Source organism: Rhopalosiphum padi, chromosome 3 (assembly GCF_020882245.1).
Source record: "Rhopalosiphum padi isolate XX-2018 chromosome 3, ASM2088224v1, whole genome shotgun sequence".
Classification (NCBI taxonomy): Eukaryota; Metazoa; Arthropoda; class Insecta; order Hemiptera; family Aphididae; genus Rhopalosiphum; species Rhopalosiphum padi.
Genome location: NC_083599.1, coordinates 39,184,923 through 39,298,838, shown reverse-complemented (window position 1 = coordinate 39,298,838; position 113,916 = coordinate 39,184,923). Strand labels below are relative to the sequence as shown.

The 113,916-nt window shown below is 26.2% G+C and overlaps 8 protein-coding genes across 12 annotated transcripts; 5 read left to right on the top strand and 3 right to left on the bottom strand.

Moving 5' to 3' along the window:
- The first annotated feature begins 42,595 nt into the window (after window positions 1-42,595).
- LOC132925043 (SCAN domain-containing protein 3-like) lies at window positions 42,596-44,386 on the top strand. Its single transcript, XM_060989474.1, has 2 exons — window positions 42,596-43,462; window positions 43,532-44,386. The coding sequence occupies exons 1-2, from the start codon at window positions 42,596-42,598 to the stop codon at window positions 44,384-44,386; spliced, it is 1,722 nt and encodes a 573-aa protein (XP_060845457.1).
- A 7,097-nt stretch (window positions 44,387-51,483) lies between these two features.
- Window positions 51,484-58,523, top strand: LOC132927079 (gametocyte-specific factor 1 homolog). Of its 2 annotated transcripts, none has more exons than XM_060991530.1 (6): window positions 51,484-51,807; window positions 52,104-52,191; window positions 55,740-55,905; window positions 55,994-56,122; window positions 57,386-57,514; window positions 57,999-58,523. In XM_060991530.1, the coding sequence occupies exons 2-6, from the start codon at window positions 52,181-52,183 to the stop codon at window positions 58,086-58,088; spliced, it is 525 nt and encodes a 174-aa protein (XP_060847513.1). In that variant the 5' UTR covers window positions 51,484-51,807; window positions 52,104-52,180; the 3' UTR covers window positions 58,089-58,523. The 2 variants fall into 2 exon arrangements, with proteins under 2 accessions (XP_060847513.1, XP_060847512.1); XM_060991529.1 differs by having other exon boundaries at window positions 52,101-52,191.
- A 3,246-nt stretch (window positions 58,524-61,769) lies between these two features.
- On the top strand, window positions 61,770-66,581 carry LOC132927274 (uncharacterized). Of its 3 annotated transcripts, none has more exons than XM_060991776.1 (5): window positions 61,770-62,009; window positions 62,156-62,797; window positions 62,880-63,213; window positions 63,294-63,406; window positions 65,575-66,581. In XM_060991776.1, the coding sequence occupies exons 2-5, from the start codon at window positions 62,183-62,185 to the stop codon at window positions 65,809-65,811; spliced, it is 1,299 nt and encodes a 432-aa protein (XP_060847759.1). In that variant the 5' UTR covers window positions 61,770-62,009; window positions 62,156-62,182; the 3' UTR covers window positions 65,812-66,581. The 3 variants fall into 3 exon arrangements, with proteins under 3 accessions (XP_060847759.1, XP_060847760.1, XP_060847758.1); XM_060991777.1 differs by having other exon boundaries at window positions 61,770-62,013; XM_060991775.1 differs by having other exon boundaries at window positions 61,770-62,044.
- Window positions 66,582-68,089: 1,508 nt separating this feature from the next.
- On the top strand, window positions 68,090-73,920 carry LOC132924636 (RNA polymerase-associated protein Rtf1). The gene is made up of 13 exons (XM_060989056.1): window positions 68,090-68,327; window positions 68,418-68,691; window positions 70,742-70,907; window positions 70,964-71,202; window positions 71,603-71,816; window positions 71,878-71,952; window positions 72,016-72,106; window positions 72,164-72,246; window positions 72,321-72,516; window positions 72,575-72,669; window positions 73,250-73,412; window positions 73,484-73,651; window positions 73,735-73,920. Exons 1-13 carry the CDS (start codon window positions 68,271-68,273, stop codon window positions 73,831-73,833), a joined length of 1,920 nt encoding a protein of 639 aa, XP_060845039.1. The 5' UTR covers window positions 68,090-68,270; the 3' UTR covers window positions 73,834-73,920.
- A 4,862-nt stretch (window positions 73,921-78,782) lies between these two features.
- Window positions 78,783-86,142, bottom strand: LOC132926371 (gamma-tubulin complex component 3-like). The gene is made up of 12 exons (XM_060990723.1): window positions 85,802-86,142; window positions 84,922-85,040; window positions 84,657-84,842; window positions 84,376-84,588; window positions 84,170-84,306; window positions 83,942-84,093; window positions 83,637-83,832; window positions 83,360-83,564; window positions 81,811-81,949; window positions 80,372-80,592; window positions 79,863-80,102; window positions 78,783-79,127 (listed from the first exon to the last, which is right to left on the bottom strand). The coding sequence occupies exons 1-12, from the start codon at window positions 85,863-85,865 to the stop codon at window positions 78,966-78,968; spliced, it is 2,034 nt and encodes a 677-aa protein (XP_060846706.1). The 5' UTR covers window positions 85,866-86,142; the 3' UTR covers window positions 78,783-78,965.
- A 142-nt stretch (window positions 86,143-86,284) lies between these two features.
- LOC132926372 (putative uncharacterized protein DDB_G0282133) lies at window positions 86,285-88,556 on the top strand. 2 transcript variants are annotated; one of them, XM_060990725.1, is made up of 5 exons: window positions 86,286-86,571; window positions 86,763-87,199; window positions 87,275-87,351; window positions 87,759-87,938; window positions 88,468-88,556. In XM_060990725.1, the coding sequence occupies exons 2-5, from the start codon at window positions 86,779-86,781 to the stop codon at window positions 88,492-88,494; spliced, it is 705 nt and encodes a 234-aa protein (XP_060846708.1). In that variant the 5' UTR covers window positions 86,286-86,571; window positions 86,763-86,778; the 3' UTR covers window positions 88,495-88,556. The 2 variants fall into 2 exon arrangements, with proteins under 2 accessions (XP_060846707.1, XP_060846708.1); XM_060990724.1 differs by having other exon boundaries at window positions 86,285-86,571; window positions 86,763-87,351.
- Window positions 88,557-89,915: 1,359 nt separating this feature from the next.
- Window positions 89,916-91,379, bottom strand: LOC132924461 (protein N-lysine methyltransferase METTL21D-like). Its single transcript, XM_060988794.1, has 3 exons — window positions 91,015-91,379; window positions 90,243-90,420; window positions 89,916-90,177 (listed from the first exon to the last, which is right to left on the bottom strand). Exons 1-3 carry the CDS (start codon window positions 91,245-91,247, stop codon window positions 89,953-89,955), a joined length of 636 nt encoding a protein of 211 aa, XP_060844777.1. The 5' UTR covers window positions 91,248-91,379; the 3' UTR covers window positions 89,916-89,952.
- A 1,780-nt stretch (window positions 91,380-93,159) lies between these two features.
- LOC132926321 (uncharacterized) lies at window positions 93,160-103,594 on the bottom strand. Its single transcript, XM_060990669.1, has 6 exons — window positions 103,478-103,594; window positions 100,307-100,445; window positions 99,196-99,316; window positions 96,376-96,566; window positions 94,766-94,916; window positions 93,160-93,698 (listed from the first exon to the last, which is right to left on the bottom strand). The coding sequence occupies exons 1-6, from the start codon at window positions 103,503-103,505 to the stop codon at window positions 93,543-93,545; spliced, it is 786 nt and encodes a 261-aa protein (XP_060846652.1). The 5' UTR covers window positions 103,506-103,594; the 3' UTR covers window positions 93,160-93,542.
- Between the last annotated feature and the right edge of the window lie 10,322 nt (window positions 103,595-113,916).

Here is a 113,916-nt window from a genome sequence, read left to right as displayed (position 1 = left end):
AATTGAGAAAAATAAAAAAAAACTGAATTTTTTGACAAAATTATTTTGCATTTGGTCTAATTGAAAAATGAAAAATTGTGATACCTGAAATATTCATTAAATGTATAATAAAATTAATATAAAATTTATATTTTTTAATATACATACTATTTTACTTTCTTGGTTTTTAATCAAGTATGGTAATTGAAATTAAAAAAAGTCTGAATATTTAAACTTCAACATTTTTTGTTAAATAGGAAAATGATAAAAATATAACTCAGTTGAAATGAGTAGGTGGATAATTAAGCTAGCTTTAACCTAAAATGTTGATGAGAGAGATCCGATATCACATCCAAGCGGACAAGCGGTATAACGATTTGAATCCACAAAAACGTCGGCATGAACAGTCCCAAAATTTCTATTTTTTAACTTTTCTCCATAACTATCATAGGCTTATAGCTAAAAATGTTGTTGATAGCTCATTAAAAAGGGATTATCAAGTAGATACAAAATGTGAGATTAAAAATGTTCAAAAAAAATTATTTAATTTTTCACAGTTAAAAAAATAGTTATTTTTTGCTAGATTTAGTTATTTTGTGTCTTGTTAGATTCAAATTGGCTAGGAGAAGTGCTGTGAAGATTTTCAGAACTTTATTTTCAATCTGCTGACTCACTACAAAGCTATATAAAACTGAAAAACATAAAAAAAACGCCGAATAAAATGTATCTTAGTTTTTTTTTTGAAGCTCTCTAATGAATTAATTTTAAAAGATAAAGTTCAGAAAAACTTCACTTCACTTCTCCCAGCCAATGTGATTCTAATAAGACCCCAAACAACAAAATCTACTCTCCGGTTTCAGAGATCTATCTCACTATAAAATACATTATACATACATATTGCATACAATTAATAAATTTCTTAAAATTGAAAATCAAGAAAGTTTACATGCCGGTCTCTGACTTGGAAAGGGGGGTTTTTTTTTAGTTTTAGTTTATTTGACGTGATTATAAATAAAATAAATTTCATTGTTGGTTGAAATGTATTTAGTTACAAATAAATGTTGGTATTGTTGTTCCTGAGATATCGTGTGATTGTATGTTAATATTTTTAAATACATGTATCTACGTACCTATTAAAATTAATAATAAATTATATAATTATAAATAATAATAAGGAAAAAAACTGGGTATTGCTCTGCTGTATAGTAGAGATGGAGAGTAACTAGTCACTGTAAAGAATAAATAGATGTGTTAAATTTGAATGCAATGAAAGGTATCATTGTATACGAAAAACGATTATGAACGGAGATAAATTGTAATATATCGTTATTTTACGCGATTTCGTAAAAAATTTTCATTTCATACGCTCATAAAATTTTTTCTATATTGGCGCGGGAATTTTTTTTTTACAGTTACTTGAAGGATAACTCATGGATAACTTGTATTGGATTTTTGAACCTTAAGTATAAATCAAAAAAATTTTATGAATTTTCAACTTCAAAATTCCTTGCAAATTTTCGCGATTTTAATATATTTCGTAAATATTTGTGACTAACGATTTTTGATTTTTTTTTACTACGATAAATTCAACTTATAATAAACCTTGTATTAAATTTTAAAAATTTTTTGGATAGCCAAATTTTTTTTATCGGCATTTTAAGAAAAAAAACTTAAAAAAGTCAAAAATTTCAATTGTCTATAAGTAGCTAAAAAAAGGTCAAAATATTTTGAAAATTTAATCGTAAATAGATAACGCTAATATAACATTTGGTGAAAATTTCAAGTATTTACCTTCAATTATTCGTTTTTGAGTTACAACAAAATCAAAAAATCGATTTTGTCGAAAAGTGGTTATGCGTAAAAATTCCCGTTTTTTACTAAAATTTTTTACTTTTGACCCCCCTCAAAGTACCAACTAGATGAATTTTCCTATTCAAAGAAGGGCTGAAGTCAAAAATCGAAGCATTATTACTACTCCAAAACGTGATGACAGACACAAAAATAAAAAAATATATATAAAAATAAACACACATCATTGTAAAATCAATACATAATACATTCATCACTCCGTTCAGAATCTAATAGAATAATAGAAATCAAATATATTTATACGTATAATGTATAATTGTCTACAAACATAAATATTAATTATATAAAATATTTTGTATTTTCGGACTTTTTGTTAGACTATAAAAACTGAATCTGGACATTTTCCCCAACTTTTTTTGTTCCATACTTTTTTTCCATGGTCTTTTTGTCCCCGGGCTTTTTGATCGATTAAAACGATTAATAATATCATATTATCATTGTTGTATATAGATCATAGTGTAAGAGTGTACGACTCTATGAGTTATTAATTAATAATTATTATTATTTATTATATAGACCAGTGGTGTTCAAGCTTTTATTAAACACAGCATACTGACCTATTTTTATTCTAGAAATACGTTATATTATTGTCAATGAAGAAATAAATTACGTTTAAGTTTACTGGGCACCATTGCTTCATTTGATAATTTTTCACCACTTATAAGGCTTAGGCACCACGGATGAAGAGCATGAACTGCATGTACTGTGTATAATAAATATTAATATATTTTGGTGGTTTACTAACTTGAGTATCGTTGTTAACAGAACGAGTTACAATTTACAAATTTATCCATAATAATAATTATGATTATAAATGTATAACTTATAAGTAAACGATAAACGAATATCATAAATGTATTTTTTTTTAAATACAGGTAGGTATGGTGTTACTAACTACACAACGAATACAGTTTAAATATACAGGTCGGCTGCAACGGATAAACTGACTAGTCACATAAAATTAATTATAAATTTATAACAGGACTAATAATATTATCTATACATTTTACAGTTCTGCAATGTTCAATAGTTATCTAAGATAGTAAGATAGGCGGACTGTGGACTCATTAGTAATAATTTTAATCGTTTACTTCTCACAAACTGTCGATGGATCAATATTTAAATTAAGCGGATGCGTGACGATTTTCGTACATCAAAGTTTAATAAAATCGGTAATTTATAAAAAAAAAATTTCGAAAAACCGCGGCATACCTATAGTGAATGCTCACCGGCCACCGCACACTAATGTGCCGTGCTGCACTCAGTTTGAAAATCACTGATATAGACCGTGTAAACGATAACGCCGCTGTAATTTTCGGTGGCATCTTGCGTTGAATTCTACGTGTCACGACAGTGACAATATTATGGGCCCCGTAATATCGTTTTGGAGTAATCTAATGAACCGTTATGCCGTAAAAATGTATAATACAAGAATATAGTCACACGAACATCAATATTTAAGAATTTGAACCGTAAAATACTAAAATTTAAAAAAATATTCACTCAGAAAAGCGAACATTTTTAGATGTTAAATTAATGGCTAATTGATTCTGCAGTGTGTATATTTTTTTTTTATTCAGACACTTTTTCGTAACAAAATCTTACCTATCTTATCTCCCGTAATAAATATTGAAATTCTGGATTTCTGATAACTATCGCTCTAGTGACTAACCTAGTTTGTATTTTGGTAGGTCATAAATAACTCACTTCAATAACAGAATAAAAATGTCCAGTATGTTTTCTTAACAATTAGAAAAAGAAACAAAATATGCGGGAAAACAGATATATATCTACAGTCTACACCAGTATAATCGGTAGTTATTTTCACAGTTATAGTACACGAATACCAACGCAAATAATATACTAAATCGATATTTATTTTGTTTCGTAATATTTATAAAAGAATAACCAAACATAATATTTAAAATTGTCAATTATTTTCAGTTTTTTTTTTCGATGTATGATTATAAAATATTTGTTTAAAGAAAACTTAAATTCCTCAAAATCCGTTGTTCTTATAGCAACTAACTATTAAGTAATATCAAAACCCTTTATTATCAATTTTTTAATTTGTTATAGTGTTAAGTTCAAATTTTAACGAAATCAAATACCCTAATTGAACGAAAAGTAATTTTTTCCTCTAACAGTTTTACAAATATTAATAAATATATATACGAAAATATAAACCACAGAGGCGCAGACACTTCAAATAATCCAGGATTCCTCTGTATAATATTATTCTATAACCAATGATATTTTCAAAATTTTCAAGTTATTTATATTTTATGCCACAAATGGCGATATTATTTACACCAGAATAAGAGATCGGAATTGACTTAAATATTACATTATATTATTACTATTTTTAAATAAGTATTTAATGTATGTAAAATGTTTTAACTATTTTTGATAAAAATTAGATCGACTAATTTTCAATATTAATAATAATATTTGTAAATACAATAAATATTAATTTTTAATGCATTCTATTATTTTTTTTATTGACAGTAGACTTGTATCGTAATGGCTTATAATGCTTATACAATATTAAACATCTATTTTCTGATAATTCAATTATTAAATCAGGGAATATTAATTTGTTAATATTTGTTTAAAATCATTATAGGTACCTAATAGGTTTAGGGGAATATTATATATTATATCCTCAATAATATGCAAGGTTTTATTTATATTGCATATAAATTATAAGTACAAATGTCCAATACATAATATAATTATAATAATAATAAAAACATTAAAAACTCACAATATTTTAAGGTTGGTATTGTTGGCCAAAAATCTAAATTTCTATCGGCTATAAGAGCCAATATCAAATATAATATTATGTAAAATTCGCAAGTATAAATGTAATAAATAAATGTGGCGATTCGCGCGCACGCACACAGAATATATTTAAAAATGTGAAGATTCGCGCATACGGTTTAATATATTATAAAAATTGGCGATTAGTGCTTATAAAATTATAATAATAATGAATATAAAAATGATTTATTAGCTACTTAGTAAAAACAAATAATTCGAAAAAATAACTGAATGCGGTTGAAGTCGCGACAACGGTCGGAACGGTACTAAAGATTACGCGGCGGCTGTGTTCAGATACTCACGCACCCGAGTTGACGGCACGCGATAACGAAGGTATATATGTTTAATTTACATATTATTATAAAACTCACAACACATACTCAATAATTACAAAAATAAACAAAATGATAGTGATTATTTGAGTGAGTTCAGCTATTTTTACAGTAACTATATTATTACTAGGGCTGGGATTTGTATGTAAATACATATTTTTACTAAAACATGATAAATTAAGTATTGCAAATGATAAATTCATTTCACGTGATTTACAATAAAATAAAACATATTTTATTTTACATGTTTTTACATATTTCGTTATAAATACATATAAGTATTTTAACAATTTGTAAAATTTCTGCATTTTTTTTTTTACAAATTTCGTAAATGTTGACAATTTTGTTGGTTTTATTTTGGTAGTATTATACATTTATACTTCGATAATAGTAGGTAGGTACTCGTAAAAATTGTAAGCGTATAATACAATACACATAGGAAATAAGTACATGGAAGTATTAGTTAAATATTAATAACTTGTTTTTATTTTATCTTATTTGTTTCTGTTTGATAACTTACTATACATTAAGAGCATTGCTAGCGTAGTATTTGTTATCTCTCTCTAATCCACGAGCAACATAGCAAATTTTATGTTCACAAAAATGACTATATAACCATATTCATTTTTATTAATATTTAATTTTTATTTTAAAGCGAGTTATGAGTTTTAAAAGATGTATAAACAATTTACAGTTTTAAAATACTTTTAACTAGCTTTAAAATAAAAATCTAATAAAACGCTTATGAGATGCCTTAGATAATGTTCTTAACTTTAAATTTTATAATAGGTCATTTCACTCTAATTTGAGAAATTAATATGGTTATATAGTCATTTTTATGAACATAAAATTTGCTATGTTGCGCGTGGGTTAGAGAGAAATAACAAACACTACGCTGGCATCCACTTAATGATCTTAGATTATACTTAATATATTCATCAATTATTAGACAAAATATATTTACGAATTTTCAACAGTACCAGTACTTCCATTCACGTAGTTGTGAAAATATCTTTATTTTTTATATTTTTCAAATTGAATTGATTAGAAATTAAAAACAATTAATTGTATATTATTCAAAAATTATTTAGAATTTTAGATTCTGAACGGAGTGATAAATGTATTGATTTTACAATGATATGTGTTTATTTTTATATATTTATTTTTTATTTTTGTGTCTGTCATCACGTTTTGGAGCAGTAATAATGCTTTGATTTTTGACATCAGCCTCTCTTTGAATAGGAAAATTCATCTAGTTGGTACTTTGGGGGGGTCAAAAGTAAAAAATTTCCAGTAGTTTTCAAAAGCGTCGGTAAAAACCCTGAAAAATAACGGAAAAATGGGAATTTTTACGCATAACCACTTTTCGACAAAATCGATTTTTTGATTTTGCTGTAACTCAAAAACGAATCATTGTAAATATTTGAAATTTTCACCAAATGTTTATATTATAGTTATCTATTTACGATTAAATTTTCAAAATATTTTTAAGCTACTTATAGACAATTGAAATTGTTGACCCTTTTTAAGTTTTTATTAGCATTTAAAGTTCAAATATTTACGAAATATATCAAAATCGCGAAAATTTGCAAGAAATTTTGAAGTTGAAAATTCATAAAATTTTTGTGGTTTATACTTAAGGTTCAAAAATTCAGTACAAGGTTATCCATAAGTTTTCCTTTAAGTAATTGTAAAAAAAAATTCTAGCGTCAATAAAGAAAAAATTTTATGAGCTTAAGAAATTTAATTTTTTACGAAATCGCGTAAAATAACGATATATTACAATTTAAATATAGTTTTTCGTATACAATGATATCAGTCGTTGCATTCAAATTTAACACATCCATTATATTGACCTACTCTCCATCACTACTATACAGCAAAGCGATACCCACTTGCCCACTTTTTTAAATATGTATATGTTTATTTTTTTGATTGTAACTAAGTAAAAAAAAAATATAACCAAATATTTTATGAGTGAAGAAATATTATTATCAGTATAATAATGATTAGTTTTATAATATTAAAATACGACAATATGTCAATTCACTAATTTATGTAATGAGTATATCGACTTGTATTTAAAATTTACAAATTAAATAATTAGATACTTAAAATTTAAAAAAAAATGATGCGCACATGAATAATTAATAATAAATAAATTACTTAAATAATTTATATTCATGTATATGTAACTAGTTTCTGATCCAACTCTTGCAGCTAACTCTTTTGAAGTATATTATTCAGTTTTCAAACTTTGTAGAAAGTTAAAAATTAAAATTTTTAATTTATAAATAGATCCATAAGATCTTAGTACGATTTTAAATACTAATAAGTATTATTATTATTTATTATGATAGTGATTACAAAAATTACTTTAAGTGTGACTAAGTTTATAAATTACCATTTTTATGTAATTCTGCAATAATTTTAATTTTACACGTTAACATAATTTACATTTTTATTTTCTACTACATATTTTGCCAATTTTAATTACATATATGTGTACACATTTTTGGTTTTTTTTATTACATATAAATCCCAGCCCTAATTATTACGCTATACTATTATATATTTAATTATTTTGCCTTGACAACAACTCTAACAAATCACCGTAATACTATTAGAATATTTTCGGGTGTATACAGTTGCCTTCGAAAATACCTTTTTGTATACTGATTAATTGATCCCCCCCAAACTACTTACAAAAAAACTACTAGAAAAATGCATTAATTTCCCTCAATCAAATTTACTAGTTAGCAGTAGTTGCCCTCACATATTGTTGTAATATATATGCATGATTATAATACCAATCCGTAAAATAGAGAAGGTAAATATTTAAATAATAATAATAAAATAATTATAATATTATAAGCGACATACAATTTAATTTATCAAAAAATAAAACAGTATAAAATGATAAAAAAAAAATTTTATAATTGCATTTACCTATATATATAATATAATTCAGGGGCGGCCAAACAGTCGATCGCAAACGATTTCAAAGTCGATCGTGCTAGAATTTATTTTTAGGCTACGCACACAAAAATTAATCATGATGGTAGTTAACAACATTATCGATAAATGGAAGTCAATCCTCAAAGGTGAAGTATATTTTTAGTAGATCGCGGTCAAAAAAAGTTTGGCCGCCCCTGTAATATATATATATATAAAGATATGTAGGTAGGTATTGTATTTTGTAATATAAAAAAATAGTAAAAGATGATAAGTTTACTGTTAAGAAATTTCAATATATTATTAATATTTTGTATTGTATTATATGTATTATGTTTCGTAATAATTGTAAAATGTCTATAAATATCTCAAAGACAGCAAATATAGTTTGAAATATAACTAAGTATAAAAAATGTTAATATAACTAACTGATAAATATTTCCAATATAATTTACAGTTATTCGTTTTTGAATTAAGTACACCGAATCTTGTCAAACACTAATTTTACATAAAATTTCCTGTTTTATTTTTTTTTACTCATTATTTTAAACTGTATTGGGAATTATTACTTTTGACCCCAAAATGTTCCAAATGGAACCAATTTTATACTAGAAATCAGGTCAAAATTGAAAATTTAAGTAATTTTTCTTAATGGAAAAAGTCTATAGACACACGTATTACGTATAATACATTAGCACTGTATCTACATCATTAGGTTAATCATTAGGTATAAAATCAATATATTCAATGCTTCATCTAGATTCTAGAATCTTAGCATATATAATTTATAAATCAACGAATTAATGAATATTATACCATAAATGTGGATAAAATTTTAAGAATATATATAATATATCTTGTCAAGTAAATATTAATATTTAGTGAAAATTTCTAGTCTGAGCGTTTATATTTGAATTTAAAAAAAATCAATTTGTTCGTAAACTTGTTTCTGTATAAATTGTCATTCCTAATTAAATTTAAAAAATACTGGCAGTTTTTTCTCTTGACTCTCCCTTAAAAGTTAAAGTTAAAATCGAGGAAATGTTTATTAAAGTTTCTAAATTAGCATCTATTTTAATCTTCTGAATGCTGTGTTCTACCATTTAATTAAATATTTAATAGTCTTTTATTCAATATCATATTATCATCATTTAAGTTTTCTGTAAAAATAATTAGAAATTTTAGAATATTTAAAATTATGTTAAAATACCATATAAAATAATATTTAATAAATCAAGTTATTATTTATTTGTAAAATTGTATACACAGAATTAAAACAAGTAATAATCACAAAAAAAGTATATGTGATGGGGGAGTGGAAAGAAGCATTGCACGTCACCTACCTCATAATAGATATCTGTAACCAAAGATGGATAAGCTGAGTAGCTGGCCTTGTTATCGAACGCTTTCGATAAAAAAACATTAAAAGACGATTATAAAATATATGAGTGTATTTATTATTATAGTTATAGCAAAAAATTCATTGTATAACCCAAACAATATTTAAATTCGATTATTGTACAATTATCTACTGTAATCCGAATGATAATGAATCTCTCGAAAGTCGAAACATATGTTTAAATAGTAAATTTCAGTGTGTTTAATTTTTGATAAATTATAAATTATTATAAAAATTAACAGAAAAACTTAGTTATTGCATATTTGCATTAGATACCAGTACTTCAATTATGTTAATTTGAAAATTAGTTAACTAGTAAAGTTAAAAAGTCAAACAAAACTAAACTTAGATTTAATTTATTGACTAATTATTGCAAGGTGTACACGTGAAATTGTAAATTCACTATACTGCAGAAAAGCGATTTTCTAAGTTTATTTTATATTTAAAGTTTTGACGCAAAAAAATTACTTTCACGTAATAAAAATTAATAAATTATAAAATATATTAATATTATATTTTTATAAATATTCAACGATAATATGATAACTAAAAAAATGAAACATAGTTTTATTCAAATTTGTTTGATCAAAGTATTGGGGACATTTATTAAAAATAAAATAAAAAGTAATGTTAATATAATAAAAATTAATAAATTAAATAAATAAACGATAGGTACCTCTACATAAATAGAATTAAAATGAAAACAAATTAAATATTTGTTGACTGTCATGGGGCACTTGTTATAGATAATAATAAAGTATTAACCTACCATATATAAGCTTAAATTAACCATAGGCATACACCGGAAGGAGGTGGTTAGGAGAATGATCCTCTAAATATTTCTATAGACTCCCGAAAATCAAATTTTTAATCAAAATGTTATTATTACTATTATTAGTTTTAATAATAATATGTTAATATTCTTGAAAATTGTAAAATATTATATTTAACCAACAAATGGCACTAAATAAATATTACAAATCGTAAATAATAGCCATCAGTTTATTTAAGAACAGTCAAATCCAATGTCACCAGCGGCCAACCGAAAAAAACCAAACAGTATTCTCTAATTTGCAAAAACTATTTACAATAGCATCAACAATACACCAATGAGTTAGGTAGTTAGGCTACTTGCAAAAGAAGTTTCATTGCAATGAAAAAAATAAAAACTTGGCTTAGGACATCGATGCTTCAGAATAGGTTCAGTAATCTTTTTATACTAAATATTGAAAAAGATACGTCCAAAAATATTAATAGCAATGATATTTTAATAAAAATTAATAAAAAAATTAAATTAAAATAGTTAAATAATTATAAATAGAATAACATATGTAACAAATACTAATAAAAATCATTATATATATAATTGGTATACAAATTACCAACAATTAATTTCCTTCATCACTATAAATTTAACCCTACCCCTTTTGATTAGTAGACAAAATTTCAGCGACCCCAATATGGCCAGCTTTTTATGGGTTATACGTATTTATATTATTAAATGGTTCAAATCATGTACGTTAAAATTTAAAAATAAAAATATTTATGTCTTATGATTTCTATTAAATATTTAGTGGGTGCGGGTAGATTGCTGCTCCCTGTTTGTACTCGATTGTCTATCGGATTTAAACCCTCAAGGCCTCATCCATTTTATAGAATTTGCGTCTCTGCACGACACGACTGAAAAAACGACAACGACCATCTTATACACGTACAATATACATGACTATATATTAAACATATATATTTGCACTAACACGTCTGTTTACAAAATATTATATAAATCATCAGACCACAGGCTTGAACAGATTTTGAATTTGTCTTTTAACCGTTCATCGTATAGAAGATGCCGAGTACCGTTTACATGGGTATGTAGAGAATAAAAATAAAAATATGTCTTTATATAATATACATAGTTACTATACATATGTTGATCTGGTCAGTTAGCACGAAAAATTGTTATGGGATTTTGTAGTACCATTAAGCATTGTGTTTTGTGTGAGAAGATCTCTAAAGAAGGTAGGCATTGTTAACCGAACGACTACATGGCCATTTACTGATTCAACTTGTGACTGTATATATATATATATATATATATATATATCATAGTGTCACACAGTAAGCCAACAAAAAAAAAAAAAAAAAAAAAAAAAAAAAAAAATGAACTCCGAAACCGAAATATAATGAACAATAAGTAAAATATTATAGTTGGTACCATGTCAACACTTTTATAGTGTCTTTTATTATGTAGGTTTAATATATCTATAATTCAATACAAACGGTTTTGTACACAAGTGTAGAAAGCAACGGAAAACGCTGTCAATATAGGTACCTATGTAGGTATACAATACATTTCGGATGACCAGCTTAGTGCATATATATCACGTACGAGTACATCGTATGCGTATTGTACATTACTACCTACTATTATATGCGAGCCGATTCTTAGAATGTACAGTATATTGTATACATATTCATTCCCTGAACAACCATCTTTTTGTCATCAGATTATATTCAGACGAAGTGATTGTGGATGGTTAGTCTGGTAAAAAAAAAAATCCTACAGAAACCAAAATAATATTATGATAAACGAACATAAATCATACAATAGAAATTGTGTTCATTTACAGACGGTTAGTAAAATTATCATAAATATAATATTCAAATATCTGTAACAATTGATTTTAAATATTTAAATATCAAGTGCATTAAAAACCGTTATTCATTTACTACTACAGTATAAATATTTAGACAATTGAATGACATGTTTATGAACCTTATTAGAGGTAATCGGGAAGATATTTATGTCGGATCGTAACTTTAGGTTATTGTTGTGTATAATCGTTAAACATCAATAGTTTATTGTTTTTTTAGTCAACAGAGCAAATCCTTCAATCTCATATGTATTTATGTTTAATCACAAATAGTCGCGAACACTATATACTGACCTAGCTACGAAATTTTTCTTTTTTGTGGACGATTGACTGATGTATTGATATTTTTATATTATATATTAAATATGCAAATTAACCCGTCAAAATACCCTACTAATATTATGCATGTAATTTATTTATCAGTGTAGTTTCCAGCTACATATCAATAATCATACCAATAAATACAAAAAAAATCATTGGTGGTGGAGAGGTGGGGTGCACAGTACTAAAATATCCCTATCGCTATTACGCTACAGCATAATTTATTGATAATTCAAATTGAAAATCAGACGAATGTTATTTTATATATTAATTATGTGTTTATCAATACAATTTTAATTTAAAAGCAAAAGTAAAAAAATAAACTATTAACTTATAAGTATTTATAGTGACTATTAATTTAAAAATTATAAATAAATAGTAAATATACAATTAAAAAGTAGGTACTCACCATTTCAGACTACTCGAACGTGCGTGGTACTTAAGTGGTGCAATCATAGACTGTATGAAATATAATAAATACATATAACACATGAACGATCGAATGCGAAACGGAATAATTTAGCAAAAGTCTTCCAAAATAATAAAAAAAAATCGAAAATTTTAAACAAATCTTGACCAAAAAACAACACGCGTAAATCGACCTACGTCGTTGCAAACACGTCGCGCACTTTATACTGTACACTTTGTAAAACCACGGAGAAAAAAAGGTAGGTCTGACTACCTACTACCCGGACGACAGTTGTGACTGAATTAACTGCAGTCTGCGGTTTCACATGGACGTTGTCCGATGGCGCCTCAGCGGGATTCGAACGTAGCGCTATAGTGGATATTATCGCAGAAATAGAAAGGGAGAAGGGACCACCGGTGTGGTAGCAGGCCCAGAGCCGCACCCAGGGTCAAAACATCCAGAATATGCTCTGTTATAATAATGTTATGTACGAACCAAAATAATATTATTATTATTATTAATATTTTTCTTTTATTAATTATGGATAGTCTTTATAGCATCTAAATATACTATAATAGTCGAAGTGGGAAATCTAGGAAAATAAAGGAAATTTAATAAAAGCAATAAAAAAAATAAAAAAGGTATGAAAAATAAATAAATATATAGGTGATATGTGATATATCATGTTTATTATCTTAAAATTTAAATATATTTAGTCAAAATTAATCTAATCAAAATATGAAATATAAGTTTAATAACTGAAGAAAAAAATATTATTGGCAATGAAGTTGTGACGGTAAACGGACAGGTTGTACTATCTATTGTTTGAGTTGAATATCGCGGACACTTTGTGCGGATAATAAATTGGTAAAATTCGATCGCGGACGTTTTATACGGTATGTGAATACTGAATAGTGGTGTTTTTATTTTGCATGTTTTTGCATATTTTGAATAAAATGCATATTTTTGCAAAAAATGCATATAGTATATTTCGTAATTAATATTTATAATTTAATATTAAGATTACGATTAAAATATAAAACTTGGTTTTTTTGTCAAACATAAAATTAAAAATATTTCCACTATTGAATGTGAATTATAAATTTTATTTATAAATTATAATTATAACAATAATCTTAATAACATTAAGACAAACAGCCAATCACTGATATTTTTCAATAAATAAATATTTTTTTTGTAACTATATTTTTGTGTTTATCTTATAACAATTTAAATGCATATTTTTGCATATTTATTCGGTAAATAAAATGGATATTTAACAATTTTTTATTACATAAAAATCCTAGCCCTGATTATTATTATTATTTATGTATTTTAACATTGTTAACTACCGGTGTTTTGTTATTACAAATTATATATAATATTTCATGTCTTAACATTTTTTTTTTACCTGTAATAGGTAGTACTAACTGTCCGCGGTTTTCATTTTTTCCGGGTGACCGCACCAAGTGTTGTACAACCAGTTGTGACAAGTGCCGTATAATGTGTGAGATATAACTAATAAAAAAGGTGAACAAGTGAGAACCACTCTATTGACAACAGGTATCAGATAGTTTGAATTCAATGATATATCATTGTATATTTGTAAAGGTACCTATAAACTATATTACTAAGTATATTCCATTATATGCTTTTGTATTACAATTAAAATTTTTTATTTATTATTAATATTGTGGATTTAATTATTTTATAATATTGCATTTATTATATAAATTATTATTATTATTATTATTTATTATTATTATTTTATTACCACTTCACTGAACACAGTGTGATTAGATTTATGTTATAAATAATAATAACAATAATATTATTTTTAGATATTATCTAAAAATCAATCTACATATTTTGAAAATGTTATTGCGTAATGTAAAATGCATATAGAACACATAAAAACTTAGTCCTCGCGAGTATAATGATTTTAAATTATAACATAATTACTCATTATTCGTTGTTTAAATATGTAATTTTATCCAAATTTGACATTGTCAATAAAAAATAATAATATTTATATAATTTTTAGATTTTTAGTTCCCTATAAACTAGGTACTCATGAGGAATAATATATTTTAATAACAAACTTCAGCTATAAAAATTAAAAATTTATAAATGTTTTATCATAAAACTATGGGCTGGTGAAACTTGATTCCGGTGAGAACCTTCGCGACATCGAGGTGGTTTGGGCGTGATTCATTTGGACGAAAAACCCAAAATTTATTTGAGTAGAGCATATATCATTTGAACGAGAAATTAACCGATCGTTTAGGCGAATTTATAAATTATTGAATAATAGGGAAGTAACATACTTACCTATATACAATCATTTTTATATTTGTATTTACTATGACGTCTTCAACTCAATATTATTATTATATCGTTTTGGCTGATTGTTGATAAATATATTTAAGTGTCAAAACCAATTTACAAATATAGATAGTGAACAATAGTTTGTTAGATTATACTAAAACGGAAACAAAACGGACATATATTTTAAAATATTTAGTCCTGCATAATATACTATATATTATATATACATTAATAAAATGTATAAAATGATAATAATTGTATAATAATACAAAATTAAAATGTATATCCTAATAATTAATACGTGTATGCGAATATTTTATAAAATGTACAGTCTAAATTGTATAAAATGATTTAATTTCGCTAAATAAATATTTTTACAACAAAAAGTTTTCATACCAATTAGAGTTATATTATATAAAGTCTACATAAATTTCATAAATATCTAGGCTCGCCCAAACGATATATTAAATAAATTATATAGAAATTATATATATATAAATTCGCCCAAACGATATATTATTTTGAGTCATTCGCCCAAATGAAAGCCGCCTGATAGTTCAGTGAAAATTGTTTCACCGGAAATTCGGTAGGGAATAGTGATCGGGTGTCTAGAAATTGGTCACTAAAAATGTGATAAAGTCGATTATCGTGTTTGTGAGATCAGTTTTTTTTATAACTTATCATCAGCTATCAATCAGTGTAATAACGTGGCCCGTCGCATGCCCGATTTTTTTTTTTTTGAATGAATAATAAAAATATAAATATGAAAAATGGTAATAGAGGGTCTAGCTATTAGCCCTCAAAACTGATTGGTACACCTCCTGGCGTTGAAACGTTGAAAGTCTGTTTTGTAAGAGAAAATGTTAAAGTCGATTTCCATGTTTGACTATTAATAGTAATCCATAATCATCGGAGAAGTTCAATTTACACACATCTAAGGTAAGCAATCCGACTGCGTTGGATCGCGGACGACGTGGCTGGTGCACAGGTGAAATTGTATTTCTATTATATATATTATGTGTAGATATATGCGACACGTGATTTACGCGTAGCAAGTGAAATCAAAATTTGTATAAACTCGAACATCGAATAGTATAAAGTTAAAGTTTCTATACAAACACTTGTTAGAGTATATAACATATCGTACACATTATAATATTATGATTTATGATATTTGATGGTTGAATGTGAATACATTGACAGTGCCGAATCTCGAACATTTAAACCGTTTTTGAGCCGCGACGAATTTTGTGTTCAGCACTGTTTCACTCATGCGATTCGTATAATTCGTGTGTAATGAAACTCGGTTATTCTTATTAATTGTCTTTTTAATTCATATGTCAACAATTACCGATTTTGTGTATTATTACGTTCATATTTCATAATATTTCATAATATGACTAATATATATTATATACTATTACCTATTTGAGTGTACCATAAGGCATAAATGCATTCAAAGAATTAAATATTAACGCTCGAACAATATATATATTGTGTTTCATTAGGTATGTACCTATTTTTTTTAACAACATAAGGATATAATTATTCTAATTTAAAACCTGTTAAATTATACAGTAGGGTCTCGTTGGTCTCGATAATCCGAACGAGATTGTGGAAAGGGGTAGTCGTCCGGGTTACCGATTGGTTTGAATTACCTATAACTTTACTTATATGGGATTATTTTCATGTAATTTTTAAATTTTTTCGACAATAATGAAATCACTATAAACTAACAATCACTATACCTAAATTATGACACGCGACTAATAATCGTTATCAATGTATGGAATGTCGGCGACGACGCACATGTGTAATATTATGCACTATGCAGTCATAAATTCGTAATAATCGTTATGATTATCATTTTATTGGTCTACATAAGTACAATAATGGAATGGTGGCGATGTATACTCGAAGCGGTTCGGATTAACCTGTGTTCGGATTATCAAGACCCTACTGCACTCAAATATTAAGTATAACATATATTAACAAAAATTTATTATAAGTATAACGTTTATATATTGATTTTTATTAGTTGAATGTTGGATAACTATCACACGGGTACACATGGTTTGCGTACATTTTTACAACTCGTTTGCGCACACATTTCCCTTCCCACTTATACAGACTTAGGACTGTCAGTGAATATTTTAACTTCACTGGTGTGGTTAAAAATGTGTTTTTGGTGTGCTATGTATTAAAAATATGTATAATTAATTTTTATTGTAGCGGTAATTTGTATATATTTATTTTAATTACCTACGTCAATGGTTTACCATGGAAGCGGTTGGTTATTTGTTCCGAGTAATTCATTTGGTGAATTTCGTTATTTGAATACTTTGTCCACAAATTTTTAATTAATTACATATTTTTATAACATAGAACATAGATTTAGATTGTGATCTTACAATAAACTGTCGAAGAACTCTTACTCGCGACTCACCGTATAAATGATTATTATAAGAGGACGATCTACATAAATCATTATATATTATATATTTTAAAACATGGAATATAAGGATATAACATATAAATTACTTTTATTATAATACTATTGATTTACTTAAATTTAAACATTTAATAGTAAATAAATAAACTAGTTTATAAATATATACAGTGTATACTCTCGATTATCCGCGGATTATAGTAGCAGGGCACCCACGGATAATCCGAAAAATTAAAATTACGAGTTAAATGTATCGACAATTATCAAAAAGTATCAATAAGTATTAAACAAGCGTATTATATTTTACGTCGTTAGCGAATAATTGGTTATCACAACCCAATTAATCCGATAATTATGTATAATGTAAAGAATAAAGATATTAATCTTACCACAGAAAAATGTTACATATTATTTAATGTAATTGTGTGCACTTATTGTCTATATTATAATACTATGAGACATGGGTGAAATATTCAATCTAATATATATATCTCCTTCCACGATGTTAAATGTTGCTAAAAGAAAGATACCTAACCCAATGTTGAAAGCAGTATCATTTAATAACATTTACATTATTTGGTTTACTAAAACATAAAATATTATTGCCATACGTATAGTCATAATATAGTAGTGGGAGCACATTTTTTAAATAATTATTTTATCTTTTATCATGAATTAAGTACAGGTAATTTCTTTATTTAATATAAATTATATAAAATACACTGTGTACGTTTCTCAAAAGTATATTTGAATATCGCTAATAAATAATGTTATTATTTTATTAACTCACCAATTCACCTACAAAAAAAACCTATCATATAGTTTCATGTATTATTAAATATACACCCAAGTACATAAATACAGTACTGTGTGACACAAACGTCGTCGAGAAACACTTTTATGATATACAACACAACCCGTGGTTAAAAATAAATGTAAAGATTAAACTATCTATAAAAAAAATAATAATTTATGACATTAAGTTGAAGTAAAATATATATTGTTAAAAATAGATAATATATATATATATACATATATAGTATGTAATATTTATTTAAAATAAAAATACATTTCCGATTATTGATAATATAAATGTATAAAATATATACATTCATCTACTAAAATATAAGTATGACAAGTCAACAGCAAATGACTTTATGAAACATTTGATATAATAATATTATACTTTTCGATTAGAATAATTGTAGAATATTTATATTGTGAGCAATTGACACCGACGTGAAATTTTAAACACAATATTAATAATAATAATCCTTCGCCTTACATAATAAATATAAAAGAACAGGCCATTTTTATGTAACTATTTTGTGACGACGCTATTTAACTTTTTTCCAATTTTTTTTCACAGAGTTGTTCCAAATATCTGTCTGAGTGTCGCTACGTCGCCCGATTTTCAAAATTTTGATTTTTAAGGGTTGAAATCGATGAAAATAAATTTTTACGTGTAATTTGTATACCTATATTCATATAATAATAACAATAGCAATCGGCCGATAATGGGAATACGGTTGTCACAGCGGCCCGAGGGTTTCCAGCTACCTGTAACCTGACCCTTTTTTTGTGTGTGTATTTTATCGGCGTGTAGATATGAATTGTTCCGAGTCGTAAAACACCTGTCACCGACTAGCTCAATATATAAATTATAAAATAATTTTTTTTCGTCTTTAAAACACAATAATGCGTGTTGGTTTAAGAATTTTGATAAAGCAAAAACTACACATGGGCGAATTTGGGTAATTCAGCTAGTATTTTATAAAATTTCATAAATATTTAAATTTAAATTTAGATAGGTATTTTTTGTGTAGTAAAATAAATTTCATCTATTTGTTGAACAATTACTACTAAAACTAAACAACGAAACCACTAATAATTTGAACATGCCCAAGAACTGTTTTAATTATTTTTGCTATTCTTGGTGACAACTGCGGTCCCGACTTCAGGTAAAAATTTGGCACATTAACTAGTTTAATAACAGGTAGAACCTATGGGTACTTATATAGGGGAATTATTAATTCCGCCGAAACTACCTGTTTAAGCTACATGCATACTTCTACAATTACTTTTCACTGGTGCCGTTCCAAAGGATTGTCAGTAAATGTGACATGAGTCAAAGGAACAGCCAATATATGTGTAATACTGATCACGACATGTTCTTGTATAGACCGAGAAAAACAGCAGCATACTAAATTGCCAACTTTGGTCCGGAGGCGCCAAAGTTAATCTAAGTATTTATTTTAAATAATATTATATAATATAATAATTTTTTGGAACAAATGCAGTTTAATGCCTCCTTGCTAATTTGATTTTTTTTTAAATCAAAACTATGTAACTCGACGATATAAGAACGATGGTACAATCAGAATTTATTACTCGGACTTAGTTTTAAAGTTATGGCCTTTAAAAGTTAGCAATTTTACGTTTTTTATACGCATGTCCAGTAGGTACGTTATAAATTACCACGCTTTTCATATTTTTTTTCTTTTTAGTAATTATCTATTTATACCTATGGGCCTCAGTCATTTTTTGAGTGAAAATTAGAATTGATGAACAATGTTGCCCCGTTGCCATCACTCGCTCGTTGCGCTGCGCTCGGACAAAAAATCGAAAATATCCCTCGACTTGTTGTGTAAAACCACCTTAAATAGCTCTTGGAGATCAACTTCAAATAGCTATACATTTAGGGGCCCGGTAAAGTAGAAATATACCGTAATAATGTTTCGATGTTTTTTTTTTATTTGTAAAACAATTTTGAAAAACTTACCAATTTTTTCATGCTACGAAATCGTTATATAAAACTCTATTTCGAGGTGAAATGATACTCAATTTACAGCAGTATGTTCAGTGGCGGATTACGCAATTTTTCGCCACGGGGCCTTTTTTTTGGCACCCCCTCATTTTTCCAAACAGATCGCCAAACTTTTGACTGCAGTTGTGACCTATATGTATACTTTTTCTTAAAAATGTTTTCAATAAATGACTGTCGACAACTTATAATTAACAATAGAAACATTATACATTTATACATTTATATATACACATAAATATTTTACTATATAATCTTATACTAGATAAGTATATGTATATCCAATGCTGTCTGTGATTCATGCTATCTAAACTGCAGTGTAGATATATTATATTTTGGTTATTTTATCAATTATTTTGCTATCGTTTACCACAGCCGACGTTTAACTTAACACATTTTTTACATCAGCTACAGACTATATAGTCTATACATAAATTTTGTTTGAAAATAGTTAATCCATTGGTTCATTAGGCACCCTTTTAGACCTGGCGCCGTGAGGTAGCTACCCCAGGTTGCTCCGAATGTAGATTCGCCACTGAGTATGTTAAAGTAACATAATAGTACCTACATTAAAGTGCCAAACTCAAGGTCCTCCGCGCGACATTATTAAACAACGTTCCTCGCATTCATTGAACGTAAAATTGCAAATTTTGGAAAGCCATAACTTTAAAAGTAAGTCTGAGCGACAAATTATGTTTGTACCATCGTTTTAAACAGGTTAAAATACGTAATTACCAAAAAAGAAAAAAATGTATAAAAAGCATGGTAATATAATAAAGCGTGTTATATTACAATAATGCATGGGTATGCGTAAAAAACGCAAATTTCTAACTTACAAAAAGCTATAACTTTGAAACTAAGTCCTAGCATCAAATTATGATTGCACCATCGTTCTTAACTCGTCAAGTTACATAGGTTTCGAAAAATCAAATTGGCGAGGGGCACTAAACTGCATTTATACCAATTTTTTTAATGTAAGTACATTATAATAATTTTTTTTTGTTTGAAAAATTGACAATGATTCTATGCACACATTTGATATTTTTATATCGATAATTGTTTGAATAGCATTTTTCGATAAAAATCTACGTTGGTGCAATTTATTTTATATGATACATTATTGATACCAACGTACCTATTTACCTTAATATATATATATTAAATATATTAAAAATAAATGTGGCCCCCACCACCAATATTTGTGTACTTGGCTACTGCCTACTTGTACAAGTACTCAAGTATTGGCGTACTTGGCACAGTCATGTGAACACCGTAATGATACACTTGCCGAATGTACGATTATTGGCGTAATTGGCAAGTACACCAGTCGTGGGAAAATGCGGCTTTGAGAAAAAGGTTTGTATTGATTCCGCCAGCTACTGCTTATAATATCTACAAATTGATACTGCTGGCTACTGTTTATATCCCCCTCGTATATATATTTTAAAATATATAGTCCTACATAATATACTATATATATTTATAAAATGTGAATGTATTATGAAATCTATAATTTAAATCGTATAAAATGATAATAATAATTACATAATTCAAAATTAAAATGTATAATCTAATTAATATAAATATAATATAAATGCAACTACTTTTGTTAATAATATGAACACATGTTTTAAATAAGCGAATTATCGTAAAAATATTTATTTAGCGAAGTTAAATCATTTTATACAATTAAGACTTTACATTTTATAAAATATTCACATAGGCCTATTAATAAATTAATTAGAATATACATTTTAAAATTTATATTCAAGGGAGGGGGAAGATAAACAGTAGCCGGTGGAATCGATATACGCCCTCTATATAATTATATAATAATATAAAAAGTTGTGTAGAAATTATTTTTTATTTTTGGAAATGATTTAATAGTATTCAAAGTTCACTATATTTTTGTAGCGATTATCATTATGTTTCATTTTATTGTTGAATTGATGAAAACTCATAATTTGTTTACAAAATATGATTTTGTTTATTGTATTTTAAATCGCTTAAATATATTAACATTTTAGGAGTTATCATCGATGACGGCATCGATTGTACACTGTACAGTCATATTTGATAAAAAGTCATTAACTTTAAAGTCCTAGCAGAATTCTTTATATTTGTATACCTATTCAAAATGACTGGTCAAAACGATATACGACGTGTCAATATACTTGTATAGTTGTACAGTTGTACTGTACATTTTTCAACGAATATTTTCATCAAATATTTTATCGGCGTAATTACATATTTACTGCATGCATCTTTAAAATAAAACAGTGGAAAACTGGGAAATCACTGATTTTTTAAATAGTTCATAATATACTATATTATGAAGTAATAATATAAAATATATAATAACAGTAATAGTAATAGTAAAGTTATATAATAGTAATACATAATTTTTTTCACGTTTTGTAAACTGTAATATGTATTTATGTAAATAATAAGCAAAGTTTAAATAAAATAATATGTATTAAAAATAAGTATTGTTGTATAGGTAGGTAATACTATGTGATTATAATAACTAGCTATAATTATGTACATAATATTACAGGGGCGGCCAAACGATCGATCGCAAATTTGGTCATAAGTATGTAAAAAAATTATAATGGTAAAAAATCTTTATTATTTAAAAAATATTTTCAACATTTTATGTAGATATAAAAAATTACACATAATATATAAGATATTTTTATGTATCTACCTTTTTTAAACTTTTTAAGTGTTTTTTATTATTTATATTATTGCCATCAAATCCGAAATAAAAAAAGTGCAAGCACTAAACTATGCAGATTAATAAAAAAATGAATTGGGTACCAAAACCATATATTCGAAAAATATACTTTACCGGTTAAAGACTTTAACGCAGTATCATATGCGAATAAAACGAATGTGATAAATCCAATACCTTCCAAAAATCGTTTTCAAATGGAGTGTATAGTAGGCGGACGGTCAAATTATGCTGCAGTTATACTTATATAAACAGTGTTATTTAGAAAAGTGACTTAAAATGCAAAATTTGGTACCTACAGGACCACATCCGTAAAATACACCTCCCGACAGGACAATCATTCTGGCACCATCTGTATAGTTTTCATAAACGTTAACACAACGTTGTACACTTCTACCAGAATAAGACGAATGCAATTTCAATTCTGAACAAAGTGTTTCATCGCGATTACGGTGCAGCTAATACGACGACTAATTATAAACTGTTTTTCACTTAATTATTTTTCTAATAATTTCTATTTTTTTTAAATAAATATAGGTATCGAAAAAAAATTGTTCACTTTATAAAAAAATCTTGAAAATCGTATACCTACAATTTTCCTTATAAGTTTTTTTTTATCTATATAAAATATCAAAAAAAATATGTTGATATTTTTTTAATTAGTAGTTTGACAAAAGTCATTAAAACTGCGTAATAAACTTTCAAGTATTTCCATGTTTTTGATAAAAATTAATTCAACTTACGTATTACTAATAGTGAAAAATTACTTTAATAGCAATTTAAATGTATCATAAAATTAACTTAGTAATATTGTTTTTATAATTATATATAATATAGATATATTATTTTCTGTATTGGGTAGTTAAGTATGAAAATAACTATTAAATGCTTTAATGCATTACATAATTTGATTAGAATGTTTTCTAAGCAACAAAAATATTATAAACCTAATAATATAATGTACCAAAAAATGATATACACTAAGACTAAGGTCGACTTCATTTTTTATAATAACTGTTCGAACACGGACACGTTTCCCGCCATCTAGTTAACCAGTCCCCCTAAGATGGTGCGGCTGTGGACGAAAGTTCGCGAAGTAGTGATCGCCGCCGCCCGTCGCAGCCCACACAACTGACCGGTTGCCCTTTGCTTTTGCTCTCCGGCGTTCGGCCAGTGCGGGCCTAGTCTCCGCACGCCCTGCCATCTTCATGTGTGTTGCAAATTTTGTTTTGGCCATGTGGTTGTAACATGCCTACCTGTGTGTGCCTCACACGCAATGGTCCAGCGTGATCGCTGCTGTGTTGTGTTGTACGTCCCTAACCTATTCGAGCGATACGACTCATCGCCGACACCGACTATCCGTCGTGCGTCCACGTGTGTTCGCGTACTTGCGGTCCGTTATAACGTGACGTATAAGTGTCAGCAACAGAGTATCGTAAGGGAAACAGCGTTAAACATCGCTCACGCACATTTACGCATAAGTCGCGTGGTCCGACGGAAATATTGTGTATACGCCGTCGTCCGATATTCGCCGTGTTCGCGCGTGTCACACACACTCTAAACGTGATCGTCTCGCATCTCAAGCTGCTGTCGCTTTACCAGCCTGGAGGACCGAAGCAATAGCCGCAGCATTATCCTGCAATCGTAGATCGTCGTGTCTCCACCGAAGCGGTCATTATTGGTAATTTGTTATTTTGTACCTTGTTCTCTACTGTAAGCTCCCTCTATATACGGGCGGAGCACTGTTAGGTGACTTATTATTCTATATATTTGTATATCTCGGGCGCCCATTCGTTAATTATTATTATTTATTGTATCTATCATCCTATTTATTATTTATTATAACTGTGTGCGCCAAGCGCTTTAAATTGATTATATTATTGTTATATACACATATACTGGCCACTGGGTTTTTTCACACATTCTTTTTAACACACATAATTTTAAATTAAAATGTTGAGTAAATAGTTTGATTTTATACATATTTCGTTATTTCAAATTTAATTTATCGAAATATTATATCGATCTACTTATATATATAATATTACTAGTTTCTGATCATTTTTCTTAAATTGGTAAATAATATATCTTTTAACTTTTTTGTAATACCATATTCAATTTAAAGCTAAAAGTCAACATACGAGTATACTATTTTTAATAAATATTGTACAAAATAACACTAAAAGCTCATAGTTTATGAAGTTATTATTATTTTTTAATTATTTTAATCCATAAATCTAAATTGTGAAGCACGTAATAGGGCACTACAAATAATAGCCACATGCCCACATAATCGAGTACCCAGAATGAATGGATGTGCGGGTGCGATATAAAAGACAAAAACCAAATAATAATTACTATTGAACAATACTACAATGACTATACCGTCTCATGTGATCACATCACACCACTGTTGTAAAATGTTGATTCTATTAATCAGCTGATTCCAGTATATATACTATATACATATATATGTGTGTATTTTTTATACCTTATTATGTTCAAATTTTTAATAAAAATATGATTGAAAAAACTTATGTTATCACTAATCAATAGTTAATCTTACGTGATCGGTTACTTTTTTATTTAAAAAAAATTTTTAAATTAAATTACTATTAAATTATTGTAATAAAGGTATATAATAAAACATAATCACTTCTAATTATAACAATTAATTTAAATAAGTCATAAAAGTAATTCAATAATCCGGTGTACGTAGTGATTCTAATGTAAGATCAATTTATTATAATAAAAATATCTACATATTATATGGTTTGGTTTAGTTCTTTTTTTGATTTCAATAAACATCTGATTCTATAAACTAAGTAATCACATTAAGTGGAATTTTATGTAATGGAGTATACGATAACAGTTGTCTTTTAAACATTATTTGATAACCGTCAAGCAGTATCACTCACAACTTACAAGTACTGAAAATCAACTTCAAACCTATCAATTATCATCAGTTATACACAAAAATAATTAAATAAAAAATTCAATATTATGAAACTGATATTTTTTAATGATATATATTATATATATATTTAATTCAGTTTAATGATTTTATAATTTTTCCCATCGCCACAATAATTGTATCCGATTTTTATTAAACATCCCAACGCCTTTGTAAACTATAGACGGTGCCTGAATGATCGACCTACAAGGTACATCTTACAGAGCGTGCAATTTATTTTTTTTGGTTCTGCTATTCTGGTGCCGAATTTCGTGTTTTAAGTCAACCTCTTTAATAGCACCATCTATATAGTTATATTTACAGCAAAATCTGACCAGATGTAATCCATAACGTTTTATATGTAAACGATTTTATATAGGAACCTGATTTAAAAAAAATAGGTCCCCTCCTCCCCCAATTAACGTGAGATAGTAATAGGGCCTAGGGCCCCCACACGAGTATTCTCAGTGGGGCCCAGTATTTCATTATATGAAATTTAAATTAAATTAAATAAATAAATACATCTTTATTCCTTGGTCCTGTAGAACAATTAGCAAGTGTTCCAAAATCCTAAATTTTGTGCATCTGATTCTATAAAAGCTGCTGATGCATTGAAGAAAACATTACTATGATTCAGAATTAATGAAAATTTTGAAAGTATATTAAAACTGTGAATTTATATACTGAATTGTGTGTATTAGAACCACTTGACGACACTAGGCGCATCTAAAAAACACCAAAACGACTTCATACACAAATAACCCTTCTAAAAAATTATCACCAATATATGAATTGAAGAATGATATGTAATGACTATTTGATAAATGAAATTGATGTCGTTTTAATCAACAAGGTTTAAGAAACTTGGTTAAATTAGAAAAAATACTTTTAGATCAAAAAATAAACTCACCAAGAACTAAATAGTTGTTTAAATAATATGAATGATGATTTTTATGTAAATAAGCTTCATGCATAGCTTCTTATGTTACCATCTATAGCAAGGGTCACCAATTAATATTTTTTAAGTGTCATATTAGAAATCTGAACATTTTTCACGGGCCATCAAAATTCTAAGTACATATAATAATAAATATAATGTTGTCATAGTATATGCTATTTATTCTTTGTTTGCGGGCCAGATAAAATTTGTTCATGAGCCGCTATTTGGTGACCCTAGATATATAGTATCTACCACTAATATTCCATATATTATTAACATTTTGAGAAATTAATACTTAAATGTAAAAGATTCTTTGTTTTCTGAAATTACCAAACTTATTAAATTAATTTTAACAACACCAGCATCTGCAGCGACGACTGAACGTTCTTTTAGTGCAGTGGTAACCAAGTACAGCCCGCGTGCCAAATCTGGCCCGCGATCATTTATTAACCGACCCGTCAAAGTAATTAAAATTTAAAAAAATATATATTCTATAAATGTGATGTATTTAAGATACGTATTTCCTATGTCTTATCGTATTACCGACATATTACATATATTTATATTTAATTTTATAACAAGCAATATATAATAAATAATTAAATTTATTAATATACCTATATTAAAATGTGCCTAAAATAAAATATAATATTCAAATTATAGAAAAAGTTTAAATTCTTGGCCCACCTAGAATTTTTATGGCCCTCGGTAAAAAAAAGGTTGGTCACTACTGTTTTGAGAAGATTAAAGTCATATTTGAGGTCCAAGATGACACAAAAGAGATTAACTCATATGATGATTTTACACGTTCATAAGTCTATGACAGCAAAAACTGATTTCAAGTTAATTGTCAAAGAATTTGTTTCTAGAACTTCACACAGTTAATCAACATTTGGAAATGATTATTAATCTTATATGTATCAATTTTCTTTAAATATTTCTAAATGTTGATTTCCTTTGTGAAGTTTATTTTATTTTATTTTTTATATATTATTTATTTATATATTGTTAATTTTAAATATAACTTCAGTTATAAAGTAATTTTGTCTTCTGTTTTGTTTCAATATATAAATGTATAAGTATAATGTATTTATATTTTATATTAAGCTATAATTTTTTTAATACATTTAAATAATTCTTATACCTAATATTATTATATACTACCTTTATAAACAATAAAAAAAAAAGTGGGCAAGTGGGTATCGCTCTGCTGTATAATAGAGATGGAGAGTAAGTCACTGGTCACTAAAATGGATATGTTAAATTTGAATACAAGACAGGTATCATTGTATACGAAAAACGATTCAGAACGAAGATGATTTGTCAGTCAATGATAATTAGTAGGATATATTATATTATTACCTAACCTAACCTAACTGTTTTTCCGTTATTTTTTCAGGGTTTTTCCTGACGCTTTGAAAACTACTGAAAAATTCTTTCGCCCCACTCCCCCCCAAAGTATTAACTAGATGAATTTTCCTTTTCAAAGATGGGTTGAAGTCAAAAATCAAAGCATTACTACTACTCAAAAACGTGATGACAGACACAAAAATAAAAAAAACACACATAATTGTAAAATCAATACTTTCATCACTCCGTTCAGAATCTAATATATATAATATATTAAGGAAGGTTTTCTTTTATCAATCACAAATAAATATATTAGAGTGGTTATGATTTTTATATTTTACCCTTCCCCCCTTCATGAAAAATAGCTCCTGCACCACTTTGGCCACCCTTTATATTCAATGGTTAAAAATAGCGTCATCATTGGAATTTTAGTGTACATATATTCACACAAATGCCTACATTATACCATAGTCATCTGTGACTAATAGTGTTATAACTGTTTATTAATAAACAAAACCGCGCTATCCACTCGACAAACTTATGTGCGGTTTTTAATGAAAAATAAATTTATAAAAAATATATTCATGTTATTTTAATAATGTGATTCATATATGATTATTATGTGTTCAATTTAGTTACTAAATTGCCCCTAATAAACGTAGTAAATGCAACTTAATATGACTGATACTAACAAATCTCTTATCAGTGGTATAGGAGCTAAATATGCAGGAGCATCTTCATACCGTATGTATGGTATATATATAGATAATAAATTATGTACACAAATTAAATTATAAATTATTAAAAATAATAAATACAAGTATATTACGTACGCACCCTATTTTTGCATTACTACAATGTATAATTAAGATCCAAAGAAGACAATCATTGTTTAATACATTTTATTCTTTATTTTTTAAATTGCCAAACTACACTAGAATTGGTTTTTTAATCATTCATTATATTGATATTGGTTTTAAAATACCTTGATTTATGATAATTCATCAAAAATCCCAAATATTACATTTTTGACAAAATCCAAAACATACATTTATATAGATTGTTTTAAGGAATAATTAAGTCTCATGAAAATATCATGACACGTCATTTGATCCGATAAATAATATCCGACAACAAATGATCCGGTAGATAATAACCCGGCGACAAAATAACCGGCATCAAAAATATCCCGTGACAACGATAACCGGCGATAATCAGTTTTCTGGTTTTCGTGTTGTATAAATACAACACACTACAACACTTTGACACAACACAACACAACTTCAACACATTAACACCTGTAAGGTTTTATTAAACGTTTTTTGACATTATTTTTAATAAAATTAAATATGCCACTCGAATTTGTTATAAGTCAAAAAGGCAAAAAACTTTTATTATTAAATGGATATTTACATAACATACATCAAAAATACGATGAAAAAATTGTGTGGCGTTGCACGGAGTACAAGAAATTTTCTTGTAAAGGCCGATGTCATACTACAACAGACAGTGAATCGGGTATTATAATATTATATATTTTATAATTAAATGCAATTATATATAAATGCAACGTACGACCTACTACTACATACGTACTGTATACGATGGTACCGCGAAAAAATAACCCCCGAAAAAATAACCCCGGAAATTTAGTCCTCGAAAAAAAAAACCCGAAAAAATAACCCCGCGAAAAAATAACCACAGAAAAAATAACCCCATATGCGATTTTGTAAGATTTTAAATAATAATAATTGTCTAATATTCAAAACTAAAATGTATATTCTAATAAATACGTGTATATGAATATTTTATAAAATATTTTAATTATTAGGTGAATTATGAGCATTTTCAAATATTTAATATTTTTCATACTTATAACTCACCTAAAAATTAAAATATCGTAAAAATCAGATTATAACAGATTATGATCTTACCTAAAAGTTAAATAAAAGCACACTAGATATATTGCGGACTCAACGTCCTCTTAAGATATGGTATATCTTAATATCTATAAATCGTGCTATATTTATATTTGTATTGTTAAAATATGGAATTCCTAATCTGCCAATGTTACTTCTCGCCTAGTTACTTATAATATAATAAAATAATAATAAAATAACCAATAATATATAAATAAAAAAAAACATAAATAATTTTAAACAAATTGTCAATATTTTCAATTTCAATAATATAATAATAAAAAAAATGTAAATAATTATATAAATTATATATTAATACCTATAACTTATTAATACCTATTTTATAATCTTTTTCTCAAATTGAAATAAATTTTTTTTAAAAATGTGTCCACTTCTATTTGATTGGTATTTAACCGTTCACATAATGTTTTTCATATTTTTTGAATGGTTTTCGATTTTGAACATTTGGTTTTGGACTCCTATATTTTGCAGAGCAAGTTTTGCCGACATTTCATTTTTTATTTTGGTAATTAAAGTCCAAATCGAGGGGTGTTTTCCTCTAACCAAATGGCAAAATCGATTGTTCCATGATTCACATACAATATAATTATTATATACATCGACGAAAAATCGTCGTATTGAAGGGAATGATCAATCATGATAAAGAAAGTTGAACGATTATTAGTTTATAAAATACATGTTTTACACCATTTCAATAAATGTTGAATTTTGTATTTACTAGTTACTTGCTTTTTAAGAGTATATATTTTACTTAAAAATATTCGTAGACTGTAGTCTTGTAGAACGATGCACTGCGCCTGATCATTATATTTCCGCAATAAAATCATTTGATTTAAAGACTGACTGTAAGTATCGCCCCAGTGTGCCTTTTTGATGTAAATTGTGTCCAAGGTATTTTTTTATAAAAATTCTGATAATAAAATACAAAAGAATTGTGAAGTGTCTCAAATCGTAATTGTCTAGTATTGAATTTCTAAGTATAGGTAGTAATAAGACATATCTCGTGAAATAATAGCATGATATATAGGCTATGTCCTATGGGACATAATAATAATTTTATAAATTTTAAAAATCAGTTGAGTGAATTGATAAATAAAATTATGACAAAATAAATATTAATAAAAAGAGATATTAACATTCATATCTTCAAAAATAGTAAAGATGTATTTCAAGTAGATTATTTAATTTGTATTATACAATTAGGATTTTTTAATTGTATTAATAAATGTGCTAGTATGACTAATAATGATCATATTACAATAAATTGATAATATATTTAATATCTATAAAAATTAAATTATGGATAATATTAAATCTATTATTTTAGAGTCATATATACCTAGTATATATATTAAATTAATAACTAATTATTATATTAGGTATATTTTTAATAAACAATAGACAAAAATAACGTAAAAAGTAATTGAGAAGTTATAATAATATTAAACTGTTAATTTTTTATTCAACTAAGGAAAAGTAGCAGACAATTTTAAACGAGTCAAACATTAATAACGGTGCCAAAAACTTCCATAAATTATTAAATATCTATATAATAAATTCAAGTACACAAAAGACAAAAATGCCTCTTCAAATAAATGCATAATAAACCATTGGATAACAGCTAGTTTAAATAACTTCAATTAAAAGAAGGGATAAACTTTATAAAAGTACAAATTATTATCATTAACTGAGTACCTATTATAGAGATATAATTTATGAATATTAATAAGAATAAATAATAATGTTATTAAACAGACATGGAATATAATAACAAAAGTGATAAAAATAAAAGAGCAATTATAAATTATTCATGACAATGAATTGATAAATATTCAAATAGATATACATAACAGTGCTAATATATTAAACAATTATTTCTTTTCTGTGGATGAAAAAATGCAGTACAAATTCAAAATGATAACAATTTTAATAAAGATGTTATATCATATTGAGTAAAAACTATAAATATTATTATTACTAATGTTAGTTATTGTTTTCACTTTGTTTCTTTTCTAATTATTAACATTCAACATTATGTATTATAAATAGTAATGATGTAAACAATCATTAATAAATAATTGTAACTTATTCCCTACTCAAACCACAAGCTATTGCTGATAGGGAATAAGTATGAACTTATAAATGTAATTAATATAAATATATTTATATATAGTGGTCAAAGTGGAAAGGATATGGTGGAACGGCTCACTTTATATTTTTTATTTTTTTTTTTTAATTATTTAATAAACGTAGGATAAATATAATAAAATATATTATGGTTACGAAATGGTAATTTAAATTATTTATTGTTTAGGGTAATACAACAAAGGAATACTAAATAGATACAACTACAATACCCATCAGACAGTGAAGATAAACCAATTATTTAAGCAGATACACCAATAAAAATTAAAGCAATGTACACTAAAATTAAAAATATTAATATGGTTGATTAAGAAATATATAATCATTCCAAAATGTTGAATGTTAAGTATAAACTAGATCAAAAATCAAAAACAAAGATTTCTATATGTGATGTTGAAATGACTATTACCAAAAAAAATTAACAATTAAAAAAGAATTTGACGAAACATTAAAGAATGAAAACTATTTCTCTAATACTACAAGGAAACGGAAACTAGATCCAAAAAAAATTGTAAATAATATTATTCCACCTAATAGTAAAACCAAAAATATTGGTGGAAAAAAGTTGATTAAACGACTGTAAAATTCCTAAAAAAGTAAAATCAAGAACAAATATATCAAATTGTCGATCTTCAACCAACAGTAAACAGAAATGTGAACCAAAATCAAAGATAAAATTTGTAAATAATATTATTCCATCTAATAGTAAAACCAAACCTTGGCGGAAAACATTTGTTTTAACAACTTTAAAATTCATAAAAAAGTGAAATCAAGAAAAAATGTATTAAATTGTCGATCTTCAACGAATAGTATACAGAAACGTGAACCAAAATCAAAGACAATATTTGCAAATAGTATTATTCCATCTAATAGTAAAACCAAAAAAGTTGGTGGAAAAAAGTTGATTAAACGACTGTAAAATTCCTAAAAAAGTAAAATCAAGAACAAATATATCTAATTGTCGATCTTCAACCAAAAGTATACAGAAACGTGATCCAAAATCTATGATAAAATTTGTAAATAATATTATTCCAACCAATAGTTTTTTATGTTGGCTATATTTATTCAATTGTTATCTATTATTTTTACCAAAACATCTACACAGAACTCGGAATTATTAATTAGAATATTCATGTTACGTTAGTATTTTGTGTTATATTAATTTATTTTATTTATTTTATATTTAATTTAATACTGTATACATATATTTAACTATTTTGTTAATTATTATTATTTTATATTTACTTTCATCATGTCAGACTCTAATTAATATAAACAGTTAAGATCTAAGAAATCTTTTTTTTCTGCACTTTTACAGAATCATTTAGAAGTAAAATTTATGATTAATTATCAATTATTATTAATTATTTATTTAATTTATTTAGGTTTTTCTTTCAGATGGTAAGCTAAATAATAATTATAATTTCCTATTACAATTTAATATATAAATACAAATAATACAATCAACATTTTAAATATAAGTCTAAAAATTACAAATTTTAATATTTTAAAATAACCAAGTGTTAAACTTAGGTATTATGATAATGATAACTAATTTCACTTTAAAATTTACTTAAATTTAATAAAAATTAAATACCTTTGAGTTTCCATTAATTTTTTTAAATTTTTTATAATATTTGTCATTTGATTGTGAAACAAGTTGTACATATTATGTAAGTAGGTAAATTATACTCTTCTTTAGTTGTTATTATATGCATACAGTAATGTCTACTTATATAATTTTTTACATTATACTACAATAATGCTAAAAAACTTTAGATTAACTATATTATTTTTTTTATTTTTTGGTACAAATATTTAAAATATTCATTCTACTTCAATGTCAGTTAAACATAATAAAACTTATACAGAACTTACCAAAACATCTAAAAGTTAATTAATTTTTTTCAAATAATACTTACATATTATATGATATATATATTATACCTATTATATGAAATTATTTTAATGATTATTGATTATGCATATTAGTATTGGCTAACAATATAATTATATTCTTATATATTTTAACTTAAACATACATAACATGAATAGTTTAAAAATTATATTATAAAATGAAAACTAATATTTACAATTTTATTATTAAACTTATTTAGTAGTATAAATGAACGATCTAACAAATAATTTGAAAAGGTTAATAGTGGAAGTATTGACTTGAACAGGTACGTTAATAATTTATTAAATAAAATGTATAAATAATGGTTATTACCAAAATTAATTTTTTAAATCTAGTAATAGTTCCAAGCTATGAAAAATCTGATGAAATTTATGTGTTGATTAGTACAATTAGAAATTGTAAAACAAAATAAGAGTACATGGACACATGGTCAATTCTCAATGTTTTCATAAAGTTCCAGGACCTAATGACATATTATCACAAATCGTTGATGAAGAGTCATGTCAACCAAATTTAAAAAATTCTCTTAAGACTATTTATGATAATAGCAAGATAAATAAAACAAGAAATTTAAAATATTGTTTATTGTATTCTTGGAACTTCTTTTTCAGTTAAATCAAAGAACAACAATGCTAATATTGTAATGAAAATACATAATAAATGAAAGCAATAATAATTTCATTTAAAATGTTTGTTATTCCGGGTATTGCTTTCCATGGGCATATTGAAAATGAATCTAGTTAAAGGACATTTCTTAGATTTCATTTAAATCATTTTTATTTTTGATAAGAGGGTTGAAAAGAAATTAATGGTCCAAAAAATTCTAGATAAGTAATATCTCTATCATTCAATATAGAAAGAATTAAATCATGTAACTAGCATAATCAGGGCCGTCCTAAGGCCGGGGCCCATACCCCGGGCCCCGCGGCTTGGACTTCACGTTTAGTGCCCCATACTCACGCATTGGTAAAATTATTTGAAGGCCCCGTAAATTGACAGCCCTGAGCATAATAATAAATTAAATAACCCTATGTACTTTGCAATTATGATAGATGAAAACAAAGACATAACTAAAACTGAACAGTAGTCAGTCGTTGTTAGGTATTATTAAAACAATGAAATTAAAGAATATAAATTAATGTGTTGCACAGACTAATGTTAAAAAACGTTCGGTTAATAGAGTTCAAACATAATTTAAAAATAAAGATCTTCAAGCTGTTTTTATTCATTTCAATAACTATTGTCTTAATTTAAGATTTAATTATTTAAGAATAATTTAATTTAAAAAATATTCAAGATTTAAATTTTTTTTAATCTCTTACAATATTTATATTGTTTTATATCTTTCAATCTATTTTAAATTTATTAATCTTCAAAAAAAATGTTAAACACTGTAAAACCAATTGAACTTAAAAAAGATTATGCCTTACTAGTTGGTCCTCTAAAATTCATATTTTTCAACCTATTCAAGCTACTTTGGAAGCTTTATTGTTGTTATTACATACAATAAAAAATGAAAAAAAAATATGCGTTCATAAAAAGCTATTAGTTCACTAAAGAACATATATAACATATAGATTTTAAATATATATATATTGTATTTTTAATGACTTACTCTCTAAAACAAACTTAGTAACTAAATATTTACAAAATAAAAATAATGATATGGGTAAAGAAATTGTATTCATTAATTATCTGAAAGAACATTTTTGTAATAAAAGAAATGATCAAGGATATCATACAAAACTATATAATGAATTCAAATGTATGGCAAATAAATTAAATATAACACTCTTCGGTACAAAATAAATAAAAAAATGATGAGCACCTAAACATTTACAAAAATATTTAGTAGTCTATTGAAAATTTTAGTATTAAAATTAGAATCTGATTTTCGAAGTAGTATTTTTTTTTTAATTACTATTTACTATACATAAAATTAAAAACAAACTCAATAGAAGATTTTTGAATAAATAATGGTAATATGTGTATTTGACCCAGAAATAGTTATTTTTTAGAAAGAAACTTATTCATCTATTTGCTTTAGCATACATTTTAGATTCAGAATCAAATACTATTAATAAATCATTAAAACAATATAAATTAAAATACAATAAATTATATAAAAATTATTTTCAATTTCATACATTTTATTGCATTATGAATTAGCATTTTTGAATTATACAAACTATGTAGTATTGTAATAACAATACCAGTATCTTTAACATATTGCAAAAGAAATTTGTCATGTATGAAAAAGTATAAAAAACATACTTAAGAAATGCTATGCTCCGTAATAATCTGTCTATCTTAAGCATAATTGCTATAGAAAAGTATGAAGCAAAATTGTTAAATAAGACTAAAGACAGTCTAAAGTTAAAAATAATTTTGCTGAATGTCATTGTGGGCTCGGGACTTAAAGCAATTGCTTATTTTTATGGATTTACATAAAATGTAGCAGAGTGCTATGGAAGTGTAGGTCATGTTAATACACGTTCAATTATGAAATTTGAAAGTGCTTTTTTCAACGATTTTTTAAAAATATGCTTATTTCCAGTTTTTCTGATTATTTTTGCTTTTTTGACCAGTTTTTCTACTTTTTTTTAGATTTTTTCAGAAAATCCCTCACAAAATCTATAAACAATAAGGCAAAAGTGAAGTTTGATTTTTTTATAATATTAAGATTTTTTTTGATTTTTTAGTTAGAACTTTTCCTAATCATTTTGTTTTAATATTTTTGTAGTCTTTAATTATATTATTTTTAACACAGTTACAAATTATGTCTAGTACCTACTTTATCACGTAAAAAGAGTTTTTTTTTTTAATTAAATATTTTTGCTCAAATTTAAGTTTTTTAAATGCTTATTTGAGTGCTTTTAATGATGTTTTTAAGCGCTTATTTTAAAGATTTTAAGTGCTGTAAGTCCCGAGCCCTGGTCATAACAATAGAAGAATATTGTTAAATAAATTATTTCTTGATACTATCATAAAAATTGATAATACTTGATTAACATTATTTTTTTTAAACTACTCTTTTGAAGTTAAAAGTGTATTATTATGATACCGTTCTTATAATTATTTCTATTTGACATGTATTATTAAACACAAATAATAGGCAAGTTTCTAATGTAAACGTCAATTGTTTTTTTAATTTTTATCTTAAGTATTGCATTAAAATTAGTTAAAAATGAAATATTTGTATAAATTTGTAATAATTATGTATTTCAGATGTTAAAGATTTTAATTGCAAAATAAAATATGTATTATCAATTTAAAATATGTCTAGTTACATTTCATTAAAGTTACTTATGTTAGGTTAGATAAGGTAACTTTGTAACACTTTAATAAAATATAACGATGATGTGCTTTATGGCTAAGGTTTATTCGTTCAATTATCAATATACCTATAGGTATCAAGAAAAATTATGGCCCACCATAAAAAATGTTGACCTCAGCCTGGCTCACCTGATACAAAAGTTCAGGCGCTGGTACTGACTCCACAGTCCACACTTAATTCATACTTGCCTACAAAGACTGCGTGATGTACATACCTACAACAAGTAGGTATTTAACTGTTTTAAGTTCAATAGATAGATAAGTTAGGTAAGTACCTGTGGCTTTTGTATTTACAGTATTACAATGAAACACAATTTCAACTAGGTACCTATTAATAATATATATTATCTACTGCTGGCATTTATTACTCTTTAAGGGTTTTCAGTAATTTTGAAGTTCATAATACCACATATTTTTCAATAGAATTTTTTTTATAACTTTCACAGTCTTTATCAATACGAATATATCCAAATATCCAATATAATTAATTAATGATTGATAAAGCTAAACTACATCACTTTGATCAATATTAACACTTAGAAACTTTTTGTTAACTGTATTAAACCTACGTCTTCTCAAAAAATATAAACCACTAAGCATTTTTTTTAGGATATAGAAAGACAATAAAATAATATAAATATAATTCATAATACTTAATCAACAACTGTCCGTAGTACCATACAGTGCATAGAACATTGTATTTACCAGTTAGATATAATGCTATAGTTTATAGAAGAAATATTAAAAAACTGAATACAGAATTCATTTTTAAAGTAGAAATAATTATAAACACTAAAAAGTAAATACAGTAAATACACTAAGCATTACAGTTTACAATCGTTACATAAAAATAATATTAATTATTACACGAGACAACTAAACTGTTAAAGCTGTTAGGTACACATTAGTATTAGTCGATTGACACAAACACATTAAAACTGATCACTGGTCAGCGACGCTCGGCAAAATACTTTGGATATTATGTTATTTTTAATTTGTATTTCCTGATAAAATGGAATTGTTGCCACAGGCCATATATATACCTAGTGTGTTCTCACTCAAAGGTACCTCTAAATATTTCAGTTGGATAATCTTGTATTGAAATGGGGTTTTCGCCAAACGAAAGAGAGCACTTAAATAGTAAATACACTATACACAATACATTCATTTTCAGATAAATATCAAATTCTTAACCCTTTCGATACGCGTATGCACATTACAAGTTACAACCTAACCTTTTTTTTAAATGCCATTACCAATTTTTTTACAAATTCGGATAGAGTATTTTTTTTATAAACAAATTTTACATGAAAAGTATTTTTCTAATTACAAAATTGGCAAAGTTATAGTCTGTTGAATTTTTATTATTTATAATTATAAGCAATCTGTTTTTGAAAAAATTTTAAGTATGTTAAACTTACAGATAAGACATAAATAAACACTTATTTGTTTTTATAATGTAGGTAAGTACTGTTATTTTTTTCCATTTATAATACATTAATACCTACATATCCGAAACAAAATAGCTAATTATGAAGATAATGAAAATAATTATAAAAATGTACACACTACGATTTTAAATGTTGAAGATTTAAAAAACAAAATACAAGTGACATGTGATAATTTTTAGAAAATACCACATAAACGCTGCCATTCATCAAGAGAATTTTTAAAACGTTTAAAATCATGTTTAGAACATTTACAAGGTGAAAATTTTGAACTATTATTAGATAAAACTATATAAAATAACAAATTGCAAGTAAATAAATACTAATTTTACATTCGTAATGTGTACATTTTTATAATTATTTTCATACTATCTTATTTCGGCTATAGGTACTAGGTATTATAAATGGAAAATATTATCAGTACATTATAATAACAAATAAGTGTTTATTTATATATTATAATAATCTTTCTGTTTAAAAACAGATATTTAAAAATATCGAAAACATTATTTTGATTTTTGAGTGTAAGTTTAACATACCTAAAATTTCTTCAAAAATGGATTGCTCGTAAATAATAAAAACATTAAAAACCTATAGCCGGGTTACGGACCGACCGACAGAAATGTGTGTGCGGATCATACGGACTGTTGTGGACTTGTGGTGTGAGTGTGAGTAACTCGATCAACAGTCACCACTCACCAGTAGCATTCCAAATGGATCGCCGGGTACCTATATAGTAAATACAAAATACTGATCGGATTTTTATGCAAATTTTTATTCTTTTACATTTGCTTATAATAATTCTGCTTAAATGTCTTAACAGTTAACGTTTTATATTACGTAGATTCTGCTATTAATTTTTGTTTGCATATTTTTTGTATATTAGCAATAAATTGCATAATAATTGCATTTTTCTAGATAATTACATAAAATGTGCATATTTTATAGATAATAAATAAAATATTTTAAATTTTACTCAATTTGATATTTTATTGCATGCCAATATTTCTGACAAAATATATAATGCGACCGAATAAAACATATATTTTACTTTAGGAAATTCCGGCGATAGAGCGTTATCTAATAGATATAGGTATTAGGTAAATATATAAATATACATAATCTGATTTCTGGAACATAACACATAAGATTAAGCCAACATAATATTATGGTAAGCTTTGTTATGATTGTTTCGTCGCCTCGTCGGTGTAGTGTGTCCGTGTCCATGGTTTTCTTTTAAAAAATACCAAGGGAAAATAAAGCACATTATTATACGTAACTGAATATCCAGGTATCTTTAGAATGGATGGAGATGTATTATTTTGTATTTGTTTTGGTATCAACGTGTCATGTAAATATGTAATAAAAAATCACAGATTTTTTTTGCATATTTTTGAATATTTGTATGCATAAATATGTGTATATTTGACAATAATATTCGGGCTCATCACTGATGAAGAATGAGCATGAGCTATACATGTAATGAACTTGAGATTAATAAAAAAAAAATAGTAACAAGGTTTTGGTAATTAGGAGTTTCCGTATAATAAATAATAATTTGAATATTAGCCAATAGGCAATATATAGCAAATATGCGCTCATATCGTAATAAATTGTAATCATTTCATATAAGTTTAAATATAATAAATTAGTAACGGTCAAGATATTGTCACGCGTATTAGTTGCGGTTAATTTCAATAAACATCTTCATCACTGATGAAAGGGACGATTTACATTGTAAGATCACAGTGTCACACAACAACTCCACATGTGTTTGTGTTTGCGACAATAGGGCACAAGGTATATGACTTTTCTCGTATCATGCTGACAGAGACAAGGCGGAATGGCCCAACGAGAGTCTCTGCAACCAAGGATAAAGCCAGATCTTTAGAAAGGCGGGAGCCTTTGATGGGGCCGCCTGCGACTCTGGCCGTCTTGACCGGATCGTCTTTACTCTTTCGCAGCTGTCTTTTTAATAACATATCTCGATATCGCGCGTATCCGACGAGCGACAACTAGGTCTGTTTTTCAAACTAGATAAGTCAGTGTTGTTTCTTATCTGAATTTACGTGCCCACGAAATTTTTTATTTGTGTCATCTCACCACGTCACGTCACGTCACGTTTTATATATATAAATATATATATTCCGGCGAACCAGATAAGGTGCATGATTATAGCATATTATATTATATTACTATTATAATTTAGACGTATGTATTCAGCATATACGGTGTACCTACTAGATTGGCTTCTTGAGTACACGACCTCGAGAGCCCTCCGACGATCAACCCGATCAGGAGGAAAGTATAATTGCATAAAATTGAAATTAATATTTAGTACCTATAGGTGGTTATGTTCTCCAGCACTTCTAAGTGAAGGGAAGGATCTCCACAGACCTGGCAACATCACCTCAAAGGCTTTTGGCTTTTTACCTATTCTATTTTACTTTTATTATAAAATTAACTTAAATTAAAAAAAGTTTTAAATATATTTTAATACGACATTCGTTATTACAGTACCTATACTCAATGTATAATAAATCACAAAATGAGTACCTAGCTAGACTAAGAACCGGCGTAAGACTAAATTACGCCCAAGCCAAAATGCTAACTGGCACCTTTTTCATACAAAAAACCATAATACCATAATACCTTACTCAAAAAAATTGTTCGTGGACAAAGATACGAAAGAGTTATGTTATGTGCTCAACATGAACATTATTTCTTATCGTCTAATATATTATATATATAGATATATAAAACCACATTATGACGAAATATAATGTAATAGGTACATATAAATACTAACTTATAATAAGTAGTAATACTTACTGGGTACTAATAATAATAATAAAAAATGTAGTAATGGTATAAGTATAAATATACTTAAAATATACTTATATTGTTTTAATCTATGGCTAAATGAAATAGGTAACTATATAATTATCAATATTTCAGTACCTACCAAGTTATAGGTACTTAATATTTTCAAAAAAAATAATATTACTGACAAAAATGTGTAAAATTTTAAAAAGCAATTTCGGCACCTCCCTGAGAATGGCGGCCTAGGTCAACGCCTGAATCGCTTTTACCTTATCGCCGGCACTGCCTAAACTATACGTCTATACCACTGGTTCCCAAACTGGGGGGCGCGCCCCCCTTGGGGGGCGTGTACACATTGCTGGGGAGGCGCAAGCAGTTTTTACGAAAGACAATTTTTATTGATTACATTTTTTTTATTTTAAAACGTAGAGAAATAAAATTAGTAGACTGGTTCTCTTTATCGGTTCTCGGGTATCAATAATGGATAACCGATAATAACTATAAATAGTTTTATGCTACGTTATCTGTAAATTAATCGGAACGATAAAAGGATGTTAGGGAAAAGCTATTAGATTAGTTTAAACTCGATTTAGTTTCGTTTTGCAGTCGCATACTGCACGTAGTATCGTAGTACGTAGTCGTCGCGAGTGTACATACGTAAAAATAATGGCTCCACAGAAAATAAGATTGTATAACGACGATTATATAAAGTTTGGTTTCACGTTCATTCAAAAGGATGGTATCCAAATGCCACAGTGTGTTATTTGTCACGTTGTGTTAAGTAACGATGCTCTCCGACCAAGTCGACTAGAACGACATTTAACCACAGCTCATCCGATGCTAAAAGAAAAACCTAAAGAGTTTTTTGTTGCTAAAAAAAATTCTTTAAATAAAATTAAACTTGACAGAACCGGAGAATTTCAACAGAATAATGAAAAAATTATTGAAGCTTCATATCACATCGCCTTTATGGTGGCTCAGCAAAAGAAACCACATACATTGGGTGAAACATTAATTAAGCCTAGCATACTTAAAGCCGTTGAAATAGTACTTGGTGAAGAAAGTAAAAGGAAAGTTTCTCAAATATCTCTTTCAGACAATACAATCAAACGACGCATTGATGAATTAGCTTTGGACATACAAAATCAGTTGATTCATAAATTAAAAAATTCCGTATTCTTTGCAATTCAGTGTGATGAATCAACTGATGTGGCCAATTGTTGTCAGCTATTAGTTTACTGCCGTTTTATAAATGAAAAGACTATTGCAGAAGAGCTTATGTTTTCCCAGGCCTTAAGTTCTACCTCAAAAGGCAGTGACGTTTTGTCTGCCATCGATATATTTTTTGATCAGAATGGCCTCTCATGGAAAAATGTTGTAGGTGTATGTACAGACGGTGCCCCTGCTATGCTAGGATCACGATCGGGTTTTGTGAAGCTTGCAAAAGATAAAAATCCATCAATAATTGGTTCTCATTGTGTAATACACCGCCAAGCCTTAGCTGCAAAAACGCTGCCATTTGAAATTAAAAATGTACTAGAAGTATGTATAAAAATTGTTAATACCATCAAAAGTAGTGCTCTTAATTCACGTCTTTTTAAGATTCTTTGTTCTGAGCTATCAGCCCAACATTCTGTTTTATTATTCCATACCGAGGTTCGTTGGTTATCCAAAGGAAATATGCTTGAGCGTTTGTACGAATTAAAGTCTGAAGTCGAAATAATGCTTTTACAATTAGGAAAAGACGATCTTCGGGAAAATTTTACTGATGAAAATTTCACATTCTACTTCGCATATCTAGCAGATTTTTTTGAGACTATTAATAACCTAAATCTCAAATTACAAGGGAGGAATATAAACGTAATAATCGCGAACGATACTATCAACTCATTTCTAGAAAAGATACAACTGTGGAAACGCCGAGTAAACAAAGAGACTCCTAATTTTTCGTCTTTCCGTCGACTGAACGAACTTCTCTCTGATGAAGAAGAACCATTTTGTCCTACTGGATTGAAAGATATAGTGATTAAACATCTCGACAGTTTGACTGATGAATTCACTCGATATTTTCCAAATTTTTCGAACAAAAGTTGGCAATATATGTTAACAAGTTCTCCATTCAGTACTAACGTAGACACATTGCCAGATATAATTCAAGAACAGGCAATCGAGCTGAAGAACGATTCACGGGCGAAAATTGATTTTAACAGTGGTAGCTCTTTGGAAGAATTTTGGGTAAAATACCAACCTATTTATCCTGAAATTTCAAATGAAGCTTTAAAAGTCCTTGTACAATTTTCATCTACATATTTGTGCGAATCTGGGTTCTCCAGCATGGCAGTTATAAAAAACAAACATAGAAATCGTTTAGATGTCGCATCTGACTTAAGGTGTTCATTATCAAATATTGAGCCGAACATAAAAAAACTGTCCAAGGAAAAGTGTTGTCAGCATTAACATTATTTATTAATTTCATTATGTATTTTTTTATTTACCATTATTATTATTATTATTATTATTATTATTATTAACATCTAATTTCATTATGTATTTTTTTATTTACCATTATTATTATTATTATTAACATCAATAAAAAAGTAGTCATTCTGAATAATTTAAAGTTTATTTTTAAAGAACACAAAAAAATATGATCAATTTTTTTTCAATTTAAAAAAGGGGGGGCGCGAGATTTTTGAAAATATATAAAGGGGGCGTAGAATAGAATAGCTTGGGAACCACTGGTCTATACGATATAATAATAGTATACAGCTCTTCTAGCCCAACGAAATAAAATTAAATCAAGTACACGATTAAATAGATTTTTTAGCAATAGTGTTGCATATTTTACGTTGTAACTTATAAGTGACATGAAACAATTTTTGTACGATAATTTAATCTCCTAAATAAATATTAGCAACATTTTAAATAGTTTTGATTAATAAATATTGGTGTATTAACGTATTTTAATTTTAAAGATACATATAATACCTACATAAAATAAGTATAAAAAATGTTATCAGGGCTGTGAATTTATTGTTTTAAAAATCATAAAAAAATTAATTTCAAAAATTTTATTGACATTTATAGAAAATAACCTGAAAAGTTGGTAACTGAGTATATCAGTACACAACTCAAAACAAATCAAAATTTTTTGAAATTTTTTTCATGTATAGAAAATCCTAATATAAACATTCAGTGAAAATTTCTTGTATTTACAGTTATTCGTTTTTGAATTGCAACAAAATAAGAAAATCGTTACATGAGAAATGATGGAGTGAATATCCAATGTAAAAATTTGATTTCGAACGCTCATAAAAATTCAATTTGAATTTCGAATAGAGATTTTTTTTAAAAAAAATTAGACGAACTTACGAGGAATCTTGATTAAATTTTCAAATCATAGATTTAAAAAGAAAAATTTTTAAGAATTTCTAACATAAAATAATTTGCTCATTTTTTTCAATTTTATGTATTTTATATTTTGTAAATTAGAATTTAAATGCTTATAAAAAAAAATGTGACTATGTATTATTAATATTACTATACTACTATAATACTACTGTTAGGAGCCTTCTATTAAATTTTCAAGCTTTTTTGCACAACAAATCAACAAATAACATTTTATTGACATTTATAGAAAAAAAACCTAAAAAGTTGAAAACTGCAGAGTATATATCCGTAAACAGTTCAAAACAAATTAAAATATTTTGAAAATTTTATCGTGTATATAAAATGATAATACAATATTACAGTGTACTCTCGGTAACTCAAAGTTCACGGGGAAAAAAATAATTCGACTAACTACAAATATTACGAGTTATCAAAATTTTAATGTAGAGGCGTAGCCAGGGGTTTTTTATGGTGGGGGGCTAAATAATTATAACTTGAGTTATTGAAAATCAAAAACAACAACAAAACAAAAATATTGAAAATATATTAACGTTGATTTGCCGTTAACATATTTATATTTTAAATAATTAAAATTTGTAAGACAATTTCCGTATTTAAATTTAAAAAGGGTTGAAAGCGAGTATCGCTCTGCTGTATATAGTAGTGATAGAGAGTAGGCCACTATAATGGATGTGTTAAATTTGAATGCAATGACAGGTATCATTATTGTATACGAAATCGATTCTGAATGATGATGGAGATAATTTGTCAGTCTAGGATTATATTATATTATTAGTTATATTTAAATTGTAATATATTAACATATCGTTATTATTTTACGCAATTCGTAAAATATTTAATTTCATACGCTCGTACATTTTTTTCTACATTGTCGCTGGAGTTTTTTTTTTACAGTGATTTGAAGAAAATGTTATACTGTTATAGTGAACCTTGTATTGGGTTTTAGATATAAATCACTAAAACATTATGAATTTTCAACCTAAAAATTCCTTGCAAATTTTCGCGATTTTGACATATTTAGTAAACATTTGAGCTTTAAATACTTAGCTTATAAACAACAATTGTGACAAATTTTTTTTATTGGCATTTCAAACAAAAAAACTTAGATATAGGTACATCGAAAATTTCAATTGTCAATAAATAGCTTAAAAAAGTCAAAATATTTAGACTTGGTGAACATTTCAAGTATTTAAAATGATTTTTTGTGTTACAGCAAAATAAAAAAATCGATATTTTCGAAAATTGATTATGCTTAAAAATTCCCGTTTTCCGTACCTTTTTTAGATTTTTATTTGACGTTTTTGAAACTACTGGAAATTTTAACTCACCAAAGTATCATTTAGATTAATTTTCCATTTCAAAGAGGGGCTGAAGTCAAAAATTAAAGCATTATTTCTACTCCTTCAAAACGTGATGATATACACGAAAACAAGTTGGTGCATTGGGAAGGTCAAAATTAAAAATTCCTAGTAATTTTCTATAGAAAGAGCAAAGAAAAACAGACATTTTCACGCAAAATCGGTTTTTGACAAAATCACAAAATCAATTTTGGTTTTTGGTGTAACTCTAAAACAAATGACCGTAGATACAAGGAATTTTAACTGTTTGTTTATATTATAGAATTTTCTAAGCATGATAACATTTTTAAAATACTTATATTATTTTTTAACTATTTACTTTTTAAGTTTCCAATTTTTTTAGTTTTTTTTCTATGAATGTCAATCAAATGTTATTTGTTGGGTAATAAAAACTTAAAAATTAAGGACGAGGCGCCTTATATAAATTATAATAATTGAAAAATATTAATAATACATTTTATACATAGTCAGTAATCACATTTTTTTATAAGCATTTAAAGTTCGGATTTTGACAAAATATAAAATACAAACAAATGAAGAAAATGTGCAAATTATTTTGTTAAAAATTCATAAAAATTTTTCTTTTTAAATCTAAAATTTAAAAATTTAATACAAGATTCCTCGTAAGTTTGTCTAATTTCATAAAAAAATTATCTCTACCAGAAACTAAAATAAAATTTTTATGAGTGTTTGAAAAGTTCAAATTTTTACAATATTGGTATTCACTTGATTTATCATGTACCTACCTGGCGATTTTCTTATTTTGTTGTAATTATAAGAACAAATAACTGTACCTAGATATTTTAAATAATTTACACCATATGTCTATTTTATCAATTGCTATACTTGATAAAATTTTCAAAACATTTTCACTCTTTCTGAGCTTATACGGACATTTTCAATTTTTTATTCCATAGTTATTAATAAATTAGTTATTAAATTTGTTGGGCCAAGAAGCGTGAAAATTTAATTCAAAGCTCCTGTAGATAAATCGTTACAATAGCATTTGAAAAATATTAAAAATAAATGGGTACAATTTTTTTTATAAGCATTTTAAGTTTGAATTTTGAAAAAATTTGTCAAATTTTAAATTATTGTAGTTAAAAATATATATATTATAATATATCATAGGCTGACTCTCCATCTTCGCTAAGATTCGTTTTTCTTATACAATATTATATCACTGAATTCAAATTTAACACAATCCAGTAGGTATGTAGTGACTCACTTGTAACCTACTGTAAAGCAGAGCGAAACCCACTTGCCTAGGTACCTTTTTTACTTATACATTTATACTAATTTAAATTTAAATAAATTCGTCTTGAAATCAATACGCTAATTTTATAGAACAATTGTCTATAATTGAAAAAAAATTGTTTAATCGTACGTTTTCTAGCTGATTTGTGACAATTTTACGATATAGTATTATGTCGTAGTTCCATTTTGCGTAAAATACGATAGTAATACAATTACGAATTATAACATCGAAAAATAAAATAATATTATTTATTGACAAAATTATTATTTTCCTATTGACGTACTTGGCTATTTATAACCAGTGCGCGGCTGCGATAAATAAGCAGTTTTGACCATGGTGCGGTACGGCTGCATATGCAAGCGGGGTGGTGGAAGAAGTACTATTTCAGAATGCTGCCGCTGTAATCGCTTTAGCAGCACATGACGACGGCAAATTCGTAATTTTTTTGCCAAAAACATGCTTTCGTACTTCCAATAGTACTTAGGCCTCGTTGATCGTAGAAACATGATTTTGGTATCAAAATAATCACGAGAAGTTGTACTAAATATTCTTGGAACAGATTTTTGATATCTAAATTTGCCGATTTTATATGATTTTTAAAAAAAAAGAAAAATTTTACAAATTTCAAACACATATAAAATTGGAACGAAAAAAAATTTTAAAATTCTGTTCCAAAAATATTTAGTACAACTTCTCGTGATTATTTTGATACCAAAATCATGTTTCTACGACCAACGAGGCCTGAGTACTATTGGAAGTACGAAAGCATGTTTTTCGGTCGATTTTTTTCTACTGGGACGGCCTCTTAATAATACAAACGCACTGTCGGCTCAATCGAATATAATAATATAAGAAAAACAAACCATAATTTATAAACATAGATGATAATAAAAAAAATAGTAAAACTACTTACCTACTAACAAATTATGTCGATGCGCAAACTGGCTGCAACCACATCAAATAAAGGCTGTATGTAAAATTGTAAACTGCGGCAAAATTATACTTTTTCTAAAAGCTGATGTGTAAACTGTGGCAAAAAATAATTTATCATTATACAATCTGCGATAAAACCGATAAGATACATTAAACAAACTGCGGCAATTTATTTTGGCTGCATACTAGTTGCGGTCGTGGATAATTTTTGAGATAAGCACATAATATAACAATTGCGGACGTTCGGACGTCACTGCAATATTGTCGGTAATATCTAAAATTGCGGTCACAGCAAAGATAAAGCTTTGACAGTGTTAATAAAATGAGTTGAAAAATTTAGAATTGAAATTATATAGTAGTAATTAGTATGATATTTTAATTAGTACCTAAAAATTTAATTTTAAATTTGAAGCCCGTGGTTTATAAATAGTCAAACCTAGAAATTGTTTTGGTATGTACAAGTTCCATGCGACCATGCTTTTATATTGGAGTTTTCTTTAGAGCTATTAAATACCATTTGATGTAAGTTTAATATTTATTTTTTAGTTGGTTGACTTGACCGCAACTAGTAAATACTATACACCGTTTATTTTATATACATAATATATAGGTAAAATATGTGCATTGTGCATACCGATGAGATAACATATATGTATTATATAGGTACCTATTATAGGTTTATACGGCCGTAGCCATTTGCCTCCAAAAACGAGATACCGTTTTCCTCCACTGTCCATTTCCCTTCAAAAAAAAAGGTTGGTTTTTATTTTCTTCCACATTATTTTTGATTAAAATGATGTTTATTTTCATCCTATATTTTAGCCAGTGTTGTAGTGTTGCGTTCCGTATTATAAAGATACTATATAAAATATGGCTAGGATCATAGGCATGTCTACGGGGGAGGCAGGATAAGCAGCTTCCTCCCTAGCGACTTATTGGAGGGTTTTTCTTTTACTAGTTTAAAGTACTTAATCAATATAGTTATATTAATATATTATCAGTATGTAAAAACTGAAATTTTACAATTTGCCTCACCAGCCATGGAGGACACGCCTATGGCTAGGATCATATTTTGCGCGTATCTGTTGATTAAATGTTGGTCACTTAATTTCGAGGTATGTAATTATAAAAAGTAAAATAATTATTCATATTATGTGTAATTTTTATTTTATTTAAACAGGTATTCATGTGTTGCTTAAAATGTCCTATAATTATAAAAAAATATAATATTATATACTGTACCTAGTGATTTTACTATAATATTTTACATATTGTCTGGTTACGTTATCATCAACCACTTATTTCTAATTTTATATTATTATTTTATTTATTGATTGATGCATCTTTATCGACGTACATACTTTTTTATTATATTTATTCTCTTTTTATAAGTATAAAACATGACTATATTATGTGAAAAAAAAATAAATAAAACAAGGAATTTGTGTATTGAGAAGTAAATATTTAGATTAATATCTTAATAAATTACAGTATCTAACACTTATCATATATCTTATAAAATAAAATTAATAAATTAATAAATCAAGTTATGTAGTATTAGTATTAAGCATCAATAATTCATAGGTGTACGCAGACTTCAATTTCCGGTCGATCCTGGAACAATATAAGTGCCCCAAAACTTGGACAGTGTCCCTAATATTTTTTTCAACACATTAACATACACTTTAATTGTAAATTAAAAACTGAATATTTGTATGAACCTATACATAGGATCAAGTTGTAAGTCGTATATTCGTATGTGTATACATAACATTTATGTGCTAATTTTCAACATATATATTTTTGAAATAAAATTACACATTATATTATTAATTATTAATACATTTGACATACCTAATGCATATATATATGTATATATAAACTTAGTAATGTATATATGTGTCATTATGTAATAATTTTAAATGCATTTTTCTATTTCCTAAAAGCCATAATTTATAATTATAATTCATAGTATTTACATATTTCGTGCACAATGTTTTTGATAGACGAATGAATCAATAAAATGTAGTAGTACACAAATGTTTATAATTTTATTTCGCTATTATGATAAATACGATTTTCATGATCTCCAGGAACATTTTGCTATGATTAATTATAAAATATGTATACAAATTTGAAATTGTTTTATGCTTCCAAAAAGATTCCGGTCAAGTCGTGCACGCCCATGTGCCTATTCACTACGTATTTGTACCAATAGAAAAATAATACACGTATAATATATTTATAGACTGATCGGAAATTCGGAACAATAATATTTTACTTATGCCCAACAGTCAATACGACCAACAGTAATAACCACCTGGCATCTACCTAATAATAAATTGCGAATTGCGATCGTGCATTCATGCGTGAGGTCGCATTAGAAATATTACATATATGATGGGTGATATAGACACAACATTGATACAATGAAACGTCAAATACGACACGACTGTAGGTACCTATATAAAAATAAAATACAAAATTACCAAATTATTATTTATTAATAACACCGCGGTGGCGAGTGGCGAGTGGCGACTACTCAGTACTCACATTTCAAAAGTAGTGGGGCGTGAATGCGTGTGATTCGATTACGTCGCGAATGTTACAAAAATCTTATCGTGGGTACAAACCGTAGCACCAGTAAATTGTACTGTAATTGTTAAATATTTATTTTTATCATTTCGTAAACATAGCGCTTTATGTGAAGGACTATTGTCTATTGTGGCGTTGTGCAGTTGTGTTAGTGTTATTATAGTACTTGTTGCCGTAGTTGCCGGTTGCCCTAGTACGGTTTATCCATGACGATAATAATTCTAACATTCGAGCATCTTTGGTTCCGAAGCCGTCTTCATTAATAGGCCAAATTTTATCATTAGACGTTCATTTTGACTTCCACATTGATCGTTATACATTAGGTGAGTACAAATTCACATCACATTATCTAAAATTCACGGCTAACGGTTATTATAACTGAATTATAATTTCAACGATATACTTGTCAAATTTTCTTTTTTATGATTAAGCGAGTTTCTCGACAGTTATCGTTAGATTGTTCAATCGACTGATTACTAATTACTAATATCATCACCTGCGGTCGATGTACTCGTACATTATAATATAATTAGTGATCATTATTCACTGTACTACTATATAATATATCGTCTCCTTCATACTAAACGCGAATTATCATATAATTTTTTTTTTTTAGTAGATACCTGATTTCTACTATTTTTGATATTAATCAAACTTGTTTTACACTTTGGACACGCATCATTCATATTCAGCACGATGGAATTGTTGTAAGTACCTATTTATTATACCTATCATCGCCTGTTATGTTATAAGCCTTACAATTCTAAATAAATTGTAGTAGATTTGAATAGGTTTGACCTTATATTTTAATTCAAATATTTCTTGCTATCAAAATTAGTTTATCTTGGATTAGCATAATCACAGATGGGTAGTATCTAAGATATTTGTATCTTGTACCTAGATACTTTAGTTTCTAATGTATCTTTTAACTTTTGTGTGTGTTAGTATACCTTTATCTGTATTCAATGGTTTTTTTTTTTAATAATTTTAAAAAATATAATTTACATTTTATAAAATATTGCAAAAATAAAACTATTCATTGAATGCAGATACAGATTAATGTTTAATGTGTAGCCTCTATAGCTGATTTTTAAGTAAAACTGTTTTTGTTACCTGAGTTTCCGACAAATGATCATCACTCTTTGTATAAAATATAATAATAAATGTATTTTTTTTCACAAGTATATGTAAAAAATATTTATTTATTGATTATACTTCAGGTGTTTAAAATAAATTATATTGTAGCTGGTTAAATATATTTCCTATATATTTCTGACTACTAAGTAAATAATAATAATTTAATTTAATTTTTTTTAATTAATACTTAATGTCTTAATATATTTATATATATATATATTTTTTTTATTGATTTTTAATTGTGAAAAAAACATAATTTTTAATAACACTGTATAAGATTAAATTCATGTATTTTACTTTTTGAAAAACACTTATAAATTCATTTTGATGACGATTGTTCAGACATGTGTTCACTATAAGAACTATTTAGTTTTAATTCTAACGATTGTTGGAACCAAACTAATAAATAACTTATGTAATAAAAACATTCCAAAATATATGCAATTTTCAATAATATAACACCTGTGCTAGGCATAGAGTTATTATTAGTCATATCCAACTATCCGCTATAATATTGTATAACCATATTCACAAAACTTATTTTCAGCGATATAAATAGATTTTTGTGGTTTAACAGTTAAAAACAAAACATATTGTTATTTTCATATTACGTATACTGTACAGTATATTTATTATGACCCGATATAAAAATTTAAAAAAGTACATTTTTTTGGTAAATATACCACGTGTAAAATTTGAATAAATAAATACAAAACTTTGTTAATATGTAGGAAACATATTAACAGATAACAAATTAAATTAGCTAGGTATGCTACCAACCATATTAGATTGCATTAGCTGGAACCATAAAATATAGATTAGTACCAAATTATAAAAATCATAAACATGTATTAGCCCATAATATTTTCAAAAAAAAGTACTGTCCTATGAAAAATAGTACGTCTGGTCACCATATAATAACTTATTACTTATCCCTTGAATAATCATTATTTGATAAAATATATCTTGTTTCTTAGATATTGTATTTAGTATATAGTATCTTTGAGGGAATGTTACATGTATTTTGTCATCTAAAAAATAAAAATTAAGATATCTAGGTTATTTCAAGTATCTGTATATCTTCGAGCACATCATATTCTAAAAATGTAAGAACATTTTTATGCAATTAATAACTGTAACTTGGCTCATACAATTCAAACAATAAAATTTAATACATCATATTTAATTATATTAAAATTTAAAATATTTATTTATTTTACACTATTCAAAGTTTGTGTTTTTGCTAGGATTATTATCATAATTATTTAAAGCAGAACATTCAGATTTATAACTAACATAGCAGTTACTTAAATGTATTTTATTTTTATTTTTTAGATTTGAAACTTTAATAAACATATTTTAATTTATATTGCTGAATCATAAAATAATAAAATTACCTTTAGGGATGTTAGTACAAATGCAGTTTACTTTCCCATACTATATTGAATATTTTTTTATCCTAATTTAATAGTGTAAAACAATAGTGCACTCAGAATTTATTGCTTGGACATAGATTTTGAAGTTATAATTATTTTAAGTTTGCCAATTTGGTATTTATTATTTGTATTAATTATTGTTGTTGTGACCAGAATCAATTTCTTACCTAACATAAAATTAGCTTAGATTTACACTCGGGTAAATTTTCCTTTGACCACTGATACCCAACTCGAAAGGTCTGTACTTGATTTTTGCATTGGGAGCGACTACTTATCATCTTTTAACTGGAAAGATTATAATATTCTAAAAGTATATATACAATTTATGATTATCATGCTGAAATGTCTTCAACAAAGTCCGATCATAGTCTATCCTAATCTTAGTTTATTCAATAAACTACCAGTTCCAATCTTAACAACAATGATAACGCAAGCAATAAATCTCGAATTGACAAACTTCAAATAGCTATAATTTTTAAATTAAGTATGAGCTACTAATTCTAATTACACCATCATACTAAAATATATAACTATAATAAAAATGATGAGGAAAAACTTAACTATATTTGTTCTGGATTTTTGAAGAAATGTCAACATTTTTATCAAATTCTACCATATCCATCTAAATTATTTTAATTAATTAATGTTCAAAAACCACAATACATTTTTAATTAATTTGATTTAAATTTTAAAAAAAGAAGAAAGTAGTTAATTGTTCTGATGTACATTTTGTATTTAGAGAACATTGTCATTGAGGAATAAGTTACTGTAATGTTTGTTTTAAATTTGAATTCATTGATATATTATTGCATATGAAAACAATTCTGAACAAACCATGGTCAGCCTATATTACTTAATATATATTATATTTTATAATTTTTATGATTCATTTATACTGCTATTTTAGTAATTTTGTTTACTATTATAAATATTAGTAATACGCTAGGTTGAATTATTTTTTGTTGAAAACATTGAATTTTAAAAATTCATTGTGTGTACAAAATATATTAATTAATATTAAAATTTTCAAGTACCTTAAAGTAATATTTTTAATTTACAACAAAATAACTAAAAAGACAATGGTGTCGTGACCTGCTTATCTAAGTAATAAATATAATTATGTTTCTTTTCAGTTATGATCCTTATTACTTATAATGTTGTAATTATAATTTTTATGTATTTACTGTACCTACTACTATCATTATGTTTAGGATAAAACCTTAAATTAATATCAAGTTGAAATACCTTCAATGGAAGTCGTCTTCCCTCTGTATCTTCTGCCTGTTTTATTTTATTTTATTTTTATTTTATTTGTTATGTTATTACTTGAGCTTATTGTTCTATATTGTAACAGATGGTTAAATATAGAATTTTGTTAAAAAAAAAAAACAACAAAATAACTAAAATCGTAAAATTATACTTAAATATTTTTAAGGTTTTTTGGTTACAGTGTGAACAACTTATGAGGAACCTTTAAATGTTCAAGCTTTTTGGCCCAGTAATATTTTTTTAAAAATACAAAAGTTTCTATCCTGCAGTCTAAAGCCCCTATAATCCCATACTAACTACGCCCATAGTGTTCTATCATTAAATTCGCTTTTTATCTTTTGATGCCACTTAATTATTAAGAAAATATTTATTAAAACAAATTGTCTTGGTTATTTTTTTTATTTTAACTGTAGACATTTGGCGCCAGAGACATTAAATTTTCATTGTCCATTTAATGCGTCACATACAATGCCACAAAAGACATTAACTAAGCATATAACGAAGTGCCCGGATAAACCACCCCATTTTAGGCATTGTATTTACAATTTAGCACATGCAATGCCTGAATCGGAATTGAAGGTAAAATATAATTAATATATACATATCTATAATGTCATTATTTGTAATATTCTAATAATTACTCATAAACATATGGTATTTATTTTAGGATCATGAAGAAAATTGTCCAAATAGAATTTTAATTGATGTAGTTGTTTATCAATCAGAAGATATGGTACGTCCAAGTCCTAACGTTGAAAATTTACCATCAATCAAGTATGAAGAATCTTGGGATGGTGTAAGTATTTGTACCAATGATTAAGTAAATCCAATTTTAAGTATCATAAAATTAGTAAACTAAGAAGAAAACACAATAGGATTTTTTTATTTTAACTGCAAGTTATTAATTCATTATTCTTATCCCCTATTATCAGACTTATTGTTATCATCCACATTTAAATATTTTCTTTACAAAATTTGTACCATCAATGGTACTTAAGATAATTTATTCTTTTATAAACTAAATGTATGTGTTATTATGGCATGGTTGAGAAATGGATGATGAGTAGTGCACAATATAACGTGAGTATAGTCATGGTTCAAATGTTGTATAGTGAAATAACTTGTATAAATCAATTTAGTTAAAATAGTTGTTTATATCATATAACACAAGTTAGTATAAAGTATGTGGAATGAAGTTGCTGTAAACTGGTTACGAAAAAACACTCCCTACAAAAATTAACAATTTATAGTACAAATATATTATTTACAAAATAAATTGGTACCTATATATGTGTGGTTAATGATAAAATCGTCTGATTTATGGTGTTCCCTTCCTCTTTTGGGACCCAAAGTCCCATAATAAATTGGTCTTTCGGTTGCGTTTTATGAAAACTTATTGTTTGTCATTAAATTGAAATCAATGGGTCATGAGAAAGCAGACATAATTAAATATACCTTACTATTCAATATGTTGAATAGGTCCTTCGGTTAGTCCTTTTAAGCACTTAGCAAATTATATTATAATATTTGGTATTAATTGTTTGTGATTAGTATAACTAAATAAAAAAATGTATATACATGAAATATAGTCTAGAAATGTAGAAATGTCTAAACCACTGATATAACTATGTTCTAATTTATAACTTAGTATTTTATCTATTAGTTATATTAATATTGATATTAAATATTCTTACAATTATAAGTAATGTCTAGAATTACATTTTTAAATTTAATGATTATAGTTTTATTCACCTTACAACAAATGACAATAATAGTTGAAGTATGGTTTACTGTACTATCATCAGTCTTATAAAATGTATAATTTGTATTATTAACATTCTTATACATGTAAATTTGTGATAATGTGCTGGTGGATTTGGATTTATTTTTACAATATTGGGTTTTTAAAAAGGAAAATAATTAGAAAAATTGTTAGACCCGTTTGTTCTAAATATCACTATTCTATTGTACATTTATATTTCTTATGTGCTTTCCATAAAATTCTATAGATATGTTCAGAGATTTATTAAATTAAAACATGTACATATTTTTATTTAAGTTGGAACAAACCTCTGAAATAATGAAGACCATCAAAACAAAAACAGCATCGATGAAAGCAACTCATGGCATGACAAAATCAGAACGTAAACAACATCGCATCAATTTACATGAAAATGATATTCATAACGTAAATATACAGTACATAAATATATTTTAATTTTTTCTCCGGAGGTTGAAAATCGACAAATTTTTTATTTCTACCTTTTAAATATAACATTTTTAGTTTTTAGTGAGATTAAATATTAATTTATGGAAAAGATATTTTGTATTCCCACAATTACAACACTCTGGTTCATTTTACAGCACCTATTATATATTTTATAAAGAAAAATATTTCATGTGCATTGACTTGATACATTTTTAATATTTACATTATTTTTATAAATATAAGCATCTTCATTTTAAATAATTTTGATTATTGATAACTAAACCAAAGAGTTGTAATCGTGGGAATACAGAATATCTTTGTTCCTATATGATATGGGAGATAGACAGAGAAAACAAATGTTGGTGCGCGATCTATTAGTTATTCATGGAAAATAACTTAATTAAATTGTTGTACACCGTTTAGCTTTTACAATTTTTGTTTTCTCAATTTTCAAATTGTTTAGGTTAACAATAAAGGATTAAACGATGGGAAGAAACAGAATAAGAATATGGAAACAAAACCATTATTCATTGGAAAGAGACCCAACACATAAAAGTCTTAAGCAATAAGTTTTAAATGTTTAAATACACTAAAAGTTTTCATTTATTTGACTGAATTAAAATCTTATATAACAAACATTTACGGTATACAATTTGTTTTTTTTTTATTTTTTCATATTTTGGTTGATTTTTAATATTGTACTAAGTATTCCTACCTATTTTAATAATTTTGCAAACATTTTTAATAAACAATAATGTTAAACATCCATAGTTGTTAAATAAATAAAATTGTATTCAATTTTTTTTAATAGCTAACAAAGAAAAAGGATTATTATTAATTTAATATTTTATATGGTTTTTTTTTAACCTTGTTTTAAATTGTATGTCATTAATTCCATTACTTATTTAATTTAATTTTAGTTGTTGTATTATCAGTAATTTTTTAGCAAGATGGGTCTATATAATATTAATAAAAATTGTTAATAAAAGCATCTATATTTTTTATCACCTCCCATCCACAGAAATATATAATAGAAAATTATGATTTATTAATAAATAAATAAAATTTGTACAGTCTTGGTACTACTGTAACACACTCTAAAACTTCAATTTAAGAACTTACACAAATTTCAACTTTCTAATTGTAAAGGTTACCTGTCATGTATAAAGCTAAAATATTATTAGAATCAAGTACTTTATTCTTTCATACCACATTTAAGAAAACGATTACCAAGGCTCTAGATCACTGGTTCCCAAACTAAGGGGCGTATACACATTGCTAGGGAATCACTAGCAGTTATAACAAAACTGTCCAAAGAAAAGTGTTGTCAGCATTAACATTATGTATTTTTTTATTTACTATTAATTATTATTAATATTTTATACTAATTTATTACTATAATATTTCACGTTAATTAATTGTTACATTTTATTATTTACTATTATTTATAATTTATAATTATTATCATCAGTAAAAAGTAGTCATTCTGAATATTGTATAGTTTATTTTTAAAGTATACAAAAAAGGTGATCGATTTTTTTTCAATTTATAGGAGGGGGGCACAAGAATTTTGAAAATCTATAAAGGGGTAGAATAAAACAGGTTGGGAACCACTATTCTAGATGCTTATACTCAAACCAAAATAAAATTTTGTAATTGTATACTTTTTTTGAAGAGCACAGTGAGTGAGGGATCACAGAGATATTTCTTTTTTTTGAATATTTACTACCTAATTTTCTTAAAAACATAAAACTGGCAAAACAGTGTACGAATAAACAAATACTTTTTGTAAAATTAGGTTTTACTGTTTGTGCTCAGTTAATGTTTCAGACTTTTTCTAAACACATTGTATAGCAGTGCTTCTCAAACTGGGGTCCGTGGATATATAATATTTACTTAACCTAATTCCCTTTTAAATCCTGGTAGGTCATAAAATAATTAATGATTTTGATTAATAGAGGTCCTTGACATTTTCACATTAATTTAGGGGGGGCCCATGAAAAAAAAAGTTTGAGATGCACTGTTATATAGGATGTACAAATTAAGTTAGTAAACACAGATTCTGTTAATTTAAAAATTGTCAATTAGGATCTAAGTATTTTGAATCAATTATCCACTATAAATCATTTTACTCTATATGATAAAAAATCTATTTCAATTGCGTGTATTAGACAACAGCCAACAGGCATTCTGTTGCTCAACTTTCACTATCAGGCGGACAAGGATTTTTGAGATGTAATTGTAATGCAAAAGCTGCCAAAATATATTATTTAACAGTATATGCCATAATAGTACGTCATATGAATAATTTTTTTTTGCAAATAATCATTTTATTAAGGATAGAATAATTTTATTTAAATTTTATAGTACATTGTGTGTAAATAAATATTATTTTTATACAAAAAATTTAAAAAAACTCAATAATTTGCTTTCATAATATATAATTACAATTTTTATTTTCGTTTATAATAGTTTTAATTCACTCAATTTGTACATCCTAGGATATACAATTCCTATAGTTACAAACAGTAAATTCTAGCATTGAATATTGATTAGTGCGTAATGATAATTGATAGCCTTTCTTTGTAGTCAATGGCTAAAAATAGTGTCATCATCAGAATTTTACTACATAATATACATCTTATTGTATATATACTATATAGTCTCATAAATGCCTATATTATAATATAGACATCTGTGATTATATATTGTATATGCTTATATAAACAAACTATTCTATTGACTCGGACAATACCCATTAACCGTTGGCCGGATCTCAACAACTGCATTCTATTTGCATAATATATTCTTTCAACTTTCAAGTATTTTCAATGCATTAATTGTATTCTTAATAGATATTAAACTATAAATATGTATTTTAATATTAGACCTATTTCTTATTCCTTAGTTCAGTTAATATATGGTGGTAAGCCTGCAGGATTACAGGCTGCAGTTGAAGCAGTTGAATTAGGGCAAGTTAACTTATACAATTAAATCAAAAACCCTCATTTATAGATCTACAATATATATTATATACATATAATTACATGCATATACGTAGGTATATAGGTGTGTAAATAAAGTAATGAGATTATATTTTTATAATTTTTTTATTGAATTAAAGCGACTATTTTATATTATCTCTTTCAAAATAATTGCCTTGAGAATCCACACAGCATTGGAGTCGATGTTTCCATTGTTCGTAGCAATTCTGGAACTCAGTTACTGGAATAGCTTTCAGTTGGTCAGTCACAGACATTTTAATATTTTCTAGTGTCAAAAAATTAAAAACAAAATCGGATAGCACATCGTTGCTCGAAATTGTCGTCACCCATTATTAGAACGTATTAAAAATAATTGGTTTACAATTAATATAATCGATACAGACCGACACGTGACACTGCGAAGTTCAAACTCGTACGAAGGTACATGTTTATCTACAAACCTTTTCAATCGGAAAGTCATTAGTGCTGCCAGAAACTAGCTACGCTATCAGTCTCATTACTTTATTTACACACCTCGTACCTATATGAGAAGGTATACGAAGTATATAAACAAATAAAAATAAATAATGAATCACATAAATTTAAAAGGGGTAAATATATATAGATTACTCCCTAGCTCTATTTTAAAATTACTACACTAGTAAGACCTAGCTTTACCTAGTAATCGGGCTTTTAGTGCTTTTACATGTGTATACAAGTAAGTGACCGGAATTAAATTATTTCAGATATCGCAGACGTCGAGCAGAAATAAATAATATAATAATGTAATTTCGGAACAAATTCACTTGTTACCGTTGTATTTATTGAAACACGCCAATTTATTTCAACGAATTAAGAACGATGTGTATTAAAACGGCGATTGTAAGTGAAATTATCACTTTTTTTCTAGTGTTCTCGCACTATACGAACCACGGACTAAGATATACTAGACACAAGTATATCGATACGAACGTTAATATCAAAATCAAGCAACACGCCAGTAAGCCACCAGAAATCTGTATCCGCCGCAAGTAGTAAACCTTAGATCATATACTAGTATACAGTATACTAATATAATATGATCTAAGTAGTAAACCGTCGCAACATAACCTAAGGAGCACGGTTATCTAACTTTAGTGAGGAAAACTGTAGCCGTTCTCTCACGATTGATAATAACAGAGGATAATAATAATAATAATAATAGATGCGTGTAGTGCATTAGTTATCAAAATCATTATCATATTAAACTATTGAAGTAACAGGTACTCGTGTGACGATTCTCGGTACAATTGTCAGTTTGGAATAGGTAATCGGCGGCATTCGTAATTGTAAATCATAATTCGTAATACACGAATTAATAATTATTAATTTAAGATTTTGCATTTTGTATTTTTTTTAAATGTCTACTTAAATTCTTAAGACATACATCAATTTTGTAGTATTGAAAACAAAAAATTTGAATAAATTCTCAACACTACTATTCGCCATCCGTAGGTATTTGAGCTGAAAACTGTTCATTTTCTAGGTAGATACCAATCGCTTATAATGTTTTACCGACGTTGTATCATAGTTGTAAAACTCTTATTATAATGTTAATATTTTTATTTATTAATATTATAATTATTTTTTTTTTTAGATGACCGTGAAAATATAAATTTTATAAATGACTTCAATTCCTACACTCATTTTCTATGTCGCTGTGGTATTGGTCGCGTTTTATATCAATGACCGAAACAGTGCCAATATCAAATTACTCGAATTGTATGAGCATAATATAAACATATCATTTGGCCCATTAAATCTAGGAAACGATTCTTCTTGCAACGCACTTGATTTTCAACTGAATTACAAAAAGCATGCAGATCTGGGAATATTATTTTCCAATTATGCTAGTTACATATCCATGGTGAGTTTGTTCAAACTCTGGACAAGCCAACGAAATGATAAAATATTCTTTGGTACTCTAAAGCTAAACGACAAAACTGTAAATGCTGTAGCAAAAGGGCCAGGACGTAATTTTTTTGAAATGTTCGAGCAAACGGTCAATATCGCTACAGATATAGACACAATTATAACTTATGGCCAATGGACCTTATTACCGCTAAGTGGTGATAGTCGCAGCCTTGAAATATGTTCAAAAAACATTAAATTGTTTCAAAATTCTTTACTTTATAGTTTCTTTAACTCGGTTATTAGTGATGATGGCGACAATAAAGCCCATTCGTTGATTGAAGCATGGATCGCTGCACATGTGAGTGTTGAGCTTTTAGTTCTAAAGGTGAGGAATTCAATATTTATGTATATAATACTATTGAAACAATTTCTTGGTTATAATAACATCATAACCAATATTTATATAGGTATTACATGGATATCGCTATGTACCAAATATTTATGCTACATGTGGTCGAGTTTATTTTGTTGAGGATTGTGGTCATACCTTACAATATCACATGAGTAATATGAATTTGACTAATAGATTATTAGTTGCCAAAGAGTTACTAACGTTGGCATTAGAGCTCGCAGATGGTACGGCTCATCAAAGTTATTCATTTTACCTCACCGATTTAACAGCTGATAATATAGCTGTACAGCTGGATAAAACATCAGGGTTATTACAGTCACTGAAAGTTATTGACTGGAGTGATGTTATAATTGTGGTCAATAACCATAGTATGAAGAAAACAGATGATGGCAAGTTTTTACTTGGTACATTTAATTATTATTCTATGATCAGTTTTTTAATATTCATTTGTATACTCTGTGATTATTAGAAATGATACATGTAAGTAAACATATTGATTGTGGGGTCGGATGTTTAGCTTATTCAAAAGAAGACATTTGTCAGTCAAGGCTTAGTGATCACAATATATATGCTGTTTGCAAAGTGAGTTACTAATTTTTTTTATAATAGATAAATTAAAAAATAAATAATAAAAACTGATTATTTAAGCCAAACACTAACAAATAATGGTACTTTTCTGTTATATAAAACTTACTTGTTTTATGAAACTTCACAATCATGTTTTCCAAGACTATCAAAATTCATCACATTCGCATTTGTACAGATTACCTAATTTCTTTTTTAACCAATCATACTTAGTTCTTCATATATTTTTTTAGTAAGCATAAAGATGTTAATATAAATGTTAAAAAGTTTAGTTGGATTGAGGTAGTGACCAATAATGTTTAATAAATTCATATTTACTATAAAATAAACAGTTTTTGAATCTTAAAATGTTATTGCTATGTTAAAATCAGAGTGAGATTGCTAAACTACTTTTAACTAACAAGTAAACTTTTAACTAACCTAACCTGATCATTGTTTAAATCAGGGCCTGCGTGGGTAAGGCGACTCAGGTGATTGCCTGGGGCGCTGAAATTGCTTTTTACAATTTTCAGACTGTCAGTAATATTTTTTTTTTAAATATAGAATACCTACCTAAAACTTTGTACTGAAATATTGATAATTATTATTATGGTTATTTTGTTTAGCCATATGTTAAAACAATATGAACAATACAGTAAAATACCATTACAACAAACTCCAGCGGACCAACTTTTTTTTTGTTACAACGGAAATTTTGTTGTATAGAAAATTCGAATAAGCCCTGCTTTTCGGCAGGGGACTTCTATGACATTCTTTATAATGGGATTTTACTGTATAATATAATATTACACAAACATTATATTGCATCATGTTATTTTTTTTTAATTAAATGATATAACAAATTATGTACAAGTTAAGCATAAATGCATAATATATCATTTTTCCGTATTTCTGTCCATGAACAACATTTTTTTCAGAGTATTGTGATCATGGCTAGAGACTTATAGCACTTAAGATCAATAAAAAAGCTCTTAAATCTTTATTATAAGCACTCAAATAAGCATTTAAAAAATTTTTTTTGCATGATTAATTAGGTACTAGACATAATTTGTAGCTGTGCTAAAAATAATATAATAATTAAAGATTTCAAAAAATATTGAAACAAAATGATTAGGAAAAGTTTCTAACTAAAAAATCAAAAAAAAATCAATAAATCTTTATATTATAAAAAAATCAATCTTCACTTTCGAGACATTTTCTGAAAAAACTATAAAAAGTAGAAAAAAAATAAAAATAAGCAAATGCTTTAAGTCCCGAGCCCTGATTATGATATGAAAAAGGCGCCAGTTGGCATTTTGGCCTGGAGCGCCATTTAGCCTTGTGCTGGGCCTGGTTTAAATGATGGTAGTATTAATAATACCCTTTTGTTATATTACAGAAAAGTACCTAAAAATAAGAACATTGTCTTATACACATTAATTTTTTAAGAAAACATTAAACTCTCAAGTATTGTCTATCGTACACATGTATACCATAACAATCTATGTACAGGTTACTTACTAGAGCTTATTTATAGTTAATAATAAAGGAAATTTATACATTATTGAATTTATGAATTTGTTAAAGAGAATATGAACTATACTCAGGTGAAGAGTTTTATTTTTATATTTTTATTTTATTATGATTTGTTGTAATATTTGAATAATTTAAAATTTAAAAATTCATGTCGTTTTAAAATAAACTTATGATAATAAATTCTTCATTCAAGCACAGTTCATATTTTCTTCTACAAGTTTATTAATATGTAAATTTGCTTTAGTATTAACTATAAATGAGTTGTGTAAGTATGCAGTAGAATCGTAAAACATAGAATATATGCAGATATGACGTCTTTTTAATATATTTATAAAATGTTATAATATAATATGTTAAATTAACACTTAGTGAAAACAATACCTATTATAAGTATTTAATTTATAAATTGTTAACTGCTTAAATTTGTCACTAATGCATATTTTGATACACATTGCTAATGTACAAATAAGGTTCACAAAGAAATTTTAAGTTGAATTGCATAAGGCAGAACTTACTGTAGTATCTTTAACTGAATTTATTATCTACATATTTTTTACCTAACCTAACCCATGAAATTAATTTTCTATGTTGTTCTTTTAAAAATCTTAAATAACAGCCTTCATAATTACTTTTTATATTTTTATGTTTAGGAATTCTTAAGCAGCGATGGTAGACTGTTACATGAAATAACAAACTTAGATAAAACAATTAAGTCACCCGAAAAGGAAGTCAAAAACCTTGCATCTTTATTGAACAATTGTTTGTGGAACTTCGATGTTGATAAGCAATCTGAAATAAATAGATTAGATACCGCTAAATTGATAATCAAATCAATTCAACAAATTTATGACTTTGAAACATCTGATATTACTAATAATGGTTATTAAATAATAAATGCATTTTGACCAATATTATTACACCATTAAAAAGTGGATAAAATACAGAGACTGAGTGTTAAGGTATGCAAATTCTGCGACACTAGCAGTAAAATACAGCCGAACATAATTTACCTCAAATATGGTGGTATAACCAGGGTATAATTTTAGAGCTATTGCTGTATTGTTTGTTGGCCTCTAAACTTATTTTACCTTCAAAATTAACTATTAATATTAGTCAATTTACCTATAGTTAATATATTTTGTGTTATCCTAGATTAATTATAGTTATATAATTATAAGCCTAAAGAATACTTTTAATTTTATGGAACATTTGTTTTTTTTATATAACTATTGATTAATATTGTACAAAGAACAATATTGATGTATAAAATGACTATTTTAATGGTTATACATATTTTTTATGGCATAATTTTATAATTTCTTTGAAGAAAAATGTTTATTTTTATAAAAACTAATGTTTTTGTTGTTTAAAATGTTATATTACATTAAAAATCAGACAGTGTATATTGTGTACTATCTTTTTATATCATTTTGTTATTCAAATTTTCATAAGTTATTTGAACAGTGCTGAGCATTCCCGGTGATTGTACATTTATTGAATTTCAGTAGATGGTTCATTGTTTGTTCTTGGTTACATTCACATAGCGTTTTAGCTATACTAGTAATTGTACATAATGTGAGAATTTTTTTTTTACAATGATTGTGCAACTGATACTTAAATATTTTTTTTAAACAATAAATAAAGATATAACCATTAATGCTGACTAAATAGTTAAACAACTACAGTTGTGTATCTTAATTCGTGGAAAGACACCAACCGTTAACAAAAGTGCTTTTGATTCAAATGCTTAACAGTGTAGCAAAATACTAATGCTACATCAGCATTTCATGGTTAGCACTCCTGAGATACACATATTGTATTAACAATTGTTTAATTTTAAAAAATCTATGTAAGTTTCAATAGAAATAATATTAATGCTGTAGGATATAATGGCACTTATTTTATAATGTATTATATATTATGTATTAATTTAATTCAAGAGGGGTGTGGGTGGTGGGCTATATAAGATTCTATATATCTAGAACAATATTTCTGGCTCTGCCTATGATACCTACTTTCTAACATTTTTTTAAGAAATACAGATACTTTTATTGGATAAAATGTATACACAAGGTAGGACTATTCCCCCTATTGTAATCACACTACATATATTATATAACTTATATTAAAATGCAATGTAATTGAGGTTTGACTGTTTAGAGCAGTGGTCTTCAACCTTTTCGGACTCGCGACTCACTTTTTTACCCCTACGTGAGTCGCGAAAAATGTAGGCCTAAAAAAGTGGGTCGAGAGTCCAAAAAGGTTGAACGTTGAAGACCACTGTGTAATAACGCAAAAATAAAATAAATTAAAAATAAAATAAGAAGCCTACAGTTAGATTATATTAATTTTAAAGTGACAAATACAAGAGACACAAGCCTTGAATAAATGTCAGATCTGTGGAACCTTTTTCCTACACTTATAAGTGCTGGGGAATTATGGTGACCAATCAGATGTAAAAATTAAAATTATTTGAAATTCCGCTGCAACTGGTTTAGAGTATGGCAGAAATGGACAAATGGTTCTTACATTATGAAAAGGTTTAATTTAATTTTAACTAGGTGGATGCCATTTAAGATTATAGATAATATGGGTGCAGTTTATATGAAAGTATGAACTTTACGACAAATAGTCAACAGCGACATTCATACAAAATCGGTGACCGCTACGAGTCTTAACACCAATAGTTTAAATAGATTTTAATTCGTTCTACACAAACGATTCTATTGAAATATTGTATTTTACTTTTGACATTAACGTCATCACTATTCACTATACATGTATATATATATTTCCTTCTATCCGTTCCCGGTGATCGATCATCGATGGCATTTATATGTTCTCTATGTCAATGGCGGACGCCAAAGTCATCGGAATTATTAATTAATTATTAATGGCTGAACGTCGATTGTCGATTGCCATAATAATGCTGAATAATGCCATTTGCCCATTTGATAATATAGCTTATCCTATACAGTATACGCCATATCATGCATCCTGGAGTAGTGGCTAAGATAACGCGATTCTGACAAAAAAAAAAAAAACAGTGTATCTACTAGTACAATAATAGTGGGCAGTGTTTCCGCGGTATATATGGCCAGTCTGTTAGCGCCTGCATAACGGACAGTGGCGTCGCGATGCGGACCGATTATCATTATTCAATATTCATTATTATTTATTTTATCATGGACCGTGGTACCTATTTTTTTTTTTAGTCGATTTGTAACCAGAAATCTGAATTGTGAGTAATTTCATAATTTATAAACATTTATTGATCACGGTCGAGACCGATTGATCGATTTTCCGTACGAATTCTTTTCGAATTTCGCCAGCCCTCAACAAAACGATGGGTAAACACAAGAAGGCCATTAGTTCTGACGAGTCATCCGAATTTAGCGACGATGTAAGTTAAATAATATTGTGTTTTGATTTGCGCTCTAGATCGTGCAATCCTTAATTTTGTGTTTATGTGTGTTTCTGTGTCTGTTTGCAGGATATGAGCATGGCTAAGAAGAAGAAACGCTCTAAAGTTTCGTCACCGCCTAGTCGCAGCTATACAACAAAGACCAAGAAAAAGTCCTCGAAGAAGCCTATTTATGATTCTGATTCGTCATCTTTGTCTGAAGGGGAAATAGCCTCAGATGAAGAGCCAAAGAGAAAACAACAAAACCGGAAGCGGCCTGGAAAAAAATATGACATGTCTGATGATTCAACGGAGAGCAGCGATGAGTCTGATATTCAAAGTCCAGTCCAAGAGATTAGCCAGAGTAAGTATATAACATTCATATTCAGTTTTCATAAACAATTATTTTATAACTTGTACATTATCATATACATTGAGTTACATTTAATGTGATCACATTAATACAGGTCGTTTTGATTCTATACCAGTTAATTACATAAACTATTTCTTTCTTTAAAATGTATGTGTTCATATACTTAAAATTAAATTAAAATAACATAAAAAATACATTTAAAATATGAGAAAAAATTTTAGTTTGGACTTGAGTGTTATTCTAATATGATATTATATTAGCCTAAAATTAAGAAATACGTAGTATGTTATACAAATTTTATTCAAGTAGACTGGAAAATTTTTAGGATAATGTGCCTTCTTTTTGCGTGCATTTCTCTTAACATATAAGTAAATAAATCTTTTTTTTCTTATATTGATAAATCTTTCCATTTTGCCAACACTTAAAAATATTTTTGAACATGAATTGAAACAAACTGAATGCTTGGCATATCTCAGTAACTTAGCAACACACTAATTAATAATTTGTTTTATTACTTAAATCAGCTTGAAACGCCATAAAATAAATAAAAAAAAAAACCATTCATAATAGTGATTCAGAGTACTTCGTGATTCTTAAAAAAAATCAATTTAACAACATAAGTAACTTCAAATTGTTTTTTTTTTTTACTCTATTAAATGGTTGATTCTAACCAATGATTAGTTAAACACTGTTGTTTATATGCTAGACATGTAAAATTATTAGGAGATTGGCTATATTATGGTATAGATGAGCAATACATTTTAGTTGATTGTAGTTAGGCATACCTAACTATTGTTTTTCATTAATACATTTTGATATTTTATTTTATTTTTATACCATAATAACATGTATAATTTATAATTAAAAATAATCTTGCATATACAGGTCATTTAAAAAGTAGCTTCCATGTCGTATTACTCATAATTTTATATAATCTTTGTACTATAAAATAGTGTATTCAATTTTTTATACTACAATCTTTTTATACATATATCTTGTTAAATTTAATTGTAATGAAAATATCAAGGAGGACATCATAACATCAGCTAAAAATTAATTGTGTATTTTATTGAATAGTTTCCTTTATGTTTAATGCTATTAGGTTTCATAGTTTAGTAACCTTTAGGATGATTTTAGTAAAGAGAAATAAAGTTGATTAAATTATACAAAATAAATATATATTTAAATTGTGAGATCTACTTTTATAATTTTTATTGTATTATAAACCAATAAAATAAAATAATTGCTTGTTATTTTAGGTTGCTATGAATTTGTTTACTTTATTTAATTATTATATGTTTTTAATTGTTTATATATTTTTTATTAGCTTTTTTTATCTTTAAACAATTTGTAATATTTTCAAAAAAAGTTGCAACTACAAAAGTGTCTACCTTTTTGTTTAAAATAATTCAAAATTTGCATATTGAAGCATATTTTGTTGTTTATTCATTATTTTTGTATAATTTTCTCATTTTTTTAAAAAAAATTATAGGAAATTATTTCAACTTCTTTTTTTTTAACCTACACATTTAAACCCTAATTATTTCATCAAAATTGACTTATTATTTATTAATACTTACTAATAAAATAAAAAGAGTTAAATTAATGTTTTCTTTACTAAATAAGTTTAAATTTCTCTTCTTAATTACATTTAAGTACAATTTACCTATCATCAATCAATGTAATATAATATACATTACTAGCTTATAATAAAAAAACAAATAAACAGTACCCATTATATATAAGTATAATTATGATTAATTACAATTTTTCATGCATATTGATGATTTAAAATATTTATTATAATCACCTAAATATATATTTATTTAGTATGTTTAGTAAAATTCATCTATAATTAAAAATTATGTAATAAGAATATCTTTGAAACTTTGACTTTTTTTTTTATATATTTGTTTACTAAAAATAAATTATAGGTACATAATACAAACAATTATTTTGATACATTAATTGAAATAATAAATATTTTTGAAATATTTTTTGTTCAAATTTTATGAACTTATTTTACTTTTATTTGTTATAGTTAGCGACGAATCTTCTGAAGATTCTGAAGAAGAATTCAATGATGGTTATGATGAAGAGTTGATGGGAGATGATGAAGATAGAGAACGTCTTGCACAAATGACTGAAAAAGAACGAGAAACTGAAATATTTAAACGCATTGAAGCTAGAGAAATAATGAAAACAAGGTAAAATAAAATGATTTTATTACAAATAAGTTATTATTCAATTTGTTTATTTATAGATTTGAGATAGAGAAAAAGCTCAAACGTGCTAGGAAAAAGGAAATGAAAGAACAAAAATCATTAGAAAGAAGTATGTCCTCAAACAGATCAGACTCGCCATATTCAGGTTCTATTCCTCTAGATTTAAAAGATCGTGTGAAGGAAAGAAAGAAAAATGTTGAAGAAAATAAAGGAAAAGGAGACAAAAAAGCTGCAATGAGCTTGTTAAAAGCAAGAAGAGAAGAAAAACGAGAAAGAGGTTTGTTTAATTTTAATACTCTCAATTTAAATAACAGTTATTAAAATAAGTAAAAATCATTGTTAAATTTTTATATAAGAATCATAAAATACATTTCATAAAGAAAAAAAATAATATCATATTCTTAATTATTTTTAAAAACAGCAATTTTCTTTTAAAGTTCATTCTTTTAATATTTGAATATCAGATTAAAGTTTTTCAGTTAAATAAAATGTTATCCAATTATTATTATGATTGGCTATCATTAATTAATTACTTAATATAATTTATAAGTTTTAAAAAATATTTAATAATAAAGAACTTAAGACAATTCTTAAGTTTAAGCAATAAATTAATGTTGATTATGAATATTAATTAGTAATCTTTTAACTGGTGAGTTGTGTTTGTTCTATTATTATAGAAGAAGAAAAAGAAAAACAACTTAAGAAAGACATGGAGAAAAAAGGAGACGATGACGATGAAGAAACTAGTGATAAACAAAGTGATCAAAATCAATCCAAATTAAAAGCTTCAGATATATATTCGGATGACAGTAATTCTTCTAGTGACACTGATTCAAGTGAATCGGTTAAAAAATCAAGCCGTCACTTTTTTGACTCTGACTCAGATACCAAGTAAGAAATTCTAATAATCTAAAGGCAATAATTAAAATCATAATTTTTTCAATAATTTTAGTGAGAAAAAAGTACATTATATTACAAAACGAGATGAATTGAATAAAATTAGATTGTCAAGATTTAAAATGGAAAAGTAATTCATCATTAAAATATCTTTCTTATACTGTCTATCCATATTTACTTTACACACTTTTAGATTCGTGCACTTGCCAACATTCGAGAAAACTGTTATAGGTTGTTTTGTTCGTATTGGAATCGGCAATTATAATGGAATTCCTGTTTATAGAGTATGCTTTTATACTGATTTGTGTATATAACATTCTTAATATTTTTTATTTCAAAAGGTTGCTGAAATTTGTAACGTTTGCGAAACAGCTAAAGTATATCAGTTGGGAAGTACTCGTACTAACAAAGGATTAAGACTTAAGTATATATATATTTATATATATTAATTAATTATAAAGTTATATTTTGTTATTAATTATGGTTTTATTTTTTTAGGCATGGAACTAATGAAAAAGTTTTTCGTTTGGAATTTATAAGCAATCAAGAGTTTACAGAGAGTGAGTTTGTTAAGTGGAAAGAGCTCTGTCACATGAATAGAATACCATTACCTACTCTTGCTGAACTTGAAATGAAAGTGAGAGATGTTAAAGCTGCTCTGGCATATCAATTCAAAGAAGAAGATGTTGAACAGGTATTCAAGTTTAATATTCCTAAATATTAAATAATTTATAACATTTTGAATCTTTTAGATTGTTCGAGAGAAAGAGCGTTTCAAAACAAACCCTCATAATTATGCAATGAAAAAGACTTCATTAATGAAAGATAGAGATGATGCACAAGCTCTGTAAGTATACATATACTATAATAGCATTTTTTTTTTTGTAGATTTTCATAATAATGTAATTAATGAACTTTGTTTGTTTTCGTTTTAAATCTACTAATGTTTAATTTATTTAATATGTAAAACTGTAATTATTGAGGTGTTTGTACATTTAACATATGTGAAAAAGGTCACTTCTTCAGTGTTGACCAAATTTGATGAAAAAAGTGAAAACAGTTATTACAAATTTAATAAATAGTACCATATTAGTTATAAAACATGTTTTTACAATAACATTATTTTTAAGTTAATATGATAATTACATTAAGTGCTAAGAAATTAGTTTTTAATTTAATAGCTAAAATTGCTTTTAAAATCATTGGCAACAAATTATATGTTTTACATTTAAAATAAATTGTGATTTTATTAAACACAGTTGGTTTAACAGTTATATACAAGCTTAAAAACTAGATTGATCAATGAACTATAATGTACAATGATTATTATTCAGTCAAATATAATAGGAATAATTTGGTTTTGAATACTTATATTGTATTTTATTATTATATTTATAAATAATTTAATACATTTTTTTAATAAATAGTGGCAAAGTAGAAGAAGTTTTGAGAATTGAACAGCAACTGTCAGATTTAGAAGAGCGTGCTAATCACTTAGACAAAATGAGAACAAGCACAATATCTAGTATAAGCTACATAAATGATAGAAACCGTAAGCGAAATGTTGAAGAAGCTGAAAAAGCTATTTTGGTATATATTTATTGCACATAAAAAAATGCCAAGATATAAGAAAAATAATATTGTATTAAACTTTTTTTTAGGAGGAACTCAAGGCTAATAAAGGAAAAAAAATTGATGACCCATTCACTCGTAGAAGTACAAAACCATGTATGAAGTTTAGAGCAAAAACAAATTCTGCTATTGACGGTTCAATAGTTCCAGAAGTTGAAGAATCCAAAACTGATATTGAAACCAATAATGACGTTAAGGTAAATAAATAAAAATTAGAATTTTTTATAATACCATATAATACATGAATAATAAAACATTTTTTTTTATTGATGGTTTTTAGAATGATAGTAGTTCATCAAAAAGCAATGTGATGAAGGGTGATGATTTATATGCAGTACATGACTTTGATATTGACTTAAACATACAGTTACCAATTTAGGTATTTAATATTAACTATATAAAAAAAAAGAAAGAGTTCTTGTGAGTTATTTTGTAAATATAATTAAGTAAAGTAACTATTATAGAATTGTGACTTGTAATTTTTTGTGTACCCATGATTATTTTTACTTAAAAATTTTTAATAAGATAAGCATTTACTTTGAAATTTGTGTTATTCCTCATAGATTTCATTCTTGTAGTAAATGTACTTAAATATTATGTTATATGTATTTATCAAAATTATTCATTAGATATTAACAATTAGTTTATGCTAATTAATAATTGATATAATATTGATCATATTATGTTGATATGATGACATTGTGAAACTGAAAATTGTATTGAATTTAGATTTATTTGACAGTAACATTAATAATTATAAAAAAATTGCAACAGATTTACTAAATTAATTGTTTATGATTCTTATAGGTATTAAGTTTTAGTTAAAATGTTATGTTATTATAGTTATAACTGAAGCGCGGATTTTTATGCAATTGCATATTTTTGGATTTTTATCAGTAATCTTTACGAATCATAATAGTTACTGTCCTAAATTTTTTTTGCATATTTAATGATTATTGTATGTTCTTACAAAATTCAAAATGTATTGCATTGAATTAAAGTGAAATTTAAAAAAAAAAAAGGTATATAATAAAATCGTATCAAGTAGAAAAATTTAAAAAGTTCTAGATATAATTTGAAGATGGTAATGTTGTCAATGAATTATTATTTTATTACACTTATTTGCAATTTTTAGTGATAGCAGTAAAGAAATTATCTATTTATAAACTTAAAATATGACATTACATGAAATCATTTCAATAATTGATGAAATAAAAGAAAAATTTAAGCTGTTACTATTGTCTATTACTATTTAACTAAATAATATAGTTGTTTCAAATATGGCCCAACCACTTGGGTTGACGTCAAACGTTTGTTCTCATCTGTATTTAAAAATATGTAGACAGAAAACGTCACAGCTTCATTAAAGAAAAATTAGAAATGCATATGTTTATTCATTTTAATTTATAATACCTTTTTTACAATATTTAAATAAAAGTACCAATATTAATATTGTAAAAATTTCTCCTATAAATAATTAAAATTGTTTTGTCTATTTATTGGATATTTTCCGCGTATTTACATATTTGTTGAACATTTTTATGATTTTGACTGCATTGTATATGGCATAAATTGATACTTTCTGGTGCATAAAAATCTGCGCTCTAGTTATAACGTATATTTTTAATTTTTAGGAAATTAAATTATATTTAAATTTAATATGTATAGAAAATATGTTTCTATTTCTTATACCCTAAAAGTTGGTGTCATTACAATACAATAAAACAACAGTTGAAATATACAAATAGTATAGTTGAAAAAAATTCATGTTTTCTGTAAATGTTACACTAGCTTATTCAAAATTATATTTCCCTGTTATCGTAACATGCTTATTTAAGTTCATTAAGTATAGTTATCTAATGAATCAAAAATACAAAATTGGTGTTATTGAAATTAAAATTAAATATTTTTTTGTAGTTTTTAATTCCCATAGCACACAGAGATGTATTTCATCCAAGGCTTAGCACCCGAATCATTTATTCAGGTTTCAGGTGCTAGATGTATTCAGGTGTTCAAACACCCAATTAATACATTTAAACAAATATAATAATATGGGTGTTCATTAATCTAGAAAAATCACAACTATTTATAAAAGCTGACACCCTCCTTAAAAAATTTATTAAGCATTATTAATTTTTTTTAAATGATTTATGATATTAATAATAATACACAGCTAAACATTTGTTCTAAACAATCTTAGTTTATTTTCGGATTTTAATTTCAAACAAATATTATTTGAATTTACCTTTAATTGATTGTAACATTTTTTCTGGTAATAGTATTGTTAATGTTAAATCATCTATATAATCAAACTAACCACAAGAAATACATAGGAAATTATATATCATACAAATATTATAAAAACAAATTTATTTGGGTTTGGGTTAACCAAAATATTTTATTTGGATTTTCAGTGTTTGATTTTTTAGAGGTGTTACTGGTTAATTTGGGTGCAAGTCTTGATTTCATCTATAACTACCTTACATTATGAAACTATTAGTTTTGGTTAAATTGTATACATTTGAGACTTAGCCAAATATAATTGTTAAAAAACTGTTTTCCTAATTAATGGGATTGTAGGTGTTTTGATTCTCTTGCAGCAACTTGAGGAGGATATTTCCATTCCTTTTTAATGTTGATTAATTAGTCAATAAACATAACTTATAAGATAATTATAAATATTAATTGATTAGAATGTTAAGGATATTAAATCTGTTTTCACTAGTACTCACCATAAATAGTTCCTAATAACGACATTGAACATTAAAAAATTCTAATGCTCGTACCAACTATGTAGGTATGTCTAATGATTTTAGATTGTATTTTGAAGATTAATGTAGTTAAGAATGTTAAGATTATAATTAAAATACAAAATTAGAAATATTTTATAATAGTATAATTATTATTATAACAATTAAATTGTGTTTCCCTATTTTTTAAAACCCGTGCGCGGAATATGTATTATTTTCTTTTTGATTTTGTTTCAACTTTTCTAATGTTATTAATAACTTTGTACCAACAAATGATTTTTTTTTTATCTTTATATTTATTATACATTTTTTTTCTCATAGGGAATTTTGAGTGTTATTATGTTAATTCCATTTATTGTATATAAATATATTTTTTTGTTTCTGATTTACTATTGAGGTTACTCTCCATGATGAATAAAACATAAAATATTATTACATTGTGCTATTTAATGGTGTTCGTTTTTTGTTATATTTTGGCATTACCATTTCCAACAGATAATATTTCATTCAATACGGCATAATAATTGTTGTCTTATCAGTTATCTTGGATTTATGCCGGAATGATTTCAAAAAGCTATTTTAAAATTACAAAATTAAAATAAAACTGAAAATCAGAAAATGGTGTTGCAATAGAAATACACAATGGTTCCGAAGACGGAAGAATCATTCTCAGCAGTTATCGAGTCGAGTTTTTTTTTTGGGAAGCGAGTTCCTAGTTAAAATGTGATATTGGTTGAATATAAGGTAATGTGTTTGAATGTCATATTACGACTATGTTAAGATGTTTTGTGTTCAAAATATAGTAATATAATTTTTTTCATGTTTATGCAAATCTTAAAAATCTTATATTATTCCATTAAAATTACAATATAATAGAATTTATTTAAATAATAATAAAAATTGATAAATATTCATAAATATTGGTTTTTAAAATATACATAATATTATCAACGATTATGCATAATAAAGTTATGATAGTGTAGTGTATAATCAATAGACAATAATTACATAACATATTTATTATTTAAATTATGAGCGGTTGCCCGCAAATGTTCTAGTTACTTGTTAGTTGTTTTTAGGAATATGTGAATAAGGTCGCTACAGTCGCCTGTGTTGTATCTGTCTTACAAAATATGTAAAACTCTACCACGATTAAAGACATCTTTTTGATGAGACTGTTTGCGCGGGAAAGAACCAAGAAGGCTTGATAAAATATCGTTTTTATTTTTTCGATATCAGAAATTCAGAACTACAAACAGAATTATTCAAGTTGACAAGTTCAAAAATAATATATTTTGAAACTTTTTTCGTATAAGTGATATCAAAAAAATAAAAATGATATTTCACAATTAATGTGATGAACAGATGAATAATGATATTATATTGTGTATCGATTTGGAGTCTTAATTACGGTTGCAACTGTTGTCTAATCGTCTTATATATTATCATTACAGCAATGCAGCGTGAGTGGTCACTGGTCTTCATTGTGTAAAACGGACACAACACATGCAAATGTAGTGTCTTAAATTTAATTCAATGTTTAAAATTTGTCGATAGTTCTTCTCTAACATCTCTATAGTAGCAGTTCCCAAACTATAAGGTGAGCCTCCCTTTTGAAGTCACAAGCATTTAACAGAGAAAGTGCTAAGTAAAAATATCAATATTACCTATAATGTACCTATACAATATCGATTGAATGCACTATACTACTATAGTAATATTCACTAATAAAAAATATTGTCTTATTTATTCAAAGTGGACGCAATTAAAGTTTTTTATTTTTTGGGATGCAAGGTGGCTACCTTAGTAGTCGTCTGGAAACAGCTGTTCTATAATTATTTCAGTTTCAATTTTAAATTTGTGGACGTTTAAAAATAAAAACAACTAGGAAAACGCATGCATGTAAATAAGTTACTAAATACTTTGTACTAGGTCGAGGCAACATTATTCTATTTATTTTTGGTGCCATTACTGCCATATTAATTGTCCTAGGCAAACCATCCAGATTGATCTGGCGAGCTACCGAGTAAAACTCGGTGGGCCACTCAAAATATAGCCTGATTTTGAGTGTTTGGTCATTTTTTTTTTTTTTATGATAAATTAGTACAAACATTGGTAGAAAATAAAATTTATTTGAATTATTTACACTGTACAGTAGCTGTAGCAGCTATAATCAAACATTAGAAATTCTAAAACTCAGTAGGCTGATATCTTCCAAATCCGGCATTGTCTGTACATTGTTCTATTAGATTACATTTGTAGAAGGAAGAATAGCTGGTTGTAATTTTTTGTCTTAGATTTCTTTTCAACTGCATCCTACCTTTTAATCAGTGATTATCAGGTTTATTTTTAAGGATATACCTCTAATTCATTGAACATAATTATAACATAAAATCGTTAAATTTTATAATGCATAAATTATTTCTAATATAACTGCTCGACCATCTGACAGACCACAATCAAAATGGTAACTATCCCTCTTTTTCAATCACAGAGAAGAGATTAACTGTTTTAAAATAATTTTGCTCATTCGCTCATCACATTCGTTCTTCTATCCCAAAACAAATAAACATCCATATATCTAAAAATAATTTTTTTTCTGTTTTCTTTTATTATTTCCTAGCAATTAAAAAATGTATTCAATAACAATTAAATGTTAATTACAAACTTAAATTATTTATGTTTAGTGTTACATTATTAGTTAATTTTTATACAAAAAGAAGACATGTAAGGCATGTGATGCCATATAATTTATTAATGACTATTTGTGAGATCTACATATATAGGTGGCACACTTCTCTAAATCTTGATCAGTTTTACTGTAGTACTTATTAAAGTTTATACGGTTGGCCAACGAGTGTAAAGCTTCCTGGTCATCAGTCGATACTTTAATGAGTTTTTTCAAAAATTTCACTAAATCAATCTGAGGTAAAACAAAAATATAATGTTTTGATTAAAAAATAACTGATGGTGCATTATCATGGCACTTCAAAGTCAAAATTTAGATTTAAAAACTATTGGTTATTATATTTTTTTTATTATGTAACAACAAAATGAAACTAAAAATAACAATTTTGTAACCACACTAACAATTTTTGAGTTCCAGATTAAACATTATGCTATGCAGCATACAGGTAATGATATGCTATTACTGTGGTCATCATTATTCATATAGACTTTTCATTAGACAATAGACATTTTATCTATATGCAAATACTTTATAGTGTTCTGTTGTTAATCTTAGGCCCCGCTTGTGTTTAGACTTCAAGATTCTTAAGCTTCTCTTAAGAAATTTATGACATCATTAATTTGTAATGTTTTATGAATGTCAGCTAAGTACAATTAGACTATCTACATAATTGTTTTGAATAACACCTATTAACTCATAACAGATATGCATGTTGAATGTTGATGCTTTACGATATGAGAAAATGTTTCAATTTTTTTAAATAAATAAAGTGTCAGGTATCGTAAAACCACCATTTAAGTGCTATAGATGTGCAAGAAAATGCATCTAATGGTACTTTTTGATTTGATCTTGTTTGTGGTTACAAACTGTTACTTAATAAATAATACCATACTACGATTTTCAAGTCCAAATGTTGACCTTGAGATGCACCTTAAATCTAAGACAAATCTAAAATATAAGTCATAATACCTTATAAGAATTACTGATCTCTTTTATGATACTTTCATATCTGTCAACTTCCAACAAGAACGCCTCTTTTGCTTCTGCATCATTGTTCTCAATTTCATTGCAAGTACCATGTTCTTCAATATATTTTTCTAGGTCTTTACGTCTATTCAGTTCATGCTCAGATTGGCTGTGAAACCTTTCTTGAATGCCCCGGAGTTCCAACACAGATTCGAATAGTTGACGCATTTTTTTGGATAAATCCTATAAAACAAACAGTCTATTAGAATATAGGTTATTTTCAGTTATGTATTTAAATATAATGAGCGACTGTAAAAATAAATAAATAATAAAACCATTGCATGATGTGCGATATTGTGAGGCATATATTTTATGTTAGGCCGATATACAAAATGGTTTATTAGAATATTTTAATTGAGAAAGTTATTTTTTTTATTTGTGGGCTTGGGATTGAGGCTAAGTCCTCCTTATTATTGCGCTATTATATTTGTAATGAAAAACTATCAATTTACATGAGTTTCTTCGGTTTGTACGGATCTCTTAAAGATATTCTTCAAGAACTGGTTATGTGCTTCAATCACTGTCTCCAACAAGGACGCTTTATTAATAGCCTCTCGAAAGTGTTCCCATTCAGTTTCTATGACATCGGATAGTACGTAAAACTGTATTTGTCGTACACTGTGTACCATTTCTGCCACCAGGTTGTTGGTCCACTTCAAGGCATAACGTATTTCTGAAATTGGTCATTCAACACAGTTCACAGTTAGTTTTTGGTGCAGTTTGTTGAGCCATTTTTAATTTTATTGTAAAAATTATAGCATGCAACCACCCAAAACTTTAATTTGATAGAACCATTTTAAACACGAGATAATTATTTTGAAAATTTTAACCATCATATTATAATATACATTAGATATTTTGTGGCCGAGCAAAACTAAAATCTACAGATGTTATATAGAGCCATTTAGCTTATAAACGCGGATTTGTTCAGTGGGACGCTATTTCAGTTACAGTAGAACCTCAATTAACTGTCAGTCTCGGGACCAGAACTTTGACGGATAATCAAAAAGACAATTAAGCGAGCAACAAAAATTTTTTTAAATACATACATAGGTATTATTTATTATTTTTTTTAGTAAGTATGACATACTTATTGATACACACAAAGTAACTAAAAATGCCAACGGTCAAGCGAACGAACACACGTGTAATATATAACTATATTTGACTTTTTTAAAACAAAATGCGATCACTATCGCAACTGTTTTTATCTCACCCATAAAATATATACATATGTACCTATCAGTTATCTAATAAATATTGCCGGTAAGTTTCGGATTATATAAATTATTATTTTTAACCTACTCATACACAAGGCGATAAGATTTTATTGCAACGCGTAAGTATAGTCCGTGCAAGTGTAGCCTTACGGTTAACCGAGAAAGACGGATAATCGAGGTTCTACTGTACTTATAATATGGGAGTTCAAGTATTTCATAAGGTAAAATTCCCCCCTCAAATGAGACTAATTATTGCTAAAAAATTTCAACAGAGACTTTTTTAATTGAAATTGAACATAACTGCATTATACACGACCTATATGATATAAAAATGAAACAGGAATTAATGCTAATTATATCTAATATATATAAATGAATATTATATTAGAACAAAAAAAATCAGCTAGACTCTGGCAAAGCTAAGTGATAAAGTTAGTAAATATATATTGATATACAATGTACAAATAATGAAATGTCTAATGAGTAAGTTTAACATGTATTATAATATTTTAAAATACTTAAAAATAGCCGAGGTTATGCCATCGATTACACAATGAACAATTCTGGATAAAAATTAAATGGAGTTGCAAGTGCAGAACCTGCTAACTCTCAGTTCCCTAAAAGTATTCTTGTATTTAAGTTGCTTAAATATTTATATTTTACTGTTTTACCTGGAACTATGTGGTATGAAGTTTTAATCTGTAGATTCAATTCTCTCCACATTTGAGACAGCACAAAATCTATTCTTTTAAGACGCCACAAAAACACAAACATAATTGAATACCTTCCACTTCCGCTGAACTCAAAAATCTAAAAACAAACAAATATTTTTTTTCTTTAATGTTCTAGATGAAACAGTTAGGTTCTATTTAGGTTCCAATCATATCTGAATAACTTTTTTATTAAATTATATAAATTTTATTAATAATTAATAGAGATATCAGTATTGGTAAATGAAATCAACATCTCTAATTGTTTAGGAGTAAAATTTATACAATTTTATTTGCATTTCGCTTTCTTATTTTCATTCATATGTTGATACTTATATATATATATTATAATGTTAAGTCTTGGTAGGTTACTGTAGGTAGTATTCACATTTTTTTAATTATTGTATCATAAATAACCCGATGGGCACAGTTGTGTACACTAATGTAAATTAAATATGTGTAGTAATTAATATTAAATACATGATTCATATTTAAGTACAGTAGGATTACATATTAAGTAAGATACATGAATGTTAAATCAATATTATTTGGTTCTTTAAATTGAAATTACTTTTTAAACAATATTTAATTTTTTAAAGTAAAAGAAAAAGCATAACTAGATATTTTTCCTCTACAAGGAAAATTCTCAAATCAAAGATATGTTTTTGGGTATAATCCATAAACTGTATAAATTCTTGGCTAAGAATAGATTTTAAATTAATGTTTATCACCACTAAGAATAATAGGTATTCAATAATTATAATAACAGGTTTCAATAAATATCATTACGCGAAATTGATTATACATAAATCGTCAGAAAAAAGTTATATCCATCTGAAAACATCTATGTTAAAAATCAAATTTTTTAATATTGTTTCCTAATATTAATAAACATTCCTTTTACTTTATTAAAAATAAAATAATTAAATTTATATGTAGAACATAGAATTAGATCTCAATATGAAATTGTATACATTTAAAGGGATTAATGATATTCTGATTTCTGAACAATTAATTTTGTTATTGTTTAAATTTTTTGTTAGTTTTGAGTATGAAAGTTTGACAGTTTATCATTTGATAATATTATAAATGTCTGCAAATAAAAAGTCAAGGAAAGTACTCAATTTTTTGAATCTTATCAATGTTATTAAAATATTATCTATATTTTTTATTTATAAATATGATTATAAATTTTGATATAATATAATATGGTAAATTATTTCATAAATGTTTTTAATCAATCATTTTTTAGCCTTAGATTTTAATTATTTTATATAAATATATGTACTTACAACAACTACAATACAGCCCCTTACTATATTAAAACTCCATAAATCTACTTAATAAGTAATATTATTTCTATGTAGTAGGTAATAAAACTTACAAATAACAAAAATTGAATACAGGTTATTTAAATATATCTAAGATCTTATCTACCATAGTAATTATAACTACAGTCTCACTTAAAATGTATCATTGAGTTATTCAAATATCTGATTGTGATACATACAGTTTCTAAAGGACCACCGGTCGAATAATCCAATTGAAATATATCCCATCCACAATCTTCTCCAGATGTTAGCAATAATTTTACATCCAGTGTTTTTAGTATTGTAGGTTCATCATATTGAGCATTGCTCATTCTTACAGCAGTGTCCAAAAAATTTCTAAATGTATGAGGACCAAGTGTACCTGAAGATTTATCTAAATGAGGCCTATTACAAATTAATAAATATAAGAATACACACATTATTGATATAATGAATTGTCATGTAATTGAAACTCACTGGAGAATTTCTAATAAGCTTGTGACAAAGTCTCCTTGTCCTAAGAGCATATAACGCCGAAGTCCTTCGAAGTGTAAAAATAACTTAAACTTTTCTTTTAAAATATCCAGTACTACAGTTGAAGATTCTGTACAAGCTTTGTTAATCAAATCAGAAATAATGCTACCTTGTTCTAACATTGGAAATAAATCTTTATCTAAACACAGTGTATAGTTATTAGTTAATAAAACTAAATTTTTAGCCAATACTCATATTTTAGTGTGCTTAAAATATAATTTAAATAAATATTTGCTAGATTTACTCACCTCCAGAATTTCGAAGATCCTTTAGAGTTTTCCTGGATGGTGTTAAATCAGGTTTACTCTTACAAATTGTATGTAGAAAATTTATATACCTACCAGTACGAAAAATTCTATTAACATCTTCTTTAGTAAAAAAAGCTGGAACCATAGATTCCCTTTAACAAAAATAATATAAATAAATATATTTAATTAATTTATTATATTCATAATCATAACAAGGCAGGTACTGACCGAATCGTGTATCGATTGTTCCACATATCAAGATTATTGATGTCTGGACATTGATAAATAAAAAATTCATCATAATTATCTAACAGCTCTCCGTCAACCATCCAATGACACATTATCATCATTAATGGTCTAGTCGCCTGAAATTGTTAAAATAATCCCATACGTTTTACATAATATCATGGTTATAACAAGTTATCATCACTTACAACTTTGATCATATTAGTAGCCATTTGTTGTAAATAAGGATTAGCACAGTATGCAAATGGTGCAATAACAGATACTAGCTCACCGCCTCGTTTAGTACCATCAATCATTTTAACTGTATATGCCAAATCCTGTAATTGACCTAACCAAAGTACAGACCAACACAATAAATTTCCGAGTGAATATTGTTTGGATTTTTCGTATGCTTCATTAACCTAAATTAATAAGATAAAAATGTTTACATAAATGCCAATCCATATAATGTATAACATAATTTAATTACCTCTTTTTGCAATTTGTTAATACTGTCATAATAAATACATAGTTCTTCATGCAAACAATGCGCTATTCCTGAAGCTACTGAGCCATTTTTGTTGTCATTGTTGTTTTCAATATATTCTTGCACAATGTTATGAAGATATCCAAGTTCTATTAACCGATTCACTTTGCTAGTCTGATAAAAGTCTAACTATAAATTAAAAACAATACATAAATAAGATAAATAATACGCAAGGTTGAATAAACAAGGAAATGTATTAAGCACTTACTGGTGCTGTCACAATAAATTGTTTTTCGTTTTGATTGAATTCTATCCAATGACTATCAACTCCTTGGAAACAGTATAAAAGGCTTCGTATTATTTCAATATCAGAAATTGTATCCATATCTGAAATTTTTTTTAAAGATTAATATATTACGAAAAAAAGTTTGGTATCCATAAAAACCATTTTAATATTTATATTATAACTTATTTTTCAGATTTTTTCTTGGTCTATGTTAAACTATAGAACAAAAAATAGTATAATAAAATATTTATATTAATTTATGTTGACTTATATACTAAAAGAATAGCAAATAAAAAAATGTTCTTAAGTTTTCTTCAATCTTCAAATTGTCTAAAAGTTAATGTATATATTCGTGTTTAGGTTATAAAAACACTGCAAAAATCTTAAGATTTTTGTTGACAACAATTTTGTCCAACACAGAATTTGGGTTTAGTTACAGACTAATCTATGATTGATTTACCGTGAATACATTAACATAGACAAATAATGGACTCAGAGCAGTATTGGAACACGTTTCAGACTATAAATAATAACAATGGCTTTGATTCCAAGTCAAATATTGCTGATCCTTTCAACTATCAGAAACTAATCCCAAAACTGGCTGAATGTTAGGTCAAAATAACAGTTTGATAGTTTGAGTTAACATTTCTTGTGAATTGGAATGGAAAAACTACTACTCATACTTTTGTTAGTACCGCGGTAGTTTAACCAAACATGAAATATAATTCATTTGCTCAGATTCCTTGATAGGAATCGTAATGGGTAAATGGTAAACATAATTTGACAATCTATTTGTCTTGGTGATGATAATTGACAATAAAACTATATGCTAAAAACATATATAATAAAGTAAAATGATTACCTTCTTGTTTGCTCGTTTTAACAATCTTGGGAGTTGACATTTTTCGCAATGAGTCTTTGTTCATTTTTGAATGTAGATACTTATTACTAATAAGTTATTTATTATAAATCATTTATAAAGAACACGTCAATATTAATAAAAAGGCATTATTTTTTCATAATTACACGGAGAATTGGAACTTAGAAATGAAATTTAAGAACAATTATATTATTATTTCTATGTTTTTAAACATTATTATTAAAATTCGCAACAAACGTTCAAAGGCTTATCATTTCCGAGAGCAAATCGATGACTGATGAAGTGAAGAGCGTCTCGTTCTCGTGTGTTGACCGGTATCACAGTTTTCTTAACACTACACAACAGACAAAAAAAAAAAAAACCGCGCCGTTTGATCGTTAATAATTATAATTGATAAGATGAATGCTGATTATGAAAGTAAGTAAAATGTAAGTATTAACCATATACCACGAGTTTAGGCCAGAAGGAGTGATAAGGATAACAAAGTATGTTTCCAATTTTCAATGTTACAATGAGTTAAGAAATTAATTTGTATTAACTTAGGTAAGTCACCAAATGGCAAATACTTAGTGCTGACTACTGTGTCTACTGTTTTGTCTATACCGTCCGTGACATAAGACATTAATGCATTAGTTAAGTCATAGTTTATTGATTACGTGAATAAATTCAATAATTTCATTATTTACACTTAAAGATTTGATGTACGTTGCACTATTACAGAACTAACTTATTATGACAAATGAAAACTATTGGTAAGCCAACGATGATTTTTTTGTGATTACTATATCATTGTGTGTTGATGTTTTCACATAAATGTCACAACTAAGGAAGACTATTAAAATAATTTATATTATTTATTTGTTATAAAACAGATAATTTATGTCAATAATATTTATTCTTAACACTTCAAACGTTAACCTAATGATTTTGTTTTATTTTCTAGAATTTGCCCATACGTTATGTCATATATAAACAAAAAATTAAATAGTAAAATCATGTCGGACGATGAATCTGTTTCTGATAATGATTATTTAACATCTGTTTTGAGTATAGTAAACGGTTACTGTAAAATGAATTTAGTTGTACCACAGACTAGTTTATTTTACTCTAGCGATAGTTTATTGCCAATCAATGCCAAAGTAAACAATACTATACTTAATAATAAAAGTCATAATAGTCTAGTGATTAATTCACCTGATAACTTGACGAATATATTAAAAAATATTGATTTAAAAGCTGATGAAAATATAGATGAGAAGAGATTTCATTCACCTAATAAACCATATTTTGACGAGTTTCAAGTATATTCAAAACCATCTTATTCAGACAATAGCAATCGTTTAGAAAATACAGAGGAAAATAAAAATGAATCACCTAAAGGTAAAAAAAAGAAAAATAAATATTATAAGAATTCCATGTCAGACAATCAGACTTTAGTATCTTCTACACATACAGATCAGAATTCTTCAAATGAATATTTTAATCAGTTTGAAAGTGAAGCATTGGATGATGGACATATGAAGCAAGAACAAGTAAGAGATTTTAAAATTTATATAGTATAGTTTAAATAACATTTTATTTTAAACATAATTTATTAACACAAAAATTGGTTTTATATGGTTATTACGTATTTCATTAAAATATAATATGCTCTTATATATAAAAGTTACAACAATTTTATTTAAATATAACTTGCTATTAAAAGTATTTTCATAATTATACTAATATAATATTTTATCTTATTATATTCTTTGAATAGAAAATTCTTGTATTGATTTGATATTTATTTTTATAATTGCTTTAAAATTTACCTTTCCAAATGATTTTATTATTCTTTATATTATTCTTCTTTATTATATAACATTAGATATAGAGATCTATATAATATTTTAACAGTAATAATATAATATAAAAAATAATATACATTTTTAATTTTTAGGAACTTCGAAAAAAACAAATGAAAAATATCAAAAATAGTATTAGTAATAATGGTTATCAAACAAGATCTCGAGCATCATCCTCACAACAAAATCCTGAAAATGAAGTTACAAATGAAAATGTACCACTCCAATCTCAATGTCCTCTGTGTTTTGTACTATATCCTACACCAGATATTGAGGTAATTATTGTGATTTTTTTTTAATTTGTAACTATTCAGTGTAGCTATGTAGCAACACACAAACAAGCTAGTTCAAAAAAGTCTTATTTAACACTTTCAACGCCGCTAACGCGTATACGGGTCAACAAACTTTATTCCATTGGGCCTGTGACGCGTTTATGCATCAGTAACATTTACGTTTGTATCCACCATAATTTTATCGATTTTTTTTTAATAAACTCTGGTATGTAAACTGGCTGTAGACAATAAACTCTAAATTTAAATCTATAATTAGGTGGGTTTTCGTTATTTTTAGATTCGCGTCCCGTATGAATAACGCTGCGTCACGCTATAACCCACAAAATCATGAGCGGTGTTGAAAATGTTGTATTATCTCTATTACAATTAGATTTTAAAACCTACTCAAATAAAATTATATAAATACCCAATGAATTGAATAACTGTTTTATATCACATAAGTGAAGTAATTTTTATTTTCATTTTTACCAAAACAATAATAATTAATAATTATTATAATTTTGTTTTACAGGCTCATGCGTCAGAATGCAGTATTTAAGTATCATTGCACTATTGTATTTAAGGGATTATTATTAAATTAAAAGTTATCTAATATCTTAATTTGCCTTTTTATATTCATTTTTACATTCCTTACTTAAATTAATAAAATAATTTTATAAGTATTTTCTATACTTAATTCATTAAATATTATTTTTGTATACTATTAACTGAAGATAAAAGTTAATTAAAATGTCTGTTTTTTTCTGTTTAATATATAATAATATATATGTTAGACGTAGACAAATAGTCTACTAAAATTTACTAATTTTCAAATATATACAATGTTAAAAATATATCTAAGAATATGGATGTAAAAATGGTAAAACAATTAACTATTAAGTGAAATATTTTAACTTAAAATTTTGTGTTTTACACACACTCATTTTTAAATTTTCAGCTCCAAAATGCAATGTTGTTGGGCTATGTGCCTACACTAATAATAAAATGTATTATGTTTATTAGTTAATGTGGTGTTATAAGATTTTGCACAGCTATAGACGCTATAACCGTGGTTTTATGTTATAAATATTTGGTTGTTGGAAAAAAATGATAACAAAACATTTTTATTTACACCCATACGTTAAACCCAAATACATTTATTGTTGTGTCACTTTTTATATGTACAGATTGCTACATCATGATTTCTTTTTCTCTTGTTAGCATTTGTTTATGTTAAACTATATTTGTCAATATTCAATATTAAATATTAAAAAATTAATAACTAAAAAAAAAAATCAATTTTTTTATTTTATTGCTATCTTTAGTATGCATGCAAAATTGGTAACATCTGGTGATTATATATATTTTTCTATTCAGTATTTTCCTTTTTATATGATTCGAATTGTAAAAATGAACGTTAAATAATTTGTTTTTGTTAAATATTTACATATAATTTTGGCAATTTAATTTTAAAGTATGTGCCCTAGTCATAGAAAAAATTAATTTGTAAATGTTTTATGTATAAATAAATACATACATATTATGTATTTTTTTTAATAAAGTATACCTTGAAAATTATTTAAAATGTTACTTATGAAATCGTAGTACACAAACCATTTAGTTTTTAAAAATTTAACTGATCAACATAAGTTAAACCAAAACAATATAAATGAAAAAAATTACAATACATAACATATACTAATTTGCAATAGATTTTTAATATAATAATTTATGATTAATATGAATATTAGTAATAATGAAAAATTATATTGCCAAATCTATATAATATGATGTTAATTATGCACTAGTATGATATGAATATATGATACTATTTTTCATATTAAGATTAACTTATTGTTAAATGATGTCTGGTTTATTGAGGAAAAAAAACTTCATTATAAAAATCAGGAATATTTAATATATTGAAATATTAAGGAAATAATTAAATGAGCTTAAATAAGTGTTAAAACTAGTCAGCGATTTTGTTTATATATGTGTTATATCAATGTTTATTTCACTATAATTTTTTTTTTGCATTTATTAATATTATATCAGAACTCCTAAAAATTGGATGTTGTTCTTCTTCTGGAACATATGATACCTCAAAGTGTTCAAGCAATAAGTTTAAAAACATTTTCCATGTGTTCTTTTGTTTTTCGGTTTCTCTAAGTTCTTGGCATATTAAAATTACTGTGTTAGGTGTAGCTAACTCTGTTAAAGTCTTCACCAATGCCTCCACTACCTTTAAAAAATAGCATTATTTAATTAAAGAAATGACAATAAAAAAAAATAACAATATCAATATACTTCTGGATAATAAATGCAATCTGCCATCAACAGAAAATCAAAAGGCTCTGACTCAAATGTGGTACCCCATGTTAATTCAACAGTTTGAACACTACCTTTTAAGCAAGGCATGTTTTCATCAACATTTTGTTTTAATTGCTGCAAATTTTCTGGTAAATCTGTCAGTTTGACATTTGCTCTATAAAAAAAAAATCATGTTTTATAAAATATATTTTAATTAAAAATGATTTAATTAAACTGTGAATATAATGCACTATAAAACCCTTTAACTTTAAAGATTACTTTTCTACAAAAAAATCCAGCATTTAAAATAAAAAGTGCAATTAAATAAAAATATAATAATTGGTAATAAAATAACTAGTATTGAGTATCAATACCTGTATTTTAAATTATATATTTAATTTAATTTAATCGTGAAAATTGTATATATATATTTTATAATTTCCTCATATTGAGTTTTATAAGTTTCGATATTTAAAATCATTAATTTTTTCACGCTAGCAAGTTTTGACAATACACATTTAAACTTGGAAAGCTATATATTACAATCAGTCTTATACTTTTATTATATGATTGTGTTGAATAGGCTTATAATCCGAGATACCTACTTGTTTTCTTACTGATAGTTAATTTATTTACCAGTAAATTTCAAGTATTTCCAAATTAAAAGCCACTTTAACATCATAACATACATAGGTACCTAGTAATTAAGAGAAAAATGCATTTATTTCAAATACACAGATCTCAGAATAACTTACGATATTAGATTTACCCGAAACATGCAGCAGCTAGACCGACGCACCCTAATCCTGATCCTAACTCAATCACTCTTTTAGATTCGAAAGTTTTATTATTCTTCAGGAATAACGTTTCTAAATATTTGGCCAATACCAGGGATGCATCCCATACGACACAGTTGACATCCCCATACTCCTGTTGGCAAAATCGCAATGTGACATTAATGGATTCCAAATCGAAATCCCTGTAATAAGCGTTCGTATCCATGACTTAATGTTAACTCTTTACAATAAAAAATGTAAAGGTAGGTAAATTTAATAGATTGACTCTTAGTAAATAAATATAATATTAAATGAACCTATAGAACATAAACAAGTATATAGCATTATAGCTGTAAACACTACAATCATTACATTTCCCACTTATCACTTTTGATAAGGAGGTAATCACAATGCTGTATTTTCTATTGCCTATACTTATTTTAAAAAAGTTTTAAAAACATGTTTGCTAAACCCGCTAATCTTAGCACTATTCAGTATTCAAACTAAGGTAGATCATGGATATATATATCGGATATCCACCTTGATTCAAACCTTTAAATCAATCATAATCATACGATTTAATCGCCTAACATTTATTACAAGGTATTCCGTGGGTGGTGTATTGTGGTACATATAAAATGCAGCCCTCCATAACGACCTGAAATTAAAAACAGTAAACGAATTTGTTTAAATATGTCAGCAATGTCATTCAAATTTAATCAACAATCCTAACCCTTTCATTCAAAGTTTAAAAGTACGTTTTCTCCTACATTGCCACAAAATATTCCCCGTTAATTAAAAAGAAATTAAGCAATAGACTTTTCAAGACAAAATATATATTAAAATAAGTATAAATTCAAAGGTTCTGTTACTGAATGGTCTCCTTACAAGTATTTCATATGATTGTTTTTTTAATGTTTTTATCAACTATACCTACCATTTGTTGTTTATATACAATAGATTGTAATTGTAAATATATATTTTAACAAAAAAAAATTAACCATATTTAGGTTTCAGATATAATTCAAGATTCAAGATTGATACATAATAATTATCATTATTGAGATCATACAATATTAAATATAAATTTTATACTACCTATGTCAGTATCAGTATAGAAAATACATTTTTAATTCTTTTTGGAAAATTAGGTAGGCACCTAATCGCTCTGCTGTTGAAAGATGTCAAGTTTACCTTGTCATTACTAATTGAGGAGTACCTAAGTCACTGTATGTTTATGTTCAATTTGAATTCATTGATCAATAATTGCATATATTTTATGTACATAAAACAATTCTGATCGAAGACAATTTACCAGCCTACATTACTAGGTATATTATATCATATGTTTTTTGATATTGCAGCTATAAAAAATGAATTTAAATTATTTTACTATTAGCATTGACTGTAGAATAGTCTACTCTATAAGGCTATAACTGATGGTGTTACGGTAAATTATTTAATTTTTGATTAAAACATTGACCACTTGAAATTTGACAAAATAATATCTAAGTTGAATATTATATTTTTATCATTTAAAAAATATTAACGTATTTGTTTAATAAATATTGTAAATGAATATTTAGTAGGGAATAATTAATAAATATTAATTGCTAGTCATGACTTATCGTTAGTGTGATTAATATGTAATTTAATTACAATAATTAGCGTTTTGATTTTTCCATCAATGTGTATTGTGTTCTGCATCAAAATTCCTTGTCAAAATTAATCGTAAGCCTTACATTATAAAAAAAAATATACTTGTGCAAGTTGTTATTTCCCATCAAAAGATAAATATAAATTTAAAAAAAGATGGGCAAGTGGGTATACCACTCTACTGGTAATCAACTGGCATAAATAGGAAACAACTTAAAATTAAAAAAGTAATAATTTCATTATATTATACAAAGTATAGGTGCATTAATAAAATGTTCGTAAAATTTAAGTCGAATTTTGAATAACAATTTTAATTGTTATTCTTTCTTTAAATATATTTTAATTTCATCAAAATTTGAACTTCAAATATCTACAAGTAGAGTAACTGGTACCCTCAAGGTTGAAAATGGAAGTATTTTACTGCTTCAGTGCTTCAAAAGGAGATGACATAAAAAAAAAGAAAATCAATAAAAAAACAGACATCATTGTAAAATTAATATATTAATCACTCAGCTTAAAATTTAACATGGCGATTGTCATTTAAAAATCAAAAGTTAAGACCACTATCACACAAACAAACGTCAAGTAAAAGAGGGTGAAATTTAGAAAAATGTTCTCAAATAGCTATATTTACCTAAATATTTTTTTTAACTTATATGGTGTTTCTAATATGTAATTAATATTAAGAAATGTTTATATATAGGCATATAGCTATAATTATTGTTAACTTATAATTTAGAAATAATATAAATACAATATAACTATTGATTATCCAATAAATAAGCAAACAATCTTGTGCTTTTTAAACAAAAAAATAAAAATAAAAACTGTTCACATTATTTTAAGGTTTTTGATAATTTAAAAATCATTTTTCAGATTTTAATGCAGCTGGTAAATTATGATTAGTTGCATCGTTTGTTGAAAGTGTGGGCATGTCGTCAATTCCAGAATATCGATCATCATTATCCATTGGTAAATCCAATAATGCTTGTACTTTCATCACTTCTGCCATCATTTTTTTCTAAAATTATTTTAAATAGATACAATTACAAACAATTAAAGTTAATGAATTGTTAAAACAAACTATTTTTGTGCCTAAAACTTTAAATTTATAAAAAAACCTTTATAATAATTAAATAATCTTTAGCTTCAATACGATATGTGTTTAAACTTAGAAAATACCAAATATAATAATAGTAATAGTATAATATAGTAGAAAAAGTATTGTTTTTCTAAACAATAACTTCTAAATAACTATTGAATAGGTAATAGATATGTAGAACATTGACACTTTATCTAGAACTAGGAATAATTTTTTTTTCTTAATTTAATTGTTTAACAAATATGATTTAACAGTTCTATTTAACTTTAGATAAATGTTTTTATGAAGTGTAAACTACTTCTGTTAGGATTAAGTGGGTTAATTTATAATTAGTAATTACTATAATAAGCTTGTCGTAGGTATACATTTTAAATCAATATGATTATAATGTTACAATATTAACTTAATCTTATGAAGGGTATGTAAAAACATACATATTATAATAAGTACCTCTAATAAGAAAAAACTATGTATTTTAATTCATTTTAAGTACTCATAATTAATTTAATATTATAATGTAAATATTTTTCATTTAATTTAATTTCAATAAAATAAAAATCTTAAATTACCCGATTTGTTTATACGTTCATATATCGTTGATAAGTACCTATCTATTTGGTAAACATTTAACTAGTTGAGTAAATATTAATTAAATATCAAATCTTAATCTTAAACATGTATAAGTATTTATGAAATTATGTCTCTTCATTTATAAATCTTATACTAATTAACAGTCAATAATCAATAGGTATCATTCAACTAAATCAAGACCTTTCATCCATAAAAATGTATCATAATAAGTTACAGGCTTCAGCACTGTTTTCTTACAACATTTAGGTAATAAATAACATAGCTTTATTTTTGTATATTAATTTTTCTATTTAATCTGTTTTAACCTAGAAGAATACATTTCCAGATTTCCTTCAACTTTTTTTTTATCGTATAAATAACACATAGTATGGGTAATCATAAATTCACAAACCTACCTCATCAAGCTTTCCAATATTGTGTTTTATATGTTTACGAAAAACATTTTTTAATGCTTTATCTGTTGACAAGTCAAGTCGTACTACTTCGTTTGTCATTTCTTCAAGAAATCGTTGGTATGATTCATCCATTGTATTTTGAAAAAATTTACTAAAACAAAACAATAAACAATAATTCATATTTTAGGTAGGTTATTCATGACTTATGAGTATACATGCAATGGTTGTTCTTCTCAATATCAACTACTGATTACCTATATTAGTATAAGTTATAAGAATATGCGTATAACATATAATATGTAGATTGTAGATTGCTTAGAATAGATCTATGATCTATCTACATCGAATAAAATATTATATAAAATACGCAGATATAGGTTCGTATCTATTATATCTATAAAAAATGTCTTCTATTATAAAATTATCATAAAGTAATTTAATAGATTTTTAGTATCTAGTTATACAGTATTTAACCAGTTTGGAAACAGTAGTTTATCTGCTTGTTTTAACCGCTTTTTGTTACACTTTAAATATTATATTGAGTCATTGAATATTATAATACTTACATATGGAGGAATGGCAGATAACACTGCGCTATAACGGCGCGTGCTTTTATTAAGTATTATTCTATTGTCTATTACTTCATTAATTTTACCTATCATTTAGCAGTCTCAATTAGTAGAATTTGGAATATCATTTTATAGTTTTAAGACTTTAAGTAAGTATTTATTTAACAAAAATAATATCTACAACTAATGTTTCTCTAAACGTAAATAATATAATTGTGCGCAACTTTATTAAATATTATCAATATTTAATAACATTCTTTCTATAGCCATATAACAAAAACAATATTAATATATTATGGTCAAAATAATAAAAATATATAGGGTAATTTGACAGTTTTAAAAGTTAAAAGTAAACTAAATTGATTGTACAATGACATGGGGATATAAAATATAATATTTTTCCTTTATAGGATTTAAGTACATATTATTACTTAACATAAAATAACTCTGTAATTATTACGTACAATGTCAATGTCTGTTTGGATTTGGAACACGACGATAATAAGACTGTAGTGTATAATAGATATTTTAATATTTTTAAAATTCATCCGTAGTTATGGCAAATAGCTAGGAATCCTCACTTCTTAGCGGAAGTCATAGTTGTTTTTTACTGTTCTTAAGACAGTACTATTATGGACTATGAATTATAATATAATATGTGGTATGCCCAGTGGTGTAGCTAGGATTTCCTTAAGAAGGGTGTTGATTATAAATATTAAATATTATATATAATACGTACAAATACAATTATTTTAATTTTAATTAATTAATATGTATGCATATACATTATGTCGGTATAGTATGGTCAATTTTTATTGTTAGTGTTTTGAATATGTAATATTTTATTAATATGTATTGTAATATACATGTAATAATAATTTAATATATGATACGGCTCAAGGAGGGTGTCATAACTCCTAAACACCCCCCCCCCCTAGTATACGCCATTGAGTATGCCACACGGGGCTTCCGGTGCTATTAGGGCGGTTATAACTTATATTGTAATATAAATTATTGTAATAAATAAAAAACAAACTGTACTTTTTTTTTTTAGTTGCTTCTTTTGGATGATCTGAATGTAATGGATTATGTTGCTGGCTTCTTATCGTCTTATGTGTGTTTTCTGCAAGGTGGGGATGATGAGTTTCGGGAGAATAATATGTTCGATTATTATTTTCAACCGATCCAAATCCAAAATCGTCATCGTTATATGGACATTCATAGCTTAAGTTCTGTAATGAAGAATGATGAGTTAAAATATAAAGTGGTATTTTAAGTAGATACCGTGCCTAAATAGAAGGTGACATTATACAACGTCATATGCCAACATTGATATTATAAAGTAGGTACATAATTATTCATTATATATTTATATATTTAGGTAGGTATTCGACCTATATTCTATAGTTTATTACATGCATAACCTATTTAATTTAAAATTAAAACCAGTTGTATACCTCCTTCGTGTTTTATGTCGGGTTTTATTAAGCTATACTTTTGATACCATATATGTACCAAATAATAGCATTGTACATTTGTACGTGTGCACAATTTTTACCTAACAAAACGTAACTGTGAAATTGAAATATTTCAAGTTTTTCGTTATGTACCTAGTAGAGTAGTAGATAGGTTGTAGCTAAATATTTGATAATAATATTATGATTCTTGACTCTTGTGAATATAATGAATATAATATGTACTATGCAGATAGACAAAATATGAAAATTGAAATTGGTAAAGATAATGATAAGATACGACATAGTATGAACCACGAGGTTTGCAGCCGCAGCTGAATACAAGATTAAAATTATTTTTTTATTAATATTCTTTCTAATTTTATTTATTAAAATCTACAATGGTAACTAGCTGGATACCTTGATGAGCGATCTAGGACAAATGGACGCGGCCGTTTGGGCGCGGGTACATTTGGACGCGAAAAAAACCTAAATTATAATATTTATTTTCCTGGTATAGGGAAACTATACCATAATCATAATTGATGTTATGGAATTCTTTTATGTGTTTTTTTTTTTTTATATATATATCAAACGCCAAATTTTAGAGTTATTTTCAGAAATATGTTATCAACTGACATGTCCACGGCAAAGTATGTCACGACGCACAAAATAATAATAATAATAAAATATGAAATAATTAGATAATGAATCGTGTCACCCAAATTTATTCACCACAATATATACATTATATTGTAACATTATACTTTTATCACGATATTAGGGATTATCCAACGTTATCGAAAAACGTTATCTCGTACGACGGTCGCGGAAGAACAGACTATACAGTGCGTAGGTGGATGTCCACGGTTGTCGTACAGGCAAGAGAGGAGGAGACGACTGTTGAACTTGCCAAGCTTATTCCGTACAAAGGTCGTCGAACTTGGTCTCAGAATAACGCGATAACCATCCAAGTTTGTGGTCTTTTATAACGTGTCTTCAAAAAGTACAGTCAGGTAGAGACTTTTATTATAGTCAATTAGAAGCTGGAAATAGTCCATAGTAAAAAAATATATTGATGTTGATAAGAAGATTTTAAAAATCGTTCAAAATTATGAACAGGGTGGAATTTTGTCATTTTTGAGAGGGATAGCTCAAAATATTTCTGTACAGTAACTTAGTAATTATCACATTTTTAATTGTATTGTAATTTGTATTTTTTAATAACTGTTTTAGATTTTTAATTGTATTATATGTATACCCTAATATAAAATTTACGAATAAAATCGCGTCCAAATGTACCCGCGCCCAAACGGCCGTGTCTAAATGACCTCACGTCCAAATGGCCGCGTCCATTTGTCCCTGTTCGCCTTGATGAGTACCTATAGGAGGCTATGTAGCATAATAGAGTGATGTTCCGCAATAGCGTGGTTAAAACTAATTTAACTGCTAATTTAAAATTGTTGTTATAGGACACCATTAATTTAATATAAAAAAAAATACCATGATAATTAATTATACATTTTTCCATTTTAATTTTTAAATTCGAGATAAATGTCTATGGCTCATGAACAATTTGCTTTAGACAAACGTCGTTCATCACGTCACTAACGTTTCGAGACCATTTTATGTGAAGAGAGTCTCAATGTGATGATTATTATTTATATGATTATATTGTTAAATCCGAAATCATTCTGATATCAATTTTCGTAGACATTTTCAATTTGCGTCTACTAGGAAGTTTTAAGCTTGATGTCTGCCGTCGGTGATCCACTCATGCTACTACTGAAAAATTAAGTTCTAAATGCACCACGTGTGTCGTTTAAAGTTAGATAAAATAAATACTTATATTCAATGTAGGTTGTAGTTAAAGTGATTCTTTTTTTTTTTTATGAACAGTTCAATTTAATAACACTATTGTTACTATTCAACTATCGTTCATATCATAATAATTTATAACGAATGTAAATTTTATGATCTGAAAATAATGAGTAATGAGTAATGACTATTAAATTCTTCAATTTTCATGTGCGTGATTATTTTTTATATAAAACACTGTCTTTGAATATTATTAAAAGCATTAAAAAAATTAATTTTTTCCATCTTCCATAGTAATCAATAATTTAAATAATTAAATCATATTCTATAATAAAGTCACAGATTAAAGAAATCTTTTATCGGAGGAACTTCGAAAAAACCATAATCTTAATTTGTTTATTTGAGATTAACTAGGTATAGCTGTATTTTTAAGTATAGAACTTACTAGACTATTATTAGCTAGAATTGAGTACTCATTATAATATAAATGTGAAGTACCTAAATACGTTTTGTGGCTTACTTATTTATAATAATAAAGAATTTTATCATATTTAATAAATAATAATATTAAGTGGGTATAGGTACTTACTCTATTCATAGATTTCTTTTTACTTGATGGTGACCGAGATAACTTATTATTATCATATTTTTGTTGCTTTGATTTTTTTGCTGCAGAACTAATCGTTGAATTACAGTAATGTGGCAAAACTCTGTAAATAATTTTAAGTATTAGAATATTGAAAAACTAGTGAGTAGGTAGGTATATAGAAGAAAAAGAACAAAAACTACCGGGAAAATGTCTCTGCTGTAGGTATAGTACCTCGAGTAGGTATAATAGTGTAATGGATGTGTTAAATTTTAAATTTGAATTCATTTTTGAATAAGTTATTAATGGTTAAAAATAATCGCAATTATTTAAAATTAAAATATGCTTATATTTATAAAAAAATATAAATATTAAAAATCTATCCAGTCAATGCACAGAAAATATTCTTCTTTATAAAATTATAGAATATATGATAGAGATGCCTTTGCCCTAAACGGAATCAAAGAGTTATAATCGTGGAAATAAGGAATATCTTTTATTATGTGTGGGGGAGGAGGATAGACAAAGAAAACAAATGTTGGTGTAGCTGCCCCTTAAGTCATTGTATTGGTACAAACAGTCATTCCAAGTGTAGGCTTTGTTTCTAAGAATAAATTATAATATTTATTATATTATTTATTTTTTATTATTATAAATACAAGGCCTCGACTGCATTGGTTGTTGGCCGTAATCGGGATATTACATATTGGATATTAGTATCTACATTATAATATTTATTTATATTAAAATACTATACGTCTATACAAGTATAATTTATTTTTTCAGGTACTTAACAGTGTGATACAGTAGGTAGGTTTAACAAGTTTTTTCCAATAACATCACATAATACATACACATGTATGATTTATGATTTATTGTATAATAATTATAAAAATACTATATTATAAATTAATACATTATTGTTATAATAGCTATTTACAATACTATACTTATTATAAAACCTTATTATAATATTTATAATGATTGGAGAATGGTGATGCTTATTGCTTATATAATAAATTGTAGTATCAAAATTAAAATTCGATGATCAATGCTTGAATTTTTCTCAGGTGTTTGTCATAACTCATAATATTCCCTATTAAAAATAACTTACTGAAAATCACGAATATTGATAGTGTTTTTTAACAATCTTTTACTTGGACAAGCTTCTGACCAACAGTTTACCCTAGGTCTTACATCATATATTTTTTTAAAGTGACTTCTCATTGTCAGATACGTTGTAATATTGTCTTCTGAAATTATAAATTTTAATAATTATCATATTAATAGGTAGTTAATAAATAAAAATAATTGCATTAGGAACAATAGCTAATAGGTACCTAAAAATATAATTTTCTTAAGTGCTAAGTGCTATATACTATATAGTCTATATAGCGTCTATACTAGCTGCTATAGTATAACCACTATAACCTATATAGACCGCGGATGCTGATAAACATAGCGTTTGTGATTATTTATTTTGTTTTAATTGGAACATTAGTCTGAGTATTTATGTTGTGATTGAGACTACGTTAAAATGTTTGATGTTTCTGTATTAGGGAATAGTATCAATTTATTTATGTGAATACTGATAAATACAATATCCGAAATCTAAATTGGTTAACAATATTTTATGACATAGACAAAACACACAGATAGCTAAATATTCCAATGTAGATTTATCTTATTTATTTTTATCTTATCCTATATATCATATATCTTTCAGAACAGAAATGGTATATTAAAATGGGTAGGGCCCCCATATGGTGGCGGGGGGGGGGGGGGTTAAGTGAGTACCACGCTCCCGAAGCTTGGGTTCTCTGGGGGCACGGGTAAAAAACATAATATATTCATGTTATTAATTTAAATTAGGAAAATATGAGCCTTGCCACTCCAGTTACCATAATATTATCTTTGTATAATATTTGTATATGAAATATGAATAATTTGAGTTATTACAACATAATTTATGTGTAAATTATTTTTATCTCATAAGTTCGAAATGAATAATTTATATTAAATTTCACTATTCATAAAACTTTTTAAAGAAATATTGATTTTATATTAATTAAAGTAAATTGTAGTGTACATAATATCAACATATGTGTTTTAAACTTATTTTAGGGTAACCAAAATAATTAACATTTTATAGAACTATACGTATAACAGCAAAATAAGCTGCGAGTAACCAAATTGTATAAAAATATAATAAAAGTTAAAAAATTAATTTGGGAGGTCTGGCCAGAGGTAATTTAAGTGACAACTCATTATCAAATATCAATAGTCAATAATGATTAATTAATAAAGCATTTTAATAAATCTGACAACGAAGCAAATAGATTTTTAATCTTATAACCGTTGTGGCGTTGTTTAAATTGTAATTATTCGTATGGATTTCATTATATCAGACAGTTATTGCAATTTTTTCTCTATAAAAATTATGTAGCCATAGGCGCAATTTGAGGAGACTTGGTGTGCTTAGCACTCACAATTTTGAAATTAGCACCAGCAAATTGTTTCATGTTAATTTAGATTTTAATAGTAACAGGTATCCATAACCTCAAGATAACAATATAAAAAAAAAATAGAGGAGCTTTTTCATTGAAATTGCGCCCCTGTATGTAGGCAAAGCGTTCGTAGTACAACAGCATTATTAAATCAATGTTATTCGAAAAACGCTGTGTCTTTAATGTGTTATAGCTAGATGGGTAATTTGTGAATAATATTTAAATATGTATTCAACTAGGAAAAAATTATATAATATTATTATACATTTAAGAACATAGATACTAAAATAACGTAGGTAATTATATTATAAAATGTTTTACTCAAATTAATGGCTGTTAGAAATTAAGAAAAAATGTCACCATGTCGGTTTCTTTAATACAAAATTATTGTTATAGCAATTAGCAGCTATAATGTGCCATCGACCGGTCCTTAAAAAACTAAAAAGTTTAGGAACCACCGTACAGACGTGTACCCAATGCAATAATACAATATACCGTTTATAGCTTGCATTAGATTACCGACTGGCGACTACATACTGTTGTGAGTTTGTGACGTGTTGTAACCTGACGTAACATGCATGATCTTTTGTCATTTATGCGTAATACATTTCAGTAAATAAAATATTCTAAGCTCTTTTATTATTTACTATTAACTCTTTAATATGACTACAGAATATAATATGACGAATTGACGAATATTATTGTGTATGACACAAGTTCATAACTTATAAATAATATTTATTTATGTGACTATGTATCCTGACATCCTGTATGTTCTTGATATTAAATATTTATATGCGTTTTTTTCACATTAACATAACGATATTTGTAGATACCTACTTAAGAATGTTTCATAGTTTTGACTTTAAAAGTTTAAACTAAATTACAAACAGAGAGGCTAAAATACTTTTACTCACTATTCCTTATAATTTATAGTCATTCCTAATTTTCTTCTACTTTATAGTATATAATTGAGTTACAAAATAAAAATCCCTGAGCTTAAGAAAAAATATCAGAAATTCAGAAATACAATATTAGTATAACACCCACGTCCCACATAGTATTTTTCAAAAAAAGTGGTTATGTAATTATATATATTTGAAACGTTTACAACATTATTAATATTTACATTTTAAATACAAATATATATAGATATGTTTAGGTAATTAATATGATTTAATTAATATATATATATTTAAATGTATTGTAAAAGTTCTATAATTATTATTAAAAATTAAAAATTACTTGTTAAATAAGAAATATTATTAAATTAGAAATCGAGCTATTATTAATTAATGTTTAAAGTATAAATATTGGTATTATTCTAAATACTTTTTACGTATTATAAAAAATAAACTATTATTATTAATTTCGTCATTAAATTTTTAATATTATTTATTAAAGTATTTTCGTGAATTTTTAATCCGATTTCCATATAATTAGAACTATATTATAGGTACTAGAAACTTCGTAATATTTTAGCATTTTTAGCTATAATTATTATTTTAATCAATCTATCATAAATCATAATTGTAATCGTATTAAATAATTTAAATTAAGTTTATTTAATAAATATTTATTCTAGTCGTAATAGTCGTATTTAATAACTTTTACCACTATACAAATTATAATTTTTAAAGAATAATAATATAACTCTATAGGATTATCTGATAGAATGTTAAATCTATAAAAAATAAAATTATATTGCATATTGATAGTTGCTATGATTAAAAATTACGGGTGATGAAACAGCTAGGTCAAGTACCAATAATACATACCCGGAATCTTCATTTTTACGGCTGACATGAAGAATTCTATTTTTCAATTGAACAGTATTGTACAATTTTAAAATGAATAAATGAACAATTTAAAATTACTTCCCTTATACTGAAACATTGCAGTACTTACTTAATACTAAATATTGTTTGTATACATTAACTTCTGATTATATTGCTATGGCAACATTGTCTACCAATATACGAGTTATATTATAACAATTAATAGTGTGTTGTGTGTATAATAACTTGGGCCTGGAATTATATGCATTTATGCACATAGTAGTATTTATCATTGAAATATGCAAAAAAATATAATAAACATTTATTATATTATCTTTAAATATATAATTCTACTGTACGTGTGTATATCACTGGACTTCTGAACGGCTGGACCGATTTGAATGAATTATTTTGTATGCGTTTGGGTGACACCCTGGATGGTTTAGATTCACAAATCAGCCCAATAAAGTTAACCATTAGTGCGTCCCTACATTGCTTAAGGAACTTCTGTATAAAATGTCAAGTATTTTTAATTGTTTAATAATTGTTTGTTATTTTTTCTAAGCAGTTGCTAGGATACTAAAAATATCAAAAAATAAAAAAAAACACACATATTTAAGTGCATATTTGACATATTTATCACTAAAGATTTTTAATTTTTAATATGACATTAGTATATTTAAATGTGAATGCGGAAATGGTACCACACATCGTTGTACCTATTACAGGAGATGGTGCCTAGCTGTTTATTTAATTCGCTCTCCTATCTTATGTACGGAAAAATGCAATGCTGGGCGGGACAGTTATGTTGATATGTCGGAAATATCATCTATACACCAAATCAGAAAACCAAAAATATTTTTTATCCTCACGTTAAATGTTAGCATTAGGCAACCAAACTTAACACGGATGCATTTTGTACTGACAACGAAGTGCACGGGGACAGCTAGTACATATATAAAAAAACATTTATCTTAATAATAATTTTTTGAAACAAGTTTAGTTTAAAAAAGAGTTTACAATTTATTTAATAATTTACCGTAAATAATTGAAATAATTGAATGAACTGTATATTGAAAGGCATATTTTGTCATCGATGAGTTTACTCGTCTAAAAGTTTAAGAAAAAAAAATCAATTAATTAAATATGTAGTAATAGTAGATATTATTATGGATATCTTTGTTTAAGCAATAATATTAACTTAATACTATTTTTTTTTCTATACATATAGGCATATTATTTTTGGAAAACTCAAAAACGCCAAAATATGTATGACAATTTAAAATACACCAAATATGCAAAATCAAATTTTATCCACTAACTCATTAAGCTTTGTTGCGAATTTGTGTCTTATCCAGCTATATTTTTAATTATTCAATAAAAAAATATGCAATACATTAATGCTTACAATTTCGGCTCTAGTAATAACACTAATAAGCTGAGTAATAACTAATAAATTATAAACATAAACTGTTATAACTTATAATACAAATATTATAAATAATTCAAAACAGTTGTGTAAAAGTTATTAAAAGTATAAATTACCTTATTATAATATGATTCCTAAATATAATATTAATTATTAAATAGGTACTAATTTGAGTGAATTATACAAGTGATGGTACATATTATTATAATTAATTTATAAATTATAATTATATTGTTATATATTTATATTAAATTATATCGTATACCTATTTAGTATTTAGGTACTTTTTGTTATCGAAAATCTCCTGTATAAGCCACAAGTTATAATGGTAACAAAATATTGTTTAGTCATCTACTCATTTAAAACTTGGATTCGTTAATATGTATATTCGTCATTGATTTGTACTTTAAGTTCGTTAAAACACAAAAGCTCGTGAAGTTTTTGATATTTTTGAATTAGTTTGGTTGAATGTATAGTATAATATGTGTTGTTAGGAATTTTATTTGTGGTACTTATTATGAAATACACCCGATACAAAATCCATGATATAGTTAAGTAGTTTTACGTGCACTAAACAATAGATCCCATCTCAAGGTTTTCTTTTATTCGCCATTACATATAACACGAAAAGTGCGTAGGTAGTCAACAACAAGTAGATAACAACAAAAATCCATTTAATGAGGGTAAGAATTACCCTAGTTACTGCCATTTTAGTTATAATTTATATTAAAGTAACCAAAGGTTGACATGCAGCTTTTTAAAGAAAATGTTTAATATACTAATAAAAATTATACTAAATTTTATTTTTTCAACATATTTTAATACGATTAATGGAGTATTAAATTATTTAATGATTCTGCATTATTAAAAATCATAAAACTACTATATTAGGTATATATTATAAATACCTATACCTATCAGCATTATGAAAATAATTTTACATAATATAGGTGTTTGGTTTGAATTTTAGTTTTTAGGATAAAATTATTTTTATTATTCAGTGTAATTCAATAAATATTGTATTATTTTTAAAAATATTCTACTTATTATGACTGAATTTTAAGCACTAAAATTCAAAATTATCTTATTTATACGATTATATATAGTGTATACAATATTGTAGTGATTCTCGCATTATTTGGTGGTATTCAGGCACTCTTCTATCAGTCTTATTTATACGAAAAATTGTTGGTAATTCAAATTTAAATTATAAGCGTATAAAATCTATATTTAAATAATAATATATATTGTAAGTAAAAAATAATGGCATTTATTCGTATTTTCTATTTCTTATACTAAATATTATTATTTACATAGGCACTATTAATATAATTTTGGGTATCGCAATTAGGAAATAGGTACCTACTTCATAGACTTATACCTCATATAGATACATAAAAGTACTGATTTAAAATTAAAGTTATAATAAATATTAACAGTTACAAATGGAAAAATAAATTCAAAATTTTAGTATAAAATGACTTTATAAATAAATACAATTATTGTAATAAATAATAATTTATTAGTTCTATGGGTACGTATTTTATATATGCAGAGCCGTACAATGCGATACATATATGCGAACCTATATGTATGTCGTATGTGTGAGATATAATTACGTAAATTTCAAGTATGCAACAAAAAAAAAATAATTGGGTATCCACGACCTATATCAATATTGGATAGGTACCGTCTTATTATTATAACGAACCACACTACCACAAACTACAAAGTACTGCGACGAAATGTGTATAAAATAAACCATTTGTATTTACTGTATTATTATTTATAATATACGACATTATTACGTCACTATTTTCATACAAAATAGTAATACATTTTGTTTTAATGAGATTATTTTGACATGAGTACCACCAGGTATCAGTAAACAAATAATGATAAAATAGTTTTTATGCAAGTTGGATCAAGCATAATAGTTATTATAGAGACGTGTAAGTGTAAAATTTTAATAATATATATTTTAGTGTGATTTGTTTAGAAACGATGTACTTTAATCTTATAATTTATAAAATAATATGTCAAAAAACACGATTTTTAACTAAAGTTTAAAGTAAATTTAAAAACCCTGGTAAGTGTCACTACAGTCTGCTGTAAAGTATAGGTTTCGAATATCGAATGTATCTTATCATAGAGTAGGTCTCTGTAATAGATGTGATTTGAATTCAATGATAAATCATTCCATACAAAAAAATATTCTGAGCGGAGACAGCCTGTCAGCTTATATTTCTAAGGATATTTTATAGTATATAATATTTATATTGCTATATTATTTATTAGTGATTTATTTTTTCTATAAATAATGTACCTAGAGGTTAAACTATATTATTTTTTCGCCAAAAACAAATTGCATACCTTATACCTACATTATATTATTATCATAATATTACTAAGCTGTTATTTACGATTATAAGTCAATATACTTACTAATATATTATAAAACGATATGAATAGGATTGTGATATAAAACAATAGTATAAATGGGCAATATAGATAAACATTTTGAAAATTGTACATACATGTACCATATATTATAATATGAGTATTGAGTAATAATAAAAATAATAATAATGTATTCATTACTCTAAGGTATGAGTAATACCTACCAATATATTTAAAATCTTAACGAATAATGTTTTTAAATTACCTACATCAACATTACTAAAATCGTTATTCTTCATTTAAGTATCTAATTTGAACTTGGATTATCTATAAAAAAAAAAGAATTTTCAATTTTGCATGATGTATATTTTGTTTTTTATAGTAAAAACTTGTGAGTAATTTTTTATTAAATTTACAAGATTTTTACCCACAAATAAATATTGTAGTATGCACAGAAAAAAATAACTAAACATTTTTAAATTTTAAATGTCTATGAATAGGACAAAACATAAAAAATATTTTGAAAATTATATCATGTCTGTTATAGAAATATTTATTTTATATAAATACTCGTGGAAATTTCAAGTCTTTCCAGTTATTCATTTTTGAATTACAACAAGAAAATAAAATGGATTTAGTCAAAACTTGTTTTTTTCCATCATATTATTTCTTCTGAATATGTTTTAAAGAACTTGAAAACTTTAAACTTCCTAAGTCTAACTCAAATTTTCTACCAGAAATCACATTTAAAATTTAAGTTTGAAGTTCTTCCACTGTTTCAAACTTTGATGGTTAAAAACAAAAATTTAAATTATATATAATTGTAGGACCAATTCATTCATCGATCCATTCAAAATCTACTTAGGTAGGTAGTGAGTACATCTAACCTATACGTCATAAATAATAATGGCATCTATAAAATTTAAAAAATAATTGGACTCGAAAACATCGGAAGTGCTTATACGAGACTTGAGGGTGCTAAAAACCTTCGAGTTCCAAGTACTAACCGCCCTTTATGTATACATCTACATTTTACATTCTAAGCCTCTATGTTATATACTATATAATATATACACTATACAGTACATATTATGCTTGTCCGGAATACAAATATACTTTTTACACGCGAATAATAATAAAGACCTTCGTTCGATCGATTGCCCTATTTATATTCTACACCGTTGTGTATGCGGGTTTATATTATATTAGGTAATATAATATTCTACCACGTTTTGTGGTGTTTGCAATTTATATTTTATTTTAACAACATTATATAAGTACTTAAAAGGCTGAAAAGTCTCAATAGATACCTACTAGTTCTAATTTGTTATCTGAGACGGTTTAAGAGATTAAGTGCAGTACCGTAACTAAGTTTTTGTGGTCCCTAAAATGGTTTTATATTATTATACATTTGTATATTTATCAGCAGGGCTAGGATTTGTATGCAATAAAAAATTGTAAAATATGTATTTTATTTACCAAAATATGCAAAAATATGCATTTAAATTTTTATAAGATAAAAAAAATATATAGTTACAAAAAAACTATTTTATTTATTGAAATACATCAGTGATTGGAGTATAATCGAATAATAAAATAAAATAATTAAAAAATAAAATTTATAGTTCACATTCAATAGTGGAAATACGTGTGTTACATGCTACGACCATATACTTTTTTAAATTTTCGATTATATAAATGATCAGCGATTGGATCGTAATATTGATTTATATTGACTGAAGATTTTATCGCATATACCTATTGTACCATAGAATTGTATTTATAAAAATAAAACTTATGTTTGACAAAAAACAAAGTTTTATATACTTTTATGTTAATCAGCACAAGAGGTTATAATTAAATACGAAATATTAATATTAAATTATAACTATTAATCACGAATTATACTATAAAACATGCATTTTTTGCATTCTTATAATCGAAATATGCAATAATATTCATTTTATTCAATATACACAATAATATGCATTTTATCCAAAATATGCAAAATAAAAACACCACAATTTATCTCATCATGAGGTGATGCGTGGACATTACTGACAAAATACATAATCAGAAGTTGCAAAAAAAACATGCTGTTGCATATAAATCCTAGCCCTGTTTATCAGCATAATTTTTATTTTTATTTTTATTTATTTATATATGTATAATAAACGAGTAAAGACCTTATTGTGAAAACAGTAATTTGTTAGTAGAGTTGACAATAATATGATTTGAATATTTGAATATCTTATACAGTTAACAGTAACTGAACTAAATTTATGACAAATAAATAATGAAAATAAAAGTTAAATAATATTAATAATAAGACTACATTTAAATAATTAATTATACTACCTGCAATAGTAATAATGTTAATAATTGTTAAGATGTTTGCTTTTGTGTACAAATACAAATTTATAAATTTACCTTTTCTAAATATTTTTATGCCCATTGCCCATTACCATTATCGTAATAGTGTACACTTTCATATATTACCAATGTAGCAAACTAGAAATATATTATTGAATTTAAATGTTTTATCATTATTTTCTAGTAAAATAACACTTATAAATTATTTTATTCAAATATAAAAGTAATTATAAAAAAATTATATAGTAATAAATCCATTATATCCAAATAAAATATGGGTACATATCGAGTACCTACGAATAAAATTTGGAACTTATAATGCTTAAATCATGTCATATTTTTGTTAGGTAATTAGGTCAAAACATAGAAAACTTATTTAATATCAGTATTCTAATGACGCACTCGAGATTTGGATCTGAAGTCTCCCTTAAAAAAAAAACCTAATACTTTTTATATTATAAATAGGAAACGGATTTAAATGCTTTAAAAAACAAAAAAATGCCATAAAAAATACAATTTAATGCACTAATAACAGAATTTTTAAAAAAGATGCTCTTAAAATTATTTTTAAAATTGAAAAATTTGTTTGATTATATAAATTTTTATTTTTAGATATTAATAATTTGTATAATTTTTATCATCTTCTAGTTCTCTTATCTTCTTTTTGCTCTGAAAATGATTTCCAAAAAATAAATATACAATTTAGATACATTCGTTATATGCCTATTGCCTACTTTTACCTTGTATTTCATAATAGCACTGTAATTGTTTACTTGTGTATAACGTCTAAAGAAAGTAGGAAAATATGTAAGCTCCTCCGAACAAAAATCCTGAATGCTATAGTGATATATAACACATATATTGTATTATGTATGTAGGTACACATATTATTTAGAATACTGAATACTAAATAGTGCTTATATTAATCTATTGGTTAGGTTAAACTTGTAATTATAACATTATAATTATCTTTAAAACTTCAATAATTTATAAAAACTTCTATTTATACCAAAAAGACTAATATCTAATTTTCTGAATATAAAAAAAAAACTTAGAAGTTTTTGTCTGGTTTCTGCAGTCGTGTTTGTATCGAAGAGATCCGTAGGCTCCAAGATTGATAAAATATTATCATTATGCAACTATTGACTGTCTTTTGTGCGTAAATATTTAGTAAAATATTAAAATATACTTGATTTTGTTTAGTTGACTAATAGGTATTATATACCGACATACCGCTGTAAAATAATAGAATATAATATTTAGTGTTGGCCAACGATATCGATAATTCGATACGATATCGATATCGTGGGTTTTTTCTTAATAATTTCGATATCGATATCTAAAAATAATTATCGAAAATATCGCGATATTGGTGTGATTAATCGGGACTCGGAATTTTGCGGTTTTACGGATGATTAAACATTAAACTGAGCAAACAGTAAAAAATAAAATAATATTTTATCGTATTTTATTATATATCTGTGAAAGTAGATTAACGTAGATTATGATACGAGGCGATATTAATATGTTCCAAAGAAATAACTCACCACACCAAACAATTGATAGTGTCTTAAAATGTAAAAATTCAATTAATAATATTATTTCTAAAAACAAAAAAATAGATAAATGGTTTATATCTTCTGTTGAATTTAAAAATATGAAAGATTTATTGAAATTACTTGAACCGTTTAAAATTGTTACAGAAGTATTAGGTGGAGAAAACTACACAACCGCATCAATAGCACACCGATTGATTAAAAGTCTTTTAAATACGTTAAAAGTTAGTGAAATAGACACTAATTTTTTTGAAATTTTGAAACACACTCTCCTCCTCGTAAGAAATTACGATCATTAATGATAGATAGCGATGATGATGACGAAGACGATTATTCAGTAACTCAAAGTCCTACGATGAAACAACTTGAAGAGTATAGAAATTTGAAAATCAAATTTCCCTACGATCAAGATCCTTTAAATTGGTGGAAAGAAAACGAATCTAAATACTCAGCTGTATCATTACTAGCCAAAAAATACTTAAGTATAGTGGCCACTAGTGTTCCCTGTGAACGGTTATTTAGCGAAGCTGGAACAATAATTTCCAAGAAAAGAAATAGATTATCTCCTGAGCGACTCAATCAACTGTTATTTTTGAATTCATATTTCAAATCGAACCCAAGTTCTGAAACATTGATGGAACAACTGCTCGAAGAAGAAATTTGTTGATTAAATAAATTGGATACTTTTCAGTTTGTACAAAATAATATATAATTGTTAATTAATTTACACTCATAATATATTAAAACAATATGTATTCTATACTTTTAATATACTTTCAAATTTCAATACACTCATAATATAATATAATATGTATTCTATACTTTTAATGTTTTAATATGCTTCGATATCGATATCGGTATATATCGGGGAAAAAAATACGATATCGATATTGAAAATTATATCGTTGGCCATCACTAATAATATTATTACAATATTACCTTTAGGCTATATGGTTATATTGAATTGTGCGAGTGAGAAAATTTATTCAGATAATAATATAATATTGAAAACTGAAATGTGTATATTTATAATTTACAATAAATAATATAACTATATTATCTCTGCTATGATTATAGGAGATATACCCGTGTCACTGAGAAATCCATTGTAATATTTAGGAATACCGAATATTATTGACAGATGGCAAGGAATTGGATAGCGGTGAACTTACAGTTGGATGGAAAATAAAATAAAATTGAGATCGGCAAGTATGTCAAAATATTGCAATTTTTGAGTACGGTTATTCCTAGAAATGTCAACCCACAAACTAAGTATATAGCCAAATCTACGTGCTCTTATTTGTCATAGGCAACACCGTTTTAGGATCAGCTAGTAATGATATGTTTTTGGATTCAAAAAATTGGTAAAAGTTTCAGGGTATCAAAACTTTACAAGTAATATGTTTTTAATTATTTAATTTCAGAAATTGTGTATCTCTACAGTAGGTGAAAGGGAATTAAAAAGGAAATAATAATTAAGAAACTAATAACTATATATAATATATAATAGCCTAATATGATAGGTAGGTATGTTCACATAATATTTCTCTAATTCGTTAGCAAACGGTGTATATATAAAACATATCAGCCCCCCTCACAGCACTATAGTTTGCAGGTGTCCGTCGTATCCGACATAGTGGAAAAGTATTAGATTACCTATCCAATCTGCCATCCACAATGTCAATGATACCTTTTAAAATACTATACAAGTTAAGAAAGAAAATATATTCTATACCAAATTGATAATATCCATCGACCATCAAGTTTAAATTAACTTTTATGCCATATAGATAACGAAATTATTAATTGTTCAATATCTATAATATATCATATTATAACATTTATTATTAAAATGCAATGGAATAGGTATAATAAATACTAACTACCGATCTAATTAGGTACCTATTTTTATGTAGCTAGGTGATAGATTTATTTTTGTGAGCCAAAACTAAATTCGTTTATGAATTATCTTATAGAAATTTTTAGGGGTTGAAAAAATAAGTTATAAACACACCGAGTCTCGGGAATCTATACCATATCTTATTAAAAACGGTCAACTCGTTTATAAATTATACGGTCACAACAGATGGACAGAAGAATTATAATATATTTATAAATACATCATCGTCATACCTATGAATAAATAAATGAAAAATAAAGATATTTATAGATATATCATGATTATACGTACGATTTGTAATTATCTATCTATTTACATGAATTGTGATTTATAATATAACATTTTAATACTTAATAAGTGCTAAATTATTTCGTATAATATGTTATATATTTAACAGAGCTGCAGTAGTTATACCTAAACATCCTTTATTTACTAACGCAATACCTTAATCTGAGTATATAAGTAAATGTTTTATTCACTATCTTTTCTTCTGTATGGCCATTGGCCATGGATATATTATTAGTATCGATAGTATCGTACATATGGCAAATGTGAATGTGATTTCAAATTGGTTTTATATTTAGGAGATAATGTTACTTGTAAGCTGTAAGTCGTTAGATATATTTTGTTAATGCGCCTAATTAGTATAGACGCTATTAAAATCATGTTAAAAACTCGTTTTAAAAACCCATAGAAGTTTCGAGTTAACTATTGTTTATTACTAAATATTTCTTATATTGTAGGTATTTAATTTTAAATGATGAACGTTTATTTAAAAATA

Coding starts and splice junctions, on each gene's coding strand:
- LOC132925043 (XM_060989474.1), top strand. CDS start 42,596: ATGGCTCCACAGAAAATAAGATTGTATAACGACGATTATATAAAGTTT. Junction 43,463..43,531: donor TGCCATTTGAAATTAAAAAT/GTACTAGAAGTA, acceptor CGTCTTTTTAAG/ATTCTTTGTTCTGAGCTATC.
- LOC132927079 (XM_060991530.1), top strand. Junction 55,906..55,993: donor TGCCTGAATCGGAATTGAAG/GTAAAATATAAT, acceptor TATTTATTTTAG/GATCATGAAGAAAATTGTCC. Junction 57,515..57,998: donor ATGAAAATGATATTCATAAC/GTAAATATACAG, acceptor CAAATTGTTTAG/GTTAACAATAAAGGATTAAA.
- LOC132927274 (XM_060991776.1), top strand. CDS start 62,183: ATGACTTCAATTCCTACACTCATTTTCTATGTCGCTGTGGTATTGGTC. Junction 62,798..62,879: donor TTGAGCTTTTAGTTCTAAAG/GTGAGGAATTCA, acceptor ATATTTATATAG/GTATTACATGGATATCGCTA. Junction 63,407..65,574: donor ATATATATGCTGTTTGCAAA/GTGAGTTACTAA, acceptor TTTTATGTTTAG/GAATTCTTAAGCAGCGATGG.
- LOC132924636 (XM_060989056.1), top strand. CDS start 68,271: ATGGGTAAACACAAGAAGGCCATTAGTTCTGACGAGTCATCCGAATTT. Junction 68,692..70,741: donor AGTCCAAGAGATTAGCCAGA/GTAAGTATATAA, acceptor TATTTGTTATAG/TTAGCGACGAATCTTCTGAA. Junction 71,203..71,602: donor AGAAGAAAAACGAGAAAGAG/GTTTGTTTAATT, acceptor CTATTATTATAG/AAGAAGAAAAAGAAAAACAA.
- LOC132926371 (XM_060990723.1), bottom strand. CDS start 85,865: ATGAACAAAGACTCATTGCGAAAAATGTCAACTCCCAAGATTGTTAAA. Junction 84,589..84,656: donor TTAACAAATTGCAAAAAGAG/GTAATTAAATTA, acceptor TTATTAATTTAG/GTTAATGAAGCATACGAAAA. Junction 84,094..84,169: donor AACAATCGATACACGATTCG/GTCAGTACCTGC, acceptor TTTTTGTTAAAG/GGAATCTATGGTTCCAGCTT.
- LOC132926372 (XM_060990724.1), top strand. CDS start 86,779: ATGTCATATATAAACAAAAAATTAAATAGTAAAATCATGTCGGACGAT. Junction 87,352..87,758: donor GACATATGAAGCAAGAACAA/GTAAGAGATTTT, acceptor TTTAATTTTTAG/GAACTTCGAAAAAAACAAAT. Junction 87,939..88,467: donor ATCCTACACCAGATATTGAG/GTAATTATTGTG, acceptor TTTGTTTTACAG/GCTCATGCGTCAGAATGCAG.
- LOC132924461 (XM_060988794.1), bottom strand. CDS start 91,247: ATGGATACGAACGCTTATTACAGGGATTTCGATTTGGAATCCATTAAT. Junction 90,421..91,014: donor CTAGCTGCTGCATGTTTCGG/GTAAATCTAATA, acceptor TTTTTTTTATAG/AGCAAATGTCAAACTGACAG. Junction 90,178..90,242: donor ATTGCATTTATTATCCAGAA/GTATATTGATAT, acceptor TATTTTTTAAAG/GTAGTGGAGGCATTGGTGAA.
- LOC132926321 (XM_060990669.1), bottom strand. CDS start 103,505: ATGTCAGCCGTAAAAATGAAGATTCCGG. Junction 100,446..103,477: donor CGTAAAAATGAAGATTCCGG/GTATGTATTATT, acceptor TTATAATTTCAG/AAGACAATATTACAACGTAT. Junction 99,317..100,306: donor ATCAATATTCGTGATTTTCA/GTAAGTTATTTT, acceptor AATTATTTACAG/AGTTTTGCCACATTACTGTA.